At 41.1% G+C, this 115175-nt stretch overlaps 1 protein-coding gene and 1 long non-coding RNA gene across 3 annotated transcripts; one reads left to right on the top strand and one right to left on the bottom strand.

Annotated features, from left to right (window-relative positions):
- Positions 1-18411: 18411 nt before the first annotated feature.
- ADAMTS18 (ADAM metallopeptidase with thrombospondin type 1 motif 18) lies at positions 18412-96048 on the top strand. Of its 2 annotated transcripts, none has more exons than XM_064386734.1 (23): positions 18412-18724; positions 18882-18960; positions 20818-21134; positions 46314-46596; positions 50220-50419; positions 51148-51231; positions 52098-52257; positions 52806-52911; positions 56512-56649; positions 58102-58255; positions 59284-59379; positions 60404-60552; positions 65975-66147; positions 68031-68161; positions 68302-68425; positions 69494-69738; positions 80190-80331; positions 81523-81649; positions 86171-86375; positions 88571-88762; positions 89105-89317; positions 90320-90467; positions 94035-96048. In XM_064386734.1, the coding sequence occupies exons 1-23, from the start codon at positions 18623-18625 to the stop codon at positions 94148-94150; spliced, it is 3684 nt and encodes a 1227-aa protein (XP_064242804.1). In that variant the 5' UTR covers positions 18412-18622; the 3' UTR covers positions 94151-96048. The 2 variants fall into 2 exon arrangements, with proteins under 2 accessions (XP_064242804.1, XP_064242805.1); XM_064386735.1 differs by having other exon boundaries at positions 18412-18728.
- On the bottom strand, positions 72250-75599 carry LOC135279380 (uncharacterized). Its single transcript, XR_010346634.1, has 2 exons — positions 75283-75599; positions 72250-72563 (listed from the first exon to the last, which is right to left on the bottom strand). It is a non-coding gene; the product is annotated as an uncharacterized LOC135279380 (long non-coding RNA).
- Positions 96049-115175: the final 19127 nt, after the last annotated feature.

Here is a 115175-nt window from a genome sequence, read left to right as displayed (position 1 = left end):
GCTATTTAGGCAGTCCACTTTCTCTTAACTGATTTGTTTGCTACCCTAATGTCCAGCTCTTGAATTTTCTGTGACAAGTCCTTTGGGAATGGACTGTCCCTGGATCCTTCAGAGCATGGGCAGTATTGTGATCAGACAGTGCAATAGATGGCAATATTAATATTAGTAAAGGATCTTCTGCTAGGCAGGAAATATGAGGAATATTCAATTTACTCATCACAAGATGACATTTGTGATTATTATCAAGCAGACCATAAATATGAATTATTCAGTGTCAGGTTCTCTGTAAAACACAGGTGATATTTATCACTAAGAAAACTCACTGTATTGATGTATATCTGGAAGTGACAGATAAGAGCTATGGTATCAGAAATTATTTCCCTGCAGAGAAATAATAACTTAATCAGTGTTTCAAACATTCAGGACATCTCTCATCTCCCAGTATGTGCTGCTGTTTATTATGGCTAAGTGCACATGCCCTGAGATAAACTTCTATATCCTCCTCATGTCTGAGTCCTTTCAGCTGACAGCTCTTGCTGAAAACCTCCTTTGACCTTTGGACTGTTTTTTTGTCTCTAAGTGTCCAGATTTCCATTGGATTTGAGATGTTGAAAAAGCACAAGTGTGCTCAGACTCTGACCTGTTTTCCAACAGGCTGGTATCAAATAAAGCAATAGGAAAACATTCTACATTTCTATGACTGAAGCGCAGTCGCTGCAGTGGCAGAGCAGCAGCCACAGCACGTGGAAATTTTTTTGCTATTGCCAGTTTTCAAAGCAGGTGAAGCCCACTGTGATACAGAAGGCCATGAATCTCCTGTTCCTCTGCACTAAGCAGCTCTGGGTGGAGGTGATGGTCAGCTGCTCAGGGGACTGTGCTAGCATGGCACAGTAAAGCTTCAGCGGTGTGGCTGGACCTGACTGGAGACCACATGCAGGGTGTGTGAAAACACAGATTAATGAAAACACTGATTAATTTGCCTTAAAATAGTATGCAAGTGGCAAAAAGAGGCTGGGTTACCATTCCCAGAGCGGTGGCACACACAAAATCTCCCAGTGTCTCTTTCAATGTACGACCTCCAGCTTTCTTATGCTTGATCTAACTACATAAGTATAATATAACTTCCCTCTGTATCCCTGTATGGGTGAAAACAGCTAAAACCTTTTGTCATTTAGCAAAATAACAGTGATTTTTGTTCTCTTCATCATTTATTAACATCTATTGCTGCCTCAGGGAAATTTTATATTTGACAACTGATAGATTTGGTGTTCTAGGAATCCTGCTCAGCAGCATTGCTGAGCCACAAGCTTGGGATACAGGGGCACAAACATGGCATGAGCATGAAAATAGAGAATTTCACTGGAAACAACTAGTACTGTAGGTGTAAATGATGTCAGTAATTTGCCATCAAACACTAAGGCTGCAGGCTGCTAGAAATATGGCAAGAAAGGAGCATCTATCCAATTCTGAACCCCAACAATGAAGGTGCTTCACAACAGCATTGGTATTTCCTTTGCACTTGAGAGATGAATGGAAATGACTTGCTTGAGTTCATCAGGAATGCATGTTATAAATGATGCACCAAGCACCTGCATCTGTGCTCAGTTGTGTAGTCATGGATATTTTAGTGCAGCTATTCATAAATGCCTTTTCTAGAAGACAAAAATTCCACCAAGGCCTTTTTCTTTTAAGTAAATGCAGAAATTCAAGTGAAGAGAATTTCAAAGACACACACAATTCTTATATGTACTATGATTGATAAATGGTAAATTTGTATTTGATCTTTTCAAAAAAACTTATAAGAAAGAGTTCAGAAAGCTCAAAAGCCGCTAAAATTCTTTCCTCTAGAAAAAAAATTCAGACTGTTTGGAGGAGTTGTTTTTTCAGTCATCAGCATTAGACATCTCTTTTATGTGTTTGGCAAATTGTTACTTTTTTTTTCTTTCATTTTGATTTGATTAATTAGACCACATTGAAGACATTGGAATAAAATGGACTGGTTACTTCTTTCTTTGTTTGAAAAATAAACATTGGGTTTGAGATCACATTTTTCCACTCTAGTGCATGAGAATATTCTTTCAGGGGGCTTGATTTTTGAAGATATATTTGGAAAATATCAAATGTTTCTATTTTGCTTGTTTTAATTGCACTTGCAGTTTTTTTTATTCATCAATATTATTTAAACCATGTTCATGTTCTTTGGAATGCACAGAGAAACTTTCAGCTACTGGAATGCTCTGGTAAAAAGATGATGAGAAAGTTTTCAAATTCATGAGGAAAAAAGAAAGAAAAAGCTTACCATTTTCCCCCAGCAGTTTTAAATCTTTCCACCTCATGAGACACAACTTGTACAATCATTAAAGAGTTCTGTGACATAACCACGTGAAATTATGAAAATATATGGGGTGAGAGTATTACAAAGTGACGACAGCTGATTCCTAATTTCATCATCCATTATAATTCTTGTCTTTCTGAGCAGCTTGAGATAAGCTGATTTTTGTGATTGGTGTATTCATATGTTGCTATGTTTCTTGAGACATGTGTACTCTGCAAAATATGTTAACCAGTGAAAGAGCCTGTCTGAAGTAAGTAAAATAAGGATAATTTAGGACATGCTGACCCCATGTAGAATTCCTCCTGCATAAGAAATTAGCCATGAGTCAAACCAGGAAAACAAGTTTGACAGTGCTTCATTTGCAGGCCCATGGAATAACATGGAGAAAGATGGAGTGAAATAAGGAAAAAATCCAGCTGCAGACAAAAGTTTAGATTGTTTACCTGTTTATCTCTGAGTCAGGCTAATTTAACATCATCAATTAAAGAGCCAGAGAGGAAGAAAAGGAAAAGCCTCATCAGTGTCTTCTGACATGATATTTTCAGTCCTCATTACAGTAGGTTCTGTATTTGCTGGGAGTCAAAGTAAGGTGGCTCTCCAAAGCCTCATTTCAAAATGCTATCTGCTTGCTACATTACAGCTAATTATTGAAAGATAACCCAAATACTGAAATAACAGGTGAGAGTGGGCCTGAAGTAATTTGTCCACTGTTAGCACGTTCTTCTATTTTAAGATTTTTTATGCATTTTATGGTATGCAGCAAGCGCTGCCACATTAACATTTAAATACTTAACTCTCTATCTCTGTACTTTAATCTTATTTTACATCCTTCAGCCTTTCATTACATTACCATTATCTGATAAATGCACAGTTCTCTGTGCGCTTTGAAGTAGTGAATTATTATACAGTATGGACTAGATTATCCACAGATTATTTTCCATGCAGCACAGTCAGGAGATTCTCAAGAGCCGGGGCAAACACTCTGCATCAAGCTGCAAGGTCTGGCTTTGTACTTGCTCCAGGATTAGGGAACTGAGTTTTCCTTGTCTGGCTTTAAGAAGCATCTGTAGCCACAGGCACCTGAAGACAGTCTGTGAGCTGAATCTTCACAACAAGCAGCACCTAATTTATTTTCTCTGAAGTGTGATTTCCTAATCTAAAAGCAAAAATTGTCCCTGCTCTAAGCACAGTCAGTTAGTACTAGAAGGGAGTTAAAAATTCCAAAATTTCAGACCACTCTTTGATGCTTATTTTCAATTTTAGTGATGGTATCAAGGAAGAGGTAAATGTCCCAACATCCTTGAAATCATGAGGTCATTAAAGGATCTTTAACCTTTAATCTAAAAAAGGAAGTTTCCATCTTGTAGTTGTAAAAAAAAGTAAAGTCTACAGAAAATGAAAGCAAGTAACCAGAGGAGTATTGATTTCTGCTGCATAAATCCTCCTGCAAACAGCAGTATGTGATAATTTGATGGCTTGTACATTTCCCTTGTGATTCTTGAGACAGCTCTGATGCTTCTGGTTTGACATGAAAAGCCAGAGTCGGGACTGGAATGATGCCTTGGTTCTGCACTGCAGCCCCAGGAGCACACACAAGTGGAACGTCCTTGCATTTATGCTCAGGACTACAAAATCCAAACAGTGTGAAAATTGTTGCCTATAACATGTCACACCCAAATATTCTAAAATAAAGGAACAAGAAGAGGGAAGATATTTTGTCAGCCAGAGGTCTAAATGAAGAAAGGTGTCTGAAGTTTTAAGAGCTCTGTAATTCTGTGTGTGGCTCCCATTACACTTCTTTCCTCACAGGGCATCATCAAACTCTGTGCTATTCATAGGAGTTGCAGTGAAAATAGTTTGGAATCAAATGGCAATACCTCCACTGCACTCCTCAGTTTCTGTTTGGAGAAAATATTCATCTGCACATAATTGTTTAGTAGAAGTGGATAACTCCAGCAGACTGAGCTGTTCTTTGTGCTGGACAATTGTTAGAAGCTTATGGTCCATGCCCAGTCCCTAATAACTTTTTCCACTCCACAGAAAGTCGAGTGGTGCCCTTAGGAAATGTGTGATTCAGCCATTCCAGTTCTCTTGTAATTATTAATTTCTAGTCTTCATTTATATTTCATTGTACTGCAGAAAATCTCCAGTCACCACTGTGCCACTCTTAACAGCCTGAAATATTTATTAAACTCATTAAGCTCCAGTCTTGGTAGCTAATTACAACAAACTTATGTTTGTGGAAGCAAATCTAGCTGTGAAGATTAAATTTAAATGAGTGCCAAAAGCTCCTTGCCTTTGGAGATTTTTGTTTTTCCTCTTTTTAATTTGTCATGCTGATTTGTAAAGCTTCCTAGTTATTCTGGTAACACTAGCACTGCTGATAACAACAGACACTGTTTGTTTTGGAGAAATGCCAGTAGTCTAAGTACATGTCTAATTTGTCCAGACAGTTTTAAAGTCTCTTGAATTAAAATTATAAGTTTATTCTGAAGAGTTACAACAGACAATTACAGATGGAAATTTGAAATGAGAAATTTTAAAATAAAACGAACTACCAGAATTCTTTGATGTTAAAGGCACTAAAAAAGTTCAACCCTTTTAATACGAGTGTCACCAACCCATGTATTCAAGCAGGGCTCTCGGAGGGTTCAGCATGTGGACTTGCTGCTATTTAAAGGTTTCAACAGACCTTGTCTAGCTGATTTTGAGGACACTGCTAGATTTAAACCTCTGTGTGTGCATTTACTGGGACAAAGACAGTTTTTGGCTTCTTCTGAAATGTTCTTCAAGGTAAAGCTCCTTTGAAGCACCCCTGGAGGACCATCTTCCTCTCCAGAATTGTGGATGGCTGCTGGGATGAGGACTTCAGGCTTTGTTAGGAGGCATTCCAGAGTAGTCTTCAATTTAGGGAGTATTCCAGAGTATTTCTCCATCTAGAAGTCTTCCACAACAAAATGATGGAATGCTGAGGGTTGGAGGGGACCTTAAAGATCATCTAGTCCCAATGAACCTCATTATTTTTTCAGCAGTGTCTTCCCATGAAGTTAGAAAAGTGAGTTTAGGCAGCTGCAGAAGGCATTGTAGCTACTTGGATATTAACTCTGACTGGACAGGAGTAATTGCCTTGACTTCTATTTGTGAGCCTTTCTGGAAGCTTTCCCCAAAAGTATCACTGTACTTTTGTATCACAGTGACTCCTCAAGAGCCACTGGAATCATCCTGTGAGCATCAGGTGTCCAAAGCTTTCTGTGAGAGCACTCTCCTCTCTCCAACAGAAAGGGAGCAAGATGAAATTGTAATTTTTAAATAGCATTTTTCAAGTTGAGAGGAGCAAGTTGAAATTGTAATTTTTAAATAGCATCTTTCAAGTTGAGAGGAGCAAGTTGAAATGGTAGTTTTTAAATAGCATCTTTCAGTTTGAGAGTCAACAGGTGAAAGACAGAGATTTCTAAAAAGGCAAAAAGCCTCTCACATAATCACCCCTGCAAAGGAAATATTCACTGATCTTTTTAATACAAAAATGTATTTCCTTCTTGATTCATATGTCAATTACTTTGTCTTCACTTTTTTTTGTATAAACTGAATGCAGTAAATGCCGTGAAAGGAACGACAGCAGAGTGTGTAACCTGAGGATGGTGTGCGAGTCTTGCTGCTGACATCTGCTGAGGGGAATTTCAGGTTTACTGGCAAAGGTAATTTTGTCTTGACTTGCTCCTTGGCTGCAGTGGAGTCAGGATGTAAAATGTTATGGTGGTGCAGAACAGAGAAATTCCTTTATGCACACAGTAGGTGTAGCATAACCTTCGGATGTGCTGGGTCCCACCATTCCCACACCGACTGCTTTTCAGGCTGGAGCTTGCACTGAGACTGGATGGAAAAGTCCTCCTGGGTTTGTCATTGCCTGCTTCACACCCTATGGATTTGGAAAAAAATGCTTAGCATTATTTTCACACTGTTTAAAAGAATACTTGTGGGTATGCTTTGAGTTAGGTTATTTCGATAAGCTTCAAGTTGAACAGGACGTGTTCCTCTGGCAGTGTATGCTGTAATGAGGCAGATTTTCAGATAAAATTGCCTTTTTTTTATTTAATCCAAAGAAATAGGCGTCAGATAAGATACTGTAACTTTGTGGCCATCAGTGTGCATTGGAAATTGAAATCAGTTGGTGTCTTAGAGTGCTTCTGTAGCTGCCAGTCACTCTACATGTGCAGAACTTGGGTCCTGGTCCAAGAAAGAGGTGACAGAGTGTGTCTGCTCACCTTGTGCTCAGCCGCCCTGGAGCATGCTGCACTAGCTGCTCCTCATCCTCTTCTTGCCTTTACTCTACTGAAATACTAATGATACATTGCTGAGGATATAATTCTTCATTCAACTTTCCAGTTTTGTAGTCCAAAACAGGGAATGTGGGGATGCACAGCAAGTGCACGTTGTGGAGTTCCAAAAACTTCTGAATATTAAGGACTGTCCCCACCTGAGGACTGCAGAGCCTCTTCAAAATACAAATACTTTAAAGTGCATTTCCAAAAAGCACTGAAAGTCCTTAAAATCTATGGTTAAGATCAAGATTTTTAGCATATATTAACAATACACATATATTAGACTGGAAGGAAAATGGCTTATTAGACTTTTAATGTTTCAAGGAGGCTCTCTCCATCTTGAACAGCAGCACTTATTTCTGTCCCATTGTAAATAAGAGTGGACAATGACACATTTTTCTCATCTCACTCTGTGGACACTCAGGGAAATAAAATTTCCAGTATCTGTGGATACCATTCTTTTTACAGAAATTCTGATACTAATGGTATCTTCAAATATTTCTCTAAAGAAACCATTAAGCACATTAAATGAAACTTCTACTTGTGCAGTTTATCTAGGACTGCATCTGACTTTTTCCAGGAACGTTGTCTTTTTCTACCTAGATATTTTGTCTAGGAAAAGCCAAGGTTTAGTCACCTGATGAGCAGATCAAGGCCATTTGCAGACACCTCCATTGCACAGGGTCAGATCTGTTCTGTGGCATATGGACAATGGATCTCCTGCATCTGGGATCTAACGTGTGTGCACTGAGTAGGTGATCTGTGTGAGCACAGTAAATCCAATTCACTCTGAGCTTACTGTATGGGTATAAATCAAGGATGCATCCCAGACACATTAGTCTCACTGCATTTCATTTTGTCTGGGAAAACCTGGACAGAAATATGGTAGCCCTAAGCTTCCCACATTCCACACTCCACACACACACATAATAGGTTCATGTCTTGAACCCTTGGTCTCTCTCGGGCTTTCCATTATTGTTGATACAACACATAAATCTCAGGTTAAGTGTTCTCCTGACTTTGCAGTTATTTTCCTTTTTCCTATAGGCCCAACAGTCTTTAAATCCTTCTGAGTTGCTTATTAGAGTTTTAGGTGGGACATAACAGACGACCCTTGGTTTAGCTCTCAGGCTGATTCAGGAGAAACCTCTTCTCTGTGTAATGCCCTAACAAGCCACTCCCAGGGATTTTTGCAGACGTGGGCATTGTTCTCTTTGTTTCATGTTCTCTGTTGTTTTCTTAGCCAAGTTGCTTTGGTATTTATTAATTGAGAGTTGTAAGAAATTCACTTAATCTAACACTTGATCAGCTATTTCAGATCAACATTTGAAAGGGAACATAGCCTCAGGCAGTTGTTATTTATTCTGGTCAGGTAATTCCTTTCTGGGCTGTTTAAACAGCAACATGTTTTTTGTTACAGTGAGACTGCCTAACTTAGGAAAAGAGTTTGCAAAAGTCTGCCTTTCTGTTTCTTTCAAAGGTTAACTAAGTAGACTGCTTAGTGGGATAATGATAACCAAGTACTGAGGTGGGCAGATACTAGCATAATTAAGAGTATGCAACACTACTGTATAAAGTCCAGGCATCTGGTAAGGATTAGATTTGCTGGTTATACAAAATCATGAAGACACAAACCATTCTGACAGATCTGATAGAAAGAAGAAAGATGAACACATTACCATCTAAGCTGCCCTTGTAGCACTGAGAAATCCTGTAGTGCTGTCCACTTAAAATATTTCAGCATCAAAAGCTAAACATTTGACTCTCAGGGAGAAGTTGTATCACCCATTGCTAAATTTTCCCTTAAGTATTTTAAGCATTTTATTCCTCTGTGGAGAAAATATCAACTATACAACTTACATTTGGGGTTTAGGAGATTTTTCTTCTCTTTTTGGAGTTTTGGAGTATGAGTAAACCTCACAGTATTCTGGAGAAGTCCAATAGTTATGAAGCTCCATAGTAGAGTTCCTTCTGCCAGCCCATGAGGAAGAAATCAGAAGAATCTCACCAAAATATGGAAGACTGAGCTTTAATAAGAGCAATGTGATAATTCAGGGGCTAGCATCTACAAGCCACATTAGTAGTTAACAAGCCACCAAGCTTTAATCACTGCAAGGAGATGGATCCCTTTGCACCTATTAAAAAGTCCTTTAAAAGTTGCAGTGGCAACTCTGGCATCACAAAAGCAATACCTCGTCACAGTTGCCAATAAGGTAAAGCCATAACACAAAACTCCATTCCCCCTTTCCTTCCTCCTCCCAAAAAACAATAACCAGCAGCTCCCAAAGCATTAAGTTCTATTTAGGGAATCCTTAGAGCAGGTTTGTCCTGGACCCAGTAAGGCAAGTGTCTGCAGCTCCAGAATAAAGTGGGAAACTGAAGAAAGCTTTGAATTTCAAACATCTTTCAGTGAGGAATTAGTTTTAAAAGACATACAACAATAAGCCATGAAATAAGTCCAGACACCATAATTCAGGGATAGAATATGCTATGAAACTGGCAGGCATCCAGGCCAGAGCCAGGTGCCTGTTTTGGATTAGATTCAAGTGGCCTTAGGCCACCTACAGAGCTTTCAGGTAGATTCTGGAATCCGCTCACCTCAATGTGCCCTACCTTGCTTCTATTTCAGGTACTTGTGAAGGATTCCCAGATGGCTGGCACTCGTCCAGACCCATCTGCTTTCACCTCTCCTTGTCTCTGTACTGTCATGAGACAGGCTGCAGAAAAAAATGTATCTGGAAAACAGAGACTTAATAATTAACTGCCCATTTTCCTCAGTTTGCAGTGAGAAAATTTGACTCATGAGAGCTGCATTTATGTCTTGACACCCTGAGTGTGGGATTACAGGTGAACAAGGCACAAGTATATATCTGTAATCAAGGGGGAACAAAAGATAGATATTAAAAAAAAAATCTTGAAGCTTAGACTATTATAGGCCATAAAAAATAAAACTGCTTTGTCAATCTAATGAATATTTTACCTGTCACATTCTTCTATTTACTTTTAATTCTATTTTATACTGGCCTATGAAAATAGGCCAAGATAACTCAAGTCCTGAACATCACTTGTAGAATTCTGACTGTAAATGGTTTTTGCCTTGGCGTGCTGCCTTCCATATTTCTCTGGAAGATCCTGTGCATGTCCTGCCGTGGGACTCCAGTTTCATTCCATGAGGGTGGCTGGCTGGAAGGGCAGAGCTGGAGCCAGGAAGGTTCTTCCTGCTAGATTCAGTACAATTATCCTGGAAGCATGGGGAAAAACTGATCAAGCTACCCTCAAACAGACTGATCAGTCTGAGTTTCTTTTATGAAGATCTAGCACAATGTTGCTGTGTCTGCCCTGCCAAGGAGGTTTAAATCACATTTAAATTCAAGCTAAAACACTCCTGCTCTTATTAAAAGTAAAATGATTGAAATGGCCATGAAATCACTTTTATTAATGTTACAGTCTTAAAGAGTTCATCCATGGAGCAAAACAACAGCATTGTCACAGTATCTGCTATTCCTTAAAGGGGAGGACGGGAAGGATTTTGATTTTGAGGCACCTCCCAGCAAACATAAACATACCTGGAATTAGACTTGTACATAAGGGTTTGCTGAGGAAAGCCTCAACCTTCAGGACTCCAATTTTCATTCATATTCTATTCCACATTTCTCTTATTGTAATAGGACTAGAAATCACCCTCCCAGCTATCTTTTATCTATTCCCCACTGCAGCACTTTCCCTAAAACGCTACTATAAAGGCCCAACTCTTGCCTTACTAAATTCAGTTTAATAAGAGCTGCTGATTTCAGTGTTACAGGCATACAACATAAAATGATCTAATTCCTTTTTTCCCCAACATCCTGCTGTATTGAAAACAGGCAAAAATCAAACACTTTCCATTCGGTACACACACACAGAGTAAGACATTATTAAATGTTGTCACAGCAACTGATGCAACACTGAGTTTGTAAAACAGCTGTTTGATTCCTCAACATGCTGAAATCACTTTGGAAATCAACACCACAGTCAGGGAATAGTTTTGTTTGCAAATTAGGAATGCAAAGAAGGCTGTGGTAAATTAAAAACAGTAAGCTGAGCGCTTGGGAGAGGGACCAGTTTTCTGTTCTGCATGTGTTCGGCACCTAGCTCAAGGAATCCTCTACAGCTACTGCTCCCATATTCTTCATCTGTTCTCATCATCTTTTGGCATAAAAATTAGTGGTAAAAAATAAATCTCTTTGCAGAAAAATAAAAGGTAGGTCACGAAGGCCTTGTTTTCCTGAGGAAAGAGTATAAAACAATTGGAAGGAAATTAATGCCCTTATCCAAGGCTGTGATTGCTCACTGCCATTGTGGTGCAGTGCAGTCCTCAAGTAATGAGCTCTGGTCCTCAAAAGACACCAGTTCAAGTGTCTGACACAAATCCCACCCTTGTTATGGAACAAGAGGTTAGAGACTTTCAGTGCACAGCAAACAGAGTATCTGTGCAGATCTTTTAGACAACACCTTCTTTGTACACAGTACTGCATGGTGCTGCAAGCCCTTTCTTATAGAAGCAAATATGGAACAGCTCCATAATTCTGTGGGAGACCTTTTCCTGTTTGTTTGCCAAGCTGCAGTTAAAATTCCCCCAGAGAAGTCCAGTTAGGGTAAGAAGGACATGAAGGTGGGCAGACACCTAGCAAGGGAAGATGAACAAACACTGTACCAGAAGTAAAACCACCTAATTTTAATAGGAAATGGGCTGATACTTAATTGAGAATGGTAAAACAAAGGGTTTGTGAGTACGCCTCAACTGTTCCACAGAAGGGACTGAAAAGGCTCCTGAGCTCCTTTGCAATCTGTGTTCCCAGCAAGAAGGCTGAAGAAACAAAGGCTCATTGATGTGAGAAGGGAGGGAAGTTTTTAATAGAGGAATCCCAGGAGCCAGCCAAAGAAGCATTATCTTGTATTAAAAAAATCTGCAAATAATGAAATTCAGAGAAAAGAGAAGCCAATTTTCTTTGCCTGGCCCATGAAATGAGCAGCAAATAAAAGAAGAAACACATTTACAAAGGACTGGAGACTAAATCTTCCCAGCAACATTCTTCTTGGGGTATGTTGCTCAAAAGCATACAGGGATCCACGTTCAGAAATGCTCAGGAGGTTCAGTTCCTCTTGATGACAATTGGAGCTGTGAATTCTTGTTACTGTGGAAAATTAAGCCCCAAAATTTTCATCCCAGAACTCAGACTCCCAACCTGAAACTAACTGGGTACAAGCAGGAGAATTGTTATCAGAGATCTTATCTTCAGACTGATGCCAGGACTTGTGGGAACTAGTCACATCAGCAGAAGTTACCTTTCCAGTCCAGTAATAAAATGAAAAAGCAAGATAATATTTCAGGCTTGGGTGTGATGAAGCAAGACTACCAGGAATGGGGGAGAAATCACAACTTTTAGTCTCTGTTGGATGAAACAAATACATGTTGTTTACAAACATGAAAAGAAGAACCAATAAGAAATGAATGAGGAACCATTTCATCCCAATGCCATTTGTTTTGGGGGTGGAATAATCTCATACATTCCTAACATGGAAGACAGAGGTGGAAACTTCCATATGGATTTTGTTTCTTGGCCTGGCTTATCCTTTTCTGGGGTGCAGATGCTGGCTGACTGTAACAGGGACTGAGCTTTCCTTCCTGCACGTGATGCCAGAGTACGTCTGAAACCAATCCTAGTGTCTTAGAAGTAATTTGCAGGGGTTTTAACTGTGTCTTTGTGACTCTGTAGGCTGCCCAGCCTTCCGGGTAGAGTGCAAATCGCTATTTATAAAAAGCATTTTCAAAGTGGATCTTTGAACCTGCTGGACTGCACGGTTTCTCCCGTGCCATTTTTGATCCATTGTATAAATACAAATTTTGGCACGTGCACAACATTATAAACTGCATAATTGTTTTTATTAGAGTTCTGTGAGTTTGGAGGTACCTGTGCTTTAATTACCCTTGGCATGCATCCAGGAAAACTCTTCTAAAATGTAGTGCTTGCAAAGCCTTCGTCGGGCCACCCACAATGACAGCTTTTATTTTTCCTCTATTAGTGATGGACATTTTCATTTAATTTCGGTCTGGGTGTGTGACAGAGCCCCCGTGTACTGAGCTGCAGCTTCCCCCTGTTCGCTTTCCAGCCACAGAGTGGTCGGGACACCGTGGCAGCCACTTGTGACGTTTGGACCCCAGCCAAGCGAATGCTGTTTGCAAAGTTTTTTAGGTTGTCTGTCTTGCTTCCTTGGTCTCCCCTCCCCCTTCCAAAAATTGCTGGTGACACTAGAAATGCAAGTCAGTTAATCTGTTCTAAAATCTAAGCACCAGCCTACAGCAGAGACGGCTGGAGAAATGCAGAACATTGCTTGGAAGGTGGGTTTAGTTCTGCTCCTGAGCCCAAATCTCTTGTGTCGCAGGCAGAGCAAGGACAATGGCAACAAGTCAGCAGGATAGCTGGAACTTCATACTCCATGCCAGAAAAGGGGATGTCCAGCTAGCACAAATAAATGTGTAGAACTAATCAAATTAGGATGGACATGCTGTGCAATACAGAGAAATGCATGTAAGCAGAAAATTGTGTTTAATATTTGTAATCAAAAGCATTTATTTGGGACTATAACAATCCAGTGCTACGTGCAAATTGGGTGAGGAAAAAATGTAAACATTGTTTCTTTGATTTCACGGAGTTGGGGTGCAACAGGAATGCTGGATGGAGCTCCTTTTCCAGGGGCTGTGATTAAAAAGCTATGTGAAATGAATTCAGGGGCTTGCTGACAGAAAATATTACTGTAAATGGTGGTGGAAACCTATTCCACAATCATTACTCTTTATTGCAAGGAGTTTGCCAGACTTTATAGGATGCAAACTGAAAACTATGGATTTAGGGACAAGCTGAGGATACGACTTCCATCCTAACACCATGTTTTAAGGCAGCTGCAGAGAGCAGAATTTAATAGAGAAACTGGTGAGACAGTGTAATTTTATTCTGTGAACTTTCAGTCCTTAAGGATCAGGAATTAATGGAGGAACTACACTTAGTCAACCAGTATGTGTATTTGTTACTTATGAGTTTTCACGTCAGCTGAAATATAGTTACCCATAAACAGAATAACCAATGGCATGGTATAGCCCGTGCCACATGTCACTGAAAAATGCAATTAGCCATCACACAAAAGCAATTCTATTCCAGTAGCTCATATGGTAAACTGAACACTGGTTAGAAAAGCAGAAACATGCTTTTGGGAACATGCTAGGCTAGCATTTTCCATTCCTCAGAACACTGTTGTCAGCTTCAGGTTTTGTGGAAGTAGACAAAGGAGTCCTCGGAGTTTCTATTTATGAGAGTAGCCTTTTAAAATTTGGTGTGGAGGGGGGAAGAGGACAGAGCAGGAGTGGATCTGCTGTCAGCTGCCATTCCAGCACTGTCTGGTACTCTATAACCCTGCTCTGTGGGAGTCAGAGCCAGTGCAGAAGGTGCTGCAACTGTGGGGAAGCTGAGCAGTGTCCTCAGACCCTCAGTGTGTCAGGATATGCCCTCATCCCAAACCTGAGGGGCACCAGCTCTCTCTGCTCACAGCCTCCTCTCTGCACGAAGGATCTTTCTGGCAGGAAGGATATAAGGATTATTGTCTCAGGTTCTCTAACCAACCCAGAGAAAGAGCTGTGGTCAGTCAAGGCAGCTGGCTGATTTGGCCTCCAATGGTACAGTATTGCATGGGTTTAGATAATGTACACAGAGACATGCCAATGGGATTTGATACCAGCTGAGCACATCCCTGCAACTCCACTGAATCTACAGGAACCCTTCCCCAAGGTCTTTTTAAAGCTGTTCATATTTTGTTCAACCAGTGGTCACATCCTTCTACAACTAACAAGTGCTGAACTCTTCAGACAAATTGTATAAATTCACAAAATGCCTTGAGGTTATTGAATGAAAAATGTAAGGAGAAAGAAAAGCCTCCTTAGCTGTTGTGTTGAGTATGGAGCACAACCAACTTTGGAGCATAATTTCACTACGGGGCCTCTTCAACTTGTGACAAAGATGAAACTGATGGGTTTTAAACACTACCAGCTCATTCTAAAGAGGGTCATTTGTAAAGGGGATTCTAAGAAGACTTCTATGCAAAGAGTTTCACCCAGCATGTGGTTAATCATCCCTCACTAGAATTGAAGGCAAAAGGCTTCTGTGCCTCACAAGAGGGAAACTTCATTGTGGGGATAAACATAGAAGGGGTAAAGATGGAGCTGGAAGGATCCTGTGGAGTGCTTATATGTATCCTGAGTAACCCAACAAGGATGTAATTTGGCAAGAAATGGTCCCAGAAATGGTCAAGCAGGAATGGAGAGTTGCAGAAACTGAAAGCTGAGTTAGCAAAGGAAAATTCTGCTCTGAGTCTACTATGCATATTCACAGAATATCAATTAAAATGAGCCCTCCCTGCACCATTTCCCATTGGAAGTACTCTGCCTCCAGTCATCCAACCATACGTGGTTTCACAATGATATAAATGATACAAATTAATTTTAAACACAAATAAATCTGGAAGATAATCTAGATTGACAGCTCTCTGTCTTCTGTGAATTGTTCACTCAGGTCAGTGGTCACAAATGTCCCACATGATGAAGAGTTGCTCTAACAAAGATGGCAAAACAAACGTGGTGTTTTAGTCCAGGGCTTGTTTCTCCTGCATGCCTGTCAGTCATGTCAGCAGTAAGCACAGAATCATAGAACCATAGAATGGTTTGGAAGGGACCTCTCCTTCCAACACCCCTGCCATGGGCAGGGACACCTTCCTTTAGACCAGGTTGATTCAAGCCCCATCCAACCTGGCCTCGGGTAATTTCAGAGATGGGGCAGCCACAGCTGTGTGAATTCTGTGTGCAGTTTGACTCTATCACGATGGCCATGACAGCATAATTCTTCAGGAAAAAAAATCTAGGAAAGCTTATTGGAAAAGAAGGATTCAGAATTAGAAAGAATAGATCCTGAAGAATAATTATCAGTTTTCTATGATACGCTCACAGGTCGAAACAAGAACATCTAACATCTTTGCATGCAGACATCAGGACAGTGGACAGACACTTTGCATGCAGGTGTGGTCTGTCTGGAGAGGGGGCTGAGACATCCTGGTGAAACTTGGGCTGTGCTCTTGGACCTCGGTGTGGGGAAAGTGCAGCAGTAACTCACTGCTGGAGTGGAGCAGCAACCCCCTACTCTGCCTTGCAGCTCTGAGAGAAACCCTGACCTCCCCAGTCGGGGTCTGCAGCTGATCTTTTACTCTGGAGATCCCGCCCAAGGAGGTTATAGCTACCTGCAGGGCAATGCTGCTCCAGAGTGACAACCTTTACTGGCTTTGCACTGTTCCTTGTATTCCTAGGCAAGAAAGGAGTTTCTCACATGGGCAGAAAACCATTAGAACTGGTGGATACAAACTAGCAGGGGAAAGTAATGACCTATTAAGAACCTGATAAAACTGATCAGCATAAAAAATTGGTGGGAGCATCCAGCCTGGGAGCTTAGGCAGGGTAGAGCCCAATGAGGCTGCAGTATGGTAATGGCTCTCTCTGAGGAAATCTGTGTTTGTGGTCATCTGAGGTGGGACTCGCTAGGGAGAGGGGGGAGAAAGCCCCCCTCTGACTGCATTGTTTATTCCACTGCTGGCTGTGGAGCTGTAGCTTTCTCTGATGTTTTGCATGGTGTGTTTGCACATGGAACGAGCTGCCTTGCAGGATTCTCTGATGTTTATGACCATCACGGCTGGGATCTTGATTGACTTGGGGAGCACAGGATGATGTTGTCTGAGCGTGTTAACTGATCAATGTTGCTGCCTACAGGCCAGGAAAGGTTGGGGTCCCCTGCCTAATGCCAACTCAAATTTAGATGCATGTCATTTATAGTCATGCAAAGCAGTGTCACATTTTTTTCGTCTTCTTTGATCGTACCCAGAAACTATAAATCCCCAGGGTGAAATCTTAGCTCTACAGAAACCCAGAGCAAACCTCATTTCAGTGATGCACAGTTCATGGTGAAAGTTGTGGTTTTATTTCTTAAGTGATTCTTGTAATTGTTAGAGAATTGTATTTATTTCTCTCCCCTCTCCGCAAATGAAATGTCAATTTTCATGGTCAAGTAGTCTACTGAAAACAGTCAGGGCTGTCTGTTCAGGGTGCTGGGGGCTGATAATAAAATTACAGCCCAGTAATTTTATATTTTTCTCCTATTATCTGCCATGCACAGTATGTTTTATGTGTTCTACTCCACTGGGACCATCATAAACCTGTGGCCAGCTCTTTCATTTGAATATACTCAGTGGGAGGTGGCAGGTGCACTGTTACAAAAAGATTTTGAAACTTTATCATAGTATATTCAGAAGGTGATAATGTAAAAGTTGTTGGAAAATGGAGAGAGGTGAAGGAGAAATTCCATGCCTGGGAATTTATTTAATGTTTAAAGACAGGAAATGCTTTAAAAGTAAAAATATCTCAAATCTGTCTAATCCACTGCCCCAGACTAGTCACCACGATACCCCTGGTGAAGGGGGCAGGTAGAGGGGGTGACCTCCATCTCACCTCAGCTTCCATCATGCTCTCCAGCTCCTGGCCAGCTGGGGCAAAGGGGCACCTTAAGCTGACACAGTTACTGTTTATTTTCACTGTGTGACTCTGGGACAAGGGAGATTTTGAGGGAGATTGGACTGAGACAATACTGGAAAACTGTCTGGCACAAAAGGGAGATCAGGAGGTGAGGGACACTTCTAAATGCAGCCAAAATAATCAGAAACAAGTTCTGGGTTGATTTCCAGCCTGGACCAGTCCCATCCACCTCAATACTTGTTTGCTATTAGATTATTTGGATCTTTGATCCTTTCCTGAAGTTTTCTGCAGAAATGAGCGTGTAGTGGCACAACTACATTGGTTGGGAGCAGAATCTGCTGCTGTGTTTGGCTCAGTTTGTGTGAACCACTGTGTGAAAATCAGCTCCTCGATGGACATCAGTGTCCAGTACCTGTCAGAGCTGTGCTCACTTCCCAGGCACCTTCATCTTTGTGTGATTTGTTTCTTTGTTTTCCAATGATGCAACTTTTAAAAAGAATAGAAAATAACAGCACATTGTCTCCAAGTGAGTATTGGAAGCTGCACGGTTTGTCCTGGACTGTCACAGAACTCTCTTTGTAAAGAGAGGGAATTTTTGTGAAGAGAGGGGATCTCGTCAATGTATGAAGACATGGTGCCAAGCATCTGAAGTGTCTGAAGGAGAAGTGCCAAGGCGATGGAGCCAGGCGCAACTTGGAGGTGCCCAGCAATGGGACAAGAGAAAATGATGCTCAGAAAGTTCCATTTGGACATGAAGAAGCACTTCTTCCCTGTGCAGTGGCTGAACACTGGAAGAGATTGTCCAGAGAGGGTGTGGCGTCTCCCTCACGGGGGACATTCCAAAACAGAGTGGAGACAACCCTGTGCCCGGCGTTTGGGATGAGCGTGGCTGGACCAGCCGATCCGCCGCGACCCCTCCCAGCCTGACCACGCTGTGCCCAACCCCTGCGTGCAGCCCCCGTTCTGCCCCGCTGGACGCACATCCCCTCAGGTGCTCCCTGCCCGGCCCGGCCCGGCCCGGCCCGGCTCACCCGCCCACCGCCGCGCCGTGCCCGGCCCCAGGTGCCCCCCGCCCGCTGTCCCGCCCGGCCCGGCCCCGCTCCGCCCCGCTGGTCCCGCCCGCCCCGCTCGCCCCCCGGGTGCGGCCGCGCCAGACGCGGCGCCGGAGGCAGCGCTGCCCCGCGGCGGCGGCGGCGGCGGGGCTTAAAGCGCTCGGGGCCGGGGCCGCGCTCACCTGGGGCCGCTCCCGCGCTCCGCCGGCCGCCGCAGCGGCTGCGGGGCAGCGCCCAGGTGACCATGCGGGGCGGGCGGGCGCGGCCGCCGCACGCTCCGGGCAGCAGGTAGCGCTCGCCAGGTGCGCGGCGGAACATGGACTGTCTGCTGCTGGCCGTCTGGACTCTACCTGCTGCGATTCTCGGCGGCAGCTCCATGCAATTCCAGACTCTCCCGTGGCTCGGAAGCACTGTAAAGGCAGGTCGAGAGCACTTTCTTTTGCAGTCGCCTAGTGTACTTTCATACCAGGTTGCTGCAGTTTCTGGTGCCTTGTCTTTCTGCCTTGCCTTGTCAAGGAAACTTCGCCCAATACTCCTTTTCTCTCTCTCTCTTTTATTTTTTCTTTCTCTTGCAGACCCTTCAGCTGTGTTGCCTCTGTTGCATGTCTCATGCGGCAGCTTTAACCAGTGACAGCATCAGTGAATTGACTCATGGTTTGTATAGTTCTTTCTGTGTCCGTATGTGAACATTTGCATGGATTTTTTTTTTTTTTCGTGGAGTGAATATTTAGAGGGGAGAAGTCACAGTGTTTAGGGAGCATAAAGTGCAAGCAGGCTGGCTACTGCGGGATGGTGAACCACGGGCACGGATTAACTTGTTAAGCCCTGTGTGCTGAAGCTGAAAGGAACAATATGTAGCAGCAAAGCAAATGAATGAGATGGTAAATACATCCACGTTTCCATGTGCGATTAGAAAGATGAATGCGTGTGTAGCCACAACAGCAAAACCTCATGTGTCTGTTGTGGAAGCAGTGAGACAAAAGTAATGAAAAGATTTGTGTGGGGGAGCAGGAGGAGCTGTGCAATGCAGGCTAAGGGGGAAAAAGCCTGGAGAGAAAGGGCTTGTGTGAGTGGGAACTCAGGAGCCGTTTGTTCCCAGGTTGGAGTGACTGGCACGTAGATGCTGATGGCTTTGGGACTTTTGAAGTGCAGTATATGCTTTGTATTGTGTGTGAGTAGAAGCAAAGTACAGCAGAGAACCACACCAGGGTGCAGAAAGGAAACCCCTCCTGCACCCTGTGCTCTGCTCACTGGGGGATTCCCTCTCTCCAGCAGCTGCTTGCATTTTTTGGCCACCAGCCTGCTTAGCGCCCTCAACTTCTGCCGTTGATTAACACCACTCGAGGAAAGTGAAAGCTCTTGATGTATTGTTTCCACTGTCTAAGGAAAAGCAACCTGTCAGTGGTTACGTTTTCAGCCTAATGTGTGTCCAATAAAGTCTATTCAGGCAAAGAGATTGATTGAGAGATTTTGCAACATCTGTTACAACACAAAAAGGAGGGGTTTTCTTCTTTTTTGATGGTGTTATTTCAATTTAGGAAAGGAAATTAATTGTTTGTCAAGTGCATGGACATCTCTAAGTGTCCACAGAGAAACACAGCTCACAAATTAAATGGGGTTGGGAAGCAGTTTTTTCAGCATAATTTCTTAGGCTACCAGGAATGGGTGCAAAGATCCTAGTTCAGGAAACAGCTAAAACTCAGACCCTGGTTCCAGGACACAGGTAATCCCTGCATGGCTAGGTGAACACCAATGGTAGTGTGCTGCAAGTGAGACACCTGCTTGTAGGGCCAGCTGAATTATGGCCTCTTTCAGCATCCTTTTTTGGGTGGTTCTGAGTAGATCAGAGTGTTCTCTTCAGAAATAGTTTTGTAATTTTTTTGCATATTTTATGCAAAGCAATAAACTTCTTTGGCATGCAATTAGCAATGGCTGACTAAAGGTTATTAGGTAGGATGTAATCTCTTTCTGCTGGAGGTCAGTTACAATTTGAAACCCAGTCTAATCAAGTCCCTACAAAGAGATGAGGTCTTACTCAGTTAAGGCATTAATAAATTAATCCTTTAATCCATTTGAACAAGTGGTACAGTTCTGCAAGGTCTCAGGCATGGCTACCCCTACAGTGATACAACATTTGCTGCATTCTTAGGGAAGGGAAAAGCCTCTCAAAGCGGAGTGGCCTTCACATTTGACAACAATTAATACAGGGGGAGGGGAAAACCTACAGATCTGCTGGTGATGACAAATGTCTTCAGAGGAGCAGTTGTGGGAATGTTCGCAGCTATGCTAGTTAGTCTGTGCCTCTCAGTGGGGCACAAAGGAAACAAACACAGGCTGTGAGCCTTTGTGACTTACAGGGCTGAATTTATGCAGGCGAGACAGCACACACAGAGCCCGCAGGCCAGCCCCAAAATGAGGGAATGCTCCATGCCATAGGAAATGCCTGATACCGTGTCAGAGTGCCTTGCTTGTGGGATGCCAGAGCTGATGGCCAACTCTTTATCGTTACAGATTATGTGTTTGTGACACCTGTCAGAGTGGATGCCAGCGGATCGTACATTTCACATGACGTTTTGCACAGTACTAGGAGAAAGAGATCAACTCAGAGTTCAAAGAGTTCCTTGCACTACAAATTTTCAGCATTTGGACAGGAACTTCACTTAGAGCTTAAACCTTCGACCATTTTAAGCAACAGTTTTATTGTCCAGGTACTCGGGAAAGATGGAATGTCAAATTCTCAGGACCATGAAATTGAGCAGTGTTTCTACCAGGGATTTATAAGGAATGATAGCACCTCTACAGTAGCAATATCTACATGTGTAGGCTTGGTAAGTGACTATTTCAAACAAATCAGCATTAAAAGTATTTTTGTACATGCAATAGTAGCTGAAGGTATGCTCATATAATAGTCAAGACACCATAAACCCTTTTGTGATTTTTCTAGTATCACTGGTTGCTATTGTATTTGGCAGAAGAGACTTTGTTATAGCAAATGAACAGCATCAAACCTTTGTAATTTTTGATGACAGTCTTTCAGGAAAAAAAGACTAGCAGGTAGTCCTAGTAATCATCCCATAGCAGTTTGTTACAGTTTGTGATAGTTTATACATTTCTGCTCACTCTTAAGTAAAAGTTCTTCCTGCCTTTGTGAACTGCGGTGAATAAAGGAAAAAAGCCAGTTCAGAAGCTTGTGAAAAAAGCAATATTATATCTAGGTTCATCAACTACTTTAAGGAATGGTGAATTTCCTAGCTTGGCAGGAGTTATGAACAAATTTCCCTTTGTTTCCTTTGATAATTGAAGCATTAATTGGGTTTACTGGTCTTGATGAGTTGATCTTTTATAAATGTGTTAAATATTATCATTGTGTATTTTCCATTTATGGCTGCCAGCCAAGTTCATGAAAAATCATTATTCACAGGTGATTTTTTCAAAATACGTTTGACAGTGCTCATTGCCTGCAGAGAAGGCTTTACTGATGTAATTTAGGAGAATTGTCTGCAGGATTAATAGCTAAGGATGTTTTTTAAGGCTTAATCGCTTGCATTTGCAAAGCAGTCTGCTATGGCTGCAGAGGAAGGCAGTGACATTGAGTGGGAAGTCTATGAAGTCATCTGTGTGCTTTGTGGTTGACTAAAGGTCCAGAGGATATGTTGGGTCACCCTCTAGAAATCTGTTTTGCAAAGGTACTTGTCTCTGAGGGCTATTAAACTGTGTGACGGGACCAAAGAAGGAGCACTTGAGACAGCCAGTGTTTCCTTTGAAACTGGAATCAGTGACTTGAGAAGCCTGTTCATTAGGAAGGGCTGTTGATAACTGGTTGAAGTGGTCTGGGTTATATTTTGAATGCTGTGCTCTTTTATTTTTTTTTTTCCTCCCATGAAGTTAGAGGAATCTTAACAGTTCATTTGAACAGTTGTAAATGTGAGTTTGGAGCAGGTGCCAGGAACTGGGCTGAAGCTTTCTTTTGCTTTTAAAGTTATGTTTGTGATGCTGAACTATTAATATCAAATGTGCTCAGTTGTTTTAATGGAAGCTTCGTATTCACAACTGCCACTTTTTGTCAGATTTACTCGGAAAAATACCCTGTTTTCACTCATTGCAGTATTTTGTCTTTTTGCTATGGGACATGCTCTACCTACACACAGCAGGTACAGTTTGGGAGATCTCCCCTGTTTGGCCACGTTTTGGTTTTTAACATGCTTTCTAAGCTAAGTGAAGTTTGGCTTGTCAAGTCTTGTCTGGAGAAGGAAGGTTCAAGCCTGCCTCAGGTCAGAGAGGAACAGAATGGGGTGATCTTAACTGAGAATGAAATGGATCTTTTACCACTGTCTCGACACAGAGGTTGTTATGACTGGTAAGCTTCACCTAGAAAAGATCCAGAAACTGATCAAAAGAGAATAAATATTGTGGTATGAACAAACTTATTATAGAAGTACCTAGATTATCAACAAATAGAATCTCTGTTTAAAATTAATTTCAAGGTTCAATAGATTTTGCCTTAAATTGTTGTTTTAAACTGGCAAATGAAGTAAGCCTTTACTTACCTACCCTACAGGAGATTATTGTATCCCAAAGTATAATTGTTCCTTTCTCTCCCTATCCATCTATTAATTTCAGTGCACCTAATGAATCCCAGGCAAATTACCAACAGGATTCTGAGTCTTTCAGTTTACAAGGCTGTCCTCTTAAAGATGTCGTCAGCTGTCTGTAATGACACCCACGTCACTTTTCACTGGGATCCAAACTCAGTAATCATATGTTAAGTCTGGACGCTGTGCTCTGATCAAGAGAACCTTGTGAATAGCTTCTATATCCTTTTTCACCAACTACTTTTGTCACTTGGTTGCCCTTCTTTCCTATTTGCTTTGTTCACTGCAATTAAACCGAAAGTGGTGTTTCTTCTATATGGTTGGTAGCACTAATCTTTCCATTGTTCCTTTCATTAGCAATAGCTTCTCTACAATAAAGCTGCAGTGACCCATTCTTTCAAGCCTGGAACACCACAATGTGATTTGGAAGCAATTGCATTTCAATAGACTACGGGGACTCTTTGATCTAATTTTTTGGATGACCTAGAGTATTCAGTCATTCAGCTGTCTGTTATCTGCCAGTGCCTGCAGAGGAGACTTTGGGGAGAGGCTGTATGAAATGGTTTGTTAGGCATGATGACCTTAACTTAACACTGCAAAGGAGCAAGAATTTGTTGCTTTGGTCTAGATCTGTTAAGAGATGTGTGTATATTACATTTTAATGGCTTAGTTGACAGGAAGGCCCCACGTTTTTATGCTGATTTGTTGATTTGAGACCAAATGTTTCCATCAGTCAACACAATTTTCTTGGTGTGTCAGAAGGCAGAACTGGATCTTTATCTGAACAAGTCTCTAATAGAGCAAGTGAGCATTTCAGGAGAATGTGCACAAATTTATTGTGAGTACTGCCTCTTTTCATCATCAAAGTGTTTCAATTTTCAAATGGAAACTTGCTTTTTTCTGTCTTCTGCCATTTTTCTGCTTCAGTCAGCATCCTTTGCTTGCTGGAGCATTGTTATACAGCAAAAACCCAGTGCTTTTACTTGTTTGGTAAATGAAAACTGTTCTGGACCTTCTGTGGAGAACTTGATATAGTCCTTCCACAAAAGTTATAATTTTTTCACATATTTTTTAATGCATTCTCGCTCCCTGGGATAATTTTTTCACTCTTGCAACTTTGGGACAATAAGTTTGTTTATGCTAGTAAATGCAAAGCAAATTTCTCTTTATCATCATCTTAATGTGTCCCAAATAAAAAGTACTGCAGATTTTTTACTTTTCTTCACTGAGTTTTCATTATTCATTTAAAAAGCCTCTTGTTTTATTCCTGCATGACTTTTTGGAGTTTCCTTCAGTGCCTTGTGCTTTCCCAATTGGTATAGCTAGGCTACTGGTTTGTCTTGCTGCTTCATCCCCTGTTTACATTCTCCAATTCAAACTGTTTGTTCTTTCCACATTCAACCTTTTTTCCCAAAATCCTGATTTGAGCTAATTCTTACTTCCTGTAATTGTATTTTTATTACTATTATTTAGTAATTTATTGTTACTTATAATTGTCTTTAGGTGGCTCATTGAGAGGCAGACTACCATGGTTTTTCAGGTTTTTGAAAGAGATTATGCTGGCCACTCTTTGAATAAGGAATTGTTTTTTTAGGACCTACTCAGTATGGTTGTATATATTCCTACCTCCTTCCCCCTTTCCCATTCTGATCCACTTTGTGCTGTTTAATCTGCATTAAAAAGGAGATCTGTTGTATGTTCACCATCTTTAACTCCACTTCCATGATGGCATCTAAAAGATTTACTGCTGCCTTCCCAGCCTGTATCACAGTGTCTTGTTTGCCTCTCTTCGTAGGCCAGTTTTTGTCTCCTTACCTTAGGTTTATGTGTACAGAATCTCCTGTATAAAGTGAGTTGTTTGCAGTCACACAGTAAATCAGGGCAGAACACAAGAGAACCTCAGAGGTCTCCAGCTGTATTGTAGAGACATTCTCAAAAGTAATTTATAACTGTGCTCGTGGGAGCAGAGTCGCGTTCCCCTTGTGAACATGAACTCTGGCAAAGTCAAACAAGTTTATAACCCAGTACACAATGTAGGAATTGGTGGCCCTAATGAATGAGGGGTTTGTTATGCAGCATTTGTGGGCTGCAGGGCACAGGTGAAGGGTCTAGAGCAAGTACAAAATGTGTGCCCAGAGGAAAGACCTGTTTATCCAGCATAAGGAACTCTCCTGCCATTCCATCACAGAGAAGGTGTGTGTGTATTTTGGGTCAGAAAAAGGAAGTTCAGTTCAGTGGAACAGTTCAGGTCCTTTAAAACTGTATGACACACAGTGTTATCTTCCAGGCCAAATTTATCACTGGCCTGGAGGCCTGAGAGGCTGCACCTGCTCACACCAGAGATGGGTTTGGGCTGTCCTCTCCCTTTGATTTATGAACCTCAGTCAGAAGTAGTGGTGCCCTCCTCTGGTTTTGGCAAGATGTGTTTGAATCTGTCATTATAAGGAGCCTCTTGTCTCAAGCTGTGTTATGTTTATTAGTGTCTAGTCAAAGGAAGAGAAAGAGGAGGGAGGGATGAATCATGTTACACTCGTTGAGCTGTCAGGGGATTCTAGACAAGAAGGGTTATAGATGTAGCACTGAGAGATAAACAGGAGATGTATTAATTCAGTGGAGGGAGGTGTGTGTGTGTCTGAGGGCAGGGCTTTGCTCAAAGTATCAAAGAAGCCACAAAATTAAAGCTTCTTGATGCTGTCTGACCACCTAAGAGGCAAGCAGGCCGGGCAGCTCATGTACCCACTCTTTGTAGTCATTTAATTGCACCTGGTATTAGCATTATTTAAGTTGGTACTAACAGCAGCCTCCTATTCCTCGAGCTCACACTTTAAGTCCAATTAAATATGTTGAGACAAATCCCAAAGTTCTTAGGCAGACAAACTGCCATTAAACTCATTGAGCGAGACTGCTGGTGAAAATACAGAATAATTGCTGTTTGCAGTGAGGGTCCTTTAGAAATTGACAGCTGTAAATATACAAAAAAATGTGGCCCAGTGGGACCTTGAGGAGAAGCTAAGTGCAGAGCTGGTGGTTTTTCTCATTCTTAAAGGTGTTTGTAGTCCCCCCAGAAGCCAATACACAAATCCTATGTTTTCTGCTGTTGTACCAGCACAACATGAGCAGCTTCTTTCATGGGAGTTCTATGATTTTCTTTGCATTCACGCACTATTGCATCTCCATCCTTTATAAAACACAAACTGTGTTTTACAGGATCATCCTTTTGTCCACTATTTTGGTGAAGATTTTTCCGTTATTGTTCCATTACTCCATATTATGGTAAATATGAAAATAAGAAAAATCTCTACAGGAAAATGAGATTACAATGGGAAATAGTCCTATTCTTGAAGATATTTTAGGTTATACTAGAAAAATGTAAGGCAGTGTTTCTGGTCTCAGCATTGACCTGACTGGTGATGAATTGTGTGATTAGGTTATTGATCAACCTTCTCCATATCTGTCTGATAAGCTTTCTGTTTAACTCTGCCTTTAGCTCTGCAAGACAAAGGCTGTGTTATCCCAGGTGTTTTGGCACTACTGATTCCTGTTAGGCAAGACATGGAATTAAAGAGGATTAATGATGAGAAAGGATCTGCTTCTGCTTGGCAGAAGAAGTAATAGAAGTTGTATTTCTTCCTATTTTATGTTAAAAAGCCTGAATGTACATAGAGGAAACTGAGCACAGTAGGCTGTGGCTGCCCAGCTGCTCTGAGTGTCCACAGGAGCTTGTCTTCTGTCACCTGTGCCTGCTCTGTCATTGCTCAGCTGGCAGCAGAGAGTGAAAATAAATGGTTCATTGGTGTATTTCCAACCAAACTTCAGGCTGCTGTGGGCACCATTGTTTGAACCCTCTGAGTGATTTTCCAGAAACAAGGAGTATCCATTTGTACAGAGATAGTTCATCCTGGCCCTTCTTGTTAAGCAGCAGTCTTATCATCACTTCCAAAGGAATCAGTAGTCGCTATCTCTGCTTGAAACATCAGTGTTTTTCTTGCTGTAGCAAAGCCTTTCCACTAAACCTAGTTCCCACACTTTGCCTAGTCCATTAGAGAGAAGCTTATAGACAAATACCCTTGTGAGGGTCAGGAGTGGATGACCTGCCTGCACAGACGTGACCCCTTCATAACAGGATGTCTTTGATGTCGTGAGGATTTTTATTTTCAGCACCACTATTTTCATGTGGGCTGTACCATCTCTGCTGCTGAGAAGCAGTGTATGCTCTTCTGCATGGCTGGGAACTGCTGGACATCATAAATAGTTCTCTTTTTGGAGGCAGATTTTAATAACTAATATAAGCTTCTAGTCACTAATTAATCTAAACAGGGGTTTATTTCTGTTATCTTTTCCCTTTTCTTCCTCCACTTTGGAAGTGTTTGAGGAGGATACCAGGTTGTCAGACCTGGTGTGTAAAGGCTTTTGTTTACCCAAAACACAATGACAGTCTGTGAAACTGCAGCTGAAGTCCAGCTCAACAGCCAACTCCTGGAGATCTGTACCTGACACACAGAGTGGGAGGCAGTGTCTTGGTTGTGCCCTGACCCCCACACAATTCACTTAATTTGCGCAAATGGTGCCATCAAAACTCTTCTTAAAGAGTGTTTTCCCAAGCACTTTCTCCCCTCACCCTGTGCAGAAGCAGAGCCCTGATCATGATGACAGCTCTGTGGCATACTTGCACTCCCTTGGGAGTTGACTTCCAGTCACTGTAGGCTGCTCAGCTGTAACTACTCTGGATGCTCACTGGGAGTTCTGCCACCAGCTCCAGAAGTCCCTCGCATGTTTTGGCTCTCAAATTTTTGTTTCTTACAATATTGTTCTTAAGTCCACAAGATATTTATGATAATGTTTTCTAACATTAATGCAAACTAATGCTTGCAGCTTCTTAGGGAAGGGTTTGCCTTCCTGATGTACAGCAGGTTCTTTGCTCTTTGAAGGAGAGGATCACTGCTGTCCAGTACTGCACCAGGAGGGAAGATTGGAGGTCTAAGACCTGTGGTTTGGAAATTTTCGGCACATGGATCAAAATAAAAGCTGGAACTATGCTAAATAAAGGCATCCATGGTGGTGATGGCCATGATGTAGTCAGTTCCTCAAGATCATTTTAGAGCTCTTTGCATCTGGTTTCATTCTCTCCTGAGCATTAGCACTGTTGTTGACTTACAGAGGTAAAGGCTGCTAAGGGATTTTCTAGGAAATACCTGCTTTCCAGGAGCTCTGTGTGCCTCACTTTGTCATGGTCTTCTCCCAGTGAGCTGGCAGGAGAGGGGTTAAACTTAATTATCTCTGCAGTGAGAGCTGGCAGTGGACCTACACTGAGTTTTAGCACCTGAAACCCAGACTTGATGATTTTTTTTTCCAAAAAAATACTTATTTTGTCTTTGAAAGGATCTGACTAGCCCTTAAGTGGTATCTGAATTGAATTTTAACTGATAATTCCACTGCAAACAAGGTTTTCTTCTGTCTTTTTGATCATGTCACTGGGAGCAGAAATGTTGGTTCTTTCTTGCCTTTTCTTATCCCATTTTAATCCCAATTCTGTTGCTGCAGGTCTACCATAAATTACTGTATGCTAAAGGAATTTCCTATTGATTTGCTCTGACAGTGATTTGACCAGCTATGTGAATAGCTGATGGAAGCAGAACTTATCTTGGGTTCAGAGAGTGAAGCATTGACTAAAGCTTTGAGGTAAACATTTACAGAAGAAACCTGAAATCATAAAGCCTTGCAGCTCAGCACAATTTACAAACATGTATTAATTAAGCTTCAGTGCTGGCTCTGCTCTGTGTTTGATGAGAACAACATCCTGGCACACAATGGGTTGACATCAGTAACCTTTTATTGTTTATCGTGCTCGGAAGTCACCAAGAATGAGGGTGAAGAAATGTCAAATAATCAGGTCAGCTGCGAGTGAATGAGTCTTGATGGTTGAAGCTTGGTACCGTGGGAACCATTATTGTCCAGAGTGATTTCTGGAACATGCAAGTTAATTTCTTTTTTTACAATGTTAGTTCATAAGCTGGGGAAATCTGCAAACAACTTCTACAGTCAGATGAAAACCCTTTTCCTGAACCTCATATGTGGCTGCCCAGCTAGTGGCTGCCGAAAAATGGTAAAAGACAAAAGTTGGATGGCAAAGATAATAGGTCTTGACTGCAATAACAAGGCCCAGAACAAACCTGCTTAAGAGAAGAGGAAGCTGAGGCAATAAAGTGATATTTGCTTGCAGAGACAATGGGGTGTTGCCTTTTCACTCCCCTGGGCATTTGCATTTCAGGCTGCTCCACTCTGTACACAGCACACTTGGGGCTTTATTCTTTGAGGGCTGGATTCTTGCTGTTCACAGTGGGATCACTTGAATGCTTGTGCCTGCCTGCCTAATATATGTTAATTGAAGGACTTTTGTGTCTCAACATCTTTATTAATATTAATGGAATGAGATTTTTAATGGACTTATACAAAATATGCTTGACCTAGCTTGAGCCCTCACTTTTGTTTTTATACTCTGCAGCACAGTGTGGCTTCTGATTAATTTAAGAACAAAATATTATATTCTGTGGCAGAGTACACAAACTAATGAAATATGGATTACTCTTCAGACCTACATTTTCCTTGCTGTGTGATATAGAATTTATATAGCACCAGAATGTAATCAGTTCTTTTTAAATCATGAAATTAAAAAGAGGTTTTCTTTTTATTTGTGTGAATTATTGCATTTCAGTGAAAATATTTTTAAACTAATTCTTTCTTGACCAGTCCTGTCTTATGCCACACACTCTTTTTTATCTTTTTTAGGAAGAAGTCATCAAAACAGTAGGCCTTAAAATTAGGCTAGACTAAACCTCAAGAAATATTTCAAATTAATATTGCTGTTAGTATAAGCTGGTCATGGTGAGGGATAGCTATAAATGCTGTAATGCATCATCAGACAAGAAAGTTTAAACTTCTCTAAAAATGTGGCAAGCATCATTTCTTGTTAACACTTGACAGAAACCTATTTTATTTGTTTTGTTAGATGCAAATATAAATTACATGTTAAAATAACAGTCTTGGACTAGCGCAGAGACTATTTTTGTTTTGCAGTCTGCTGTGGATGTTTATAGCATACACAAGAAAAATGCTTCTGTCACATTTTCACTTTTTTGTTACATTTTCTGATAAAGAATAATTCCTTTTAGGCTGCTCTACGTTTCATTGTTTGTAATAAACATCTCTGCAACCACTGTGGAGACCAGTCTGCCGCAAGAGGAGCTCTGGGCTCGCTCTGTCAGCTGGTTCTCTTCATGCTGGAGGCCTTAGGGATATTTTTTTACACTACATCACATACTGGTGGTGGGATTGTTATCCTACCCCAAGCAGCAAAAGCTTGAGCAAAGGGGCAGGAAAAGAGTTTCCACGCTGAGACAGCAGTGAGCTGCTGATGACTGCTGATCCCTGCAGCCCTGTCACCCTCCTTGACAGCTGTTTGCTGGTTGATGGGCTTCATCTAAAGCTTCTTGTGGTGAGTAAAAAGTTCTCTGCTGACTGCTTTGGATCTGAACGTGGCCTTGGGAAGTGTCTTTTATTCCTTCCTACATCATCTTGGCCCTTGAGTCAGTAGGCACACCATTGTTTTGGGATACACTGCTGCAATTGCTGTTTGGTTTAGCAAGATATTTTGAAAAGGGGAGGCACCACTGGCTCATCAAGAAAGTGAAACATGTCTGTTGCTCCTGGCAGACCCTGAAATGCTTGTGGGACATACTGCAGGGTGGTGCTGTATAATCAGATTTCACTGAATCAGAAATTAGATGGAGGCAAACAGCGTGCTGGAGGGCAAACCCCATCTGCAGGCTGAGCCTTGCAGCTCCCATGGACCAGAACAGCCAGGAGTGAGACGTGGCAGGAGCTCAGGCAGTTTCCAGAGAGTCAGCTGCTGCTACTACTGCTAGAAAGTGCACCCAAGTGCTTGGCATGTAGTGCCTGCAGTTGCCAGATAGGTTTCAGTGCCCTGGTGCCAAGTGTTGTCATTCCACTCTGCTGCCAGAGCATCCCGACCATGAAGGAGCGAGGGAAGCGCAATGGCCACCAGAAAATGTAAAGAGGCTATTTGGCCTAACACAAATCCAGTCCTGATAAAGTCTGGGGATGGGAATAAAAGAGGACGGTACTTTTGGAGGCCTGTTGTCCTTGTTAGACAGGAGATGGACTTGGCAGGTTTTGAGCTGTGAAATTGTGAGGGAATATTATCAGATGTCATCACAGGGGACAAGACATCATTCATCTCCTACTCATGGTAGGAAAGCTGAGCAATTGCAGAGAGGGAAGCATGTTACAGAAATGGTTAATTGATTCCTGTGCTTACCAGAGAGACCTGGGTGGTCATTTGAGCTGCCTGAGGCACAGAGGCCTGCAGGTCTCGGTAATGAAGACCATGCATGATCCCAGGGACAGAACAGGGTGCAGGTGGTGCCTTGGCTGTGAGCATCAGGATAATGCTGTGGTGACAAAGGTTTGTGTTTTCCATCAGTGGGATAGGTGAAATACCAAGGAAAGGACAATTTGGTCCAGCAGCTGAATCAGAGAGGGCTGATATATTACCATATATTGCCAGTTAAAGCTACGAACAAATATGTGCCAGACTTGGCCTCTGAGTACTGCACTGGTTCTGTTTACAGGTTTCCAGCTTTTGGGTTATAGTGCCATCAGGAGTTTATTTTTATTTTAATTTTCCAAACATTTCTTGAAAATTAGCTTTCTGGTGCTCAGAACAGCACCACAACACTAAATTAGTTGCAAATAGCTCGAGGGCTGAGGGAATCATATATTTTTTTGGTTGTGGCTGTTCACATGATTTATTTAGTCATTAGAAAGATTACAGTTTGGGAAAGTCAGGAACCCACTCTAATGTGAGAAACAAAACAGAAGGAAATGTTATTCATACAGAATGGAGGTCTGTCTTCTGCAAGCCAGCATTTGTGCAAAGCCCAGCTCCTTCTGCCTCCACAGCCCTATTCCTTGTTAGGTTTAGCAGAAGATGGGGAGTATTTCCCATTGGGAATGTTTCCTGCCCACCACCAGCCTGCTCAGAATGGTGCCCATATGCTCCAAAATATCTCCATGGATATTCCACATCCTATAATGACAGCTTAGCCTTTGGACCTGATTGCCAATAAAGAGGAAGAAGAATTTAGATACTGATGCATTATTTTCTATACCAAGGCACTGAATTGGTGCCTATTCTTTATTAAATCTTTATCTTGCAATGGTCAGTACAATCCAGTGCCCACAGCATCAGAAATATGAATATATTTGTTTTTCTATAAAGGTGCACATGGCAATGCTGTTTATGGCTGTAGTCTTTTCTGCTGTTCAATAACTTGTTCATTGTTATTATGAATTAAAGCAACACTGTTGTGCTTCTTTCAGGAAAGGCCTTGCATTTTGAAGGGAAGGGTGTTGTAGTTTGCCTTTAATTTTTGTAGTAAATGGAGGGTATAGGTTTATTGCAAAAGTTTATAATGTGGAGGATGTATGTGAATGAGTCTCACATGACTTCCTTTATTATTTGTGAAAATATGTTAAAGGAGTAGGTCACTGTAAATCTGTAAAGTATTTTATAAAATTTATTTGCTATTGAAAACAAAACCTATTTCATTTCAGATTGATGAATCTTGTAAGAATTAGTATAAATAACATGAAAAACTATTATCAGTGTCCTATTTTAGTCCTTTTGAGGGGCTCAGTGGAGGTGTATAAGGAGAAGCCCTGGAGAGGGGTGATGAAATGTGAAATCTTGGGCTGAAACTATTCCGACAGGATGGGGAGTGTAGCTTAAACCCTCTCTTATCTTGCCAGTGTTCTTGTGTGTGCTGCCTCTCCCCAGCAAGATGCCTGACTGATTCACAGCAACTGATGGGCAGTTTAAAATTACAAAGCTTTCGGTTTCCTTGTTCCTAACAGATAAAGAGGGTGGGCATTTCCTGATTGTATGGTATACACTCAAAATATTTAAGTTCCCCATGGTGCTATTTGTGCCTAATTTACTTCTCTAGCACATTAACACTGCTGGTTTTCTGCAGGGGGAGGAGTGTGTGGTGTAACATGCTGTGAAGAGAGGAAATGTTTCACAAGAGCTCCTTCTGGCTTTTCCTCTGTTTGCCTTACCACCTGGAAAGAAGAAAAGGTGGGGGGACTGACTGATGATCCAGATGGATTGCAGGAGCAGTCACGTCTGTGGTCAGATGTGTTAAGCTGGGCAAATCCACACTGGGAAGTGGCAGGATTGCACTTCAACTCCTAAAAAACAGGAGTGTGCAGGCATGAGGAGGGCTGAACTGCCATCAGCCAGTAACCTCGGGGCCGGCTGTGCCCCTTCAGAGGCCACTGAGCAGCCAGATTATTTTGGGGGAAAGCTGGGAATACACCATAGTGAGGGATGGGGCTTGAGGACAGGCTCCAGCAGAGCAGATACCATCTGAGTCTAATAAATCAGAGGCTGTGCAGGTCACACAGAGCTTCAGAGAGACCTGGAGTGGGAGGACCACATTTATCACTTTTCATGTTCACTTTTCTAGTTCTTGCCTATGAAAGCAGACAAATTATCTCCTGTTTATGGGAGTTGGGTGCTTTGATGTACTAATTATTCCACTCGTGGTACTTCTCAGCAGAGCAAGCATGTCCCGATTCCTGGCTAAGGCTCAAGATGCAGGAGCAGCTGAGCTGTGCAGCACTTCTGTTACTGCTGGCTGTGCCCTGCAACACTTGTGTCACTGCTGGCTGTGCCCTGCAGCACTTCTGTCCCTGCTGGCTGTGCCCTGCAGCCAGCTCAGGTCCCATGCTGCCAGGATGGAGCAGAGAGCACTCTCAGGCCCTGGGAGTAGGAGCTGCAGTGCAGACTGGAGTGTCTGTGACTCTCACACACTCCCCTGATGTCCCAGAGCCTCTGTGACCCTAGCAGCACATTCCTCTTCTTGGAGCTTTTTTTTTTAACCTGTGCTTAACCTGACCTTTGCTTAACCTACTGTTCAGCAGATTCATTGCAGAAACAAGGTCAGGCTGCTTAGGAAATTTTGCCTCTTAAATCTTCTGCTGATACAATTTTTTTTTTTTTAACATCCCTTTGTAACTTTGCAGCATTCTGAGCTGTCAACAAGTATCTCCCTTGTCTTCACTGTATCTTTATTTCAGTCAGAAGGCCCGTAGTGTTTAACATAGTGGCAACATCTGTTCAATAGATATTTTGTTATCTTGGACCAATTTTATGTAAAGAATATCACATAGAATAAAAAGTTGCTGTCAGACACTACCTTCCTTTCTGCCACTTAAATTTTCACGTTTCCTGATATCTCAGAGAATATCACAGGGCCACCTTGAGCTTTAATCCACAGACTATACTTTGAGAGCCTTACATGTAAGGTACTGTGCTGAAAACACTATTGAACAGATGCTTTTGTGAAGAAGTGCTGTTCACTTGCATGAAAACCCTGGCAAATGGTGCTTTGCTGACATAACACATAATTGAATGGATTTCTTCAATGAAAAGACACAAGTAAATGCTCCCACACTGGTTTTTCCCACTGTTTTCTTAACACTCATCCCTGCTAAGCAGTTGCATAATTCAGATGCTTGTACTGAAGTCTGATGATGGCAAAATCAGTGTAACCTTTCATGAGCAGTTTAGTTCTGCAGACCTATTCAGGGGTCCAAGTCAAACATGGGGCTGAATACCTGGAAGTCTTTGGTTAACACCCCAAATGCTGCTTTAGATCTGTGTGTTGGGCTCTGACCTTGTCACAGACAGCATGTCAGGAGGTGTAAATTGATGCATTGGGTTAAAAAATGAATTTACCTCACTTTACCACAACCTGGGCTAGTATGAAATAGTAGTTCTGTGTCCATTTTAAGACAGTTGTGGCATTATGTTTCATTTTATACCAAACCAGGACCTTGTTGTGGTGGGTTTTGCATGTCATCAGAGTTATTTCTACTACAGAGATTTAGAAAATAATATCGAAAATTATATTTCATCAAACTTTCATTTATAATATTATTAAAAGCAGGAAATCTGGCTGGATTTGTCACAGACTAGCAAAGTCTTTCATTTACTCCAGCAGAGCAGATATAGCATGTTCACCCTTGGGCATCATTCCCTTAAAATAGAAGCTGAGGCTAATTTGTGGGAGAGGAGTGAATGATTGCAGAGCTTCAAAGCAGGCCCAGGGTGGGTGTAGAATGGCTGAGCAGTGCAGATTGGTGGCATTTGGCTACAAGGAGGGAAACAGAGACTGTCTGGACTTAGGGAACACTTGACAGTGTAATATGGTGAAGGCAGGTTTTGTGATTGTAAGCAGGGCCTGCAAATATGGGGTTTTTCCATGCCATGGAATGTACATGTATGTTATTACATTTACCTTAGTAAATAACTATTTAAATGCCCATGTAAAGTAAACTCTGAATGCTGAGGGTGTTTGTATGGTCATGGAAGTGTTATGTGGAGTTGCCATTGTGCAGGTTTTTAATATTACAGGAAACTGAGAAAAGGATGAAGTTATATTTCATCTTGATGGATTTCTGGGATGCTGCTGCCATGTCTGTTGGCTTTAATTGTGTGAATTACAGTCAACGTGTTAGTGTTTTACCTTTTTGTGGTGGCAAGAAGAGATTCAGACACACCCAGGCTGCTGTTCTGCTTCAGAGATTGCTGCAGCAAAAGGGGCAGAGGGTGCCACAGATTGTCCCCTGCTCTGCCTCTCGCAGAGGTGCCACCCCGGGGCAGAGGGGTGGTGGAGGGAGTGGCCCCGTGGTGTTCCATCCCCAGCTGGGTTTGACACCCCAGGTGCCACCCTTTCTCTAAAGGCATGTGGCAGGTGGGAGGCCTGGCACAGGAGCTGGCAGTGCTGAGCTCCCAGCCCTCCCTCCCCAGCTGGCCGTGCTGCTTCTGCTCAGTGCTGGGGCCACCCGGCACGAGCCTGGCCAGGATGGGCTGAGGGCCAGGGCTGTGTCTGGGGACAGTGCCAGCTGGGAGCCCTGCCAGGTGGCACACACCTGGCTGTGCCCTGAGCTCGCTGTGCTCCTGGGTCACAGCTCTGGCTGAGCGGTGCCATCCTGAAGGCTGGGGCTGCAGCTTAGAGTAGAGAAGGTGGAAGCGCTTTAACAGAACCACCCAGCCGGGGGCAAATGTGAGCCTTCATGAGTCCCTCAGGAGCATTTTCTACATTGATTACAGAATCCTGCCTATTAAACTGATAAATAAGGAACAGAGAAGCTGAAATGCTGAAGAGCAGGGAGTTTAATCCAGATAACCCAGGCGCCAGCCTGACATTCTCACTCTTGGGCCATCTTTGCTTCTTGTTTTCCATTCCCTTAATGTCCTAAGCTCTTTTGTTCCACTCCTTTTCTCCTTCCCACGTAGATATTTCAACATATGGATATGTCTGTGTATGTGGAATATCAGCAAAGCTGATACTTTGCTCCCTACAGAGTTCCTTGTGACCACTCTCTCATGTAACTAATCCATAGCAATGTATACTCCAACAAGGAAAATGAAAAGGTTGGGAAGCACTGACCTAACTTCTTAGTAAGCAATACAGCTGGCAATCAGATGTAACCCGAGCTCCTCGTTATTGGAGCTGCCTGAGCTATTCATAGCAGAGCAAAATTGCTATGGGAATTGAGCTGGATTTATTTTGTTTGAATGCAAATTATCCCAGGTCAGACAGGCTCAGATCTTCTGCCCCCTCAAATTCATTTGCATCAGCTCTGGCAGGGCAAAGCTCGTATCTGGAGGATCTGCACTGGGGAAATGTGGGTATGGGTAGGGAACCACCAGATGTGGAGAGTATTTGCTTGGGGCTTTGATGCAGTTGGGTGTAGCTCACTGCAGCCCAGAGTCCCACCCAGAGTGAAGGTTCTGCCATCAGGTAGCTCCAAGTGTCTTCTCTCTCTATTGTCTGCAACCTCAACAGGGTGTCCTGTAAGAGAGAGGGATTATTAATCCTTGCCTAATTCTCACAATATGAAATGTTCTGAAGGGTCCAGTTGCCAAAGTCCCATCATCACAGGAAAAGCTGTTTTTTCACTAAAAAAAAAACAACCCAACCCCACTCAACTTTGATTCTAGTATGCGTGATTATAAAGGGTAAAAAAAGCTTTTAAAAACTCAACTGAAAATGGTTCAAAAATCAGAAAGAAAATAAAACACTGAAGCCCTTTGGCACTATTTGAAAAAATCTCATAATTTATAGTTGTGTTTCCTGCAAGGCCTGATTCATGACTTTTAATGTTTGGAGTTGCCTGTCTGATAGGGAGGAATGTTGCTGATCAGAAACACTCAAGCAAGCATCTGTTAATGCTAAGTACCTATGGAAAAGGAATTTCTAAGTACTGATTTTAGTTATATATCATCAGTTGTTTGGGTTTTTTGGGTTTTTTTTTTTAAGCTGTTCATTTTCTGTGTCACTCTGCCCTAATCTTATTGGTTTTGCCTTTATTACCACTCCAGGAGCAGCAGCTTCATTAAGAAGGCATGCACTTTCTCTAGAATGTTGGTACATCTGAACTCCAGCCCTGCAAAATTGATTAGCTGTACACAAAGAGGGAGGAGAATCTTGCCAGAACATTTTCATTTCACCTAATCCTTTGAGCAGCATAAATAATTCATAGCAATCCCACCTTAGGGTGAAACACTGCTCTGTGTGAGGATCTGGGCATCTCGAAGGCACATTTCAGGTATTCAGGAGGGACATAAATGGTGCTTTTGTTTTGTGCTGTTACAGAGAGTGACAGGATGGAGAGAGAGCTGCATTTCCTCTGCTTGTGAAGGTTTCTAAAGGTAATCCTGCTCTCACCTGGAGCGTTCTCTGAAGCTGTGCACCTAGTTGCATGGGATGTTGGGTCAGGGGACACACTAAGCCACCCTCTGAAGTCAGTTTTTCTGTTATTTTGAGGTGCCCTAAGTAACTAATCAACTGTCAGCACACGACAAATAGTGAGCTGCCCCTTTTTAGGGAAAGTGAAGCATAAATGCACTCATTAAATAATCCTGGTGCTTCCTGTTGGCTTTGTGATGGATTTCAGAACTGTCATAACTAATAGATTTTATCTTACAGTTGCAGGGATTTGCTTAAACAGGCCATACCCAAGTGCTTGTACAGCTACCAAGGCTAAATTTGAGCTGTTGGTTTTAGCTAATTGCCTTCCAAAACCTTTCTAGGGAGCCAGAGAGCCCCACTGATGGAATTGTAAATGAAGTGATCCTGACTGTAACTTGGTAAACCTCTGGCACTTCACTTAAATATTATTGGTGTATAGTTAGTGTGGTTATGCTGTAGTTTGAATTAGTATTTTTCTTCTATTCATTTATCATGCCTGCTCCTGGGGTGGTTTCTTTTTGGTTTTTGGCTTTTTTTTTTAAACCCATAACATGAGAAATGAGTAAGCTCACGTACTGACAAACAAGTATTTAATCTGTGGCAAAGCAATCAACTTTGTGTTAGTTCTAGAATATCTCATTACCCTGCAATAAATACCAATTTAATACATTTAAATACCAATGTGACTGGTTCAATTACTGTAAGTGGAGGAACAAATAAGAATATTTCCTTATTTGCCATATGCTGACAGGGGGTTGCATAAAGACATTTGAAACAAGCTCAGTCAACTGCAGAAATACAAAGGCACTATTCAGAGATAACTCTGGCTTTGTTCATATAGGAATAATTAAAGACATGCAATTTTGTTACCTTGTTTTAATTGCTGACTGTTCTTATTTTGAGCAACCAAACAGAGTAGTCTTTCATGGCTAACTCAAACTGGCAATTAAACCTTGTACTCTCCTTCTGTCAGATCGTCAGGTAATAAAATACTATATTGTTAAGAACTCTTTACATTTTACATTTGCAAGATGTCTATATGATGTTGGAAAACAGAATAATTGAGTTATTTTTCTGAGTCAGATTCTAAAGAAAAATATCATCTGCTGACAATTCTCAAGTCAGAAAAGGCAACCAATAATTCTAATGCTTCTTTCATGATAAAAAAAATATTTTAGTGTGTATAAGGGCCATTAACTTAACCTAAACATTTGCTGTGGTACAGAGCCAGGTATTTCAGTCTGGTGAAAATTGGTAAAGGTCTGCTGAGGTTATTCTCATCAGCCAAGGACCCAGTCCCATGAAACATCACTTTGTACTTCCCTGACTCTGGGGCCAGCATCAGGACCTGCCCACTTACAGGCTTGATACTTTTCTGGAGGATGGGTGTATTTTTTTGGCAAACATAAAAGCTAGGGAAAAGTTTAGTTAACTTAAATTCTCTCTTCCCTTCAGCGTGTTCGCATGCCTTTGTGCTGCCTGGTTTGGGATAGGATCAAAAATGAACATGCTCTGAGTTTTACTCGTGGGATTTCTGACTTCAATAATACATGTGTATTATTGGAAACCTCGTGAGAGTCCATTCTCACTAGTTTCCCAGAACATTTTCTTTCCCAAATTGGTATAAAAGCACTCTGGAAATGCTTGCACAGACAATGTTCAGCTCAATGGGAGCTCCTGGGTGCTTAACACTCTGTAAATGTCTGTCATTAATTTAACAATCTGTGTATGGATTTAGGGTCCAGACTTTTCACTTTTTGTTGGTGGATCAGGGATTGTGTCTCTGTCACGGTGTCTCAGAAGCTTGTCCCATTGACCCAGTGCTGCAGTAACGTGGGTGCATTGTGAAAGTGCCCTTCTCAGGGGGACAGAAAGAGGCAAAATGCCCCTCAGCCTTGTGGCTGCTGCTGTCCCCTCTGCAGCCACCTCCAGGAAAGGGGCTGTGGGTCAGAGTGGAGAGGGAAGGAACTCCCTTAATTGCCATGATTTACTGCCATTGGCTTGGCTGTTTGCTCCTGATGCTTCCCGAGGGTAAAAATATCTTTCACCTCAGCAACACTTTCTGCAATTCAGCCCCTTTCTCCTTTCCAGATATGCTGCTTGTCATTTTTTTCTACCTAATTTCACATCTTAATTTGCTCATTTTGATTATATTTTCCAGAGCATTGACATTGTGACCCTAACTTGAGAGGGGCTCAATAAGCCATCTCTCAAAAAGTCAGTCAGTGCTATCGGGTATCTGCAGTTCCAGGTCAGGCTGTACTATCCTGCTGGCTATAATTCTTGGAAGTAGTTTTGCTTATGACTGTAGTAAGGTTATAGTCTCACATATTTTTCAGACTACCAACTTAACCCATCCCAAGAGGTGAGTCTACTTCATTACACATTCCCTAAAGAAACAAGCATTTATTATTTAAACTGCTTACGTGATGCAGGATTTCTTTGAACAGTCTCATGATGGTATTGGTTGAATACCCTCGCTTTGGAGGAAAGAGGAATTCATAAGATGAATGTTGGCAAACTTAACAGGACTTTATTCTTTCTGGGATTCCTTGGCATAAATGAGGAAATTATACATTTACCACATTTTCAAGGCTTAACCCAAAACCTGTTCCAAGTAGCTGGCACTTCCCCTGCTGTCTTGGCAGGGTTTTGTTCTGCTGGTGCACAGGGACTGCCTCACGGGTTTCTCCGTGGGGACATGTGAAATGTTTCTGAAATCCCTGCTGCCGTGAGCTCGCTGTTATGAAATGCTGTGTCCACACGTGGATGTTGTGCTGTGCTTCTCTCAGTAACCAGAGCAGACCTGTGGCTCCTGGGCTGGGCTGGCTTGCTCTGGCAAGTGTGTGTTCCAGGCAGGGACAGAGGGATGGTGGCAAACACCAAGGTGGTTTCTGTACTTGGTGAGGCCATTGCCATGATGTGCTCACAAAACCTGAGGAAAGGCCTCCCCCATCTGCCCTCGGTCTGGGGTGGAGGCTGAGCAGAGGTACAGGACTTACAGGAGACCTCTCTCCCCTTCCAGCACACGCTGGTGTTTAAAAATGGACATCTGCCCTATTCCAGAGACCAGTCTTGGCCAAAAGGCAGCTTCTGGCTGTTGTCAGGGAGCTCTAAGCTGTGTGAACTGCTTTGTGTTCCCTGGGTCTCTGCCATACCCTCTTCTGGCTTCCAGTTTGCCCCTGGTTCCATGTGGGAAATGGTCTGGCAGGCAGACCCCAGGTGGGACAGCTCAGTGGGGGCAGTGTCTCCTCCAGCAATGGAAAGCTTTGGTGACAGAGCTGGGCCTTTTGTGTTTCCTTTGTGGTGCCAAAGCTCTGAAGAATTAACAGAGCATCGGGGCAGGAAGCAAGAGTTGGATGAAAATGAGCTGCAGGTAAGCTAATTTCATGAGTTTTCTCTCTGCAAAGTGAATGAGAAAAGACTCCAGTGTGCTGTAACATGAGATGGCCCCAACCACACTGTGATGTGCATATTAGATTTCTAGGAATCTTTGGCCTCAGACAGTTTTAAATAACCAGCAACCATAGTTCATAGGTCATCTGTTCTCCTTATTCTTTGTTTTCCAGGGAACTTCTTAGTTTACATTTTTATGTGTTTTAAGTAGAACGAAAGACTGTACTTTATGTCTCTGTACTTCACGTTCTGTAATTCTTGTTGGGATGTGTTTGAATCAATGATTTGGGGTTTTTTTAGGAGCTGGACAGTTGGGAAATAACAGAAATCTTGGATCAATGTCCACTGAAGTCTGTGGAAAGCTTTATGCCAATTTCAGTTGGCCTTTTGTCAAGTCTTTTAATACTTTTCATGAATATTTTAATGGGTGTGAAATGACATTTAATTCTTCCTTTTTAGTGATTTTTCATCTTGAGCACATTCACATCCACATAATTGTACAGATTTCATGGATTTCTTTGGCCATTGTTTTAGTTAACACACAGTGATTTTTTTAACACCTTATTTTATGTATATGCTCCTAACACTGAATAAGGCATTCTGGGTATGAGTGGTATTCCTTCGGAAATATGTGCATGCTTTTTCATACCTCATTTAGTTGAGATACTCTTGTTCTTGTGCAAACTGTAATTTAACTTTACATCACTCAGTATTGAGTAATTACGTTTAGCAGAGATACTGAAGTTCAATGATTCATCTGTTTCAATTCTCAGTTTCATTTTTTTAGGCTTTTACCTCATTATTTGCATCTGGTTTCTGAAACTCCTCTAACTTTAATATGCATAAAGCTGTTGCCCTCAGTTTAATTAGCATGTAATCAAAGTGCCTTTTATGAAAACAGAGAACCCTCAGCCACAAGGCCTTTCCAGTCTGGAGTGAGGATTTGTCAGCACTCAGCTTTGTTAAATTATGGGAGAGAAGTAGAAGTTCTGCAAATCCTTCACTCACTGTCACTGCTCTGCTTTTTATGGAGGGTCTGTTTTTATTGGAGATGCTGAAGCCCCAAAGTGAATTAGGTTTACAGGCTGGTAAGCTGCCAAAGGCTCATTCGAGTCTCAGAACACAGGGGAGCAAAGGGGAGCAGCCTCTGCTCTTCCAGTAAGAGGCCAATGAGATGTGTTGGGGACAGATATGTTAGTGACTCTGAAAATTCTTCCTTGTGGATGGAAAATCAGTAGAAAATCTACCTGATTTTGTATAGTTAAGATGATATTTTTCAGTGGTTTAAAAGAATTCTCCTTATTTTTCAATTTATAGTCTATGTTCAATTAAAAAATTATTGAAGCAGAAACCATGTTGTCATTACCCTTGTCCAAATTTCATTTTGAAATTCTTCTTCCTTTTGAAACACACCAAGAAAACAGAACAAGTTCCTTACCTTGGTGATTACAGCCAGATACTGAGGAATTTCACAGAGGTGTATTGGATCTGAAAATTCCTTTAGCCCAGAGGTGAACAAACATTTCATAACAAATAACGAGAGGAGGAGGAATGTTGCCTTTTTATCTCCTCTCAACTTTTCTGCAAACAAACTGCATGTTCCTCTAAATTATTGATTCAAAATTATTTGCTAACCACACAGGTCAACTTGTGTCTTTCCATTTTCTTTCCAATAACATGGAATATCCCTTCCAGAAGGATAGCAAATATGTGAAGAAGAAAACAGCAAATTCCAACTGAGCAATCTCTTGGGTGTTCCTTCCCACCATATTCTCACAATTATTGCTATTATTAGTGATAGCCACAGTGGGATACAGAAGGAATAGACAGGAGTCCCTGGCCTTTTTCATGCTGTGTTGTCTAGACTTACAAGAATGTTAGATTTTGTCATCCTGCTTCCTCTTGTGGTGTTATAATTGCAGAGAATCTGAAATAAAAATGGAATTTTGACCTATCTGACCCTCTCCTCATTGTGTCCTAAACCCATTGAGGTTAATGGAAAGTCATCCTTGATTCAGGAAAAATCACATATAATGCATAAAAATAAAGCATAAAGTAGAAAACCCAAAGCAAAAATTTCTGCGAGAGTTTTGACAGTATTTGTTCTGAAGTATTTGAGCTGGATGAATACATTGAATCTAATTTACAATTATGGAGATATTTCATGTATTTGTAGAAAAAACTCCCAGGAGTACACAGTGACCAAAATCTGGCCTTCAAAAACTGGAATCCCTTCTTGGTGTAAAGCTAGAAAAGATGAATCTGTGTCTCTGAATGAAGATGAAAAAGAATGAAAAGATGAATCTCCTGCCTCTGTGCCGTGGCATTTCTCAGCTGGCATGTGTGCCAGCCAACACAGTGGAGCCATAGGCCACTTTGCTTCACCCAACACTACAATTTAAGAACCTGCAGGAAAAGTACCTGGCCGTTGTTGTCCCACTGCCCCCTTTGCAGTGCTCCACAGGACAGCAGCTCTGTCTGAAGCCAGGTCAGCATTCTCTGCATTGCTTTGGAATTCCCAAAGTGATTAATTCAACAGGAATGCTTGAAACCATCCCATGTCTGAAAAAATGGCAAGTGGTGTGTGATGGAATGAGTGTCCAGACTGCTCTGTGGCATTTCCCCTTTCTTCTTGACAACTTCACAACTGCATAAAACTGGATGTTATCAAAAAGAAGGTATCTTTCATTCACACAGCATTTTTCAACTTGGAGGATGAGTTTGATGTAAAACCCAAAGGAAAAATGTCTTATTGGAGGTTTAGGGTCATTTCTGTTGGAAAGAAGTGACTACATTTGTAAGGCACTCAGTCACCTATTGCCTCTGTAAAGGTGCAGCAAAATACAAGCAGGGCCCAGAATTCAGTCACTTCCTCACCCCCAACCATGAATTCTCAATCCACCCTTATAATGTTAAATATATAAATGATGTTTGGGGCTGAGACTTCATGTGCATCAGGGACAGTTTCTTACAGGAAAATGTAGAATCCCCTTTTATTTTTTTCCATATGGTTCGAATCATTTACAAAATGAATCCTACAGGAATAATTTCAGATGTGGAAATCTTTAAAATGGGGAAATAAGAACCAGATTCACTACATTTCTGTTCTCCAGCTGAAAAAAAATCTCTTAGCAGTGCCCAATTATCAGTGCATTCGAGATAAAGATTGCCTCTCAGAACCACTTGTAAATTGTGTGATGACACACATCATAAGGATTAAAATATTAGTCATCTTCCCTACAGGAAAGTACTTTGTCATGACCAAATGTGATCTGACATTTGAAATATGCCAAATTATTGCAGTGAGCAGGCGAGTTAAATTCCTGTCAATTATTTAAAACCTGTCTTTTATTGATGGAGGCAATTTTAACCTTCTTTTAGAATGTAAAGTAGGCTGAGATACATAATTATGAATTCATGTTGAAGAGAGGAGAAGAGGAAAATTGTGTATCAGAATATAATTTGTGTGTTTTGTTGTTGTTATTGTTTTTTGGTTTTTAGGGTTTTTTTTCAGAGGGCAATTAGACCCTCTCAGTTCATAGTGTGGAATCTCTTCTATTGCCAAAACGGAGATCACAGTGTGACACTGTGAGCACTGTTATTGAGCCCCTGTGAAAGGTGCCTATATTGGGAAGTACTGCAAAGCTGCCTTTGATTTGGATCAACAGAAGAGAATTTCTATGAAAAGAGTGCAGTGGATGACTGTAGGCTGTTGAGGACCTGTAGATCTTTGATAAAACTTGGCATCTGGAATAGACTTAAAATCAGTTTCTGCATTGGTTTAGGTAACGGTTAAAGATCTGAAGATTCATATGTAACTTTCAATTTTCACTTGCTTTTCACTGTGTTGAGTTTCTCTCTTGGGAAATAGTTCTTAAAGTGTAGAAAATTCCACAGATCCTTAAAAAATACAGTGCTTACATTAGGCATTCAAACTGCTCTCCTTGTCATACCCATGGCATTCAGGCCCTGGGAGGCTGGGCTGAAGAAGAACATCCCTTTCAGAAGGGAAGAGGTGATACATGTGACATGTCTGCATTTTCAAAGGTTTTTTTGAGGAAGGAGGTTGGAATCATGGTCTTGGAGGATTCAAGATGTGCAGCAAGATGGTTTGCAATTGATATTTGTTTGTCTGCACATATTTTTCTGAAGCCTAAGAGATATGTAGTCCTCGTGGGATGTCAGTTTTGGCAGGAGGGTGTTGGCACATGGTAGAGCCTCACTGATCCAAACCAAAAATCTGTATCTAGTATTACGTATATAATGTAATAGAATTACCTGATGAAACTTGTTTTTGGTTTTTGACTTGGTAAAAAGGGGTGTTTATTACAACATGTTTTACAAAACCAAGAAATGAAATAAAATCATAACTGATTAATGAGCTGCATGGAAATACTTCCTCAGTGCCACCCACATTTCCCTGGCCCTGATCCTGGAAACACTTCATCACATGTGCAGTTTTATGCACAGATCCTATGTGAAAACTACAGTGTAGTTTTCCCATACTTGTGTCTTTCAGAGATCCAAGAAAGAAAACAATCAGATACTTGCCTTTAATGATTAGCTTTCCCTTGTAGGAGGGTATACATTTTAGGTTGTGTTTAAATTATTATTAAATTGCAAGGAGTTGATTACTGAATGATGGTCCTTAAATGTTCAGATGCTTCAGCTTTGTGCTGCTGACCTGTAATGTCATTTAGTACTTGGAATGCCCTTAAGTCTGGGACTCCTGTTTGGTAATACCTTGTTGTGAAAAAGGTGTGAACCTTAATTCAAATATGTTCTTCTGTGACGTGTGCACTTACGAGAAGTTGTATTTTCCAAAAGCATTTCTTTTTTATGAATATCCTGTACATAAACACCCACACAAACAAATCTGTACTGTGAAGAAGGGGTTAATATTGTATATGAAACTATCCATGTTATTGTGTGAAGGTGCTGTGCTGCCCATCTGTCATGGCTTTAATCACTACACCATCCCACAACCTTCCTGGTTTGTGTTTTTCCAACTGGGAAACCTGGTCATCTCCAAAAGGAAACGATGCATATTTAAATGGGAAGAATATCCAGACCATAACTTGAATAATCTGTAACTTGAGTAGCTAACCAGTGTCCAGGTCTGGGCTTTGCAGGAAGGTCACTCCTCTCTAACTTGTGGTGCCGTGTCTCTTTTCAGTCAGGTTTGATAAGGACGCGGCAGATGGAGTTCCTGATCTCTCCGTTACCTCAGCAGCTGGCACGGGAGCACAACTACACGTGCCCCGCCGGCCACCACCCGCACGTGCTGTACAAGAGGACTGCCGAGGGGAAGGTGCACCGCTCCCCAGCCCAGCCCCATCCCAAATCCTCCCCTTCTGGCCGGCGCAGAGCGCGCGCTTCCCACGCGCATCCCGCGCGAGCCAGCGGCTACCGCCACGGAAGGTTTCAAAAGCAGCATTTTTGTGGACGTCGCAAGAAATGTATGTAAGGAAACTTTCTCTCCTTTCTTGAGGTAGTGGCTGTTTCAGGCTGTGTCCTGTGGTGGTCCCGAGGTGTGCTTCACATCTCTTCACATCCCTTTGGGATGGAGGCGTAATAACTGTAAATTATATATTTCTAACGTGAAACACATATGAGAAACTTGAGTTTTGCTCTAAGTTCAGAGAATCATCTCTTTTATTAAGCCATCAGAATCAATGTTTAGTTTTCTTGTGCTTTGCCTAGATTAAAAGATCCCAGTGGAGATTTTATTTTTACATTGACATAGTTTTCAGTAAGCAGTTCTGCACAGTGATGGATGCCAAGTCCCTGAACTTCTTTCTGTTGGATTTGGGATAAAAAATTAATTAGGCTTGAAGATGGAGGAAAAAGCTTCAAAATCATTAATTTCTGAGAGGATAGAAAAAAAGTCTTTCAGAACTCACCATTTGATAATGAAATTTTCAGCAACTGAGATCTTCAAAAAGAACCACCCATGTAAATTGTTTAAATAAGATTTTGGAACCGTGTCTTAAAAAATGTATTGAAATATATTATCCTGCCAAGATCCATTCTGAGTCCTTCATTAGGCCCTCAAATTGCAGAACATTTTAGAGCCCCCTTGGACCCTATATCTGTACTTTTAGCATTCAGTGGAGTCTTTTTGAAAGCTGATCAGCTTCTGAGCTGAGTTTCTTAATGAGGGTTTCCAGGACTGCAAACAGTGTTGCAAACAGTGCCTGAGTCCACTTATATTCTTCCAATTTCCTACAGAAGTTCTGAGAAAATGAGCAGCTTCCTTTTCCAAAGGTGTGTAAGGAAGAAGGAGAAAATAAATAGAAGGGAAGGAATGAGAAAGGAGTTAGTGGGAAGGTGGCTGGCTGAGACTGAGGCCTGAAAACAAAGGCTTGTTAAAATTTCAGAAATCCTTCCCACCAGGTCTAAAAGCCAACCCTCAAATGCCAGATGTACAAGCCTGTGATTCAACCTGTAAACATCTGCCTTCTGCTGCAATCCAAAACTGCCTCATTACATCCTCCCTTTCCCTCCTGTTTGGTTTTATGCTGCAGAGCAGGGCTGATGGTGCTCTGCACTGCTCTACACTGGCCCATTTTGTTTGGATTGTCCACTGTGAGTTTGTGCTTTATTTACTGCTCCTCCCGTGACTGCTTCTCCAAAATGACAATTATCCATGTCCTCTTGAGCTTTTACACAGTGCTTATCCCTATAATAGATGAGAGCATTTTGAACACTGTATTTGTATGACCTCCTGGGATGTGAGAAGATATTATTGTTATTCTTGTCTTATAAATGGGTCACAGACACAGGAGAGGCCAGAAGTAACCAGTGATTCTAGCAACCTAATTAAGAAACTAAATTGTCTTTAAAATACTTTGTGCTTTTGAAAGTCTACATGTATATCTATTTATTCAATAATTTCACTTACAGCTGTGAGCTCTTAGCTGCATATTCAAGCAGGTTTTATGTTAAATGAATAACATGCAATTAGCATCCAACTATGATGAATTTAGTAAAAGTGATTTACTCATCATTGTTTAGGAACTTGATGTCAGACACACTCAGGATCTGATTCAGCAAGATGGCATTTAAGTACCTTACCCACAAAACTCTTTCTTTTCACTCCCTGGGGTCTTTCACTTTGTACAGTTCATACCTGTAATCTTTTTTGAGAAAGGAAGGAGTTCTAAAAAATAACTTATTTCCAGAACCAGTCATGGTTAATTTACAGAACAAATTAATCTCATGTTCAGTGAATGAAATAGAAATAAAATCACATGTCATTGTTTAATTGAGTGGAGGAAAATAGAGGATGCAGAAGAAATTACCCCAGTAAAGGGAACCCTTTTTTATGAGTATTTAGTACTTTTTTATTCTTGCCTTTTTTTTTTTCTTCTTTTTAAGTTTTTACATTTTTTTTCCCTGGTCTTATTCTGAGATCTGAAGTCATATAAATTTGAAATTTTCAGGGAAATCCAATCTGGTTACAAAGGGATGGAGAATTCAGGCTGACAAAAGGTGGTCCTCTGCTATTAACCCTGCCTAGTCAGGGCTAATTTGTCTTAACCTAAGAATGAAATCAAGCTTGCTGAGCAGTAAGAGGAAAGAGCACATTGCCACTTGGGTGTCATAAAAATAACTTGTCCCATCAACTTGTACATGCCATCTTTTAAAATTTCATGTGCAGGGACTTTGTAAGCACTAGAAAAGCCAGTTAATAATCTTCCAAACTCTTTGTCACAACCTAAATGCTTTTAGATCATGAGAGTTAACCGGACTATAGTTAGTAAAACATGCATGAAGCTGCTGCTGCTTAGGTTTTCTGAGTAGCATTCAAGAGCAAAACTTCTCTGTTCATGGATATTCAAGAGCAAAATGTCTCGGCTCATGGATATATGTGTCCAAAGCACTGGAGCTGTATTGCCTTCAAAACTACCTGGGCACTGATGTGCCTTGAACTGAGCACTTCCCTCTTGGGTGAAGCCTGTCCTTGTGTCCTGATGTGCTTCCAGAATAGAAAAGTTCTTTGAGCTTGTAAAGGATGGTTGTGTATAATGAGTGATCAACTTGAAAATCACCATAACCTGGTCCTTTGTATGTTAAATGCATGTCAGAATGCTGAGTTCTTGAAAGCAGAGCACTGTTGTGCATTCTGTGCTGTTCTTGATTCCCCAGTTTAGCAGGGTAGAAAGTAGGGTCTGGTTAACTCTTTGGAATAAATTTCTGATGAGGAATAGGCAGGATTTTTTCATCACCTGAGGCTCCCTCACTTGTCTTGTTACATCCTATGTCAAAAAACCCCCCATTATTATCCAAAGGGTTGGTAAAGTGGCCTTTGAGTTAATTCTTGATGCAAAGGCAGTGTAGGTTTGTGCAGAAGAACCTGTGGATAGCAGGAGCACTGTAGGATGTGGGAGATGGATTTCTCTTCCCGATTTGTGATTCCCTGAAGAACTGGAGTAGCAACCCCTCTCCAGCTGTGCCACAGCCTGTGCTGCACCAGCACAGAGGGAGAAAAGGCTCCCTAGAAATGGGATGTGCACTGCCTGTTGTCAAACCCTGCTTGGTGTTGCCTGACTCAATGAATACATTCCCAGCAGGAATAATCTCGCTGGCAGTTTGGCACGGAAGGCCAATGTCAGTCCCAATATCAGGCTGGCAGGAATTTACTAGTGGTGTGTATCTGATTTCTGTACTGCCCGTGGACATCTGCTGTGGAAAGGACTTTTTTGCCAGCTGCTATGTAAGTAGCACATGCCAAACACCTCAGGAAGTTATCAAAAGGACAGGAAAAATGCAGATACTCTGTTAAAAATTCTGTTGTATTTTTTTGCACAGATGCTACCATTTTATTAGATTAATTCCTTATTTTAAAGTGCTTATTGAATACAAATGTAGTCCTCCCATTTCCTTCTCTCCCTGTAGCAGTCCTTCCCTCAGGAATGAATCAGGTCTTTTTTAATAAATATGGAAGAACTTAGCCAGAAGTATTAAATGACATGCTATAAAAATAATCTAAGGCTTTAAACCTGTGATACTTCATTTTCTGATGAAACTGTTCATGGGTGATCTGAACTCTTTCCAAAACAGTTTTATTTCCTTTTAGATGCACCCAAGCCACCCACAGAAGAGACCTACATTCGCTCAGATGAGTACGGGACTTCTGCGAGGTTCAAAAGATCATCTGCTAAAATTCAGAAAAATGGAAGTCTAAATGTTGAAACCCTTGTTGTGGCGGATAAAAAAATGTTGGAGAAACATGGCAAGGAAAATGTAACAACATATATCTTAACAGTCATGAACATGGTAAGTGTAGTGTCACTGAAGTGTCTTTTCTCTGGGGAATATTGTTGTGTCAGAGTAGGCTCTTTCATTAGACAAATACTGATAACAAAAAGAGCAGAGACACTTTATGCAAGCCTTTCTTCAAGCCTCATCTAATGTAGTACTTTTATCAAAAAAGCCTTTAAATATACATTTTTAGAACATCACAGCTCTGGCAACAGTACTGAAGAGTAAAGAAAAATAATTAGAAAGTATTTAAAATGTTAAATTTAAAAATACTTCCTGTGTATTACAAAAAAGGCAGATCCTCTGAAATTGAAACTTTCATTTAACATCATGAAGCTTTGTCTGTTTCATCTCACGTCTTCTAGAAACACTTATTTGAGAAAGCACAAATATATTTCTATAAAATTGATATCATTTGACTAGAACTATGTTTTCCTGCATGGCCTTGCTCTTTGCTTTTGTACTGCAAAACTTCAGCTTGAACTTTGGCCCTAATTACACTTGATCCAGGAAAGCAAGGACAGATCAAAGCCCATTGAAGTCAATAGAAGAATTTTGACTAAGTGTAGTTTGGGGTATAATTCTTCTGGTTTGAGCTCTTTTGGGTTAATCTTGCAAGGTATCTAACTCCATAAGTTAGTACTGAAAATTGAATTCCAAGGCAATAACTCAGTACATGTGTTTAATCTATTAAAAAGGGATTATGCATGTAGGTGATATTTCCTCTCCAATAATCATTGCAGGTCTCTAGTCTGTTTAAGGATGGAACAATTGGAAGTGATATAAACATTATTGTTGTGAGCCTGCTTCTTTTGGAACAGGAGCCTGTAAGTTGTGTCGGAATTTTTGTCTGAGCTACTTAATTTGTTGCTGTTCATTGGGAGCCTTGGGTGCTCCCACGTTATGTGCAGGGAGGTTTCTTATGGCATGGAGTGTGAGAAGATTAAAACTGCCAAAATCTCCAAAATGACACTTTCTACTTTTCACTGCTTCTTGGGATTTGATTCTAAATTCTTCATTTCATATAAATATTCTTTAGAAACATTGAAATCCTTCCAAGAAGTTAAAACCTAACATTTTCTAACGTTTTCTTGAGGAGAAATGGCTGGAATGAGAAATCTCTTTAATAAGTATTTAAATAAATTGAATAATTTTGAACTGGGCTTTCCAAGGTGTGGTGGTCAGAAGTGGTAAGGAGTCAGAAGTCCCAAACTGAAGAAAGCATGTAAAAAAAAGGTGGGAATGGAGCCAATTCTTGTGTCAAGGGTGCTGAGACAAAAAAAAAAAAGACAAGAATATCTTTTGCTGAAAAGAAAATTGTAAGGGTTGATCTACTTGGATAACACTCTTCCTCCTCAGCAATTACAATACATTATAATCACAATATTGAATATGGCTTGGTGTTCAGCATTCTCAGGAATCAAATATACTTGTACACTAATTCCAGCCACCAGCTTTGGAAATATCTGTGTTTCTGGGGAGAGGCCCAGTTTTGTTTTACAGTTGTAAGAGATTCTCTCATCAGCTGACTCAGCCATCACAGACAGTTAACATGGGAATACATAAGCTGATGTGGAACAAATATGAAATATTGACTCTTTTCCCTAAGCAGCTCTCACTCTTTCAATCTCCTTTCCCACGCGCTGCTGGAAACACCTTGTCTGTGTGTCTGTGTGTCCATCCCTCCCTGCAGGGCGGGTTGTTGATCAACCACCACGCTGACCAGTCCCTGAACAGCTTCTGCCAGTGGCAGTCTGCCCTGGTTGGGAAGAACGGGAAGCGCCACGACCACGCCATCCTTCTGACGGGCTTTGACATCTGCTCATGGAAGAACGAGCCCTGTGACACTTTAGGTATGACACCAGAGCAAGCCCTGTGACACTTTAGATACCAGAACATGGGCTGGGAAACCTGGGCATGCCCACAGCCAGAGCTGAGCTGGTTTCCAATAAGAGAGTCCCTTTTTGCACATTGTGTGTCTTGTTGTTGGTCTTCTTGAAGAGAACAGGACAGCATTATTTTGGGATTGTCACCTCTTCAAGGAATATTTTTGATTTTGAGAATATTTCTGAGCCCCTCTATTTTTATTTTCTTTTTGTGACTGCGTGCCTTTTTTGAATGGGATTCCTCCCTAATTGGAGAGCAGTAAAGGCATGGGGGGGGAGAATAATCTTTACAAATAAAGTGTAGTTGGAGAGGTTAGGTTTGATTTATACTTTTTATATAGGAGTTCCTTTATTGTCAAATAAAAGTCTGCTGTAATTCCTCCATGATAAACCTGATGGAGTAGACAAGAGTCTCCATGTGCCAAAATAAACTGGCTTATTAGGACCAATGCAGATGATATGTGAATTTGGAATTGTGTAGAGGAAAAAGCTATTTTACTGCTTCCTTCCTTCAGGATTTGCACCCATCAGTGGCATGTGCAGCAAATACCGCAGTTGCACCATTAACGAAGATACAGGCCTTGGACTGGCTTTTACAATTGCTCATGAATCTGGACACAAGTAAGTTTCTTCTTCTGTAAACAAATATGTAAGTGAATGGAAACATAGCCTATTTAATATAAATCAGTTAAACTGATTTAATATAAATCAGTTAAATCATTTGGATTGGCGCATTCTAAATATAAATCATTTGGAAGACAAGGAGTGGTAGTGAACAGGGTTCCATCCAGCTGGTGACTGGTCACCAGTGGTGTTCTGCTGGGCTCAGAACAAGCCTTTAATGCCTTTGAGATTCCCACACTGCTCCCATATTCTGGTAGGCAAGTCCATTCTGGTATCCCTGTGGTTGCTCCAAAAAGAGAGAGGTTACTGCAGGTTACTGCAGCTTCACTGGAGAGGTGGTCTCTCTGAGTCTCTTGGAGGCCTTCTCTTCCCAGAAGACACAGTGTTTCATAAAAAACTTTGAACCTGTCCTTTGTTCTCTCTACCTGTTTAATGAGTGATTTGGGTAAAACACACCTTTGTAATGGTTTCTGCCTTTCTGTATTTATGTCCATTGGATTTCCATTTGTTTTCTATTGTAGAAAGACTGTAATTTTCTTAGAACCTGGTGTCTCTCATACAAAACCAGTAATAATCTTTTGTGGAGCATCAGCTATTCTTCAGATTGCTGAATTAAATGTAAACAAGGCATCAGGTTTTGTTCTGCTGCTTTTTTCTCCCAGTAATTTTGCATTACTTTTCCACAACTTTGTGCATGGTTTTGATTTCCAGTTTAGCACAGTTCAAGCTGGAGTCTGTCTCACCACTGGCAGTAGAGAAGCAGAGTTTCTCTGTGTAGGACAAACCTAACATCTAGGCTTAGTTAAAATGTCTTTATTTTTCAGCACATTAATGCACAGAAAGCAGTGGTGCTGTATTCTGCTGATTGGTCAAGGCATGAAGCCTTCCCATTCTGCCTGACTGCTTCAGGACTATTCAGTTTTCTTTGCACTGATGTGCTCTGCAGTGCACACTATGACCTAATGTCTACACGAGTGACCCTTTCACAGGTTTCTGTACATCTGAAGGGAAGTGAGGAATTAAAGAGTAATCCAGCTGCCACTGAGGCCCGTGGGAATTGTGCCAAAGCATTCAAAGAACCAGATATGTAATATGAATATTGTGTGATCCTCCTGTCAAACTAATGGAGTTTCACTGACCTCAGTACATTTTTAATGCTCTTCGATCAGTATTAGGAGAGAATCAGGCCCATACCTTATTTTTCAAGAATTATCCCATTTAGTCTCTTGATGTTCTCCTCCCTTTTTATTTTTTCTTATTTTCTTTGAGAGATTCAAATTGGAATTTATTTTTTTTTTCTTTTTCACCACTGCCTTTGATTCACATATTATTCAACCTTTCCTTGGTACACTTCCATACTCCTAATAAAATGCTTCTTATCTCTTGGGAAAAGCCTGTGCCAGACACAAAATGTCTTTATGATCATTTGTCATGTTTTTGGTCCTGAGACTACCTAATATGTGATGTAAGACAACAGCAGTTGGTTTCTGTGATACAGAAACTCTTGGAAGGAAAAAAACGGTGACAGCTTTGGAGGTGCTGAGGTCCACTGTGGATGTATTAACCAAAGGTTTCACAGGGGGGAATATCACACGTGTGATGCACTGAAAGCTTCAGTGGTTAGACATTTTACTGTTTTGTCAGACATTTTAATGATTTTCTAAAGTTTGTGTTTCTACCTGAAACCTTGACAGCTCCTCTGGGTGTTCAGAGCCCATTGTGTCAGTGGGATATAAACTGGGGATTCTCTGGCTGCAGTGCAGGGAACACAGCATTTTATGAAGGGTTCTAAAACACTGGCTCAATTGGTACTTTTTTTGTCCATTTATAGGAAGAGCCATATATTTTAGGAAGTTTGGAGCCTCAGCTGGTGGCAGTAACTCTGATGAGCCTGTAATGATTTATAGCAGCAGAGGCTTGAGTCCAGTAAATGAGATATTCCCTGCATATGCACATGCACAGATTACATTTATAATGTCGCCAGTGTTCTACAATATTGAAGTAACAGATGATGAAATTTCTATCCCAAACACATTGAAATTCACAGATGTCCCATACAGTCAGTAAAATCAGAACAGGGAAAGGAAAACCTCTAAAAATTAGCTTTATTATATCAATAAAATCCCTATAATTTGTAATTATAATGTGATTTTTTTATTATTGCTTTTTATTTTTTATATCATCCTAACTTCTGCTAGTGAAACCAGGGCCTCCCAATGCGCAGACTGAGCAAAACACCCCATAAGAGGCAGTTTTCCCAGTAAGAGGCATTATTCCCATTAAACAGTTCCAGTCTAGACAAAATGACACTGTATAACAAAGGTGAGGAGACCAGTGTGATTTGTAGATAATGTAGCAAGTTAGTGGCCAAAAATAGGAAAAATAATAATATTTTTATATTCATACTTCTGTATTCTATTCATTCACACCCATTTCCTTTGCTGCAGATGGAGCTCTGTAGCTCTTCCCTCTGATCAGGAAGGCAGTTCTGGTGTGTAAAGTACATTCCTGTGGGTGGTGTTTCCCTGGATTGTCATCTCCACAGCATTCCTGTTAGCAGGCATTGTCCCTGGGCAGACACAGGCTCACACTGCTTTGCAGGTTTAGGCTGACAGATCCCTAGGAAAGGACGAGTGTGGCTGAACACAAGATCTGTGATGTCCAACAGGGAAACCTTGGGCACAGGCTGCAGCTCCTCTGTGCAGTGTCCTGCCACTGGCTCCCTGTGCAGCACCAGCGTGGCTCTTCCTGGGAGCCTGACCATCCTTTCCCTTCAGTGTGTGATGACAAAAAATGCTGCTAATTGGAACTTATACCTGTCAAAACCCAGGACACCCCTCTGGGTGCCCTGGATGGCTCGAGCCCCTGGCAGACGGCTGGGGAGTCCTGGCAGGGAGCCAGAGACACTTGGGATTTCCATCCTAACCCATGGAGCAAATTACCAACCTTGTATAAAGCATCACAAGTCACAAAAGTTTAAGTAGAGTGATAATGAATTAATCACAGGGTGAAAAGTGGAATTTTGGGGGATTTTGCCATAGGGGCCTAGGAAGCAAGATGGAGGGATCTGGGTGTTGTCCTGTCCTTCCTTCTTCTTCCTAGCCTCCATCTTCTTGGTGATGGTGGTGCATTTGGATTGGTTTAGAAATAGAAGTAGACATAGGTGATAGGTATTGGAAAATAATGATAAAGTACACATAACTCATAGTATAAAATGTAGACACCAGCCCAGGGGCGGGCAGTGTGCCCTTGACAGACCTGCAGATCAGACCTCTGCGGGTCTGAGAGAAAATATTTTAGATAATAGATAATAAGTAACATTGTGAACCAGAGCCAAAGAATCCCAACTCTTTCTTCGACCATCAGGCTGGGAAAAAGGGACTCTCAGGGTCATCCCAACAGCAGGGAACCCGAGAATACAAATGCTAACTTGTATGGTACATAAGTTTTCATCCCTTTGGAATGAAAGGGATAAACTCCACCTTCCCTGTGGAGTTCAAGCATAGAGCTGTTACCCAGAAAGTTTTCTTTTCCCCCATGTTTTTCTTGCTTCTGTTTAATCTAGACTTTCTCTCTCCCACCTGGTTCTCTTTTCAGCTTTGGGATGATTCACGATGGAGAAGGAAATGCTTGTAGAAAAGCTGAGGGAAATATTATGTCTCCCACACTCACTGGAAACAATGGAGTGTTTTCTTGGTCTGTGTGCAGCAGGCAGTATCTCAACAAATTTCTCAGGTAGGTCAGATGTAAATCTGGGCCAGTGCCAGGGAATGCAGCTTTATTAACTGGGCTTGAATTCTTGAACAGCATAAAAATTACTGAAGTGTGAAATTCTCCTCCTTTAAAATGTGCTCAAACCCTTGCAGTGTGTGAGCCCACATGCTCAGGCTGCTGCAGCATTGAGGTGGTGTGGCCTGGAAGGGCTTTTTGTCCTCCTTTGTTTCAAAAGCAGGAGTTTCTCCTTCCAGGAATACCCTGCAGTAATGACTGGCATATCATTCTTTCCCAGGCATTCCTGTCAGCAGCTGGGTTTATTAGAGAATGAGTAGGAAGCATACACAAAAGAGGGCAGACACAGTGGTACCAAAGTCATAACAAAATGTAAATTAACATCAGTGGCCTTTCTCACTGGAGTTTCTCTCTTGGTCTAGCTCATGTCACAAGTAAAGGCCATTTTACATTTTTCACATCCTGTTTCTGGGAGAAACAAAAAACGAGAAAGGGAAGGTTGTCAGGTTTTTTCCCAGCATGTTGTTATTACTCAGTGATGCCTTCAGAGGAACTGTTCTTTAATCACTGTTTAATTCATTATTACATTAATCTTTTCCTTTTTTTTTTTTTTTTTGGCATTCATGGGTGGAGTATACAGAAATATTAAAAAATGTGTAGGATGTATTTTGAGCAAGAGCAACACAGGCATTTTAGATATTAATTCCTTAGAGTGAGAAGCAGGGACCTAGGTAGTTATGAGGATCGGGTCCTTGAATTCCCAGTTAATATCTTTGAGTAGCAGCCAGAAAAGGTAATGGAGTTCTGGGTTTTTTTTCATGCTGCAGTGATAAAATATATTTTCTATACAAAAGCAAATTGCAAGCTAAAAAGTCACATGAGCCCTCCATCCTGCCATATGGTGCCTGAGACTGACACTTGGGAGGACAATCCTTGGAGTGACCATGGAGTGACCTTCTGTACACAGGGGTTTCAGGCAGAGGTGAAGGGGAAAGGGTGGAGCTGGGAGCTGTGCTCTGCACAGCCCACAGCACACCCCTTGCAACAGCCTCCTGGCAGCTCCACGCAGGGCAGATGCTGCAATGGGACACTGTGCCTGCTGCTTCTGCTGGTTCCTGATTTGGGGAATCCACTGATGGCAAAGAAGCAGAGGAGGTCAGCTCGCTCTTGGTTATCCAGGAATACAAGGAGGCAAGGAATTTGACATCATTCTTTCTTGTTGCCACAGCAGTCCCAAAGCCTGGAAATCGCTGCTTCCTTAAAACTTTGCAGGTCAGGCTACCAACAAGATGTCAAGAACTTTTGGTTCCTGAACATAGATATTCTTGTTTCAGAGCATACCTCTAAAACTAGTTAAAGGTACTGTATGCTGTATTATGTATTTGTGCTGGTCTGTAGCAAATTAAAATATTTTGATGTCAAGATCATAGTCATGATTAATTTACCTTCTCATTATAGTACAGCTCAAGCTGCCTGCCTGATTGATGAACCTAAGCAAACAGGACAGTATAAATACCCTGACAAACTGCCAGGGCAGATCTATGATGCTGATACCCAGTGCAAATGGCAATTTGGAATGAAAGCAAAACTGTGCAACCTCAGCTTTGTAAAGGTACCTATTGATGCACTTTTGGGAGGTTACAATGGCACGAGAGAACTGCAATACACTGAAAAAGTACAAGTACAGGGCTCTTCTGAGGCCTGGGCTATTTCTCTGCCTTATCTGGCGTGGCAATTTGCTTTGAAGGTACTGGCCTCTTTTGAGGAATATCCCAGTCCCAGGGGAGTTTCAGAAGGAAATGTGTTCCTTCCAGGAATCATAAGGGGGGCACTTGAATCCACATGAGCCATGAACCTTGCCTGCTGTGCTAAGGGAAATTAGCAGGCAGTAGAGCTTTGATCAAAGCTTGTGTGGGGTAAGAAGGACTCAGTTTCTTGTGTTTTACTTTTATGACAGCAAAAAATCTGGGAGAGATCTATGGGGTTATTTTAGAGCAATGAAATGTAACTTATACTCTTGACTTCATGATGAATGATTAATTTAGATTAACCTATTGTTTTAATGACTGTTACACTCCTTACTGGTCTCTTCAGAGAAGGCATTTTTTAAAATAAGCTGGAGTGCTCATTCTGAAAATACGCATGGTAATTTCTTTTACTCCTGTTATTATCCTGGAGTATTTTGATTTATTATACACTAACCACATTATTCAAGTGGTGGCAGCTGTGTTTCTTCCACAGCTAATAGACAAGGAAGAGGGAGTGAACAGCACTGTGCACAGACTGCCTTTCCAGATATCTTCTGTGGTTTAGAAAAATCTTGTCTCTTCACAATATTATAGTCCCTGAAGACACGATGAAATTTTAGCCATGAACTTTTTAACACTGTTTGTGTTCTCTTATAATCTCACACTCAATATAATTTTAAGAAATATATAGTGAAATGGTGCATAAACAAGAAGGGAATATATATAGGGTACATCTGTGCTAGGAAACTTTAACCCAGGCTTTTCCAAATTCAGAAAAGTTTATTTATACGTCTTTTAAGGTAGCAAAAGCATGTTTTATTAGTTATTCTTTTTAAATACGAGGAAATAATGGAAATTATGAGCACTGTAGTGAGTACTGTTTCCTTTTCAGGATATCTGCAAATCCCTTTGGTGTCACAAAGTGGGTCACAGGTGTGAGACAAAGTTCATGCCTGCAGCAGAAGGAACAGCTTGTGGTATAAGTATGGTAAGTTGTTTTATAAATAAAATGTTGTAATCCTATCTTGAGTTTAGACTGTGTTTGGTCAAATAAAAGGTCCCATCAAAACCAGTTTTAGCCAGATCCCTCCAGATTTGCCATCCTAGACCTTGAGATTGCTTTGTAAATGATTGCACTGTGATGCATACTCAGGATGTGGCCTCCCAGTGGTACCTGTCTGATGGCAGGGCCTGGTGTCTCTCCCAAGGAGCTGTGGGAGCAGATATCTAGGGCAAATCTAAATCAGTAAGAAAACACATTAATTATAACAGGAGTTAGATCACCAATTAGTTTCGAATTCCACTCTGATATGAGCATACCTTAAGCCATACTATTTGCTGTACAGTCTAAGGCTATATTTTCATCAGAGATCACCACTGAAAGAGCTTATTTGTTTGAGTCAAACCTTCTTATTTACACTCATCTCATTTGTTTGTATTTATCCTCATATTTTTGCATTTATTTGAATTGAACTTTCTAATTTACTCTCATCTGTAGTTATGCAAAATATTTTCTTTACCTATGAGGTTTATTCCAGCAGAACATTGTTTTGACTTTGAAGTTACTGACGAGTGTTCTATTTTGCTTTTTCTCTTTGTGCAGTATTTCCTAATTGAATCATAAAAGGGAGACATGTTAGCAGAATTCTAGGAGGCTGTGTGTAAATTACACGGGAAATGTTGAGGCTCTGCAGCTCAGGGTCATAAAGTAACATGAATTTTTGGGGGAAGAGTAAGGCAAAAAAGCACTCTTCGAGAGAACAGTTTGAAAATTTGCTACCTCAGGGATCTTCAGCTCAAAACTTGGACAAATATTAGAACATTACTTATGTATGTGAGTGGATGGATCGATGTCCCACTCCAGAGTCCTTGTCCCGCTGCAAGCTCTTCATTGAGTTCAGTGGGTGGCTGTATTAGGATCAAGCACTGGGGCTTTTAAATATTGGGGGTTTTTTTTCTTTTTTCGCCTCTCCCAGGTGCTGCTGACGGTGTTTTGTGTCCCTGTTTTGCAGTGGTGTCGCAGAGGGCAGTGTGTGCGGTACGGTGACCACGGGCCCAAGCCTGTCCATGGCCAGTGGTCCGCCTGGTCCCAGTGGTCCGAGTGCACTCGCACCTGCGGAGGGGGGGTCACCTATCAAGAAAGACACTGCAATAATCCAAAGTAAGACATGGAAAGGTAGTATTTTTATTCACGTTCCTAGGGCAGAAAACGAGCACAGTCCATTTCTGCAGGGAAACAAGGTGGGTGGAAAGGTTTGCAGGGCTTCCTCCCATGTCCAGTACGAGCAGTCCGTGGCTGGGAGACAGTTCTGTGTCCTGACACCAGAAAGCAGAGCCTGGCTGCAGACTGCTGGAGTAGCTCAACATCTCCAGCCCAACTTGCTCCGTTTATTTTGGGATGCTACAGTTTATCAAATACCTGCAGAAGTAAGGAAGCACTGTACAGACATTTTTACATTTTACACTTTTAAATTTTACATTTAAGGAAGCACCATACAGACATTTTTATGAGCCTACAAGCAAGAGAAAAAGATCTTAAAAGCTATTAAGACTTCTACTGAGATCATATTATGATCAGGATGATAAGGACAGATGTCTTTGCATGTCTGTCATGTTCTTTGTGTTCTTTTACATTTCATGAGTCAAACGAAAGTTGCTGAATCCTGGAATTGTGTGCTAACTCATGAAACATTTTTTTATTTGCCTCTAATTAATATCTTATCTCTGTAAATACTATTCGTTATAATAAGCATTTCAAAGTAGACTAAAACTGTTAACTGACCAGCATCTTTCCCAAGTACTCAACTCACTGCAGCTTACAAGAAAAGAAGTATTTCCCTGTTTTATTTCGTACACAAATTCAGCAGACATAGACACATGTATTCCTCATTGCACACAGTAAAAGCAGCATTTAAACTGCAGTAATAAAAAAGCACAGAAAATATGACACAGTTTATATGAGGCTGTAAAGAAGCCTCTCATCTATACACTGCTGCAGTATAATATCCATGCTTCATATACTGTGTTATAGGAGAATGTGAGTTAGTTAAAATAGTCTTTATTACCTTCAGTCAAGCCAATTTCTGCAGATCCGTAGCAGAGTGTTTTGTTGACCTTTTTTGTTGTTTCTCAGTTCATTTTCATAAATAAAATTACTTGGATATTTTCCTTTGTTAAGCGGTTTAGCACAAGAATGTAGAGTCTCAGTTAGATGACATATGTATTTATTTTGGTCTTCCTGCTTTGGTCCCTGCTTTTCTTGCTGAATGCTGCACATTGTTCTTTGCATTTATGCATAAGCTCCCCCTTGCTCTCCTGGTGTGACAGGAGAGTGTCCAGTAGTAGAAATGGTTCAGTTTGGTGCACTGGTGTGATTGATAAAGATTTCTGGGAGCTTCAAACAGAATCTCTTCAACATGAAGTGTGTCAGCTGCTGTAGCATTTAGAACTTTCCTTCAGAGTGAACTGTCTGTTCCAATGAAGTAAGATTTGATGTAACCAAGTCATACTTGGTACCAGAGCTGGATCATGTTTACACTAGATTTAATTCCATTGTATTAGTAGTAATCCATTTAGGGCAAAGAGAAAATGGTATAATTCTCTCTCAGAGTTACACTGATGGAATGACAGGAGTATACATAAGCCACACAACAGTGCACAAATGTCCAGGTAGCTGTATTTGACATCACAGCATTTTGTATGAATGTGGAATCAGAAGAAAAATAATATCATCTATTTTCAATGCTACACCACAGAGAATGATTTAAGGACTAGTCCCTGTTCATTGTTAACCTCTAAAAATATACAGGAATTCAGAATAATGATTTCTTTCTTTCTGAATTTCTGAAACGTATTTCAGATGTTTATATATTTTCATAAATATAGGTATGTTATTTTATATGTGATATATTTATGTCACTTTTCCTATTCCAGATTTGTGTAGGAGCTGTTGTTTGTTTTGTTCAAAAGCTTGACAGATGATTTTGGATAGCAAAATTTTGAAAATGACAAAGAATGACATTTCTGAAAATTAGATTACAACAAGGGTGTGGATCTGTGAAGAACTGACTGGACTCTAAAATGAAATCACAATGATTGACATCTTATGAACATTGAGGGAAATGTCTCAGTTTCTGGTGATTTAAAGGTGACCCACGTTACCGGAAATTTAAGGGCAAGTGAGGAATACAGCATGAGGCTGTTGTGTGTGGAAATCTTGTTACCTGTGTGAGTTTGTGAAATCGTCCTCTTGCAAATAATATCCAACCAATTCAATTCCCATCCTCCTTCCAGTTTTCAGGCAGCTCTTGTGACCACACCCGAACAGCTCTGGTATGGCTTTGGAATTCCCACTGGAGCTGTGCACAAATTCTCACTGACAAACACCCATGGGGATCTCCTGCATCCTGCAGAGCTGGGCAGATTTGCTAAAATCATTATGTTCCTGTAAATTGTCACAGTGTAATTTCATGGATCTGGTTTTCATACACCACAGCACTTTACAGTTGAGGTACTTTTCCAATATAGAAATTGATTGCATAATTTAGTAGTTTGGCTGGGAAACAACCCGAAGAGTGCCCGAGAGATTTAAATTAATACCTGAATCATATCTGTGGGACTGCATCCTACACCTCACAATAGTGCATTGTTCAGCACAGCAGAATGGAGTTGTAGGCATGTGTGCAGTCAAAAGACTGAATCAAAACTGCTTGAACACACTTTTAAAAATCTTTTGTATATAACATCTGTAATGGTGATTACAGAAAATGTGAGATGTAAACTGATACAAATTACTGATGCCATTTAAAATACTTCTGAAAAACAAATGCTGTGAAAGGCATTGTAGACCTTTCAGATTCATGCAGAATAATAAAGCTTTGTGATACTATCATAATATGGGCACAAGATGAGCAGAAGGGTTCTTACATGAAATTAAATGATTACAAAAGTGAAAATTAGGAGTCTGGAATTTCAGAGTCTTAATTCATTTGGTATTGCATGAAATACTTTCCTTGATCACATCAATTTCAGGATTTTACACTCTGTTGTGTTGCAGTGAATGTCATGGTTTAGGAACTCTAACCCTAAAAGGGCACTCTAGAATTAATTTAAGCTACTCTTGTAGCATTTTAGTATTTGAGTCTTATATGGAGTGGAGTACTTACATTTTGCACTCATGCTTCTTTTCCAAATCTATTTTTGGAGACATTTTCTTGTTGGCCTTTCTCACCAAATTTCTCCCTTTTCCAATTATCCTCAGTAAGACCTCATGCAGGTCAACCTGTTTATGTCAGGTTTCTGGAGGGGGTCACAGAGGGGTGAAAGCTTTAGGCTGTGTCTGTACTGGGGGAACTGTAATACAGAAATACTGGAATATCCTTTGTGCAGGGCCTTCCACTGTAAGTGTGGATACACCAACAGCTTCTGGAGGCAGTCCACCCAAGACCTACTGGTGCTACAAACATCCTCAAGAAAAGCATGATTTTTTCAGTGTGGATAATAGTATTTCCACAGGAATCTGTATTTGTAGATCTCCATCTCTTTTCCTGTGAATTACTTAACTCTTACTGACATCTTGTTGGTAAAAATGAAGGTGGAGAAGTTTCCATCACTCTCAAGCCAACAGTTTCAGTAATGGGAATGTGCTGTAATATTAAAGTGCTGTAATGGAGCTGGGAAACAGAATGCCTCTTTCAGAGCTTTCTTAGTTTGGAGGAATTTTGTCCCATCCTTAAAGGCAAGAGTGCGGCTGGAAATCACAATCTAGCCATAAATAATTCTATTACATTGCTTATTTGGTGGCATTTACTTGGAAGGAGGTTGCTTCTTTTCCTTACACTAAAGCAGATTTGCTCTCTGGGGTTGAAGGAGGTCAAAAATCCTCCATGTGCTGAAGCTGTAAAGAAAGTCTGTAGGGAATTGAGTCAGCACCCAACATTTTGGCTGCCTTAACTCAAAGCTCTCACCAATTGCACAAAGTCAACATAAACACCCCCTGATTTCACTGAAGTTCCATATCCTGCCTGTCCTTCACAGGCTGGATTGCCACCAACTATGACAGAAAATGTGATTTTAGGACCTTCACCATTATACCCAGTATCAGTGTAGCTGGCAGGTGACCTCAGGAAAAGTCAGTGGAAGTTGTTGTGGTTTTTTCCACAGCACTGGTGATTTAACACAGTTTTAAACACAGTAACAGGTGGGTTTCCGTCTCTTTCTCTGAAAGACTGTTTTGCAGCCCAGAATTCTGGAAAAGGCAGATATTGTGCAAGTAAAACATAAAAAAGGCAAGTCCCAGCTTGGTTGGAGGGTTAGACATATGGGAGTTAAAACTGATACCACAGCAAACAGAAGAAGCACCTGGATTTTATCCTCCACATTGCACAGAGCTGTCTCCATGCTACTCCAGGCATGAGCAAGTCAGGGGTTGCATGGGATCCTTGGATGTGGGGAATAGTTACAGCACAGTGTTTAGGGATTTCAACAAACAGTATGTTTCAATTGCACATTCTATACTCTTAGAATTTGAAATTATTGCTTTTAGTTAATATATTACTGTTATTCAGTGTCTCTTATATTATTCTGGGTTTTTTCCTTAATGTGTGTATAATATGGGCAAAGTTGTTCACTCAAAGTTTATATCTTGTCCTTCAACTATGTAAGTTCCCAAATTTTTTAAAAAGTCATTACATAAACAAGTGCAAGTGTAGCATTGTTACATTTCTTTTTGCTCGATGCTGGAAATGTATAATACAACAAAGAGTTCTTAGAATTTGTTTTTTTGAAGACTTGGCTCAGTGCTTGCAGATGTGTATCTGAGTGTTGTGAAACTGCACAAATTACATCAGTGAACTGCTAAGTTCAAAAGAGCAACTCTTGCATTTTATATTGTTTTACAATATCTGTGCACAGACCAAATGGTTAAAAAAAATAATATTCTGATAATGTGAGCTATGAGCAAAGGAATAGAATATGCTCTTTCCATTCTGGCCAAGATGAAGGGAAATGCCCAGGTGAGGTTTGCTGAAGTGGATGTGACATGTTTAAAATTACCTCAAAATTCCAGCACTTTCCTAAAGCAGCACAACTATGCACAGTCCCTGTTTCCTCTGACTATTTAAAAGCACATTTTTTCAAAATGATTTACAAAATAAATGAACAAGCAAATGTAATCATTCATTCTCTTTTTTTTGATCAATGTTATGTTATCCTTTATTAACTCTAATTGTGATAGGTAATTCTTTGCACATGTTCATTCCTTGGTTACAGCAGAGTAAAAATAGCTGTATAACAAGGTTGAACCCGGCCAGTACCAAATAGCCCTATAAATTTAAATTAGTGCAAACATGACTCACCTCTAGATGGTTGCATCTTTGCTGAGTCTGCACTGATCCAAGCAGATAATTCATGTCAACTGCTTTGCTTGGTTTTAGGAACCATGAAAATTAATGGCCCATATAAGAAATACTGATCTCCCAGGGCAGAATGTCCTCTCCTGTTCCCTGTGTTCTCACACACGTGCAACATGCCAATCACACAAAAGGGAGCCTTTGCAAAATCATCTTTTTCTCTTTCCTTTGCAGGCCTCAGTACGGTGGGAAGTTCTGCCAAGGTTCCAGCCGTGTGTACCAGCTCTGCAATAAGCAGCCTTGCCCAGCAGGCAGCCTGGACTTCCGAGCCCTGCAGTGTGCAGAGTACAACAGCAAACCCTTCCGGGGCTGGTTCTACAAGTGGAAGCCCTACACCAAAGTGGAAGGTGAGAGTGGCCCTGCTCTCAGGGACAGGGAGCGCTGGGCGCCGATTCACCCGCGTGCTCTGGGTGAGCATCACCCCCTGTGAGCAGACACAGGCTCCTGGGTCTGGGTGAGGTGTGTTTGCTCTCTGGCAGAGCTGGAGCCAGGCTGCTGTGTGATCCTGCCTGCAGGGACATGCAGGATGGATTTGGGCTGGGAATTCGAGTCCTTGTCCTCACCCTGACTCCCCGGCTGCTGCCACCCCCCTCTCTCTTATTTTGTATTCCATATTGCTTAGTCTGAAACTCAAGCAAAACAATTTCCATGGAATTTCCAGCATGGGAAATGTAAGCTTCCACAATAACACTACCAGAATCTTCCTTCTTTTGGAATGTTCTCAGATTTCAAAATGTAACAGTAAATCAACCTTTTGACTTTTCTGCTAGTATGGTCCCATGAGAAGTGGAAATGCAAACAATGTACTGGCATACATTTTTTAAAGTCATCTTTTACTAAGAGATCTTTATCAAGTTCAGGTCTCAATAACTATTTCTGTTATTTTGCACAAGCGAGTTTATTTTTACTTTATGCATCTTAATCTTGCAAATATTTTGAATCAGTATTCACTTTTACCAGCTAAGACAAATATTTTCTCCAGTTTGAAAGCACTACTTGAATAAAAGTGTTTGAATTTTCTCACATCATAGCTGCTTTGTTTAGCACATGAACAAATTTGGTTTTGATTATAATGTATATAATTAAATATATACATGCACATTCATTCATAGCATGATTATATTTCCTTCAAATGTTTTTGTGGACATTTTCATGGGTATTTAAAAATATCCTAACAGGCCAGTGAACAGAGGAAAGAAGTTTCACAGCATGTAGCGGTGGATGTTTTATAATAGGGCAAAAAATACATCTTATTTAATAGAAATTAAAGTGGCCTACATTGGCTTTAAATGTAGGAGCTGTGTTTAGTAAAAGAGTCTTAAAATTAGGAGCAAGGGGCGTAATTGTCAAAATCAAGATGTCCCCAAGTGATTCTGAAGTTAAAAATGCCCATCCTTCCTCTCAGCTGCTTTGTAAAAGCTCCTCCAAGATCTACATTTATCATCCTGGAAACATGATCTGGTTTTCAAAACTGCTACAGATTCTTTGCCTCTCCAGAAGGGACCACTGGAAATCCATCTACTGATTTAACAATAAAAAGATTCTCTTTTGAATCCAATTTCCTGTTCTTCAAAACTGTTTTATTTGTTGCACATCAATTTGAATTAAAACTCTGCATTTCAGCAGTTGTGGTGATAATATTTATAATTTCATGACTGGTTTTGTTGTGCAGCATTTATCAGCCCTCTATAAGCAAAACACACCACCCATGTGTAAGGAGAAATTTGACAATGGTTGGGATTTGTTGGAGGAAAAATACTTTTGTTGGGGGGAAGTCTGGCTGCAGTTCTAGCTTTCAGCTGAACTGGTCATTTGTGCCATGTTATCTCTTTCCCAAATTTTAAATAAACTTCAGATATAATTATTGCAGTCTCCCATTTATCTTAATAAAAATGAAATATGAGCCTGTGAGGCAGTGGAACTGAAAGCAGGAGGCAGCAGTAGGGCTAAGGCAGTGCTTTTACAGTGAGTTTGAATTCTTAATTCTTTGTGTGGACAAGCAAACACATGTGTGTTTTTAAAAAAAGCATAATATAAAGTACTTTATTTACCTATATCTCTATTTAGCTACATTCTGGTGTTCTAAATTGTCATGGTGCACAGTTCATCCTTGTAGCTTATCTTCTAGAATACAGGAAGAAACAAGAGCCAAGATGCTTTTTATCTCTTTAAGAGTGCAGGTCTGCTAATGCTTCCTTGTCTTTGTTTGTTTGTTTGTTTTTTTCCACAGAGCAAGACAGATGTAAATTGTATTGCACAGCTGAAGACTTTGACTTTTTCTTTGCAATGTCCAGCAAAGTAAAGGATGGAACTCTGTGTTCTCCAAATAACTACGATGTTTGTATTGATGGAATATGTGAAGTAAGATAAAATTAAGTTTCTTACAATCCTAATGTCTATCTTTTCTTTATTAGTGAGCAATTGACTTCTTTAGGGAAAATGCAGCTGTTTCTTCAAATTCCCTTTTGTCTAAGTCCTTCACTTGTGCCTTTTGGTTGCAGCAAGTAGGGTGTGATCATGGACTTGGTTCCAAAGCTGTGTTGGATGCTTGTGGAGTTTGTAAAGGAGATAATTCAACGTGCAAGTTCTTTAAAGGCCAATACTTGACCCAGCACAAAGCTAATGGTAAGGAAAACTGTTCCTCATGACCATCAACTCAGTGCTCTGCTGTGTTCCCATGCAATATATATGACTCCTTACTCATTCAGGCAGTGGCTGAGGGTCCAGATGTGAGCAGAAAATCACAGGGAGAGTGAGAGGAGAGTTCACATTTCTCTTGTTCCTTGGTAACAAGAAGGCTGTGACCATAAGTCTTCATCAGTTAAACAATTCTCTTGTTTCTTAAGCCACATTTTCCCTTTACACATGTGAATTTCCTCTTAAAAGAGATTTTAGGATTCAGGCAAGTGAAAAAATAGCTGTCAGCAGCTTTGACTGGGATGGGACTGTGGAACATATAAAACAGCTTAATGCCAAACATGACAGTATTTCCATGTCCATTTTCAAATTAAATAGTCTGGAAGATGTTTCAGTGGAAGATGCAGGCACTGGAATGTGGACTTTTCCTTAGTGGACTGTCACAGGCTTCTTGGGAAATAATCTCACCGTGCTGCAGTTTTTCAGGCATAAAACGCAGATAAGATTTCAGTACGCGCAGGGATATTTTGAGCATCTCTTTGCTGTTGGTCATAAGATATATCCTTACTGCAGTGATATAGTCCAGGAAATTGTCCAGGATGTAGTAATGCAGCCCTGGCTGGCAGCAGGGAGATCCTCTGGTATCCAGGGCTTTGTGAAGACTCTGCATCCCAGTGCACCTCACCTCACAGCCCTTGTGCTTGGCAGTAGCACCTTCCAGCTACTGTAGGGAACTACAGGAAAAGCTACAGTGGAGCCACCATTAGTGTGTTCTGAATTTTTCTATGATGAACTTGCTTTTTCTTGCCTTTAATCACAAGCAAAAATTTCAGGAATTGAAATACCTCAGAGTTACTCTGATTACAGGCTGCATGGGGCGGGCTGGGGGGGGATTTTAGAATCAGAACTGTTTTTTCCTGGAGAAAACGGGCTAACCTGGTGGGTCAGGACAGCTGTGTGTCTTCTGAACTGTGCTAATTTTCAAAGTGGCTCAGGGAGCTGAGCCAGCCCTGTGTGTGCCAGCTGCCAACACGCTGCTGCCTCCTCTCCTCACAGACTACTACGCGGTGGTGACGGTGCCAGCGGGCGCGCGCAGCATCCAGCTGCAGGAGCTGCACATCTCCCCCAGCTACCTGGCCGTGCGCAGCCTGGCCAGCAGGTACTACCTGACAGGAGACTGGACAATCGACTGGCCAGGGAAGTTCCCCTTTGCCGGGACAGTTTTTGATTATCAACGCTCCCTTAACCACCCCGAGAGTCTCTATGCGGCAGGACCCACTAATGAGACGCTGGTCTTTGAAGTAAGCCTGGCTTCTGTTTGTTCTTGCCCTGATGTCCATTACAGAATTGGTAACGACAGCTTCAGCTCTGCACTGGGGCTCTCAGAGAGATTAAAGAATAGTGTTGAGTCATGATAGCATTCAGACTTAATTGTGTGATCAGTCATGCTGGATTGAAAGGCCTTTCACTGCTTTACCGAGGTCTGAAGTTTACTAAACTGTCACACATTCATCAAAAAGGTGCATAAAACACCCTATAGCATAATTTCTGAGTTGCACAGTGGTGATGGAGATTATGACTGCTTCCCATACATGGTATATAATAAAATCCAGTAATGTAAAAATTAAAGGAACCATTATGTCAATGCTCAGTGGTTACAGGTTCAAATAATGCTTCTGAAACTGCAGGTGAGTGGAGCCATTTTCACATCCACCTTGGTATGCAGTCAAAATGCTACATACAGGTTCCTGTAGAATGAATTTCTGTCGGTTCAGTTATTCTATTATATCTGTTTATCTCACAATGAAATTTGTGTCAACTATTTTGTTTGCCAGATGTCCTGTGTTGAAACTATTGTGAGCAGAAAGGAAACTTGGTACTTACATGGTTAGTTCAAGTCTTACAATTTTGAAATTGGCCTTTGCTACTGCTGTTCTGAGAAAAACCTCTTTCTGCATTAGGTTGCTTAGCTAGATTTTCTTCTAAAATGCATTGGAATATCTGAGGGGCCATTTCTGGCTGAATCATGCAGGGCTTTGCTTTCTGTTAGCTCCATTAGTTTGCCCTTTTTAGCTCTAGCAGGTCTTTGGCTTTGTAACTCAGCTCTTTGGTCTGTTTTGGTGAATCCTTCCTTCCCCGTGAGAAGGAAGGATCTCTCTCCAGCAGGGATTCAGTTGCTTCCCACACCTTCCAGCAGCACCCTGGAATGTGCAGTGCCCCTGGGGAGCATGGCACTGGGTGCTGTGGCCCCTGGCCATGGCAGCATCCTGCTGTCCTTGTCCCCATCCCATGTCCCAGGCTCTGGGATCTGTTCCCTCGCCCAGCTCGGGCCTGTTAAACCAAGAAAGAGCAAGCACAGACTGGGACATGAAATATATTCTTCAAGGGTTATTAAAGCTTTCACAAGTGTCCAGAGGAGTGTGCATTTGGAATACTGAAGAGCTTTGCTGCTCTTCCTGCTGGCTGAGTAATGGACTGGAACGTGTCCTTGGGAACTGCTGAAGGCCCTGGAGCATGGGCATGTTAGACTCTGTGAGTGAACACAAGCTTTAGACCAGGCAGTTTGACATGGGCTAAGGGTTTGTGTTTCCACAAATTGCCATCACAATTCACAATGCCTTTTGCAACATTTTTCTTCATTGAAGAATTTTCATTTTGGGTGTGTGTGTTCATAGGGATCTTCCTTTAGTCAGATCAGTTTGGTCTACAAAGCTACAGACATGCTTCCCTCCCTGCAAACCATCTGCCTTACACCAAAACCACCACACTTACAAATACTATGAAATGTTCAGCTGAACTCCCAGGAATCTTATTTGCCATAACCCAAAGTAGATTTGTGCTGCTTTATTATTATTATTATTATTATTATTATTATTATTAAGCTGAAGTATGAATAATAAATGGCCTGCAGGAAGACTTGGCTGCATATCATGCACATACTTTGCAGAATAAAGATTAAAGAAAAGAAATTAATGCCAAATAGCACTTCTATTTTCATCCTTTCAAATTATGCTAAAGAGTTTTATTAAGATGTAACATTTAACTGGAGGCTGTTGCTCCTTTCAGAGCTTATTTAAGCTTCCCTTGTATTTTTATTGAAATACCTACACCACTGGCATTGGTAGCTGGGGATTCTAATGGCTAAAAATGTTATGTGTTCCCCAATTACACATATATATGAACTGGATTTAAGATGGTTTTTTTCCCCCTTTAACAATTTAGGCAAAATTCAGCAAGCTCAATTTAAAAAAAAAAAAAAGGCAGAATTTTCTGTTCAGAGATCTGAATTATGTATAACTTACCAGTAACTCTAAGAAGCAAAAATGCCAGAAAACTGAAGAAACATGTTTTGAGAAACAAAATTGCTGAATGTTTGCTTGCAGCCATTATAGTGAAACAAATCCTGCTTCAGCTCTAAATATCAGAAACTGATGGTAGGCTGAAAAAATGGAGCATTTAAGCATACTACAGTGTAGCTTTGTTTTCATTTTTATCTCACCTATAATTTTCAAAGAAGCACACAAAACTGTCCTGCTGCAATTTTTTATACAACTACATTAGTTTTATGTAAGATAAGGTTTCCCAGGGTTTGGACCTCAACTTCTTCCTGTAATCTTTAGATTTTTAATTTTTTTCTTTAATTAGGCTGTATTCAAAAGATATTTAATACTTTTTTCCTAGATTAGGGCTGTTGTTTTTCTTCCAAAACAATTCAGTGTGAGCCCTAGTAAAATGATGCACTGCAGGTATTGAGGACGTGGATAAATTGTATGTATAATACAGGAGCTTTTATTATTCAGGTGGGCTGAAAATTGAAGGTTTTGCAGCTGTATTTATTGCCATTCCCCTATGACTGAATGCCAGATTAACGCAGCTCGTGCCCATTTCATTCTGCAGTTAAAATTTTGGTAGAGATTTGTGTGGTGAGTGAAGTGGTCCAGGTTTTTGCCTTTGTTTCTGCATGCAAAGCAGGCTGCAGGTATCCAGGAAGCCCAGGCTGTGCACGTCCTCTGAGCAGCATTCCCAGGAGAGGATGGGACCAGACAGGTCTGGCAAGTCTGTGCTCAAGGCAATCGCTTCCTTTGAAATGCAGTCATCCTCCAAAGTATTTTCTGGAAAGAGACAACTGAAGCATGTATTGAGAGAGCAGAAGGAGATGCAAATAAGAAAAAAATCTTTAAATTTCCCATTGCCTTGCTCACCACAAGTTCAGCCTTGCAATTCTATGAGATGTGGTGTATTTATATTTTATTGTACAGTGTGTTCCTATGCATCTGCTTTTCAAGAGTTCAGCTGAGCACGTTTCATTTCATCAGACATTGCAGACCTCAACACTATTCAAAAATGGGTGAGAGAGCAGGAAAATATATAGAGTGCTCTTCTTATTTACCCTAGAATTTCAGCAAACCCTCCCCTCCATATCTATACTTCTATATATTATAGATATGTAATTATGGGAATGAATCACACTAAAAAAGACAAAGAGTAGTGACTCTGTAATTTAACTGGGTTGTGGGAGAAAAAGTACAAACTGTAGTGGCCAAATATTTTCTGAAGAGGAGAACATTGTGAGATGAATGTGGAATTAATATGCATGACCAGTATTTCCTGAGCACAACTGCTGGAAGGGTGAATGCACGATGAGGTTTTAGGATTCATCAGGATCCCTTCTGGATTGTTCAGGAATTGATTTCACAGAGAGGGGGAAGGGAAACCCCAGTGAACTGATGTCCTTCAAAATTTGTGTATCAGTGTCCTTCTGAAGTTAACATTACTGATATTTTTGGTGATTGTGGGTTTTCAAAAGCCAGTAAAAGCTGAAATGAAAAATATTCACAGATTCAGAAGACAGTCGCTGAAATGGCCCAGTTTAGATTACATGAAATAATGGTCAGTGGTCAGAGGGGTAGAAATAAGGTAGATGCTAATCTAGGATGAGAAATTGATACCAGCTTTTTAAAATATAGTTTTTGTAGCACATTTGTCTCATCTTAATCAGAAACCTTTTTTTTTTTTTTTAATGTAGCTGAATACCTTCAGCTCATTTATCTGTTATTTAGACCTAGGTAATCCAAGGTCAATTCTTCCTGTTTAAAGACCTTTTCAGTGCTTTTATATTAACTGAAAGCTATTCAACTTGAGGAGAAACAGTCAGTATATTTATCATTAATTGCCTAGCTTTGCAAACAAGGGCTGCCAGTGGGCACCACCAGCTGTTGAAAATCCTTTGGAGAAGGAGAGCTCCCACAGGGCTCTGTCACCTGTGGGGCTCACTGGGGACATTCATTTGGTGAAATATTCAGTCACCCTCCACAACTCAAATACTGAGAAAGATTCTGAAAGGGCACAAGAAAACAAAACTTTATGTGGGCATGAAAAAGGCTGCATAGCCAGGGATTGAGGAACTAATTTAAAAACATGATAGTTTTGTAATTTTGTGTTCCATTCTATCAATAAGCAGATGAAAGAAGAATTGACTGGTTGAGAAGTCAAATACAACTGGAGAAAGCAAAGTTTTTCAGGATGAGGCAGGATGAGAATCCTCCCTGAAGTTTACCTCAGACTTGGTGAAACATTAAATCAAGAAATTGTGACATCTTTGTGAAATAAAGAGAGTTTATTTTAACATCAATAAGTAACAGATGGAAAGGATGCTTTGTAAAGAGGCAGACATTGACAGAAAGAGAAGGTGAATGGAGCTTCAAGGCAGGAATACGTCTAATTAAATCCAGTAAATCACTTCCTCTTTATCAATAGGGGAAAACAGGAGAAGGGAGGCCAGGTGGAATGGCTTTGCTGATGATGTAGCTGCCACTGGGAGAAAGCCAAGTTGCAGTTATAAAGGATTACATTTATTATTAGCTACTAGATGATAAATTTGTACTGATTTCCCCTGAAGAGAAAGTAGGCTAAAGAGACCTAAGATGTACTTATAAGATACAGATGTTGACTCAATACAATGGATAAAAGGGTTCTCCTGTAGTGAGGAGAGATTAGCTGGACAGCATCCCTGAAGGTTGTACATTTAGCATGTGAACAGTGAAAAAAATGGAGCATAATAACAATGGAAGATAAATTTGAAACAGCTGAAGTAGAAATGAGATCATATAGGACCCTTTCAAGGATACTTCTTTTTTTTTTTTCCTTTTAATGACCTTAGTGGACTTGAAAAACAGTAGTTTGTCATAAGCTTTTAGTTAGGACTGTGTTTAAAGTTATTTTAGAAGTACTGAAGAGATAAAACCCCCTTTGTTTTAAGGTTTGGCTTAAGTACCCAGTGGGTAATTCTTCCTTTACTGCTTTCCAAACAGGTGTTCTCCCACTTTCCTTTGAAGCCCTGGTTCTGCCACTGTCAAGGATCCCATCCAATAGCTGCCCATTGAGGACAACAGACTAGTTTTAAAACTTGTTTTAAACACTTTTCCACCAGAACCATATATGCTGCATGCTTAAATATACCAGAATAAATTCATAGAAATCCGTGGAATTAACCTTGTTGAGCAGAGAAATCAGGATGTGGCTTAGGATATTGGATGTTGCAATATTTATTAAACAGCATGTAGATCCCCAGTGGATGACAGCTGCAGGTCTCAAGCAGAGCACAGCCAGGCACGTGTCCTCACACAGACTTCTGTCTGCCCTCCCTACAGACTGGTACATCCCCCTAAAGAAATTATCCAAGGCCTCCAAAGCATGGGAATGACCCAGGACATGTAGATGATGTTTGCAATGTAGATGCAGCTTAAGGATGCAGATCAAAGGCACTGTGGATGCTGGGATTCAGAGTTTGGGCTCTTGCCCATTTTGTGAATTGGACACATGCACATGAAAATAGTCCTTTTTACCTGGATTTTTTTTCCTCTGTGCTCAGCTTCTCTCTGTAAGTGATTTGTAAATGTCTTAGTCCTCCACAGAGTCTTTTTTCAGCATGCTACAAGCCAGGCATTAGTATTCTTTCTTATACATGGAACAAAACATCGTGGAAGGAATAGGAACTTAGCTTGTATCAATTAATCTCTCTTAATTCAGTGTTCTGCAAGTAACTTCACATGCACATCTTACAATAAAAAAATACTGGAAAGCACCAAGTCAATCATAGCAAAGCAATGTTAATAGACTCTTTAAAAATCTGACCTACAGAATAGAGTATTATATTGGAAACTTAGGATGGCCATGAGAAAAAAAATCTCAAACAAAGGAGCAGATGCACAGCTAGTGTAGAGAATGTATTGGTTTAGCTTTCACATCAAAATTAGCAGCAAAGGGAAAAGGTTATTTTCTCAGGAGAGTTGAATTTATCCATTGTTTTAACATTTTGTGCCGTAAGCTAAAGGCACAGTTCCTTTCCTTCGGAAGAGATCCAGCAGATTCCAGCCCCAGAGCCTGTGGTTTTCCAGCTCAAGAAGCTGTAAATTTTATAACTCTGCGCCCTGCGGTCAGAGCTGCTGAGTGCTGTGTCTGAAGTCAGGTGGTTGGTGTGTTAAAGGTAGACATTAAACAGTTCTGTTGAGGAACTGGAAATGTTTAAGGAGGTTGTTTGCCAGCTGTAAATTTGGGAGCAAATGCCAGTTGGCTGAAAAGATGCTGGAATGCATCCAGTTAAGTAGACTAGCGCTGGAGGTCTTTCCAAATTTGTAGGTCTGATAACTTGGCTGAATATGCAGACTTCAGTTATTGGGTTGTTAAGAAGGGGCTTTATAATGAATGTTTGAAAATACGATAGAAAACTTTTTATATGCTCGTTACTTTGCCAAAATTGCAACTTTGCAATAATATTGCATTCCTGATGAAAACTCAGTCAGACGTTATACACCATGTACTATTTTTCAGCTGAGCACCAGCAACTTCAAAGCATATATTTTTTTTGTGCCCTGCTATATTTTTGTCTCCAATATTTCTCCATAGTTTGATTTTGCCCTTTTCCTGCATGGCTGGGATGATGCAGGAGGAGAGACAGTGATTCTGCTTCTGCTTGGTAAACACTGCCTCTCATCGCCTGCTGGGTGGGAAGGGGCTCTGGCTTTGGCTTCTGGCCAGGAAATGGAGTGGAACTTCCCTTCTCCTGCCTGTTAGAATTGTGGCTACTTCCCAGCGTGCAAGGAGGGGCTGTAGCCGAAGGTCTTAAAATGTGTATGGCCCAGCTTGCCTGGTGTGCAGGATTTACCCCCAGGCACACACCCAGCTGCGAGCTCCTTGCACCATGGTGTGGCTGTTCTCTCAAGGGATGGATTCTCATGGGGCTTGTTCTCACTCGTCCCAGACCATCCCCTTCACTCTGCTAAAGCACCAGCTCTAACAGGAGTTAGAGTAATAAGCAAAACTGCCACTCTTACCTTCTCATCCTCCCCCTTTCCTGGTCTGAACTCTGTGTTCAGAATGCATTCCATCTGTTCCTTGCCTCCACTGTCACAAAGAGCACTTTCAGAAGACAAATGTTCGGTCTAATACTTCAAGATATTTTTATTAGAAAAGTTTTAAACTTTGCTGCTTTTTGGCCACTGGCACAGCACAGTTTTATGACAGTTGTCAGAGTCAAATGAGATGAGGACTAACCCTTACACGAGGTTTTGTGGTATGGACAAAACCTCCTCCTCCTTTGACAAAACTTATTAAAAGGCCAGACAGAATTTCAGCCTCTGCCCTTGAAGGAACACAGAGCACCTACTGAAATGGGAGAAAGTGTTTCTGGCTGCCTAAGATGCCGAGATCTCTGCTAATACCTTAGACTTGGAGGATGAGTAAATGTAAATTAAAATATTTTGAGGTCTGGTCTGTAAGAAGAAGCAGGGAAGGCATTGTTTTAAATGAAGAATGGTATTAGAGGGCTCAGTTCTTACTACACTGCATTTTTTTCTGAAACACATGTTCTGAAGCTTTATGCTTCAGACATTTGTCTCAATTTGTCCTTGAGAGAAGAGTGGAGTGAGCACATTGTTGCAACCTGTTTTATCTGTAATGCCAGTGGACTTGGAGTTCAATATTCAAACTCTAGAGCAGCTGTTTTAACAGCTGGAATTTTTGCTGTCAGCAGTCTGATAGATTTGTGAAAATAAAAATGTTTGGCAAAATTGCAACTTTGCAATAGTATTGCGTTCCCGATGAAAACTGGGTTGAACATTATACATCCTGTAGTATTTTTCAGAAGAGATGTTTCCCTTCAGCTGAAGGGGCTCTTAAATCTTATCACATTCATCACAGATAATGATGAATAACCAAGGGACAAAGAAAAGCCCCCCAAAAAGTTACACTGGGCATTGTTTGGATAGAGTATAGCAAGCAGGGTGCAGAAGCACACCCTGAGGAAGGAGCCTGGAGTGAAACACAGAAGCTTTGTGAGATGCTCATTAGTGAGCCCCACGTGCTGGGAGCACTGGGGAGGTTCCTGGGGAGCCACTAAGAGACCCTGAGGTCTGGGGTGCATCTGTGCAGGGCAGAGAGGAGTTGCACAGCAGTCTCAGTTCTCATGTTTCCTAATTCCAGAGTATTTCATTTTAATCCTGTTCTTGTAAAATAGTTGTGATATATACTTGCATCTATAACTCATCCCTAAAGCAGAGCTGGTAATCCTATTTCTATCAAGAATTTTCATTCAAAATAGAGGTCAGTAATCACTCTCAGATCTATTTCTTCCATAACCTCACTGTTATTCTAAAGTGCTCATGAATTAAGCTTGGATGGCTGAAAAAATTCACACGAAATACTGGATTTACCTGTGCTTTAGAGAGTTTCTAGTATGAATCCTCCCAGGAGAAGGCACATACTCTTCAATTCATTTGGAAGTATTTGACTTTTGCAGCCCTAATTGTTGTTTTCTCAGTTTGGATCATTATTGAGCTTCCCTGACTGAAATAAAATCTTTGGCTACTAAGAATAGAAATTATAGCATTCATTTTTTCTTTCTTCTAGAAAAGCAAACACTGTGCAGTCCAGATCCTTCATGTGTTCAACATTATTGAGCTGCAGATCATGTAAATTTGGTCAGAATTTTCATTGTCATGGGCAATTTCTGTGTTCCAATAGGTACATTTTCAGAATATCTTAAAACCTTTGCCTACATTTCAAAATGTTATTATGTTCCTTGATCTTAAACAACATAAATGCGAGTTTGTTGCTATTTTATGAAACCAGACTCTACAGAGATCAGTTCTACTTGTATGGATTGCTTAAGTTCTCTGTGTAATGTAAACTTCACTGAGAAGTTATTAATATTTTGAATGGCAATTATTAAACATAGACTTGAATTGTACTTGAAATACTAATGCTTATCAAAAAGCAAATTTAGGAACTGAGGTTAACTGCACCTGCTCTTTGTGTTACTGTGACAAGATCCATATTGGTGAAGAGTTAAAAGTCATTAGAGCTCTGTAACTGTAAACTCCCACACTTTTCTACTAAGTGTGGATAGAAATGCACTTTGCTGCCAAAAGTTTCTAAAATAAATTTTGTTAAACAGAAATTTCTCCCCAAATTTAGGTATGTGTCAGATGCTCATGCATCTTGCAGTGATTATAATTCAGTCTTGAAATTAGTACAGTGAATGAAAACTATAATATAATTCACCACTAAAATAATACACCCTTGAGAGCTGGGCTCCCTGACTTAGATGACAGAGATTGTTATTACAGTCAGTAATCACACTTTCTATAAATTTTCCAACACATTATGCTGAAATAGTGAATAAAATATTCACTATAGGAAAAAAGGATTTTTCCAATCCTTTTTTGCTCTGTAGACACCCAAGGACAGGTTCTCACCTGCACTGAAACTTTATCAGCTTCAATCACCATCAGAAAAAATGCAGCTGAGGGTCTTACAAACAAAATTTATCACCAGTCCGCATAGAAAGAGGTTTTTTTACAAGAAAGAGGCTTGTGTTTTATACCCTTAGCCCCAAGAAGTGAGGAAGCCATCTCTAGCCCCCAGCTGTGCTGCTGCTTTGCTCGAGCTTCTGCCAGGAAAGATCTGAGTCCTGCTTGGTGGGCAAAGGCTTCCTCCTTGCTAGATGTTGCATGTAGGTAAAACCCTAAAAGGGAAGCCCTTCTAAACCATGGCTCAGGCCTGCTAAGTAGAGAAGGACTGGGAAAGTGACTCAGCTGAATTAGAGGTAGAGAAACAAGTTATATAACCATTATGTGTTCCCATCATGGTGTATGGTGGTTGGCTGCATGATGTGTGTTATGATTTAAAGCTGTGTAAGTGAGAAAGGCCTGGCTTTGGCAATAAAGCAGCTCCTCTTTGCACTGCCTGGGGACTCTGTGTCACTGCAGGCCCTCACCCACCAGCAGAAGGACCAGCCAGGGCTTTGCTGCCTGAAGAGAGGAGATGCCTCCCATCCCCAGGTCCATGTCAGATCCATGTCCTGCAGTGCCCCAGGCAGAGTCCAGCCCCTGCAGGGGCTCCCAGTGGGAGCAGGGGTCACAGGGTGGTGTTCTGGGGGGGATGTTCCACCCCTGCTCCAGGCAGTGCTGCCGCTCCGACCCAGTCAGGTGCCCCTGAGTGTCAGGAGGGGACTCTGTGCACCCTCTCTTACAGACCTGCAGGTGTTTTTCCAGGCAATGATTTGCTGTTTAGGAATTGCTTTGATGGTCTTTCCTTTGGGTCTCCTGAAAATCCTCTCACAAGCATGCTTTGTGTCTGTATATTTTGTGTGTATCTTGTTTAGTTCATCTTCCTTCAGACTGACAGAATCCTTTTTTTTTTACCTCCTCCTCACCATTTTTTTTTTAAACAAACCCCTAATATCCCTCTACAGATCCTGTTACAAGGCAAAAACCCTGGGATTTCTTGGGAATATACATTTGCCAAAAGCAGCATTGAAAACAAGACATCTGTCAGAAAGCACAGCTACTCCTGGGTGACGGTGCAGTCTGAGTGCTCAGCGACCTGTGGTGGTGGTAGGTGACTTTCCCATTGCCAAGCCTCTTCTTTTTAATTTTTTTTAAAAGCATCTCAAAGCTTTTCAGCTGCCTTTGATTTTGCAAATATATATTGATACATACAGGGATTTACACTGAACACCTGTTCCTTATTTTTTTATCCGATAACTTAGAACACAGAGGAAACAACTTAGTAGTTATTTAGAGTAAAAAAGAGTCATGCCAGTGAGTCAGTCTTTTTTGTTTAGGTCAACCCATATGCATATCATATCTTCCTGTTGAAGTAATGTGGAAACTAATTATGCACTTTGATTTCCACAGACACCTATTCTTTTAAATAAATCCTGCATGTTTTGTCAGTGAATCTCGGATGTAAAGAAAGCAAAAAGCTGGCATGTGGGAAGTCTGTAATACCAAAGGATACGGCTGGGCACTGAAGGAAATGCTCCTGTATTGGGAAAAAGTTCAGGTGTAATTCAGGAATACCTTGCTGGTGCAGTGTCAGAACTTCACAGCAACTCAGTAAATGGTTTATGGAAGAAAGATCCACCAGGAGCACTGTAGCCATAAAATATGACAGCTGTATTTTCTTCTTTCCTGTTAAAAGGCTGCAGCATGGATATAAAAATGATGAAAACAGTCTTGTTTCCAAATTAGATTCACTGTGCCCAATGAACCATGTGTGAGGTGAACGATAGATCTCAGTTAAAAGATAAATCTATAAAATCACTTAAGGCATTTCTGTAATTGTCCTGCCACTGCCACTTGATTGAGTCTAAGGTACAGGTACCTGCAGAACTCAAGAGTCTGTAGAGATTCACTGTAAAAAGAATGTTTATATATTATTTACAGAATGTATATTTGTGGTTTTCAAGTGTGTGAGGAGGGCTCTAAGCAAGCACTACTAGTGTCTGCAGGGAATTAGGACTTGAATAATTGCTAATTTTTTGCTGGGGGAACAGTCTTCAAATCTGTTTTTTTATAGCTAAAATGTTTTATCTGGCTTCAGTAGTATCTGTGCTACAGAGAAAGCAATCAATGCTAAAAACATGTTGCCACATAAAACCATATTTTATTTAGTTCAAGTCAGTGGATTTGTAGCAAGGATGAGTTTAGACTTGTTTAGTTAAAATTGTTCCCTACTACTTTTTTCTCTTACATTTCAGATACAGGTTTATTATAGTGTTTTCTTTTCTAATACTTCCACAGGACACATTACAGCAAAAGCAATTTGTTTGGAAGATCATCGTGCACGAGTCAACACCTCCTTTTGTGGCCCAAGGACGAAGCCTTTGACTGAAACAAAACTGTGCAACACAAATCCCTGCCCAGCCTAGTAAGTTCTCTGGGTGCCTGCTGGCTGTGCCCTGTGCCTGGCTGTGCCACGGAGGGAATGCTCTCAGGGGGAATTGTTTGCCTGCTGGATGAACCCCTGGAGCCCTGTGAACGGGAACCAGGAATTGCTGAAGGTGCTCTGCCCAAGGCTCCCAGTGGGGTTTTGGGTCTGGTGCATAAAGAAAAGGCTCCTGAGGGCTCTGTCCCTGTACTGGGGTGACACAGGGCAAATCCAGCTTTCCCAGGGCCTCCTTCTGCCACCTTTCCTCATCTTGAATCACTAAGCCCATTTCCTGAGTAAAGTGCTACTCCCTGTGTGGAAGCTCTGCCCCATGACTCGCATTCCACATATTAGATTAGGCTAAAAGAGTCTTGTGAAGTGTAATTAGTGATTTTTGGACAAAATGTCCCACAGAGTATTGTGATGCCACAAAGAGGACAATCTGAACCAAATGAGCTGTCAGCAAAGCTTCTGGTGCCCACAAAAATATATATGAAAGCATTGCCTTTGTGAACAATCTTATTTTCGAAAAGATGTAAGAAAAGCGAGATGCAAAGGAAGACATTGACATATAGATAAGCACTTAGAACCCAGCTGGTCTAAATCAATTTAAAAACCAAGGGAGTTAACACTGATTTATAGTAGCTGAAGTAGGGGCCCTTTGGGAAAAAAAAAAAAAGTTCTGTGCTTATATAATTAAACACAGTATTATGTGGCTTAGGACAAAATGGATAGATTAGAGGACACAGTGGCCACCTTTCTTCCACTGGTTATTTCACTTTTGGATTCCTGAATTTGCAATCTCAGCATTATTTTAATTTTATATTAAAGATCAGAAGAGCTGTATTTTGTTGGACTATATATTTCAGCCTTCAAAACAGGAGATTTTCTAAAGGAATATGTTGAAAAAAATTAAGAGTGTTTCAGTCAGTGGGAAATAAATACACTTGAAGGTGCATTGAAGCAGAAGAAATGGAAGAAGGGTCCAGACCTGGCATCATCTGCTGGTTTTATTCTGGGGTGATAAAAGCAACAGTAAAAGCAGTTGGCTAAGCCTGCTCCCATAGTTTATAAAATATCCCATTCAATGATGTTTAATAGGAAGTATTCCTCATCCCCCCCAGTCTAGGAGAGGATGGTGGGTCAAAGCAAAAAGATGCATATGCTCTGTAGTGACTTTGGTTTTACTTAAAAATCCATACTTTGCAATATGTTGAACATACTGAAAAATAGTTCAGTAATAGTTTGGAATTTCCTGCACATTTAAAGAGTACAGCAGAGTACACCAAACCCAAATGCCAAATTACACACTCTGACCACAAAAGGATAGAGATAAGGTTTAAATAATGATACCTTGTGACATGAGAGCCCCATATTACTGCTTCAGCAGTTTCTCTAGATTGAGTTTAGCCACATGATTTTCTCAATACCAATTTTAAGTAATCTTTGTAGCCAAACACAATGTCTTCATATGCAACTTATCTTCTGCCAGGACTATTTTTGTCCAATGAACACAGAAATGTAATGTCTGTGATGTCTGCAGGGTCTGTCTAAGCTCTTCCTTCTTACCTTTCTTTTGATGTGGCATCGTTATGCTATAAAGCTCCACCCAAATCAGATTTACTTGTATTGACTCCACACAAAATTTCTGTTTCTGATAACCTTAGATCCTGATGTATTTTGAACATCCTCTGATATATATTTACCGTGACAATGCTGAATATTCATTTTGACACACAGTGCAATATTTTCATACTGAAATCACAGCTATTCTATGATTTACTACTTTAAAACAAAATTAATGCATCAAACCATAAAAAGAGTACAAAAAGAAAACATGTAAAAGCCCCAGGCACCTCCAGGGAAAAATAGTTCAACTCACTAATTCATTATTCTTAAAATCCTTAGGATATATTAATGCATGGAGGATCTACATGTAGGACCATGCCTTAAATTAACAGGTTCCCATTCAGCTGAGTGAAACTGTGCCAGGATATCTCTGCTGAGGAATCTGCCCAGAAACTCACAGCATGTAATATTTCCCATAAACCCAAGACTGCCAACAGAAAAAAAAAAAAAGAAAAAAAAAAAAAGTAGGATTCATAAATACCATGGAGGAAACAAAAGAATATCCCAAATATACCAGACAGAACAGGCAGGGGAAGGAGGTGACAGATGAGATACAAGTGTGCCAGTTTGGGGACATAAACGAGGCTCCAGACTTGTAAAGGTCAATGAGGAATAACTGCTGCATAAGAACAAAGGCTGATTAGTCTGAGTGGGACCAAACTACTGTCCCACACAGAAAGACACCAGCACTGCACACTGCTGTTGTTGGATTTCAGAGCTGCCAAATCTGGTCATAATTATTTAGTTATTTGAACTAATGAAAGATACTCTTGGATCACAGCCCAGATAATCTTGGAAAATGGAAGTTTACTAGAGGACATTAAAGTAGGTTTACTGCCCTCTCCTCTGTGAAGAGGGGAGCTTTCCAGGCAGTTATGGTGAATAAACTCTTAAAATTAACACTTTTGGTCACTCCACCAATGGCCATTGTTAGGAACATCAAGGCAAACTAATTAGAAGTTGTAAAATGGATTAAAACTCTTTTCTCAGAAGTTTGTAGTTCAACGGCCCAAACATTTATAAATCAGACAAAAAGAAAACTTCTGACATGTTCTGGAATTGCATAATGACTGACTTTTCACATTAATATTTCTTTGTCCTTAAATTAGTGCTTTTTACATTTCTCACTACTTTTGGCAGTTCCTGAAGTTGCTAGACACTGAGAGCTGGGATTTCTTCTATTCCCAAAGATATTTTTCAAAAATAGGCTTTTTATGAATTTTTTACAATTAAAATTAGCTTTGTTTTCAGGCAGCTGTGAATAGACAGGCAAATGGGGTGCTGTGCATCTTTCACACAGGATGAAGAAAGCTTTCTTGTCACTAAAGCTTTATGTAAGCAGCTATTCCAGTGGTCACAGGATAGATGCTGTGAGAAACTGTGGAAGCAGGATTGGCCAAGTGATCAGATGTGAGAGAAGAGCCTTTTCCTTGACATAAATTACTAAAAATTTCTCAAATTGTTTAAAAATCTTCAGTTTACTTTCAGTGCTGGGTCTTTGAATAAGAGTTCTCAGTGAGTAATCATTTAGTCATTCATAATTTCTTCTGCTTTTTCACTTCTGTTTTCCTATCTGGCTGTGATTGTGGTCTTACATTGGAAGCCTTCAAGGACAAAGACACTTGGTTGCATGTTTGCAAGGTGTCCCACAATGCCTGGGGACCCACTCAGAGCTTCAAGAATAAAAATAGTGAGCAGCTCCTGGCATTTCAAAACTGAACTTAGCCCAAGCAATTGGCAGTAACCTCTCAGACTTTGTGTCACTTGAGGGACACGGCGTGTAAACTGCAGTGTCCCCATGCCTGAGCACACACTGCCAACAGCTTGTGCTGGTTAGAGTGCCTCTGTTTTATTTAGATTCTGCATCAACTGTCTGCCAGATTTATTAGTCTGAGGATATGTAAATAATTGAGTTAGAGAGTCACAGTGTGCTTTGGGTCAGTGTGCTTTAAGGGACCTTAAAGCTCATCCAGTCCTGCCCCCTGCCATGGCAGGGACACCCTGCACTGTCCCAGGCTGCTCCCAGCCCCAGTGTCCAGCCTGGCCTTGGGCACTGCCAGGGATCCAGGGGCAGCCACAGCTGCTCTGGGCACTCTGTGCCTCCCCCATCCTCACAGGGAACAATTCCTTTCCTTTTACTAATCTAAACCTGTCCTCCTTCAGCTTAAAGCTATTCCCCCTTTTCCTTGTGCATTTCCTTGTGAAAAGTGCCCCTCCAGCTCTCTTCCAGGCTTCCCCCAGGTACTGGAGGGATGCACTTAGGTCACCCTGGAGCCTTTGTTTTTCCAGGCTGAACAGCCCCAACTCTCTCAGCCTTCAGAGCCTTTTCATTTCCTCAGGATGTCAGGGACAGAACTGCTGCTTTTAGCAAGTAAGTTCTTTTTGATGAAGAACTCTTTAAGTCCCGCAGGGTTTGACAGAAATGCCAACATTTGTCACCCTCTGTGAGTGGAGTGTATCTCAGCACAAACACGGTCAGTACATACTCGGCTAAATTCTATCTTAACTAATTCTGTCTTCTAATTCTGTCTTCTAATTCTATCTTCTAAATACTCCACCTGCCTCAATAGCAGCATCTCTTTCAGTCCCTGTGGAATTCAGGATTCCAGGTCAGATTCACAGGCAAGCTGGTTCTAGTGGATAAAAGCTATAAATAAACAATACTTGTTTTTCTAGTTGAGTGACTTGTATTTCATCCCTAGCAGAAAGTTCCATGCTTTGAAAATAGATCATGTAACTGCAGCTTTTTGATTGCTTGAACAGATACCAGTACACCAGGAGATAGGCTGAGCAGGATCCCTGGATAATTCACATTTGATAGGTGGCTGTTTTTATTGATTTTCTAGAGCTAATTGCACTCCTGTGTTTCTAACACACGTTTCCTCCTTTAAGCTGGTCAGCAGGGGAATGGAGCACATGCAGCAAGTCTTGTGGAGGGGGACAGCAAAGTCGTCTCATTCAGTGTATCCAGAAAAGGGCTTTCCAAAGAGAGGAGGTGGTGGCTCATTCCCTGTGTCCTGTCAGCACCCCAGCACAGGTGCAAGTGTGCAGTGGTCAGGACTGCCCACCCGAATGGAGCCCTGGCCCATGGTCTCAGGTAATTTGGAGAAAAACTTACATTTTTGTCTGCTGGCATAAAGAAAATACTGCAAAAAATTATCCCCCCAAAAGAACTGAACAAACCTTGTGGAAATCAGTGCCTTGCATGTGTTTTTTTTCTTGAAGATAATATGTAAACCATGTTTGTATAAACATGTAAACTAAATGTGCATTGTAACCAGCCTTTAGAAGAGCTGGCATTGACTACTGTGCTTTTGGCTTTGTTAGAGTAACTCTCCTGCAAGCAGTGCTGCTGCAGCTGTTGCCATGAGGGCAAATTCCTTTGTGCACACCCTGCTTTACACACCTGACACTGAAACACCGGAGCTAAAAACACACAAATCTCAGCTCTGCTCTGTCTTTCACTGCTGTTGGTGCTGTTCATGTGAGGATAAATGAAATATCCTTCAAATAAATCACACATCTGGGTTTTAAGAGAGAGCTGACAGTACCCTTATAAAAAGATTTGCAGTAGTTTTATTTTTTCATCTTCATTTAGTGAGATTCAAGATGGATATCAATTAGCTGGAGAACATATTACTTATGTGTTTTGTTCTTGGTGCTGTCACTATTTAGGTGTTCAAGAACATCTTGACCTCAGCACCCACAGCTGAGCACAAACTGCCTCTACAAGGAGTGCCCTGTAACGTTCTATAGCAGATGAGTGACTATTCAGTAGTCCAGCACAACTCTCAGAAAAGAACTTTTTCTTCCAGTGTATCTGAGGAAAACCTGAGTGTAACAGAAGATTACATAAACCAGGTCTTCAAATATATTCACACTTACAAACTTTCCTTCTTCTAAGGCAAATAAATAAATAAATAAACAAATAAATAAGACCATTACAAAAAGAACCCTGTTTTCCTCCTCTTTAAGAGGTGTAAAATTCAAGTTGCAATTTTCAAATAAGGCCATAAAAATTAAGTTCCCCAGTCCTGCTGAATATAGTGAGCAGGCCTATTGCACAAGTTTGTAAAGGTTTTAAGATTTAGCTGAAATCTGTTATATTGCAGACTTAAAGGTGGTAAGAGGAAAAAAACTGTAAAATCATAGAATCATAGAATGGTTTAGGTTGGAAGGGACCTAAAACTCAACCAGTCCTGCCCCCTGCCCCCTGCAGGGACACCTTGCACTGTCCCAGGCTGCTCCAAGCCCTGTCCCACTTGGCCTTGGGCACTGCCAGGGATCCAGGGGCAGCCACAGCTGCTCTGGGCACCCTGTGCCAGGGCCTGCCCAACCTCAGAGCAGGAATTTCTTCCTAACATCTAATCTAAATCCAGGCTCTCTGCACAAATCAGTGTCGTTTTAAATGAAAATATCATTTTGTTTGGGGAAGGATTAAACCCACAGATTTTCAGCATGCAGATATGTGTTACACCCTCAGCACAACGGTGCTTTCATGAAATCTTCTAAAGACATTTGTAATTTGATACAGTAAGTGATTCTGCCTTGGAACATGCCCCATAATTATTAGTAGAAAGGACAGTTAGAAGATGATGCAAGAAGGTAAGAAGCTGGCAGCATTATTTCAGGGCTCTTTGCTTCATTTCCTCACAAATGGCTCATTCAGGCATTTTGCTGTATGAAAGGGGGTGCAGACCACAGCATGTCTGTTCCACTGAAACATGGCTCAGCAATGCGTATTTATTCTGGTGACTCGTCCTACGCTGCAGTTGGCAACTAAAATATCTCCTTAACCATTGTCTGTATCAGATTCTGTCTCCTTTGGTGGAGGAGTTATGTATCTATTCCCTGGGCAGTTTCCTCTGCCTCAGTCTCATCCCTCTAGGCCAAGGTGAGGACAAAATGACAAATAGCTGAGAGCATCTTGCCATGGAAGATTCTGTGGTGGGAACTTAGGACCAGCTTTCAACTATGCTGAGCAGGGAAAAAGCATTTTGCTCACAAAAGCATTTTGCTCACAAGTCCAACTTACCTCATCTGTGGAAGAGATTACTTGTCTGTTCTACATGGGGGCTGAGAGAGTTCACAGCTTACATTTAAGAAAGCACTTAGGACAATGTTTTAGAAGTGACACACAGATGTTTCTGTTACTTATTTACCAATAGAATTTCAGGTTTACTTATATCATGATGGCAGCTGTACAGCACATTAGCCATGCTTTCTGTGCTCTGCTGGAAAATGCAAATGATGCCAGTTCATCATTCAAAGAAGTGTTTCTTTCCATCACAGTGCTCCAAGACTTGTGGGAGAGGCATTAAGAAACGGGATGTCTACTGCAAGAGTCCTGGTTCTCCCAAGGTGAAAATCTTGCCTGAAAGCATGTGCAGCACAGACCCTAAGCCTGAGTCCCAGCAGACCTGTGTGCTTGGACGCTGTCCCAAAAATGACCGGCTCCAGTGGGTGATTTCTTCCTGGAGTGAGGTAAAGTGGTGCAGTTTCATGGCTCACTGCCTGCCCTGGCTGCTCTTGGCAATGCTGGCTCAGGGACAAACCATGGGGAGGAAAGACAGCTGAGCTGTGGTTTGAAAATCAGGTATTCTAGGTGAGGAGCTGTAAACCCCAGATGTAGATGGATGGACCCCAATGTCTTTGTTAATCACTGCCTGGGGTTCATATTTCAGTTTACACTTTACGGAGCATGGGCTTTGTGGGATTAGTTCTGTGATGCTTTTATAATGCACAGTTTGGGGTGTGACACATCACAACTTCCCCTTTATCTGCATGTGTTTGTGAGGCTGTAGAAGCTGTGCTTTGCCTCTGCAGTGCTCAGCCTCCTGCGGGCCCGGCCTGCGACAGCGAGAACTCAAATGTGGTGAGAAGAGCATCCAGGGGAAACTGGTCACCTTCCCCCAGAGGAGATGCAGGAACATCAAGAAACCAAACACCAGCCTGGAGGAAGCTTGTAACAAGGGAGCCTGTCCATCACAGACGTTGTATAACATGGTGTCTGGCTGGTATTCCTCGCCCTGGCAGCAGGTAGGAATGGGCAGTCAGAGGTGGCATGGCACAGAGGAGCTGCCTCCAGTGCTAACAGGCCCCAGGTGCCTCCTGCACGGGGCTATTCCCTAAGGAGAACCACACCACTCAGCCACTGAGATGGGATGCAGCTGCTCCACATCCATCATGTACTTTGGTGCAGCTCAGTGCTTTGTCCTGAAACTGAAGAATGTCACTTAAAAATGTTACTCATGCTTGAGAGGCACTACATTCCACACCCATTTTCCAACACTTTCTTCTCAGTCTTCTTCAAAGTGCACTGTGGTTGAACTACTGCATATCTCTATGCACAGTGTATTTGAGCATCTGCACAGATTGCCTGGAATTCCCTAAATTTTATGATTAATTGTGGGATCAGTCTGTATTTGTTACTACATTCTTGCAAACAAGCTTCTGTATTTCTGGAACTTATCTACTTTACGAGTCATATATCAATGAGACACGCACCCATTTAATAATATTTAGATGAAACAATGTATGCCTGACTATTGCAATCAGATGAAAACGATCACATTTATCTTAAAGACAACTTTTCATGAAACACATGCAAGTAAAAGGCTTTTTAATTTTAAAATACTTCATAGCTCTTCCTGCAAACCCATAGTGGTTTTCCCCAGATACTGCCATAATTATGGTTCTGATGAGAGTTTTATCTGTGTTCAGGCAGCAGGGTTGGGCCCAGAGGCTTAGAGATCAAAAGAAATCCACGCAAACAATCAGGAACAGGTTTCTAAAATGTTCCGTTTCTGTCTCGATGCCTAAGTAAGGAACCAGATTTTCAGCGGAGTCCTTAAATAACCACAAGACACACACATCTTTGAAAAGTTGGTCCTGATGGGGCTTGGTGGACAGCAGCACACCTGATCCTGACCTCTCTTGCTTTGAAAGTCTCACCCAAGGCCCTTGAAAGCTCTCCCTGTGGCTTTCAGGGCTCTCAGAGTCTCTGCAATGAAGCCAAGGTTTTGTTTTCCCTCTGCCCAGTGCACGGTGACCTGCGGCGGCGGAGTGCAGACCCGGAGCGTGCAGTGCCTGCGCCAGGGCAGGCCAGCTGCTGGCTGCCTGCCCCAGCAGAAACCAGCTGTGCTGAGAGCCTGCAACACCAACTTCTGCCCAGTCCCCGTGAAAAGAGGTAAAACTCAGCTCAAGATGCTGCAGCAGGCTTTTTGCTTAGAGTTCTATACCCAGCAAACATCACCTTTTCGCTACACCACTGATCTGGCCTGTTCCTTCATAGATGTTTTTTTCCCACACTTCCACATGTACAGTAACTCTGATACTAACAGCATCTCTTCTTCACCAAGCGAGCCCTCTTAAAGCAGACTTGGGAGTACAGCTGGTACTGGAGATTTTAAAAACAGGCATATATTAAAAGTGTGTGTGAAAAAGTCATGCTGTTTGGTTCTGAACTGCACCTTTATTACTCTCTTGTTGAAAAACACAAGCACTCTATGCTGGTACTGCTTTTGATGAATAATAGCAACTTTGGAACTACACAATAAGAATTTGCCATATATTTTCAGTCTTCCAGACTCCACCCAGCTCCTGGGATTCCAAAATTGCTTTACCTAGAATGTCCTTCTTACTGTTCTGACCAGTGCATGACATGCAGTCAAGGAACATGAAATTAGGGACTCTCTCCACTTTCATGTCTACTCCATCTCTCCACCCCTTCAATGTGAGAAGGGAGGGGCGAGCAAGAGGTTTTGTGCCACATGGAATGAGGGAAGGGGAATTCTCTCAGCACCACCACAGAAAGTGGTGCATTACCTGTTCCAAAGATTTGCTTTCAGGATGGTTACTGTTTGTGACTCTTTCCTAACTGCATGAAAAATGCTCATGGAGGTCTATGTTCGTCCCACATAATCTGGTTATCTAGGTATGCTAAAGCACTTCAAACTGTGACTTTCAAAATAGTGCACATTAATTGACTTTTTACCATTTTAAAGCTGGGAGCTGAAAGCAACCTCTATAAAATGTAGGCAGGACTGCGTGAGGAAGGTGGTAATGGAGCTGGGAGCAGAGGTCAAGCTCTGGTCCTGCTTCTTGTAAACTGACATTAGCCAACCACCCCCATGTCTGCCCAGTCCCTGGCATTCCCCGTGCACAAAACCCCTGTGAAACCCAGTGAGAGCCTAACAGACCATTCTGCTGCATCAGCCTGAGACATGCAGGCTATCAGACTCATCTATCAGGGGACTGATATCCAAACAAGGATAGGAGAAGAAATGGTCCTAAAAGGGATAAGTAAATAGTTCTGCTGTTTTTATCAGTAAATGTTCCTAACACTTCAAATTAACATTCCTAAAAGGTTCTGCTGTACTTCAGAGTTTCTGTATAACTTCCTTTTCTGTTAGGATATAGCAAAGACTTTTCTTTCACCTCTGTTTTCCCCTGTTATATTTCATGTCTGAAGTACTGTCTGTTATTAATTTTGGCCTTGGCCTGCTTCTCTCTCTCCTCACATCTGCAGGAGCCCTTTCCCCTTTATTATACCTGGGTCGTCAAGCTCTAGAGATCAATTATCTCCTTGCTGCTCTCTAGCTTTCTGTCTAAAGCAGCAAAAAGAGAGGAAACCAGCTGGACTGGAATCACATCGAAGCAAATCAGTCTCTATTATCAGCCATGCAGCTCCAGCTCAGTGATCACAGGCAAGAAATTAATGTTTCAGGGAGAGTTTGCACACTTTCCTAGACAAACTGGGTCATTTCAATCCCTCTCTAGATGCAGTTACGGTCACCGTAACTCGTAGTAAATCCAGCTGCTACAAATGAATGAAAATCTAAACAACTTATAAATACTTGGGTAAATAGAAATAAGGACCTGACTGCCTGATCCCCATCCACTGAATTTTATGGGACTCTGTGTTCCTTCCAATAGTCCTTGGATTAGGTCCCAATTTCAGCCATACCTCTGCAATATTAGCATTGCCCTCTGATCTTCAAAGGGGACATAAAGATTTATTAACGTGGTTCCTTAGTGCTTATATATTTTTTTTTAAACAATAATTTCTATTTTTTTTTTTAATTCACCCTTTCGTGGCAGGAGAGCTCCTTCCTATCTTCATCAGAACAGCTTTTCTTCCTTGGTGTGGTGTGTGCTTTTCATCTCTTGTCCGCTTTGGGCTCTCCCAAATTCTGTTTGGTGGCACCAGGTGAAGGAATGGGAAGTCTGGTGCTGAACTCCCAGCTGGATCCCTCCTGACACTCCATGCAGAACAGAAAGGCCGTGCAGTGGAGTGGGAAGGCTGCAGTTCAGTCCTGAGCTCCCCAGTTCCTGTTCAAGAACAGTATTTTCTTTCCCTACCATTGGAGCTTAAAGACAAGCTAATGTTTTGAAAACCTGAGGAAAAATGACATTTGAAAAGAATTATTATTATTAAATTATTTTCTTTTTCACTCAAATAAATTTTAGAGTGATAAAGGCATAAAAAATCACCTTTGCTGTCATATAAAAGGAAATTTAAAAAGAGCAGTGGTGATTAAACCAAAGAAGTTGCTATAGAGAGATGGAGATGCCTCCTGTCCCATGGAACATGCAGAAGTTGTCTGTGCTCTGTGAGGGAGCATTTATCTGCTGTGACTCAGTAACTGATCTAAGAATGCAGACAGTGGTGGCTAGATTTTTGTTCAGTCTCCTTGTAAATTCCTTTTATTGACCATGTAAACAGTAGTTCTGAGAGCTGAACAAAATCTTTACCCATGCTTGCAGGGGATTTCAGTTTAGCTATAAATTTTGCTAAACCCCATTGAGTGTTACTGCTCTCTCAGACATGGTGAATTTGTTTATAAATCACCCATATGAATCATCACTCTCTTCTTTTAAAGAAACATAAAGCATCCACTGCAAAACGAGAGAGGAGCAGCTAGGAGATATTTTTAAAGCCATGGAGCTCTGTGTATAAATGATATCTGTATATAAATCGAAGAGTAACAGGATTTTAATTGAAAAATATAATTTGGCTGTATTTGTAATTAAAAACTGGGCTTTTGAGAACTAACCATGGTTAGCAAGTCTTCTCCCATTGCAGTTAATTTAGATTTTGCCAACATGGCATAGTCATTTCCTAAAAGCTAATTCATGACACCTAACTGAAGTGTCTGAGAAAAGAGATTTCTGAGGTTCCCTGCAGAGTAAAATGGAGAGAAAGAAGTGTCTCCAGAAAGTGCTGGAATGCAAGCATGGAGCAGAGCACTTTGTGCAGGGCCCAGGCATTCCGAGTTCCGTGGGGTCTGTGTGCAGGTGAGCTCCACGTGATGATGATGATGGCAACCAGCAAATGGTACCAAATATGGAGTAGGCTCATTTGTATGAGTACCTGTGTTTGGAGCAACTGTAATCAGAGATGTAAGCACAGATGGGTTTTTTTATCCTCTAATGTGGAACTTCCTCCTGTCTTCCTGAGCTATGAAATGTGATCCAAATTTTTTAATTCCTTCAGCTTTTGACCCCCCTATAATATTAGTTCTATCTTGATCAAGCTAACAAATCTCTTGGCAAAAATTTAATGTTTCTTAAAATAAAGCAAGTAACTAGTATTTTTGAGATGAAAGCTCATTCACGTTTCCTCTCCTTTGAATTGAGTCACCCACCATGTTTTTAATATTTCCAAAGGCATACAAGGGTGTGGGACTATTGCCTGACTTGCAGACTTGCTAAAACACAGTCTTACCACATTGTTTGGGTTTCTCTCCTTCAGATGATCCTTCTTGTGTGGATTTCTTCACTTGGTGTCATCTGGTGCCCCAGCATGGTGTCTGTAACCACAAATTTTATGGCAAGCAATGTTGTAAATCATGTACGAAGAAGAACTGATAGCAGCATGTTATCTGAACCCTTCAGTGACAGGATTCTCTTCTTCAATTTATGTTGGAATTATCTCTGCTTTGAGGCAAGACATGGTGCCACATAAACCACTGATGGGAGAGACATTTTTTCTAAGGGAATGTCTGAGGTACAGTAATTGTTGGATTTATGTTGAAAAAGGAATGTTTCTTTCTTATTTTTTCTTAATTTGCTGACCTCACTAAAGCACAGGGTACTATGGATCACTTGAACACTGAGACTCAAGGGGAAGTTCTTCTTTCTTTAAAAGTGTCATTTTGCACTGTCACATGTTACGAGGAAAAAATTAAGGCAAGGGAGCCTTTTCTGGCTGATCTACCAGAATGCAAAGCAGGAGAGCTTGGCAGCTGGAGGAGGAAGCAGCGTGGCAGCAGGACAGATCACACCATCAGAAGCGTGTCCTTTGCTATTTTTTGTGACTGCTGTCCCAGGGTGAGGAAGCTGTTTGCTGCCCCAGAGGGACATCCGTGGCTGAGGGCTGGAGAAGGCAGTGTCACACGTGTGGCCACCAGAAGTAAATAGTGCACTACAAAGATATTATGGTGCTTCTCTACCAGACTTGCTGCTGGAAAAGCAAGCTGTGCATCATGCTAATGTTTTTATAATTTTTGAAGTATTCATTTTCTGCTTTGTGTAGAAACTCAGAGGTGGTTAACTAGTAACTTGAAATGTATTCCTAGAAATATGCAGCAGTAGAATATTTGGACTTTTAATATTGCTGTGTTACAAGTAAAATATAATTGCATATTTCAACTAACTCAAGGAACTCAGATTGATTGAGCTCAATGGTTATGTTTTCAACTTTCTAAGCTCATTAGATATGTAATTTTAAAATTTAAACTTGATATTTTTAAGTAGCTAGATTGTTTGAATGCCAAGATACTGAAGAATGTCTTCCTTCTAATCTCAAATCTCTCTGCAAATTTTGATTCATCCATTACCCAAAGCAAATAACAAGAATATTACAGTCCATTAATTCATGCTGAACTTCTCTAAATAGTTATTTATTCACATTACACAAAAAAAAAAGGCATGAAAAGATAAGTGGGTTATTCACTCTTACCAAATAGAAGTCAATTGTATTTTTATACACCCTTCTAATACTTGTATTTAGTTCAGAATCTACCAGCAAACTAAAGAATTGTAAAAATTCTGATATTTGTGGCCACTCAGTATCGAGATGTTTGATGGCACCATGTATCAAATGGTGCCATTCAGAAGATTTCTGCATTGAAAAAACCCAACCTATTTGCCAAACCCATTCCGAGACAGAGCTGTGTCCTACTGTAATTTTCTGGGGAGTGCCTACGAGGGACATATTTATCTAATTCCACCCAATCCCACAACTTTTTTTGATGAATGTAGTTCAGTTTGAGTGTTTTTTTAAAGTATGGTTTCAGTGTAGGATTAGCCAGCTCAGCACTAATGCCAGACAGTGGTCACTTAAAATTAGCAGTTCCTTCTGAAACAATTTAAATTAAAAACATGTATTCTGTGTTACTTTAGGAAATGATTGGAAACATATCTCAACCTACACTGCTCTGTCTTGATATTGGACATTGTGTAATTATAACCTTTTTTCTAGGAAAACTAAAAGGTTGTTTTTGTTTTGTTTTTATAATTGTGTCCTTTTTATTATTTGATGTAAAATAATTAATTTATTAATGCATAGCTTTTCCTTTATATTTCTTTGCTCACTTCCCTAAGTGAGGACTGAGGAAAGAAAAATGGTAGTGTCACAAAGTATGAATTATGGTGTAAAAAAAGCAAAAACTATAAGTGTAATATTTAATTATTTTATAAGCTTTGTAATAAAATACTCTAACTGTTTCATTATATTTGGAATTGTAAAATTCATGAATAAAATATGGAGGTTATAAGTAAATATTAAGTGTTATAAGTGTTGTGTGCATTCCCTTGCATCTTTGTTGTTGTCCCATAAGGAGAAGGTTATCCTATTTTTCTGCTGCTGTGTAATTGCGAAATTTGGCCCAAAAAAGCAAAATGGAGCAAAAATTTATGGTTTTATTTGTATGAAAACACAAAAGCTAAAATACACAACAATACATGTGCAAGACAAACCTGAGTTGTCACTCCTCTCAGCAAGGACAGTGGGAACTTGAGTATCCCAGAACCAGCAGGATTCTTCCCTGTCTTTATCTGCAAGGTGGTATTCAAGATAAGGAGCCTCACTCAACACAGCAGGAGGTTTTACAGCCTCTCCCATCTGCCTGGGGATACTTGATTTTTCTGAAACAGGCTAAGAACTTTCCAAGCCAATCCCTAGGAGGGAGGGTATCATTTCACTGATCGCTTCAGATATATTCTCCAACATATATTGGTGCTTTTCCCTTCATTCACAATCACTCAGTGCTCTCACAAGAGCCAGATATCCAGAGGGCTGTTGATAGAAATACTGAGATGCCTCTGACACACTGTACAATCCAGTAAGCAATAATAGATCAGTCTGCTCCTGAAGGACTCCCAGCAAGAGCTCTTTGGAATGGGATTTGGACTAGTGATTTAAGTAATTAATATGCCCACACAGGAATTCAGACTATAAACTGCTTAGTGTTTGGGGCTAGAATTTTGGAATTCAAATGAACCGATGGTTGTCAGTGAATTACAGTGTTGGAGGGGGATGTTGAAAGAGGAAATATTGCATAAAGATGTGCTATTGTGTGCTTGGATCTCCCCCAAGTCCACAACTGTTTTATTGCTGAGCCCTTACAACGGTATTTGGTACACAAAGCTTGGCAGTTTTCTGGAAGTGTATTGCTGCAAGGCTCACTTTATAAAGCAGAATGGGGTCTTTTCACAAAGGAATAGCTCAATTTCCTGTGGTCAGATTTCATCACTCAGGTAAAGGATGCATCTGCCCAAAACTCAAACAGATATTTAATGAATAGCTTGATTGTGTAAATCAAACTCAACTCTCTCAGATGCCCAGAAGACATGAAATGCTGGAGACAGATGAATGTTTCACTGCATGTGGTTTTATGGTAACATGATCCATATCCCATATTTCCTTTATTTTTCAGCAAATCCTATTCAAAAGCATCAAGAAAATAAATTAACATTATTATTTCAATTATAATTGAAGTGCAGCCTTACAGATTCACTGGGATGCCATTGTCTTCAGGGCTATGTGCCCTGAACACAGGAGGTCAGGAGGGCTCAGAGTTTTGAGTGTGCCACAAAAAACTAAGAAAAAGATCACATTATTAGGGAGCTCATAGTGATTAGGAGAAAAAGTGCTGCTGGTGGCTCAGTGTCTGTGTGGACAATGCAGGGCATCTCCAAGGCAGCTCTGTGCAGGTGAGATCTGAAGGAACAGTACTGAGGAACTTTATCCTGACACTGCTTTGAAAGCAAAAATGAGACGTGTTCAGTGCTGAGTCCTAACCAAGAGAGGGATTGTCCCAAGTGGAGGGAAATCCATGTGGATAACTCACCTGCCAGTTACTGGGGATTGAGAAGTGAGGATCTGGCAAAGCAGCAAACCTCCTTCTTGTCAAAAAATCCTGAAATAAGGAGATGCAGCTTCCAGGAGACGTTTTAAATTCCTCCCCAGGCACCACTGTATAAACATCAGCCAAATCAAGCTGACCTCCCTGCCTGCTTCCTGCTCACTGGTCACCACCACTGTGGGCATTCTTCATCCCCTGCTCTTCAGGACAAATCCAGGGCCAGGCTGGGTTGAAATGTGTCCTTTGATGTAGGTCACACTCTGGAGTCCTTCCCCTTCCCATGAGCACAGTCTGTGGCAGAGGGGCAGTGGGACCGAGCTGACCCTCAGCCCTGCAAAGGTTATTGACAGCATCTGCCTCACAGTGCCACGGGGAAGCCACAGCCTCCGCCTGGAGCACCGGGAATCAGAAACACACCCTGGCCTTCCAGCAGCCAGCACACACCAGGCAGGGCTAAGGGAAGGGGAGCAAACAGCTGCCAGCTGGGCTGAGCTAGAGACAAAATCTGAATTCCTAAATTCACAATATGTAGTAACATCAAATGCAGTAATCTTTATGTTCCCTGAAGAAAAACATCTATTATGGGACCTATGCTTCAAGCTACTAAATATTTTATGTACTTTCCATTCAATAATAAGAATTATTCAGTCATGAACTGAACCTGTTTTATAATTTCTGGAATCTGCTAGTGGAGACAGGAACCTTCAGCTAAGTTCCAACTTCCAGGCTTACTTCGTAAGCATTAAATCAAGTTATACATGTCAGCCTCAACACGTCTGTGTGCCTACTGCAAATAATGACAGATCTTTAGTATCCCTTGGGCTGCCAATCATTAATTCATTATGTTCTGTTGTGATAATGTTCACTAATCCTTTCATAATAACATAGCAAAGTTGACAAAAAAGCCCATTAAAGAGGACTATAAATGGATTTTTATGGGAAATATTTACTTCTGAAGCTCTTACCTGTGGAGACCAAAGAGACTTTGGAGAGAAGCATACACATGAATTTTGTTGTATGGGACCTTCTCAAATCACCACATCTGAATTTTGTCTGTCTAATAGGACAAACTGAAGGGATTCTCCCTGAAGCAGGAATGCCTTACAAACACTCTGCTTCCATGGAAATAATGGCCATCTACTGAGGACCATCTATGTCACTCTACTGTCTCTGTTTAGATTAGTTGAAAAGAGTCAGGATATCTATTAAAGCAATTTTCACTTTCAAAGACCTTAACTGTACGGCTCTCTCCGTTGATATTTTAAGTGGATCAGAACATTTCACTCTTAGAGAGATATTGCCTGTCAGCAGAAAGCTCATCAGCTCAGTTTTTTTAAAAATAAACGGTAGATGCCAAGTTGCCCAGAATTTCTGAGTCTGGTGTATGAGGAAAAATCAACCAACACAGACAATAACAAGCTGTAAACACAGCTCTCTCCCATTAAATATAGGATATACTTCATCAAACTGTACCATTTCCCACAACTTTACTTGGAAGGGTTTGGTGTCCACTTCCGAACTACTAGTTGCAAACCCAAAATTGTGTATAAACAAACTGGAACATTTCATTTGAAAAGCATTCAGCTATTGATTGAGGCTGTCAGGGGGTGCAAATGACTATGTCACACAAGCCTGAGCTGACCTCATGTCCTGTGGCCACTTGTCATCTATTGCTGACTTTTTGTTTTGTCATTTCTCAATTGCAATGGGACTTTTAATGAAAATCATGATCTTGGTATAAAGTTGTTGTTCAGGTAAAATCAAGTGTCAGGATTAGCCTGCTAATCTCCAGCTCCAGCAGAGCTGCGTGACATTTGGCACACGGATTGGGGAGCAGAGCAGTGCAGCTCCCACAGGCTGGTACAAGCCCTGAGCTCTCTAAGACGTGCTGTACATCTGTCCCACTCATCAGCTATTCCATTTGCTCCTCAGCACAGTGACTCTACCCTAGAACTTGCACATTGCTGAGAACCCTGCCCAGCTTCACCAGCCTGTCTACTAAAGAGTAAGACAGAGTAAGGTAATAGTAAAGTAGTGGTATGAGCAATAAGGCAGAGCCAAAGCACCTGTGCCTCCATGCCTCAGTGCTGGTTGGGTGAGAGCACCAGGGAAAAACTTCCATCAGAGGATACAGAAGTTCACAGAACTGCTATCCCTGCCCTTGGTCAGTGTGCAGCCATTCCCCCATGTCCTGTCACTCTAGGCCCTTGCCCAAAGTCTCCTTCCAGCTCTCTTGGAGCCCTTCAGGTACTGGAAAGCCTCAATAGGGTCATCCCAGAGAGATTCTGGGTATTGGTGCACGTATTTTAACCTCTTCTAGAATCTCCTGTGAATTTGAATCTTTGACCTGCTGTATTTACTTTCCTGTAGGCTGGCAGATGGTGTTTTCACTTGTGCTGAGGAAGGGAAAGGAGAACTGGATAAGAAGAGCGGATTCATTCTTTTTATTCTACACCTGGGACATAGCCTGCTGTGGTCAGACATGGATTTACTAAAACCAGTGATCACCTTCAGCATTTAACCACCTCTCTCTAGATCACTATATCCAGTAGCCCCTTTGGTTAAATGGTTCATTTTATTTAGGGCAGGAACAACTCACACCTCATGTATGTATAAGGACAAGTGCTGTGGGTCCTGGTGTTAATGTGTCATCGTCCTGCTGGCAGCCCTGATCTGCTGAGAGATCGTGACATAGAGGGAGACTAAAACTCTTCTTTTAGTTCAGAGATTCCTCTAATCAAGCCAGTTTTAGAAACTGCTGTTCAACTTCATCCACATACATACAAGATACAATACAAGATATATTACAGACTGTTTATCTAGATCTTGTTTTACATAAGGAAAAAAATTAAGGTGGAAAAACCACCCAAACTATTCTTTATGTACTATGTCTTCTTATCAGGAAACAGCCAGACTGAAGTAGTTCCCCAGCTTCCTAGACTGCACAATCCCACTTTACCCAACGAGAGAGTGCTGCAAAAACTGGGTTGTTCTTGGTGCTGGCTTTTGTAGGCGCTCTTCCCTGAACTTCTCATTAACCTTCTGAACCTCATGCCTACTGGATGGATCCCAGCCAGCATCCTTCACTACCAAAGGACTCTTTGAAAGGAGAGTTTACACCTCAGGTTCCAAACTGATTTACTGTGGCACACTAACAACATAGAAGAGGAAGGCAAACAGTGGATTTGCCTTTTTAATAACAGCAGTTGCTTAAAAAATAAAGTACCAATAATGTGAGAATCATACTGTCCTGAAACCTTCAGACATTTTGGCACGTAGCTCTGTCTCTCTCGGACAATTGCATTCCCTTTTTCACTGCTTCCCCTCCTCCCTCCTCCTGTTCCAGAGCTCCCCCCTGAAGCCATCAGGGGGGTGGGAGCAGAGTGGGTTGTGAAGTGTCCTGGGATAATCCACTTTGACAGGGAACTGCGCTGATTAAAAGTTATGGCTTTGCAACAGCAAAGCTCCCACTGCTGTCCACGTAAAAGTTGCTGCTTTCTATTTAAACCTTAACCGTCAGATCTAATCAAGAGAAAATAAGGACCTTTTTATGAATTCCATGAGAAAAATTCCCCTCAGGTGCAGGTTGCACGGTTTGATCAGCTCCAGTATCATGTTTTAGCGTTTCATATTAATCCGGCCGACTCTGAGCCAAGAATTTAACTTTCAAACTTGCCTGACGGCCAGGCAAAAACATTTTGGCAATTTGTTATTATTTCAGCTCAATTTGAAATATGCAAATTAAGATTTATGGCAAATGAGGGCTTAAAACTATGCATTTATGTCCACGTGGAAAAGGTATCGTGTAGCTGCAAGGTGCCAAAAAATACCAGAGCTGGGCAGAGAACAAGCGAATTACAACTCCCAGAAGGCACTGAAGAGTTGTACATCAGCATTTGGTGTCCTGATGACAGGAAACAAACTATTTCACAGTCTGAGATTTTCTGGAAGATATGGAGTTGACCCAGCCCTCAGACTACGTATCTCATGTCACCATTTCCAACTGAAAACTGTTAAAGTGTCAGGTAAATCTGGGTTTTTCAACAAGGCTGAACTAAAAGAAGAACTATTGTTTCATGGAATGTAAGTATCCTGTTGAAAACACAGTGATGGGAAAAAACTGATTAAGTACAGATAACATTTTTATTCCTTTCTTTTCTCCCATCCTCTCCCTCATTTCTCCATGCATAAGCAATTAAGATCATTCCCATGTGCCAATTCAGCTTTGCTGCAATCCCACTAAGGCAAAGAGAGAGAGACACTGCCAATTCCCTGCCTCCTCTTCCTGGGATAGTCCAGAGGAGCACAAACCATGCAAGTCAGATCCAGAGGTGCTCTGGAGAGATGCATTCATTGCTGTGTGGTCTAATTCCCTGCTCTGTATTCTGTGGAACTAAAGACAATAGGATGACACATGGACTGGAGATAGATCCGTGCATACTTTCCTTCACAAGTCAGGGTTTCTAGTGAAAAGCATTGGAAAACTGAGATACATTCCCAAAGTTCAGCTCAGCCTGAGCCTTGGGTCCAATTTTCATCTTAATCAGAAATAATTTCCCTTAGGTTAAAGGATTCATAACCACACAGCATCAGTGCACACAGGCCAGACTCAAGCCACATCTGCCAACAAGGGCTTGAACATGAAGAATGTTCTGTGAACAACACAGATATTTTATCAGTCTGTCCCTGCACATGCAAACCAGAATTTCCAGATTCTGGAAGCACATTTTCCTCACTGCCCGAATTTACTGGAAGAAAAAAGCAGCCTTCATTATGCACCTCATTCCCTATTTTTACCTAACTCCTAGAAATACCTCATAGAATTCGAAAAATTGTGAGGAACTCATTCAAGCAAGGCTTGAACTTGGTTGATATTCTGCCTTGGAGAACAAAACTGGTTTAATCCAAGGGATCTGGTGCCCAGGGCGTGTGGGGCTGGGTTTCCTGAGCTCTGCCCTGGCAGTGGCAGCCGGTGCCTGCTTGGTGGGGAGAGGGTGCTCTCCAGTGCCCCAGTGGGAAATGCAGCAAGAACAGAGTAGGGCACAGCCCATGTGTGTTCTTAGACAGCCACCTAGTGAGTTTAGCGGGGAATCAACAGCACCAAGGAAATTCCGTGAATTCTCACAGAGGCTGGAGTTACTCTACAAATACAGTGCTACAACAGTGCTAAAACACTGCCAAAGCTTTGCCATGAGTGCAGAGGGGCTTTGCCTCAGTCAGGGCAGTAGCAGAGCAGAAGGGTGCTTCAGTTACTGAGCTGTGAGACAAGATTTATCATCCCTCTGTGATTCTTGAAGGTAATGTTGTGAGGAGTATTGAAATTGCAGGGTGCCCCCACCATGGGAATGATGAAGCACCTGACTCCAAGGCTGATGGAATGCTGAACACTCACTTTATTAGAACTATACTATATTACAATAATACTGTATTACTTTAAGGAGAGATACTATGCTATGCTATACCATACTTATAACTTCTAACTAAATGAACTGAAGAACTTGTGACTGTCTGCAGACCAGACAGTGCTTGGACCTTATAGGCTAATTAACATAAACAATGTCCACCAGAATCCAACTAAGAAATGACTTCAGGTAAACAACCTTCCCAACACATTCCACAGGTGCAAAACACCAGGAGCAGCAAGCAGAGATAAAAATTGTTTTCCCTTCTGTGCTTCTCCAGGAAAAAATCCTGAGAGAGAATTATGTCTCTCTCCGTTCAGAGAATGTGAATGCTACAGGGGAGAGTTCAAGCACTGAAAAACATACCTAATGTTTAAGTGAATTTCAGAATTTTGTTCAGAACAAGTATATGTCTATGGTTTTATTTATAGACATACATGTGTGTGTATATATCTATATCTGTATCTATATCTATATCTATATCTATATCTATATCTATCTATCTATATCTATATCTATATCTATATCTATCTATATATACACACACACACCCCTCACCTTTTTCTTACATACCCATTGCTAAATCAAAACATTTCTATTGACAGAAAACAGGACATGATGGACATCATGCAACATAAAAAAAAGGGGCAAAGTCTGGAGGGATAGAGAGATTCATAGAATAATTAAGGTTGGAAAAGACCTCTAAGAACACCAAATCCTTCTGTCAGTTCAGCACCACGACCATGTTCACCATTAAAAGATGTGTCAAGTGCTGTATCCACAAGTTTTTTAACCCTTCCAGGGATGGTGACTGCAGCAGTGTCCCTGGGGATTGGCACAGAGAGCCTGCTTCAATGCTGGTGTGTGTTGGGCCATTTCTGCTAAGCCAAATTTGTCTGTGGGTGTGAAATTAGCAGGAAGTCTTTCAAGAAAGGGAACCTGTGAACCCCGTTCACCTCAAAACCAGCACTTGTATTCGCTCGCTCTGTGTGCTGAATTCCAGCTCTGTGAAAAAATAAAAAAGGGGTGGGGGGGATGGAAAAAGCCATCATCTTAAGGATCTACAGAAAAAACATTCAGATATGATTTTTGGAGTTTGCTTTTGGAAAATTACCCCAGGGAGATGTCTGATAAAGCTACACACTTACTGTCTCATGCTCTGGGCATTCACAGAGCCACAACATGCAAATTTATCCCTGTGCTAGAAGGACACAGAATGTGTGGAATTATAATGAAGCAGCCAGAGTCAGCACCTCATCAGTCCAGTGGTTACCTATTAACCACTGCTCACTAAATTGCCTTCTGCTATGAAGTTCACAGATGGTCTGTAGTTATAAATGGGATCACTGAAAGGAATTTTTTAAAAAACACAATCTGAAACAAAAAAAGTTAAGATACTAGTGGAAAACCTTATCAAAACTGTAGTTCTCCAAAGTTCCATCCAGTTTCAATATGCCATAGATTGGGTGCAAACGGGTGAGTAGGTCACAAAAGAGACAAACCCTGATGATGATACTCTGGGATGCTGTAGAATTTCTACTTAGATATTTATTGCCTCCCAAAACTCTACCAAAACAGAGAACTGCCTGGGCTGCAGATCATGTCAGTCCTGATCCACTGCTGCAGACTTGGCCATACAATTTCTTTGTTCTTATGGACTTGCAGTGTTGTAATCCCCAAGCCTAACAATGTAGTAACATATTAAAAATAGCTATGAATGTGTTTTGAATTCCTCTTAGAAACATCAGCTCTACATGCCTAATTAAATATCCTTGACACACACACAAAATAATTGCAAGGAAAAGAAACCTCTCTCATGAGGGCCAGATGATTTTAATTAGGTCTCACTTAAAATCTTCCTCAGCTCACATGGCTCAGCTCTCAACAAAACACTCAGTCACACTGAGGTGCCATGCTGTGCTCCCCTCCTTTCCCTTTCACACTGCTTGCTGCTCCTGTGTCCCAGTTTCTCCCTCTTCCTTAAGAATTTGCTGTCCTCCAGCCCTCAGAGCTCTGGTTCTGAATGCCCCAGACATGTAGGGCTGGGGCCATTTACTGATTTCTTACTTTCCATACCCCAGAGAGCTCTGCACATATGGTGTGATTCTGTGCAGAAGCTGCATATATGCACAGAGGTTCCACACCAAATCTGTGGAGGAGCAGAAACAGTGCTTATTTATTCATTCCAGAGGAGAGTTACAGCCCCTTTATCACAACTCCCACAGCCAGCAGCAGGTCTGCTCTTAGCCCAGCAAGTGAGATGTGAACTCAGATCTCTCTGCCTTCTTTGGAGGGCAAGGGTCTAAATCCTGATGGCAGCTCAGCAGAGCCTGAGGGCATTCCCGGATGGAAGGCGGGTCCACCCCAGCTGCAGAGATCCTGACTGATTCAGACTGCTGCCTCCTCAAACCTTCTTCCTCTCTCCTGTACCCAGGGAGGGATTTGCTGCCATGGTGTTCAGCGACAGTGCCCAGACAAGAGACAGGCACTTTTCAGTGTCTCACTTACAGCTCGGATATTTCAGGTGTTGGCACTCCAGAATTGGGGCATCTCTAAAGCACACTCCTCCACCTCTCCAGTTCCCAGCCACAGACATTAATAGTTTACAGTAAAATTATTACTCCTTGAGAATTGAAATTATATGGACACCCAGTTTGCTCTAAGGAGTTATTTACAAATACTAGAATTATTTAAGACACTTAAGCATAACAGATACTGGTTGTCATAGTTAGCAAAGTCCTGCAGTGGGACTTTCTTGTGGGATTTCTTGGTTCCTGACCATGAGCATTTTTAAGTCTGGGCTCTTGATTTGATATTTTTTATGCATGCGCTATGGGTTTAAACAGCATTAAGTGTCACAAGACTCAATCTGGCCCTGAATGGCTTGTGTTCACTGCAGTGTTTTATGTGATATCTGAAGGGGTCATTCTAGATCTTGCAATGACTTTTGAATGTTTTTTGTTTGACAGTTGGTTTCTAAATGCCAGATCAGGAAGTCTGGCAAATTGTAACTTACAATATTGAGTTCCAGCTGTTGGACAGAATTACAGCCCATAAACCTTCTGAAATATCTCCACTGCAGTGTCATCCTTCTCCTCCACCTGAGGTCACCCACAAGGGTCCCCCAAATGGCCACTGCTTTCTAGCACTTCCCTGCTGCTGGAATTCAGCACTTGAAGGTGCTGCCTGTGACATTTGGGCCTGAACTTCTGCCAGTCACTTCCACAGCCTCTGAGGTTTCCAGCTCGGTGCTACGAGTTCTCTTCCCCCATGCTGGGTTTTTTTGCTTATTTTTTATCTTGTTTGTCATACAGCAAGGAATTTTATCCAGCAATCTGCATCCACCTATCGTTTGAATACACAAAAGGTTCTCTAACTGGACAGTCTCCACAGCCTTCATGACTCCTCCTGTTCAGTACACATATCCACATAGAACTTATTAGCGAAATTCAAAAGAGTTTCTCTTTCGTTAGGAAAAAAAGTAATGGCATTAGATTAAGAGTTGTATTTAATTTGTCCAAAGAGGCAGAGCTTCTCACTGCTGTTGTATTAAAGCAGTGTCATACAAGTGATCACAGCTATCAAAGCTCTCAGACCTGCAGCAGTTCCTGTGGCTCTGAAGCCATGGCTACACTGAGATTCCTGTCTGCACAGATCATTCTTGCTGTTATTCACCAGAAGCACGAGTAAAATTCATCCCAGTCAGACCATGAAGAAGATATTGCTTCTTGGGGATGTATAAAATATATTTCCTCTATGTTAAATGTGCAAATATGTTTTTCTCTCAGGTATGTATGACACGAATTTCTACACTGTGTATTTAAAATCTTTTCAGTGATGATCCCTAGAAAAGTCTTCCCAAGTACCTAACTCCTGGAGTAGTGTGTCGGTGTGCTCCCAATATGTATCTAGAGGTCTCTGAGAGTGTGTGAGCCCTGTTCCTGTTTACAGACACCTGCTCTGGTGGAACATCTCTCTGTGAGCCTGATTCAGAGCTTGTTGTTTTTCTTCCTCCAAGACCTTCTGTTCTCACACAACCTTGTCACCAGAATCACCTCATGGAGTGCCCCTTAATGGCCATAACACATTACAGAATTACAAGAATGTAAGACAATTTGCAAGATTTTGCAGAATTGAAGCTTGTGGAAACAATGGTGATAGGTTCAGGCATAGCTGTATGAAGTGAAAGAACTTGTCAGGGAGAGAAAGGATCCAAGAAACTGAAAGCCAACCAGCTTTCTGTACCCTTGGAAAAATAGCAGACTTCTCATATGAATAACCATTAAGCTGCATCCATCTTTCTGTGGTTTGAAAATAAGGGCAGGACTTGATTGAATATCTTTGTGATTATGAGTATAACCTTTAATGATTCAGAGCAAAAATATCTCTCCAGGGTCCTCTAATTTATAAAGAATGTTCCATCATCTCCTGTGAACAACCCCTGTAAAGTGAAATTTGGTATTCCCCAAAGCCTCTAGAAAATACCCTGAACAGACTGGCAAAACTACAGCCATGAATTCTCTTGCACAGGACAGTTTGGTGGATTTTATTGCTTCCCAGATTTTAACTACAGAACATTCCTTTATAAGTCTTCATTGACCTTTCATAACCCTGAGTTTTGATTATATTATTGTTTCTATCCCTGATGAACTAACTGCAGGTTTACTCTTTAATTTTAAGGGCAGGCAAGAACATGGGAATACAAATGAAGCTGCTGGGAGCTTGAAGCATGGAAATACTAGAAATTCACCTCTGATGTCAGAGTGAAGCCATTTTACAGGAGTAACATTGTACATTGACAGAACACTCCCCAGCCTACAAAATTAAACATTTACTGAAAATTCTTTTACTATGCTTTAATTTTTCAAATCTGACATACTGACAGCCTGTGGCAGAGTAACCAACAGCATCAGGAAAGCATATGGCTTGGTTTTTTTTTATGTTTGTGTTGTCCTGTGAACATGAGATACACAAGAACACAAATATAATTAAGATTTGCCTGAGTTTTTTGACAAATTCAGCAGAGCTACACCAACCACACCAGTGCAGCATGTGCTGTGAAGAGGTGCTCTGCAAGCAGGACATGCCTGAGGGGCAAAGCCATATCAAAAACACAAGAAACAAACACTTACATTTACTGGATGACTTGCTAGGAAAAACCTGATTTGTTCCATTTTCATGAAAATAACCTCTGAGACATGAAGCTGTCATAGTTTTTGTAAACCAGGAGGAAGGATGACCCACCTGAGAAGCTCAGACCTGCTGTTCCCTCCCACTGCCTGCATGAGTGGTGTGCTGGCATTGATAAAAATGCAGTGCTCAGAGGACAGAGCCAATGAACCGCACTACTGAGCCTGCAGATGGCATTTCTCTCTGTCAGTGTTGTTCAATGCTGAGCCTACCTAGTTTTGAAGAAAGTCTCATATTTTTGGTGAGGTAAAAAAAGCCCAACCTCTGTCTCTATTTTCACAGATTTAAGAGATTCAAATTCAAGCTGTCTGTGAAATTTCATAGAAGCAGAAAAACTTCCCACAGCTCATCTAGAACTTAAAAGAGGTATTTGCTCATTCCATTGATGTTTTAGAGTCTCCATGTGAGACAATTCCCTCCACTGATCTCCCCCAGTGGTCCCAATTTCAGCAGTGAATTGTTGTATCACAGAAACCAACTGCTTGGGGAGATGTAAAATAACTTCTGGAGAAAGTCTTATGTCACATGCAAAATCTTTGAAAGCAAGTGACAGGTGTTTAAGTTACTACAAAACGAATGATAAATCCTTCCTTTATACATTTTTTGGATACATTTAAAAGAAATGCTATAAACAACCATCCTCAGAAGCACACTATGCTTGCTGCTCAGTAGCAGTTAGCTGTAAAGTTTTCCCCTTGTTGCTATAATTGCACATCAGGAGAGCTGTGGAACAGAGCTGCAAAAGGCTGCCCCTAGCAGGCCCTGAAAACATGGGAACAAAGACCTTGTTGAGGTGCTGTGGCTGGAGCTCGTTGCTGTGTAAGAGGAATTGGGGAAAGGTGGGGCTGGAAAAGCACATCATGGGACAAAAGGCAGGTGTGGAACCACGAGACAATTGTTCCGGTAGATCTGGGTGGCATGTGCTGCCTGCTGGATTAAAATGTGTCAGTGGAAACCCCAGCAGTACAGAGTCCATGCCAGGCACACCAGAAGGGCTGGCTTTAGTTCTGAGGAGATGCTCTGCTTACAGTCAGACACTTCTGGGGACTCTTTGCTGAAGGGCAAATACACACCAGAAGTAGCTTTGGCTTAATTCAGGTCATGGTGGAATAATCAGGATGATCCATAGGGGAAACCTTGCATGAAGGATGGCAAAATTCTTCAATTATTAACTTTATCTTTCTGCCTATGAGATCATGGTAGCTGTCCCTAAGCCTCTGAAAGCACTGTAGATGTACAAACAGCAGCTGCACTGCTATGAGAAGCAGGATCCTTGTCTCCTTCCACAAGCAAAGTCTCCATAAACACAGTTCAAATGCTTCCTGCAGGTGATAAAACTCAACAAGGAACCCTTTAACTCTACTCCTTCATCTTATAGCTGTGTATTTGTGAGCTGCCTTCACCAGCATCATCCTCACTGAGTTAATAAAAACTGAAGCAAGTTTATAAGTGTTATCACTCCAAAAGGTGTTTAATGAAAGTGCCTTTCCTAGCCTGTGACCAATCCCAGTAATCCCACTGCTTCCCTGGACCAGGCACTGCACAATGCATAAATGAGCAAGTGCATTTATAATGTTTGCCTCAAGGTTTTCAGCATGTGTGGATCTACTCATGTGCTTAAGAAAAAATACTCCAATAAGTAAAAGCATGAATGTGTATTTAAAATTGACCTTCTGGAATTAGCTCAGCCTATTTGTAAGAATTCTTGCAACTTAGCACATGCTTCATCTTCAGCTCAGTGTTAGCCAAATAATAATCAGCACTCAGCAAGAATTAGAAAGCCAGTTTGTCACAGTGAGGTCATGGGGAAGATTATTCCTGCTTTATGACTCCATTTTTAATAAATATTCCATACCCTGTCATGAAAAGGATGTAGAACATATTTATACTTCCAACCTCCCTTTTCACATAAAATTTATCAGCTTGTCTGGTAAATTCAATAGGAGCCTATTCCCTTTTGTTACTTTTTACATGCCTCCTGCTCAGGAGAACCAATAATCTACATCAGAATGCAACAGAGATCTTGTCTGCCTTTGAAAGTTAATGTGGTGCAGATATAGATTAGGAAAGGTATTTAGGTATTTCCTTTTCAGGTAGAATATAACTGCATAAATCTTCTTCTCAGAGTAAAGTCAAACATCTGATGCACTCACCTCATATTTAGGCTGCTTATTACCATCTGTTGAGGTATAAAAATTCAGTTTCACAACATCATCTTACTCCTGTCCAAGTATTTATTGCCAGATAAGTGTGGGCTTGGGAAATCAGCCTACATGGCAGTGTAATGCCTTTGTACTCCTCCTTCAGAAACACTTAAAGGAAAATCCAGTGCATTTCTCAGAACAGAAACATTCCCTTCTCTGAAAAAGGCAACAGGAAACATGAACTATGTCTCCTACATGACAATGAGACATTTGAGTCTTCACAGCAAGCAACCAGTGTAACCCTGGCTCCAACAGGACCATCCCACACCCAGATGGTCAGAGTGCAGCAGAATTTAGACAAAATTTCCCTATGTCCTCAGATTCCCTAAGGAATATGTTAAAGGAGCTGGTTGTGGTATTTTTACACAGACCAGGGACTCCTCACACCAGGCATAACCTGGAGAATATTTGCAGAACAGTACGTGCCAATGCCAGTCTCCTGCCTGGTGTTGCCAGTTCTGGAAGGCAGGTTGAAAAAAAAGCTCTAGGTTCCTTTCTTTTTTACTCTGTACATATTAGCAGACTGTGGTAATGACACAGTTTAAAAAATAAAATAACAGAATAAATCAGACTGGTGAATGTGTTATAATTCAACACTCAGACCAATGAAATGTTATAAAAAGGCAGGAAAGAAAACATGTCAGCTAAGATTTCAACAGAATGGTATCTCAGATAGGCTTAGAGCACAGAATTGACCAGAAAACAGGAAAAGCATTTATTTACAATGCATGAAGACACACTTCGTACCTGTGTCCACTCTAAATATATTATGAGTATTTAAATGCACATTGTTGAAACAAATTGACTACAGACAGCTATTTCTTTTTACAAAACATATGGAAATTATCATGATGGAATTACTCTTTCCAGAAAAAAGCTTCAAGGAACTTCCAGTTGTACTACAACAAAATAATTGCTTAGAGGGGAAAAAAAAAATAGAAAAAAGCCCAAACGCAGCAATTTTTTTCTAGTAAGAAAGTCTCTAATCCTATATATCCTTTTTTTGCTTCCATAATACTTATGCAAACAGATTCACTGAAGTCTGTTGCACAAAGCAGCTTTCTTAAGTTAGTGAAAAATTATAATAAAAAAGCTAGTAACATAATTTAAGCTTCACAAAGAAATATTTTTTTTAGATGGTAAATAAGAGGTTTGGGAAACAAACCTGAGAGAAATAACTTGCATATGAATTTTTTTCCACACCAGCATAGCATTTGCTGCAAGGGTTGTGGGGCATATCACGGGTGAGCTGATTCAATACCTGCCCAACAAGTACACAGATATCTATATAACAGTGTTTTATAAAGCCTTTTTATTTGTTCAATTAATACCCACTCTGCTACTTTTATCCAAGAAGATAAAAATATTTAATGATATTGACTATCACTGTTCTAGGCCATATTAATAAAAACAAATCACTAGAGGGATGCCTCACTACACAGTATTCATTATAACTGCTGTACAGAGGGAAAGAACCATCCAGAACCTGTGATAAGGTTGCCCAGCAGCACCAGGTATGTGCAACTCCAGGTAATCCAACTCCAGCACGTTGTGAGGACACAACAAAGTCAAATAACTTATTTAAAGTAGCTGCAGAGATTGCAAATCCACTTTCCCAAAACATTCCCTTCACAGAAATGTTGTAAACCTTTTTATGGTCCCTGCCCTAGGAGATCAGATGACACAGATATGCCCAAGTAAAACTGCTTGAACTGACACCTGGTGCTGTTTGAGCAATGTACAGATTGCTAAAAACTGTAAATGAGAGAAACAAAACAAATAAGAGGCACAGATAAGACCTAATCATATTTATTATCAAGAGACAGGCTTGAGACACCAATCACACAAACTGGATTCCTTCCAAGCAGTGCCTGAGAAAGCTTAAAAAAAATCCAAAACAATCAAAACCTAAATGACCAAACTAAGAAATAAAGGATCATTCTGTCTCATCTGTGTAGCCTGCAGTTCACAAGGACAACAAGTTCATGTTTCAAACCTTAGATCATTTCCAATGGCACACAACTTGCAGGGGTCCATCCAATTGCTTAGAATAAAAATAAATAAACCTAGCTAGATAAAAACCTTACATCTTGTTATGAGGGAACACCCATGAGTCCACTTTGGTCAACAGTAAATGTGAACCAACAAAGAATTAACACAGAGTCAGTGAATAAATGTAAAAATACATCTTGCCGTGTAAATACTAAGCAATTAAAAGTTTTACATTTTTTCATCAGTTCTGGATACTTTGTTGTGGTTCATGTGATTACTTTTGTCAACACTAGACAAAAAATCATTTTATCCAGCCTCCTCAAGTGCTTTGCCATCCTTAGAGCCATTCTTTCAGCTTTCCACAGCTCTGCCTCAGTCTGCAGTTCTGCTAAGGACTGTCCTCACCATTAATCCAAATTCCAGTTCTCTGCATAATATTATCACAAACACAATATTAGCACTTACAACTCAATTGCAAGAAACAGATAAACCCCATACTAGAGATGGACAAATACTATATGGGCTCCAGTGAGCTCCGAGGATCATAACTTTATGAATAAACAACTCTTTTCAGTAACCGCACAGCCTGTTTCTTTCCATCCCTTAAACCAAATGAACATTAGAATGGTTTCTCTACTCCTTAAGAAATGGATTTATTTGTTTCCATTAAAAACATTCCAACTTCAAGTTGCTCACAGTGCCAACAATCACCTGAATGCAAACCGCTGAGCCTCAAGCCAAATCTGGGTAATATCTCTCAAATAATCAGTTTATAAGTGTTTTAAGACAACAAGGATTTTTAAAATACTTTTGATAATTTTAGACAGGTATTAAAATAGAGTTAGTATAATAAAAAACCTGCTTATTTTTCTGAAATTAAACATCCAGGGCTGAGAAAATCACCCAAAACATGAGTGAGACAGTTTTCAGATAATTTTTAAGAGAACAGTTGAGACATTTCCATGCAAAGCAAAAATCAACTTCAAGGAAAAAACAAAAAAAGATAATTTTTACTTCAGTCTACATTTTGTAAGAAATTTTCAACCTTTACCCTGAAACACAAAGAACTCCCACTGAACAGGTCTCCTTTCTAAAAATTAGAGTTAAACATTTACTGTAGCAGTTATACCACTCTATTAAAATGAGTAGTGACTGGTGAAGTTGGTAATCGTGTTTGCACTTCAAACCACAGAACAAACTTCATTTTTTTGTTTAATTAAAGCAGTTACTTTTAGTGCACTCATGAGCAGACACCAAACTCTCAAATGTTTGATTCTATGAAGCAAATAACAGCTAAATAAGCCTAACCACAAATTTAATTAGGATGGTGAAATGGCTCCAAAGGAAGCACAGTGGTCTGCTGTGACAAACCACAGACCAGGGGAATCCACAGGAGAGTTTAACTCAGAGCAAATGACCCAGCTGAAAGGGGCAAAGCTGAGGATGTCTTCAAGGAACGCACAGTTAACAGCTACAGAAAGTTGTTGGTTCATTTTTCAAGTGAATATGAATACGTTTAACTGCGGCATAAACAAAAAAATATAAGATCCAGCTGCAGGTTTATAGTTCTTCTCCAAAGCAGGATGGTACAGGTGTAGAAGCCAATGAAAATGTTTGTTTTCCTTTGCCTACAGAAAGAACGTGGCTGGTTTGCTTGTCTGATGTTTGGTGGTTTCTGTAGTTTTCTTTTTCCTTCCTCCCCTCCTCCCTCTCTTTTAAGTGGAGAGATCAAATTTAGCTGGATGTTTTATTGGAACTCACAGGGCTTTGGTCAGTCTGATTCTATTCAAATCCCGGGAAGTTAATATTCCACTTTACAGTTTCTCACCTGCTATCAGAGCTCTGGTGTCTCCTTAGAGCTCCCAGGGTCTCCTTGAGTCCCAGCCTCAATGCAACACCTCTTCTCTCACTTCCTCTGTGCTGCCTTTAATTCTCAATACACAGAAACACAACCCACCTCTGCAATCACAAGTTTCAACTTCAAGTTGTTTTTACTTTTCCTTCACATGCTTTAGAAGCTTTTTTTTTTTTTTTAAACTCATATCACAAGGCTATCTGGAGTGGTAAGACCTGTGACTCCACTCACTGGGATTTGTTGCATACCTCTGTGCTTCAACCCTCCTGTTTATGATGAGATGAGCAACATAAAATTTTATCTTATAAAACAAATCCAGTCAAAGAGTCAGGTCTGTGACACACAAGGGCCTTTACTGACTTGCAGAGACCTGCAACTACAGGCTGAGTGTAAAATATTGCACATGAAATGGCTAAAAGTTCCTTTACGTGGTACTTGGCCTTGTTCCGTGTTTTCTGACATGTAACTAAATTTCATCACACCAGCATTAATAATCTCTGCTGTTGTTCTTTTGCACAATATATTTCTTAAATTCCCTCTGCATTACCTGCAGGAAGGTGAACACACACAATGTTCTTACAAAAACCTTTGCTGAGATCTCTACTGTCCCCAAAACTTTAGTGCCAACACTGTTACTCTGGTAAGTAAGTGTGCACTTCTTTCCTTGGAACACCATTCCCAACCACATCCCAGGATTGCACAGCAAAACCCTCTCCATCAAGGAAAAGCTTAGGCCCTTGTGAGGGAGCTTTTCTTTAGGGCACTGAAGCATATTTTCTTCATCAAACCTGTAAAATTGTGTTCTTTATATTCCAGCTTGTTTTTTTCAATTCCTGTGCTTTAAAAATACCCTAGTAAATTTCCGATCTGCTTTGTAATTGT

The sequence above is a fragment of the Passer domesticus genome, chromosome 12, assembly GCF_036417665.1.
Source record: "Passer domesticus isolate bPasDom1 chromosome 12, bPasDom1.hap1, whole genome shotgun sequence".
Lineage (NCBI taxonomy): Eukaryota > Metazoa > Chordata > Aves > Passeriformes > Passeridae > Passer > Passer domesticus.
This window is presented reverse-complemented; position numbering and strand designations above follow the sequence as displayed.

Bases quoted from the DNA above. Each gene is read 5' to 3' on its own strand.
- ADAMTS18 (XM_064386734.1), top strand. From the start codon at position 18,623: ATGGACTGTCTGCTGCTGGCCGTCTGGACTCTACCTGCTGCGATTCTC. The intron at 69,739-80,189 runs GTAAGCCTGGCT...ATCCCTCTACAG, and splicing joins ATGAGACGCTGGTCTTTGAA to ATCCTGTTACAAGGCAAAAA. The intron at 89,318-90,319 runs GTAGGAATGGGC...CCCTCTGCCCAG, and splicing joins ATTCCTCGCCCTGGCAGCAG to TGCACGGTGACCTGCGGCGG.